Genomic DNA, 144,179 nt, shown 5'->3' with positions numbered 1-144,179 from the left:
CAGGCACATTCATTATAAATTTTTAAGCGCAATTCATCTAGATTGCTGTTGATGTCCTGATCAATAAGAACAACTCGAGAGCGATGAGCAATTGTCTAAGTTATTTGACCAATAGTTCAATAATGAAATAAATATAATTTGTATGATTATATGACATCAATAAATATGAAACAGTTAGTATAATTCTTGCATCCATTGGAGGTGGATCTAAGCCATCATGAGGAGCTTAACCTTGCACATAAACTCTTTCAATTTATTGGGACTGATGTATTATAAAGTATCAGGATACAAGATACATAAAAAGGTATCTTTAATTTTATATGGAATAGCCTTTCATATGTGCGTATTTTTAGGCGTTATGTTCATACCTTCTACAACAGACAGCAAAAGAACTAATTTCAGTAAAATTTTCTTGAAATTTGCTGACTTTTGTGAGATAATGGGCGTTTTTATGCTGTTTGTAACGTGCAAAGGCATGGCTCGAACATTCAGGTTTTTGGACAATCAATTGACAAATTCTCAAGGTGACATCAAACTAAATCCTACATTGAGGATTTTCGACCGAACTAACGTCCTTCTACTCCTATCAACGGTCGTCTGTTATTCATGGTACTGGCTTAGGAAGATTCAAGTTCACGGTATATCAAGTCTTAGTAACATTTGCCTCATGCTTCAAGCCGCGAATGTGGCGGGGTCACTCAACATTTTCTTCACATTTCGAGGAGTTTGCATTTATTTGTCGAAGAATGTGGCCTACCGATGCCAAAGTCTTATTGAAAAAACTGTGAAAGAAAATATGAGGGAACGCAGGCCAGTTTGGGAACATCAGACTATCTTAGATGATGCTGAAAAATGTGAAAGTTCACTCGAAAAAGTGAGTTTAACTACTTCTTTACTCAGCAACTGATTATTTTTTTAGTTGATCTTTCTTTATCTTCATGTTTTCCCCAATGCTCATGATTACAATTATTATTGCAATTGCCATCCTAAATATTGTTACAATTATTTTTCATGTTTTCGGAAGCTCTCTCACAACATATATCGATATGTTGAACGTAACATTATATGCTAGTTTTGTAAATTGCTCACAATCCTCTGTGATTGGATTTTTTACGTTTGTTTGTGTGTTTGGATCAAAATATCCACAAATCACCATAATAAAAAATATTTCATCAAAACCTTCTTGTTTTTCCACAACTCTTTTATGGACTGGCTATGATATTATATTATTATACCTCCATATAGCAATCATAGGTTACCCAGCTGATATACCGACTTGCATCGGTGATTCAATATGCAATATGTTTGACCAACATGAACGTTACTCTATTAGCGAATTTAATTGAACCTTATTTAATCGTCTTATAAAGTCGATCATGTCATTAGAATTTTTGTTTTTGGTAAATTATATTATTTAATAATTAAATAACTTCTTCAATACGCCGCTCAATTGTGATTTTGCAAAAATGGGGAAATGAATTCAACGTATCAGATACGTTCAGTTGAATCTTTTTTCTCTTTCATAATATGTTTAAATTCATTTGAAACGCGCGGGAGTGAATAAAAATTAGCCGTGATTATCATGCAGCCAAGCTAATTTGTGCGCTCTCATTCATGTCCGCTCATATTCTAATTATCTGTACTTTTATGTTCATTGTTACAGAAAAACATATTGCACCACTCCTTAAATTATATTCAATGTAAGATAAATTTAATTTATTGCTTTCAGCCAAGCCTATGTGGCATTTTGCTCCAGGAAATTTTCAAATATGGACTGAGAAAGAATAATGACAACAATGAATACAAATACAACAAATATATTGTTCCTATAAACTGATAAGTCACAGGTAATATATGACCTATGTTTACGTTTCTCCAGGTGGATGGAATCAAAAACGAATTCCTGGACAGTTTGTTGTGGTGCGCGACGCTGCGCATCGTGGGCGCGGGGTGCAGCGCGGCTTTCTTCGTGTTCGACCTAATATATTGTCCCTATAAACTGATAAGTCACAGGTAATATATGACCTAAGGTTACATTTCTCCAGGTGGATGGCATCAAAAACGAATTCCTGGACAGTTTGTTGTGGTGCGCGACGCTGCGCATCGTGGGTGCGGGGTGCAGCGTGGCTTTCTTCGTGTTCGACTTGTTGGTGATGCAAGACCCGATGACGGCACCCGCGGTAGCGCTCAACGTCGGGCATTTGCTTGTGCTGTACGCAACTGGGGAGACGTTCACTAGGCAGGTGAGTGAACCTGTCATCAAACAGGTGACCCTAGGCACAATACTATCACGCTCTGTACAAACAGGAGACCCTGGGCACAATACTATCACGCTCTGTACAAACAGGTGACCCTGGACACAATACTATCACGCTCTGTACAGACAGGTGACCCTGAGCACAATACTAGCACAAAATCTTCAAAAATGGTGAATTATTATATTATAAAGGTAAAGCGAATTTCTTTACAATCTTCAAATTCCTTGCTAATATGCGATTTAAGCAAACTAGAGATCTTAGTACTTAAATTCGAATATGTATTCTCTATTATATACGACTTGTCCGTGAACAAACAAATCAGCTTATTTTGCGCATGTAATTCTATATTAGTCTCCTGCAGTTATATTTCTTACGATTTTTGTGTTGTCAAGGACGTCACAAAAAAATTTTCTATTCTATTCTATTTCTTGGACACACAAAAAACTCTCTTTCGCATATTGTGTTTTCTTGGACGACACAACTTTTTCTCTTCTATTTCTTGGACACAAAAAAAATAGTCTTTTGAATTTTGTGTTGTCTCGGGTATTCATCCAACTGAGTCTCTTCATTATGCAATTCCTTAATTTCCTGATCGCTGATAATAATAATAATAAAGAAATAATAAATCGGACTTTATTTTTATATAGAGTTTCAACAGTTTTTCAAGTTTTCTAAAAACTTCCTTTTCAATTACACTTAGGCGTCGAATAATGATTCTGGATAAAAAAGACACGATCGCAGTTCTGAAATAAAAATCCATGTATTCTAACGTTTCGGCTATCTACACTTTAGCCATCATCAGAGTAAATAAGATGATAATCTGGAAAGAATAGAAATTCAGATAAGAATACAGTAGTTATCAGATCAGATTTTATCTATACAAATTGAGGAAATTTGACATCTCTTGGTATTTTACATTGATGAACGGATTATTTTGTCTAATAGCTATTGCCTCAGCCTGTCTCTTATACACATCTAGATGTGTATAAGAGACAGGCTCATCGGTGAAGGCTTTACGCTACCACGAGTCCCTAACTGCCGCCGGGGGGCNAAGTATCAATCAACTAGTAGCGACGACATGGATAAATCAGAAATAAATTATTTTGTAGAATTTACCAACCTTTCGACTTTCAAGCAAGACCAGAAATTACTGCGTAATATTGTAAAAGATCATGTCAAGTCCACAGATGATCACAAATCAGTCTCCGTAACTGGATTATACAGACCAATTAAACTTTCATCTGCATTCTCTACAAGACCCCGGAAAACCAGTTCCACAAGGGCTCGTGTTGTGTATCGTTTCGTGTGCCCCATTGATGGCTGTAATGCCTCATATCTCGGATACACCACTTGTACTTAGGAACGAAGAAGTAAACAGCACCGTTATAGTAGCAGCAGTATTCACAAGCACTTCGTTGAAGACCATAACAGCCCTGTTCCCAACAACATATCCGACTGTTTCTCTGTAATTCATTCTTTTTCTGAAGTATTAGACCTTAGAATAGCTGAGGCAATAGCTATTAGACAAAATAATCCGTTCATCAATGTAAAATACCAAGAGATGTCAAATTTCCTCAATTTGTATAGATAAAATCTGATCTGATATTTTACTTTACTGTATTCTTATCTGAATTTCTATTCTTTCCAGATTATCATCTTATTTACTCTGATGATGGCTAAAGTGTAGATAGCCGAAACGTTAGAATACATGGATTTTTATTTCAGAACTGCGATCGTGTCTTTTTTATCCAGAATCATTATTCGACGCCTAAGTGTAATTGAAAAGGAAGTTTTTAGAAAACTTGAAAAACTGTTGAAACTCTATATAATAATAATAATAGCGATTTCAGCGTTTAGTAGGCCAGGCGCCGATTCTTAGCATGCACAACATTCACAGTATTTTGCGGTCTCGAACACGCAACTCACTGCTACAATTCTGCTGAGCTTAACCGCCCGGCCTCCTCGCCGACTCTGACCAGAAACTGGCGCACAGAGCTGGGATCGAACCCGCGCCTCTCTGCGTTAAGCATGGCACTCTGATCTTTAACCACTGGGCCACCCTTCTTGATTGTCATTAATGCGAATTTGCAAACAATTCAAAAGAGAAGAATTTCCCCAAATTTAGATTTCAGGAAACGTTTAACCAGAAAATATAGTTGTGCAACATTCAACATTACGCCTCATTACTGGCTATTTATTTTCAGCAACGAGTTTTTTTCACTTATTGCAGTGCCAAGAATATGTGTGAACGAAGAACCAGTTTTTTTCATTTCATCATTATTGCACTTCTGAATGATTTAATCAGTGATCCCGCAGCACAATTATTAAATTTTTCCCTTATCGCAGGTCTAGAAGATAATAGACTTTGAAATTCAAGGCGATGGCCCGAACAATATTTACAAATTCGCCACACTGAAGTTTTTCACGTTATGCGAACGGCCAAAAAACGAAAGCCAACCAATATATCTCCCAAAGATCTTTCGCACATTCAAGTTTTTTTCATAACATTGTATGTAAACAAATTGTGTAAATGTCTTCAATAAATAAATATACATACTTTAATTATTAATAATAGATCAGGAAATAGCAAATTCTTCATTTTAGTTGACCTTATTATAAAAACATGCTGTGCAGATGCTGCGGGTGCGTGAGAAGCTAAAGATGATGGCGCCCCTGAGCCTCGGTAACTCGTACACGCTGCAGCGAAGCTCCTTCATCTCAGTGAGGCTTTATTGACTACTATATTTATTTTTAACAATATTTTCACTACTATTCTATCATTACTATGTATCACTAAATTACAGTAAATTAAAAAATATCTATGTGTATAATACGTAGGAGTTGAAATTTGAAATGGTTCCGTTGCTATTTTCTTCGACGACCAACAGGATTTTATGTTTTGACTCAAGTTTCTATTCGGGATAAAAATTGGAAATGTTTGGTTCACAATATTCACGAATATAATTTATTCATAGTCTGATTTTTCCTTGGATCACCGACGAGAGAATAAAATTTGGATGATAGATGAATTTATAAAGAATTTGGATGAATCTCTTTATAGCGCGAACATTTTTTTTATTTAAACCAAGTGAATTTTTAGTGTCAGTGTACATTAATTTCTAACCTATTTTTTAAGTTTGTAATACATTAAATTATTTTCAGGTTCTGAATTCTCTGCTGGGTTTCATCATCATCCTCATGCAGATGAAGGACTCCCTGCCAACGAGCTGCAGCAACCACGATGCCGCGATAAATGATAATTCCAGTTAATTTCATTTTATTCATTTTTATTCTATTCTATTCAATCCCATTTTATTTAATTACACTCTATTAAATAATAATTTGCTTAATTCAATTCTATTTCATTCTATTCTATTCAATCCTATTTATTTAGTTATATTCTATTGAATACTGTTTTATTTAATTACATTCTATTTTATTTATTATATTCTAATTAAATGTAAATCTATCTTACTGTACTAGATGTAATTCTATCCTATTCAACTCTACTTCCAAATTTAGTGTCCCATTCTTTTTAAAAATCTACGTGGTCCAAGTCAACATTAATGCAGGTTGCTCTGAAGAATTAATGAATCAAGATGAATAAACCTAGTGAGTTATGAGCTGTGGAAAAAATTGTCTGCACTAAATTTGTTTGGTGCATTACGTATTATTTATTCAGCTGTCAGTGCAGTATTGTCGGTGTAATCAGCAGCCAGTGCAGTATTGTCTGTGTAATCAGCTGCCAGTGCTGTATTGTCTGTATAATCTGCAGTCAGTGCAGTATTGTCTGTATAATCAGCAGCCAGTGCAGTATTATTATAATCAGCTGCCAGTGCAGTATTGTCTGTATAATCAGCTGCCAGTGCAGTATTGTCTATAATCAGCTGCCAGTGCAGTATTGTCTGTATAATCAGTTGCCAGTGCAGTATTGTCTGTATATTCAGCTGCCAGTGCAGTATTGTCTGTATAATCAGCAACCAGTGCAGTATTGTCTATATAATCAGCAGCCAGTGCAGTATTGTCTGTATAATCAGCAGCCAGTGCAGTATTGTCTGTATAATCAGCAGCCAGAGCAGTACTGTCTTTATAATCAGCAGCCAGAGCAGTACTGTCTTTATAATCAGCAGCCAGTGCAGTATTGTCTGTATAATCAGCAGCCAGTGCAGTATTGTCTGTATAATCAGCTGCCAGTGCAGTATTGTCTGTATAATCAGCTGCCAGTGCAATATTGTCTCTATAATCAGCTGCCAGTGCAGTATTGGTTGTATAATCAGCAGAACAGTGCAGTATTGTGAATAAATTTAATTGCCATAATCAATGGTTCTTCATTAACAAGTATTAATGTTATTGCTTCGAGTAACAAAACAATTCCGCTATTCCGGAGTTAAGATGTCAAGATCTAATGTAATTTAGGCAAAAATAGAGGTAAATTGATCATGTATAATTTCATATCGATGTTAAAATATTTTAACTTACTGATATTGACGTTTAATCTATTGAATTTTCCACATCGCCTTTATGGTATGTAGCTCCAACACGAGTATGCCAATGTTATTTATTAATACACTTATAATAAAGTACTAGTTTTGTGCATAAGTTGTGAGTGCCTAGCATAGCTTTTTACATATAAAATGAAAATTAGGAACTGTCCACCTGCAAATAACGGTAAAACATCTTTTATGCGACTTAAATTCAAAAATACAACGTTAATTCAACATTTATTCCACGTCAGTTGCCTGATGACTTTGGTTCGAAGGGGCATTAGAGGGCCGTACAGGGACAACAAAAGTGCCCGCGTGGCTTCTGTGAATATTTCGAGGCTAGACTGATCTTGCCAAAGTTATCAATTGCAACTTTAGCAAATGGACTTCAATCTGCTAAAGTTTTGCCCCAACGTCTTTGCTTAAGCGAAAGAGATTCCGGGATCAAAAGTTTGGAAGATTTAGCGACTTTGAGAAGGACTGAAGCGATTCAAGCTAGAAGAAATGATGGATATTTTGACGATTTTTTTAAAGGACATTGAATTTTATCTATGGAAGAGATTTTTGGCACATTTTTACCCAAATAACCTACACGAAGTCACGAAAACTTTAACTTTCATCAGGAAGTTACTGACTTGAGTCACAAACTTATTATCATAAGCGGTGATATGCATAAATTATGATCCATTACTGGTCTTGGATCAACAATAAATAGGCTGAGTTGAATGATGAAACTCTTTCATTCCATTCACGATACTCCCACACAATCCCTGGGATTAACGGAAAAATATTTTTACATCCGTACATGTTTTGATTCACTTTTCATCCATATTTTGTATTTGTTACGAGGCTTCCAACAGCCATTATTCTTCGCTGCTAATTCCATATTGATTGAAAAAGCATCAACTCGACCTATGTTAAACCAATAAAAATTCAAATAAGTAATAATTTTGGCGACATTTGCAATGAGTCGAAGGTCAAGATGTTGTTCATTAGTGGGTTTGTTCAGTGATTTGGTTTGTTTGGTGTAGTAATTGCAAATAAACAAATAATGCGCGCAAATAACCCTGTTCCGCCATACGACATTCTCCTGGAACATAACTTTCGACGTAAATTATACACAACTATTGAGTGTAGCAGCCTGAGGACGTTTGTACGCCACAGAGAACATTTTAAAGTTGTTGTACGTGACGGCAACCATCAGTGCAAGTCATTTTGCGCTCACTAGAACGCATCCTTTTCGGGAAGTAGGCTTGTGACAATATTGCTCCGGTTACTCATGTCAGGCGGTAGAGGGTTAAGACCGCCTGATGCGCAGGCCCTGCAAATTGCTGGTGAGTGTTCGCCTAAATCTGATCTGGAGAGGAGAGTATTCAACAGTTTCATCAACTCCTCAAAATTTCATTTAATTTTAAAATGAACGTCTTCAAAATTGAACAATACCTCCTAAAATATTTTATTTACTTCACTACAACATTATAGAAGGCAAAGTCATTGCTAATGTTTTGTGGGGCCCCAAGCTGCGTTTTTGCACAACGCGACGCTGATGCTTCAGTTCTTCTCACCGGACAAAAACTGTAAAAATATATAATCTGGGTGAGATTAAACAACAAGAATAATCATCGTAGCAATCCAACGTCATTTTTATCCTGTTTTAGTTTTTAACTTTTATTTCTAATATTTCAAATTAATTTCCGACTAAGCATTTTTTACTCAAATATGATTCATGGTTTAAGCTCAATCTAAAAAATCTATTGAAATGATGTTTTCATTGCTTTAATTCTCTATAATCGTTATAATATTAAATACAATTTAGCTTCATTGAAGGAAGCCATTGAATATATAAATCCCAATAGAAAAAGGGCTGAAGAACTGAAACTAAGAGTCATTTTAAGTAACATTTGCGACCACATTCAAATGTCAATATATTCTTTCATCTGATGGGGGTGGAGCATGCAAACAACATTCACTTTCTTTTGTGGAGGAGAATGAGTGACAAATAATCATTGTGAAACTCTTATTTGTAGGCAAGGAGCAATGATGTTCAGATAGAAGTTCAAAAAGATTAAATTCAGGGGAATAAATTCGAGAAAAATTTTCACAATACTATTTTATGCAACTTGCAGTTACGAACAAAATACAAAAAAAATTAGATTGACTACATTCTAATTATTTTATTATTTAATAATATTATATCACCCCTATTTTTTTGGTTTATAGTCATTACTTTTATTTGCCAATAAAATCACATTACCCGATAATCTAATATGCAATTGAAAGTTGCGATGTAATCTAATTTTTGACTTGTCTTTCGTACGTATCTTTATCATTACATATATAAATTTTGCATGCAATTAAGTTAGCATGACTTAATTACTCCTAACAAAGTTGTTTGGAAAATTTCCTTTACATATTCTTACTAGAATGGCGATGCTCTGGCATAAGTATGTTGCTGCTCATATTTCAAGTCCTTCTTCCCGCAGCGTTCACGTTAGGACAAATTTATAAAAAATCTACTCTTGATTTCCTGAGAGTTTACTTTCAAGATCATAACCCCAAAAAATTGTATGTGGACGCGACTCTGCAATAGGCGCCGCCTACGACTCGGGGAGCACGCAAATCAGCTTCTCTTTATCAGCTGCGGCTCAGGGCTTGAAGAGCAGTCGCTGGGAAGCCTGCAGGCTCGGTATGACTCGGCACGGCCAACCCTTCTCGTACACTCAGCCGACTATAAGGTTGGAAATGAAACCAGGATCAGCAGAAGATTTCGATCGGGAGCCGAGTGTAACTACTCTTAGCGCGGTACCCGAATTGTGTCAGGTAAGCAGCCAAACTGAAATGCATAGAATAATACGAAGGGAGCCCTTTTTCTCAACATATTACTTCAAATTATATAATTACTCACACTTAATAGATAGCGAAGATTCAAGAAGACTTCTCATCAAGTCTCGAAACGTTGCTGACGGTGCGGGTGGTGGTGAGCGTTCTGTTCGTATCCTCCTTCACAGTCCTGACGCTCATCAAGCGAACGTGGGTGGCCGCCGCCGGGCTGTCATCCTGGGCACGTCTTTATTGTTCATCTACAGCACCGGTGACACGTGTTGTCTCCAGGTGAGGCTATAGATAAAAGCCAGTGTAGCACTAGTGATACGTACTGTCTCGAAGTGGGGCTATAAATAAAAGCCAGTGCAGCACTAGTGATACGTATTTTCTCGAAGTGAGGCTATAAATAAAAGTGAGTGTAGCACTAGTGATTCGTACTGTCTCGAAGTGAGGCTATTAATAAACGCGAGTGTAGCACAAGGGACACGTACTTTCTGGAGGTGAAGCTACAAATAAAAGCAAGTGCAGAACTGGGAACACGTACCGTCTTTAGGCGCAGCTACAAATAAAAGCGAATGTAGCACAAGGACACTCGATTGAAAGAGCGACACTTGGTTCAATGAAGTGACACTCGATTGAAGGAGTGGCAGTCGAGTCAATAGAGTGACACTCTATTCAATAGAATGGCACTCGATTCAATAGAGTGACATTAGATTCAGTTGAGTGAGTCCCACTCGATACAGCAGAGTGACACTCGATTCAAAACTTCAGACTACGTCGCACAAAGCAAGTGGATGGCTCATGGAAGTGGATTGCATTCTCTTTAAAGGAGTGAAAGATCACATGACGGCTAATGGAATAACGAATAAGTCATTGATCAATGTATTTTAGGTACGAAATTTCGTATCGCTATGAATTTAATAAACAAATGTTGAATTCAATGATCAAATGATTATACATGTATTTTGAATAAAACCTAAAAATTCATTGCATATACTCTATAGCCTAAATTAAATTCTATTTTATTTCCATTTTAGTGCAAAAACAGGGTTTTGTTCGAACAAATTTGTGCTAATCTTTTAACGATTTTTTAATCCGATAAAATTGACGCACCGGAGGATGCTTTACATTAAAGTTCCGCCATCTCTTTCAACATTGAGTATCTCATTTTTTAATGCAGCTAATTCACATCTCTAATTTTACATATCCCACAATATCTTCCAGGATATTCTTTTGTCCATGCAACTACAAATCAAGTTGCCCAGAAGGAGGAGCTGGTGGAGGAATTGCGAGCGGCTGCCATCGGCAGTCCTGACGTTCCCCTCAAGGCTCTTGTAATTCATGCAAATGTTTCAACGGAATAAAATTATTTATTGTGAGAGGATGGGGAGTAAATTATAATTCATTACTAAATAAACACTAGTTTTTCATTGTAAAATCTCCATTGCCAGAGGAGATTTTTTAATTTTCCCCAGTGAATTCCCTGTGTGAATTTTCCCCAGGTAGTTGATCGATCATAGCCGTAACTAAATTTAATAGTAGCAAACATATAAATGTTTCATAAATTAATTTGCTTCGCTCAAAATAAGTTTTCAAGTATTTATTCTTAAGTTATGTACATGTACAGTTACAGTTCTTTTGAACACGGACAGTTTATGTACAGTTTCATAAAACATCAGTCATATAGCACAACTGTACATAGTAAATCATTCAATTAAACTGAGAGTTTGTTCAATATTAAACCCACTTCAAATTCTCAAAACATACAGAATAAAAGTATATATAATATCTTAACAGTGTGATAGGTAAAGCGCAATTCCTACGCACATTTTATAGCATTTAAGATTCACAGGACATTGTGTTGTCTTAGGCACAGATTCTATATGATAATTCATAGATACAGTGACAATAATTCACCCTGCATACATGAATAAAATTTAAGGTAATGAGACCTTGTCTTACCACAATTTTAATGAAAATTTTTAGTTAATGATGACCCAAACTTGTTATTTAGAATAAAATATAATTTCAAAGGAGTGCAATAAGAAGGGCTTGGAAACAAACCAAGCTTTGCATGTTTTAAAATATGTTGCTTATTCGAATCGCCGTAAGGATGATAGAAGGAGAAAACGTAGATATGCAAGTGATTGAAAAAATATTTTAATTTTAACTAAAAACTAAGCTACGAAGTGCGTAAAATAAATCAAAACACATCAATGCAAGACAATTTTTTCTCGTTACAAAGCCACAATAAGGAAATTGTGTATGTGAGAGTGAAATGTAAAAGAAAAAATAAATAAAATTCAAGGATACAACTAAAAATAAATAAAATTCAAGGATACAACTAAGACAAGATCAATCAAAGCTTTAAGAAATATTTAAACAGATATATTAATTAATGGATACTGAGGATAAATGTTTTTTATCTCAAAGGAATTTTAAAACACTCCACTGCTCATCGCTTCATTTTCCTTTTACAGGTTCATAAGATTTTGAAAACAAAAATTTATCGCTCGCCAAAATTAATGTTAATAATTTGAGTTACAATCAGGAACTTCTTGTTTTAATTTCATTGAATTAGAGCGTCTATTTGAGCGTCATAAAACATGAAATTCTATTGGATAACTTAATAGAATATTAACTCTTATATTTGTGAATTTAATCGAATATGAACTCTAATTTATTTGAACATTATAGAACATGAACTGTCTTTGTGTAAACTTATCCTAATATGAATTGTAATTTTTTTCAATTTTTTCAACTTAATCGAACATAAGCTCTTTTTGTGAACTTAATGGAATTTAAACTTCTTATCAATTCAGAAGATATTATCGGATCTTCATCAATGAGAACTGACGGCAGTGCCAGATGTGACCCACGCTATTTTTCCCTTAATAATTCAAATTATTTTGAAGGGTAACTTTTCTGCTGACTGTGTAGATGTAAATTTGCTGACGCCGGACAACAATCCTGTTGATGACTAATCATTAACGATTGTTAAAGTGCAACTCTCAGCACTACTTCTAAGCTGACGTTCAGTAAATGAGTTTACCTAAGAGAGCTCCAGTGAAAGAAACTCGTCTCTCAGCTGAGCTATTCACTAGTGCTGAACGTCAAATACAGCGATATCTCGACTTACGAACTTATTTCGTTCCGTGACTCGTATGAGGAAATTTTCGTATGTGGAAACAATACTGTGTTAAATGTGTATTGGCACACTTAAATAAAATTTATTATTGAACCGGTACGTAAGCAACGGATCGGTTCTGAGATTCGGTTCGCAAGTAGGTGTTGTAATTAGTGACGTTCGAAGTCGAGCTATCACTGTAATTTGGTAAAAATATACTATAGATTATTTGTGTACTCATTCTTTTAATTTTGGCTTCTTGTTTTCTATACTATGTTTTTTGTATTGATTCCAGATTGGCAAATAAATGCCTTACGACACCGCGTATTCAGTTGCTTTCCACTACGAATTAAAGAATCCCGAAAAAGAATATTGATAATATTGAAGATCAATCATTAGTGTTGAAGGCCAACCATCAATGTCGAAGGCCAGCCATCAATGTTGGAGTTCAATCATTAATGTTTGAGAGATTATTTAAAACATGAATAACTTTCCAAGGAACAGCCTAGGCAACGTCTAACACGCAATATAAAATAAATCGTTCATATGAATAAAACTTATAACTCAGTGGGGGATTTTCCCACCCATGATGGAGTTTAATAAAAAAGCGATATAATAGGATAGCTTGTGCAGTGATACTAATTGTGATTTAAATGACGCTTATTACAACAATTATTGCACAAAAATACCCCTATTCTTTGTTTATGTAAAAAATTCAATCGCATCACATAAACCTTAATGACTGTCTTCAACCATCAAATTATTTTATCAAATTTATATTAATTATTTGAACCTCTGACCGGCCCATTATGTAGGTTTTAGATGACGGTGCGCTAATCATAAGAAATATTCGTTGAAAAATTACTCTTCAAAGACAACACTTCTAATGAATCCAGTGTTTCCAATGTTACAGATGTACAATGAATTTCTAATTTTATTCTAGAATATTAAAAAAATTAAGTCTTCAATTATTTCAAATATATAAAGTTTTTTCACAATTATTTACTCTGCAAATTGATTCATGCATTACCTCCAACTTCACTCAAGTGTGCAAAATTTCAGATCAATTCGACAGATAAAAAAGTGTCAAATATCAATTATAAAATTTGTAGCTGACAAAATGATTTTTTCAGTTCTTTAAATATTGAAAAAAAATGTGTATATAAATTATTTATTTTGTCATTAATTTAATTCATGCATTGTCTTCAACTTTACGCAAGTGTGCAAAATGTCAGATCGATAGGATAAGTAGAAGTGCGCTAAATTTCGATTATAAGATTTGTAGCAGACAGACAGACAAACAACAAAAAGTGAAGTTAAGGAGAAGTGTTGTAAAAAGTGCCACCAACTCCTGCATCGGTCCAAGTTATTTCAAAAGATTAACGAGATAGCAATGAAACGACTGTCGAAAAAAACCAGTGCCGGTATTCGAGAGTTTGTACGGGAACAACAAGCTAAGCGCGGTTCTCAGGAGTTGTTGCCGGAACAAGTTCCCAACTTAGAAAAGATGAGCGCTCAAGTGACAACCATTATAAACAAACTTCAATGAATAACAATGACGCTGACATCAAGCGCTTCTTTACTAACGAGTGATGGTTCTCAATGATAAATGTTAATGTTCAAACAAACACAACAAATACATGTTCAGGACCTGGGGAAAAGTCCCGAACTAGAACACTTGGTTGGAGCCCCGCACTCTCTCAACACACCTTGATATTAATATTCTTAGAACATCGACTGCAATTTCAATGGCTCCAAAATCGTATTTAAACGTTGGCTTTGTTGCCTGAAGAAAGATCCCAGGATTTATAGGGGCTGATTGAGGGGTCCTGGGGCTGAGTCAGGAATCATACCCTGGAATCAGACCCAGGATTTAAAGGAGCTTATTCAAGGGCCCCAGGACTGATTCTTGAATCATCCCCTGGACCCACTCTGAACACGGCCATCAACTCTTGACTCTATTTTGACTCTCTATACAGAGCGATTTAATGCAGCACACTTATTCCCTTTATTGTGAGTTTACCTTTGAGATAGAATTTAGGATGAACGCCGAAAGCTGCATTTATAATGCTTATCTACAGGACAGCATTTTTGAAATCACACTCCATTAATACGAGATATCTTCTCCGCGAGAATCTTATTTAATTTCTGTAATCTTTTATGCTAAACTCAACTCTAGATTGATTTCATGAGGAAAATCAGTAATATATTTTTCTGAAGAATTTCTTCCCATTTATCACATTAAAATATGCGTTGCCTGGCATATACGTATTCATACAAAATGCATTCATTTTGAATTTGAAAACGCTGCGATAACTTCTAAACGCTTTAGGAATTTAAGTATTGTGATCAGAATACACTAATGCACAGTCTTTAATGTTACGCCGCAATCAATCGCTGCATTCGATGCCTTAACTAAGGACTGTTCTGCCCTTAATGTTCCGTCGCAATCAGTCGCTGCAGCTCCAAGATATTTATACTTACTTAGATATATGCATGAATTCTCAATTCATTGCTCTTTGTTGTCAAGGTATCCGGAAAATAATTTGTATATAAAATTAATGGACCGTTTGAATTCTCTTTTGTTCCGAAAAAAATCGACGCCGAATTATTTGAAGTATTCATGGAAATGATGAATGTATCAAAATTGGCTAATTTGACAGTTCCCAAAAATGATTTATCTTATCAATTGCCAGAGGAAAAAGAAACAGTGAATTCGATAATTTTTTGATAAGCGTGAATACTCTACTTAGTGATAAAGAATGATGCTGTCGTCACAATGTAGAAGTTTTTTAATCTATCTAAGAACAAAAGTCGATTCAATAATTTTGATTTATAATTGCAATCAGGTTTAAGTCCCAAGCTATTTCAACGGCTTTATATTCTGTTTCATATAATTTTCTTCGCCTAATCATTAGTTTTTAAGCGCGAGTCGACCAGTCCCTTTCTTGCACATAGTTTCAGGCGAGCATACGTGACTGACGCAGTGCAGTTTCTGATGATTATTTCATATAGCGTCAATGTAGTTGATACCATTGTTTCTTTGTGCAGCTTTTATCCTGATTGGGTTCTTTGTGGCGGCCTCAAATCCTTCAACATTAGACAATGGAAAAGCAAATATTCAGTCTATTCGCGAGCTTTTACAATCAAGTTGAGTCCACATCATGTTTTCCATCTAGTTTAATGGCAATTTGTTCTGTTATTAAATGTAGATCCTCAAATACTAGAATCGATGAGCTCTCTTTGAAGCCAAATCAACAAGTTTCAAGTTTCAGTGTTGCCCTGTGTTTTACTGGGAGATGATCAAATTCTGTATTATAATCTTGTCTCAAAGTTTATCGTTTTGTCAAGATGAATTCCTTAACCTTGAGACATTATCTATTGAAGATACTTGGCTTACTTCGATTCGATGTTTCTGAACTCAGTGCGCATTCGAACGCACTTTGGTGGCTATACGCGCTAATTTTTCACACTTCGACAATGATTCTTCAGATATTCAGTTCTCAAATCAGTGGTCCTCCTGTAAGTTCAATTTTCGATATAAGTACAACTTTAGTGGCAATAATTGATATAATTGGTCTGTTATCAGTAGCTTTGAAAAGCAAGGGCTTGGCAAAAATACTTATATTTTTCGAAAACAATAACAGCCTGAGAAGTGACACTGTCAAGAGAACCAAATTCTTTACTCTCCTATTTATAGACGGCGTTTCATTGGCCTTTGTAGTGACAGTCTTATCAGGACATTGCTTCCACTGGTCTATTAGAGGTAGTTTATACTCGAACCCTTTCCTTAACTACCTCGCAAATGTATTGGAAGGCTTATCGACGGCCGGCGGTATCGCGGCGCTGGCAATGTTTCGTGTGAACTGCCTGAACGTCGTGCGTGTCCTGCGTGGTCGCTGCCACGCTCTATGTACGAATATTACGAGGGAACGACTCGGCGTTGAAAACTACAGGCTTCCCGAGAAATCACTCATTATTGAAGCCCAGAAGTTAGAAAAATATATTATTAAGGTGAGATTAAGTAAAGCTACTAAATCGTAGCTATGAAATTTAACTTTATTTTGTTCGGACTGTGTACTTATTTATCATTCGTGTTCAGAAGAATCATTTCCATCGATTCATCTAAATTTTCAGATTCTCTTTGTAACATGAGTACACAGATGCACTTCCACTCTCAAGGACTTCATTTTTTTCGAATTCTCGAGTCTGTATTTGGTATAAAAAAGCTCATATTCGGAGTTTCTCTTCTTTTGCTAATAATAATGTTAACATTCTACATTAGACATTTTATTGGTAGAAGCAATCTCGGTAATGTCATGTGAGAATGCACGAAACAAAAGTATTTCCAATTCTGGAACCTGAATTAATATCCTATTTCTGAATCTGAGCCACATGAATTGCGAGTAAAAAATATTTAAATAAAACAATATATTTATCTACTGGTTCAGATAGCGAAGAAACAGGACGACTTCCTCTTCACTGTCGGCACGTTCTTGACGGTGCGGGTGGTGGGCAGCGTGCTGCTCATGTCCGTCTTCACAGCCCAGGCGCTCACGGCGCAAAAATGGGAAGTCGCTGCTGGGGCGGCCATCTTCTGCTTGTCGTTGCTGTATATCTACAGCACCGGAGATGCGTATTGTATTAATGTACGTCGATATATAAAAGTATATAAAATTTTGATTCCTGTCCAAAATTTTGATTCCTTACAGCCGCTGGCTCAATAGCGCCCCAAGCTAAGCTCGCCTAGCGGTGTAAATTAGCGACTTTTTGTCCGCTTTAGGTTCTGGTTGTACGAGGGAAATAAGTACCTGATTAGGATTCGGTCTATTCCTTGACAACCTTGGGGCGACTGCGGGGCGCGCGTATTTGGTACCTGATACGTTCGGGGCAGACACGGCCGTATCTGAAAAGTGCGTAAAAAATGCCCCTTAAAATATGTAATTTCGGTTACACCCATAAAGGAGGGAAGGGAGGTGTGTATGAAATTGTGTCATTATTTAGACGACGAGTGTTATTCATTTTAGCGCGAAAATATTAACTTTTATCAACCAGCACAAAACATTCACATATATGTACTGCTAAGCATTATCCCGCAGCAGTCAGATAAATCAGTCGTCAAAGTTTGCCCAAAATATTTGTGAACAACAGCCTAGTGCATCTACATTGCTGAACTTTAATCATTTCCACATAGCGGCGATTAAATATAGTAGCTAATAATTTCATACCTGTGTTTCTATTTATGATCTACCTAAAATAATGAATTGATGGCAGTATTGCTATTCAAGGCGAGACCCGCGTGCATATTTATTGTTGTACTTCCTCGTGCATGCACGCGTAGCATCCAGCGTAATTTGCTAATGACCTGTCATTTCAAGATACGTCACTAGTAATTTCCGTTCAGCTAACGGTTATGCGCGGGTCTTTAAAATTCTGCCTACAGCGGCTGTAAAGAACAATAGAGCAATACTATAAAATATAATAGAATAGAAGTGTCGGCGTTGAAGAAATAGGCCCATGGCCGAAATTGCAATTGGAATTTATTGCCTCTCTAACGTTGCCATATTCTTTGGCAACTTGAGAAATATATCCTGTAATACTTTAATTCTTCGAAAATAACCCAATTAGTAACTACACTTAGATTTCACTCCAGCAAAAAACCTGAAGATACAGTGGAAAAAAGCACATATTTACGGAAAACGAGCAGTTTAGTTACTTACAACAACGCTCTGCATCCTTGTTCATACACATTTTGATGGCAGCGGCTCGATGGTGAAGACTTTTATGTGACGTCGACTATTGGTAATGCTTGACTTTCGGTTCCATTAATTGATTCAGCTATTATGGTGAATTAGAAATTAGAACCTAGGTCACATGAATACGAGCAGCTCAAATAACGCGCTCATGCTAAGATAAACCCCAAGTTGAAAATTTCTATTTTAACTGTGTTCTTGAATGCCGCCATACCAGTGCCGGTTTCCAACGAACATCACTATGACTTTTAAGAAGCCGAATGTAGTGTGTATTAATGTGTTCAAAAAGAAGCGAGGTGCCATGATACGTCGCGATGAGTCATGCACAGCACGCACAACCGGCATTGAACGATCTTAATTCACTAACGAAAGAAATAATAATGTGAACCGCACTACAGTATCACGTTGACATAAACTATCCGAATATTGAAGACCTGGTGTGTATAACCAAAGGTAAATTGTATAATGCCTGTAATCTTGAAAGGCACCGCCATAACTGTATTAAGCAGTGCCATCCCAACATCTCATACCTGAAGGTTTAATAAAAACTTGTGGGCCCTGAATACAAAACCGAACTTTCATCGGTTGTTGGCTGTGCTGATCAACAGTCTAAATATTAATTATTTATGTTATAACAAGGATTTGAAATTATCTAATGGAGCTACAGTGATTGACTTTTTTCTCGGCCTTCAATTAAGCAGCCTCTGTTTTCTAAATATGATAAATTAAAACTAAAGGCATATTTTTGTCGAGAAAACATTTGTGTCATATACACCATGACATTATCTAAATTTTGTAAGGTATCGTAGCATATGACTATGACGTAAAGTATCGTATCAAACTTGCGCATTTACATACATCGACACAACTCTATGAGCTTTATATGGTCATGGTGTGCTCAAATAACAGAATCTAACGAAAAAAACGCGAGAAAACTTGACCAGCTGCTCTTTTCAGTTATATTAAGCAGATTCGGCCCATCGGGTCACGGACTCCCGAAATAAACTTCTAAATATCAACGAAATACTCCAGATGGTCGACTAACGCCCGATTCACCTCAAAAGCGACTCCATAGACTGCGGTGCGACCAAAAATGGGATTTTAATATCGACTGTCAAATCAAACATTCATTTTTTTAAAGCAACTACATCACATTTATACATTGATTTATGTGATCGTATCTCGTTATGTTTAATTATATAATAGTATATTTCAATGTCTGACATTTCTTTAATTTTTTTTAAATAACCTCACAGTAAATTTTGGCAGATGGAGGAGGTAGTGGAGGAACTGCACGTGGCGGCGATCGGCCTAACGGACGTGCAGTTCAGCAGGCAGGTATTGAAAACGAATAGAATAGTTTAATAATTATTATTCTAATTCTAACTGCTTCAATACAGCATTCATTAGCATTCACTATTGTGTAGACACTCATTTAGTGCCCAATTTTTATTTTCAGATTACTTGCGGAGTTCCATGAAAAAGTTGTGGTTTTCTGGCTCAGGTACATTTAAAAACTCATTCTTTTCTAGTTAAAATTACACTATGTGGTTGGAAAGCTAATCGAAAAAATTTTACTAATGAACTAGGCTTTTGTGTATAAGGTGCACAGTTTTATTTGCGACGTCCGTTATATTAGACACCGTTAAATCATTCTAATATGCAGATGTATTCACTTTGAACCTAAAATAGAAGCTTTTAGTGATTTGGATGGATATTCTAACTTGATATTTTAAAAAGAGGATGGAAAATTTTATGTTTTCATTTGTTTTTCCCTATTTTATATGTTTAATTTTTCCATTTGTCAAAGATCGCGAGCATTGTAACCCGACTGGAAAATATGGCGCCGGTGACAATCGGTCGGGCGTACAGCCTGACGCGCGGCTCCCTCATCGCCGTGAGTGTCCAATTCAGTAGCACTCACACTTCACTCACAGAAATGAGCGAGACTTCGTCCAAATAATGATACACTTATTGTCTTTGTGTAGGTAGTCCTGACTTGCACTTACACTTCACTCACAGAAATGAGCGAGACTTCGTCCAAATAATGATACGCTTATTGTCTTTGTGAAGGTAATCCTTACGCAGTTCTGGCCCAGTTTAGCCCATTGCTACGTCTGCTCTTTGCTAGTGTTGTGGGAGAAAAATAATAATAATAATAATGTCAATAAATTTGGTTATTCACTGTATAAAAATAGAACGTAAGTAGAAGAAGATATTTTTATCATTAATCGTGTACTATAATCACCTCAAAAATAAGCTTCTCCTGTAATATGAAAATAACGCTCATGTTTACTCTCTCCAGAGTTAATAGCGTAGCCCGTTATACGTACGTACTCTGATGGTTCGTGCCCCGTTGGACACTCATTCATTTTATTAGACCTTAAAATTTTCTAAATGAATAACGTCGGTAGAAAATTATTTCCATTGCTATCAGTATTATCTAATCATTATTGACGGAAGAAAGTCATTGATTATCAGGTATTTATTTTCAGGTGCTGCATTCCGTGCTGGGTTTCGTAATCATCATCATGCAGATGCAAGATTCCTCTATTAAAGATTCTCGACCTCAAAGAGCATGAAAATGTTCTCGAACATCTACTTTGAAAAGATCAAACGTGCGTAGAAAAAGTTGAATCTGCCAAAGATGAAATAAAACTCTGCGATATAAAGTAGGTATCTACAAAAAATACCTAAAGCTACGATTTCTAAGTAACTTCTCTATAAATAGCTTAGTAATAAATATCTCCAAATGATCAATAAAAAATTATTATTGAGATCAAACCAGGTCGCAATGCATTACAATCACGCAACTTCATCTCAAGATCCACGTTGAATAATATTCAACAGGCACCATGACACCCTTGACAACGTCAAACTCAACAAGACTGCCACTCCTGACTGTCTCTCCCACTGTGCTGGAGGCACTAACCAGCATCATCATGCAGAGCTGGAGGAACCCACCAGCATCATCATGCAGAGCTGGAGGAACCCACCAGCATCGTCAAGCAGAGCTGGAGGAACCCACCAGCATCGTCATGCAGAGCTGGAGGAACCCACCAGCATCGTCATGCAGAGCTGGAGGAACCCACCAGCATCGTCATGCAGTGCTGGAGGAACCCACCAGCATCGTCATGCAGTGCTGGAGGAACCCACCAGCATCGTAATGCAGTGCTGGAGGAACCCACCAGCATCGTCATGCAGTGCTGGAGGAACCCACCAGCATCGTCATCCTGCAGTCTCCCGACATCATCGGAACGACGATATCTGAAGCCCTCAACTCTACGCATTGGACTCCAGCATCCATTTCGCAACTGCTGCATTTTCTGAACTTTGAGGTTGTATCGGAGTTATGTTCACGGTTAAAAATTTTCGTGTTGTATCATTTTTACGTGTATCAAGTACTTAATTCCACCAAAATTTCAGTATTCAATGCTTCTAATAATTTGACAATGAATTTTGTCACACTCGAAACGTCGTTAATAAATTAAAATTACATCCTTAAACCTACATTTTGTTCAATCAACGTCATCTGAAGAATTTTTCAGCACTGTAAATTTACATTTTTAAATTCTCTGGTCATTAATCGCGCGTGTTCAATAAATATATGTATACTTTTCACTTAAATACAAATTTTTAATATTCACCTTGTTTATGTAAAATTTAATAACATTCAATATATACCTTATTCAAGCCCAAACAATAAGTTAGAACTGCTTGCTCACAGTGAGTGCAAACGATGAAATTTCAGTATCAGTTGATAAAGAGTAAAGTTCTGAACATAAATAAACCGACGCTTAAGTTGTGAATTGAGAACAAAATCCATTGTTTTTATTCAACTTTTTAAATTTCTGAGATTTTCTCACCATTTTAAAATTTTTCCTGAATGCGCAAAAATTGTTCAACTCTCTAATTAATGTTAGTACTCATTAATCGACGAAGAAAACTGTGAAAGCCTCCTCACTTTACAATTGAAATTCAATGCATCTTTCAACTGAAGACTATGATTTACTAACAAAATGAACAGAGGAAGTCTAATATTTTTATTTACGGACTCGATCATTCAGGGCTGATTCGCTTCAAAAACGAAATAAATTTGCTGCAGGAAGAAATGAAAAAAAATTACTACATTGTTCCTATGGAATTGGTAGGACGCGGCAGAATTTACTTCTAAATATTTTCTATGAGATATGAGATTTTAAATATGAAATATTTAATTAGGATTTTTGAGAACAATTTTGCCGTGAAAGAACTCAAATTAGCGGCCCTGAAGGCTGCCAAAAGTTCGGTGTGTTCTGCGAGTGTTATTAAAAGTTCTGTGATGACGCCGACAAAGGGGGAAATTACACGAAACTTTCTTGTTAAGAGAAACAGGATGAGCAATACGGAAACAAAAAGTGAATGCGAGGTCAAAATTTAAATTCTTGCTCTGAAAGTGCCACATATGAAATGAATGAAAAAGCATTAAATTTATGAAAATTTGAACTCATTTCTGTTTTATATATAGGATCACGTAACACAGATTTCAAAATAAACTTGTCAAACATATCGTGATTTATGTGTAAACATAAAATGATTCAATTTCATCCTCTGTCTGCTTATAAACTGTTTTTATTTGTTGACACTTTGAAACTTATAAGTTTTCTTAAAAAAGTATGTGAAAAGTAAGCAAAAACAATGCATTTGTTGTACTTTCTTCAAATCCTGTCATGTGGGAAGCTGGATCTAGAACGTGAAAATGTTGTCGGGTCCTTATTTTTTTCCCAATTTGAATTTCTGCAAGCGATGCTCTCAGGAAATGAGAAAATAAATGATCTTATGTATTTATACTGCCGGAAAAATTCTCTCAAATTTTGGACATGACATTTAAACCAAAGGCTCCTCATCTATAAAAGAAGGGTTTGAAGCTCGTCGATATCATGCGGACGGACTTGATTGGGATCGTATAAATGTAATGTTTGACTCGGACAGATTTATCGACCGAAAAACTCTCTCGTAAAAATTGTTTTCTGATTTGGGATCATTATACCGATTGATTCACACGGCATAATTACATACTGAAATTTCTTGAGCTCATGCGAATTTCACGACACTGGGTTGCTTATATTTTCTTCTCAATGACGGTTTCTATACAAGATCAGGCTCTTGAATAATTTAATGATAATATTGATTAAAATAATAGTATTATTTATTAAAAATACAATATTTTTCAACACAATAAATTGGATGACATTATAAACCAATATACAATCCAATCTAGCACAATGGAAACAAAGTTATTATATTACTCGTATCTGAACTAAAGTTCGAGCTTCAAGAAGATAACCATGAAGTTAACTGAAGGTCCTACCAGAAAGGTACATTCAGAGAAATGAGTGAGATCTTGTCGAAATAACGATGCACTATCCATCCATGTTTGGGTCATCGTGACCCAGTTAAGGGAAAGTGCTTATCAGATCTACTTCTGCTCTCTGCTTGTGTAACTATTATATATATTATATTATAATACTAACTTTGTTCGTGTAAAAAGTGTGAACATTTTCACATTAGGACCAGTTCATTATTTTGAGTTTTGCGACTGTAAAGTTGTTATAACAAAATCAACAAAGTGTGAAATTTCAAATCGCCACTTTTACAACTATACAATTACAATCCTAAATGTCGTGTAAACGAGACTGCACAGAAATTTTCGTTTAGATCACTTCCAAAATATTCTGCATTTCCTTGCAATAACTTTGAAATTTTTCATAATGTTATTAATTGGCGATCTTATATGTTAAAATAACTCCAACCAATAATTATCATCCATAATAATGCACAATCTTGCCATCAAAATACTATTTGCCAATTTCCTCAAAGTGGTAGTCTGTTTGGCTTTGCAATTTACGGCGTAATTTCACCGTTAAAACAGTTACGGGTCCTCGCTTGCGGTGGAGCCTGAGCGTTTGATCTCTGATTGCTCATCAGCTTCTAATTATTTGCATTATTGGTACACATTATTGCAGGTCATCTCAACGAACGGCAGTACATTATTGCAGGTCATCTCAACGAACGGCAATACATTTTTGCAGGTCATCTCAACGAACGCGATGAAATATGACATGTCATCAGTGCTTTGATGCAATTAAATTTATATTTGTTGGCTTTGGCTAGCCTGTATTTGAGAAATTCGATTTTATTATCCCATCTTCATGGATCAAACAATGCGAACTTCAATCACTAATGCAAATAATCAACAGGTGAACCGAGGCTCTTTCGCTGTGTGCGCGTCAACAATAAAAGACCTCATTTATCCAGTGTCACTGTGGCGCCCCCAAGAGAACAACTGAAGAAAATGCGCTCGCTCAAGGCAATAGAATATTTGATGAAAGTTTTAGGCTTGCTTCGCTTCGACTGTTATAAAAAGCAAGTGAAGCCAAGCATCCCGTGGACGTTGTACGGAATTTTCGTTCACGCTGCGACTTGTTTCGGTTTGTGGTGTGAGCCTCAAAACGAACTTGATTCCACGGTGGGAGGTCAAATCCTGAAATTCGCAGACGTTTGCACCTTTTTAAGCGTCAGTTTCCTGTTCATAAGCTCAGGCGGCTTGGCTGTAACAATGAATTTCTTGAGCAAATATGGTCTCCGACAGGAAGGTGGAACAAATGCAAAGTTTCCCGCTGTTGACAGATACTCATATGTTTTCATTGCTGCATTTTCTGCTTCATGGGTTCAATACATGGTTATGGTATTTACAGACTCAAATGAAGCCAGTAGCATCAAACTTCTACAGGATATTTCGATTGTCGGATGCGGTGCCTCGTTGGTATTTTTCCGTGCATCGTGTCGCAGCATTTTTGGAATCACCGACAAAAAATGCTGTTGCCTCCTGAGAAGAACGTCAGAGAAATCTACAAGAAAGGAGGCAGTAGAAATTTGCAGAAATTTGCTGCATGAAGCTGTGAATTTCGAACGATTCCTCCTAGAGGTAAGTTTATAACTATAGGGAACTGAAATAATTGGTTTATTGAGCGTTTTCATTCGTAAACGTTTGAAATTTGCATATTTTTGGTCGTTATCATTCAGAATATGCGGTGAATATAAGATAAGAATTCACGACATTCAGATTTATACTGGATGGCCACAAAAACTTCTTCACGGAACAAGATATAACTTCTTAGTCAGAAGTTATAGTGGAAGATTAATGGCATTCAAAATTGCCCTCTGAACACCATAAGATTTCTTGTTAGCTTAGTATTCGCACGGGAAAACAATTTCAGAAACAAATAAAATATGCAGTTTTGTTTTTTTGTCGAATCATACTGCCCTATTTTTTCTCAGCATCTCTTTTGGAGTTCTTATTATTATTCGCATGAATATCTTTGAGTTTTACTTCCATTTAATATAGCTGCAAATTTACTATGAAATTTTTTCATTAAGATTGAATTCGAAAAAATCAATGATTTTTTTAACTTGCGGATTATTTGAAGCGAACATATGAATGTGAATAATTGAATTAATTTTTAAACCTTTTTCCTTAATTTGAAGGCTGGAAAGGTTAAGGACGCGCTAACTCGGAGCTACACCTTAATGTCTACCAATATTGCAGTACCTAAAATTGCAGAAATAAAATTGCGCTCGGACTGGGCTCGCCCGTGTAGTATGACACATCTCTGAACCAGTGCACACCGCACTTGTTCTCCTCATGTTGTCGTTGCCATTCGACGCTACCTGCAACATAAAATACGCATTAGGTTTAGAGATTTAACTTCAAATTGCCAATTGTCGCCGAATCTATCAAGACACTGTCATATCAATATCAGGTTAATCATTCTAGTTTTTATACACCGCGTCACAAGGAAACAAGGAATACACGAGATAATTAAAGAATTTCAGTAACGGTTGAGGTAGCTGTTTCAGATTTGAAAGTAGATCAGCGAAAGATATCCTCTGATGAGGGCAAGACTAACGTTTTTAATCGGTTCTTCAGAGGCATGTTCACAGATGCGGCCTTCCAGCTATTGAGGAGCGCCCAGTCGGCTCTAAGTTAACAGGTTTTGAAGAACACGAAGAAGACGTTACTAAGCGCCTGGTCGCTATGAATCCCAACAAGTCATATGGAGCTGACGGCTTCCACTCCAGATTACTCACAGAATTAGCAACCGTCCTGGCCGGCCCTTTAATAATATTTTTTCAGAGAAAAATGAACGAAGAGACTTCGCCAGCCGATTGGAAAGAAGCTCGAGTGAAACAATTGTTCAAAGAAGGTAACATGAGTAGCCCCGGTAACTATCGCCCAGTTAGTCTTACAAGCGTTGTTAGTACGATAATGGAATCCGTTGAGTGATTGCATTATTGATCACTCGACTATTAACCATCTCCTATCAGATTGTAAACATGTCTTTATTGCTTGCAGATTCTACACCACTAATCTCCTGTCTACCTTAAATAATTGGACTCGCTTGCTGGACGACAGGAAGCCCGTGGATGCAGTGTACCCCGATTTGGTCAAGGCCTATGACAGTGCTCCGCGAGTAAAGTAAAGGTTAGTAGTCTGAGCCGATACGTGGCAGCTGCTTTTTAATGTTGACAAGTGTTGAGTACTTCACCTCGGCAGGAACAATGAACGACAAGATCACAGTATGAAAAAAATGGTTGCAAGGAGAGAGGAATGATTGAAAAGTCTACCGTGTAAAAGATTTGGGAATTCATGTCGAAAAGGGGCCGAAATTCACATTGAAACTTCTAACCATATTGAAACGCAAATTATAAATAAATACTGATCAGACGCTCTAACGAGTTTCTAGATGCAGAAGCTATGAACCCTATATTTGTCGCTTTCGTGCGCCCGCACCTAGAACTTGGAAACGTTTGGTCACCGATGCTTGAAATTGACAAAATTTAGTATTGTGTTCAAAGCCGTGCAACAAGATAATTCCAGGCTTAAAGAGCAAGTCTTATGAAGAAAGATTAAAGATTATAAAGCTTCCAAGCCTCTGTTATCGACGTCTGTGTAGTGACGTCATTGAAGTATACAAGTATACCCACGGTTTGTACAAGGTCCCAAAGAATTAGTGGAATTTGAAACAAGAACCAACACCAGGGGCCACGGTTATACGCTGAAACAACTGAGGTGCAATTCATTCACGCGACATTCCTTCTTGCTTAGAGTCATGGTCATGTGGAACAGCCTCCCTGATGAGATTATTGACGCTCCGAGTATGAACGTGTTCAAGAATAAACTAGACAAAGCTATGCAAAATTATATGTTCAGCCTTGAAATGCCTAGCACCCTACCGAACTAGTAAAAATCCAGTGATGATGTAAACTAACGTCAGTTGAAAAATCTTGTCAAAAGGCCACTTTTTAGCTCTGTGAACAAGTCACGATAGGTACAGAAATCGGCTACAGACCTAAACAGGCCTATTTCTCCAACGCCGAAGATGCTAAGCTATGCTTCCAAATATGTAGGATTTGGATGCCGTACATAAAACTTTATAAAATATCACCTGCTCCACCTTCTCGCTTCCTTTTCTTAAAACATACATGGAAACTCAGTTTCCGAGAATTTAAAGAGAAAAGTCAGGAATTTGCTACAAGTGAAGCTGAAAATTCAAGCATGAATGAGACAGGGGAAGATAAATTCTCACCAGGAGGATGAGGCAGAAACTCGAAGCACCAAATCGAGTCGCTTGTTATGGCTCCGAACACAGGCGTTGTGGGGTATATCGTCTTGAACATCTTTATCTGAAAACCAAGCCCATTTTGGTCATCCTACAGATGAGCAATCAGTAGAAAGCTATTCCTGCATCAGGCATATTGGTCATGCTACGGAGAGCGATCAACAGTAAATTATGCTTGCAATAGCCAGTTTGGTCGTCTTACGGAGATCAATCAATAACAAATTGGACCTGCAGCTGTGATACTCAATGAGATATAGAGTGCACGAGTAAAAGTATTTTGCCGCAAACGCAACATCGAAAGGGTGTTGCGTCTGCACACCCAAACAAGCTCACAATTAAAACACGCATGAACCACAAAACGACGAATCGGAACCACAACATGAATGAACCATAAAACTCAAGAGAAGCGTTCGCTGAATATTGAATAGTTAAGTCATGAAATGTTTCATGGTAAGAAGTTATTAATGAAAAACGCTCAAAACCGTCCCCTATTACCCCGTTTGACGGTACTCGTATGAATATTAACAACATCAAGAACACATTTCCTGACCTCATCCTCATAGCGTTTTTCATCTAGATTTCGTCCAGCGGGTGTGAAGACGAAGGCGATGCTGGCTTTGCATGGATCATAGAACATCAGAAACTGCAAAAGACACTCTAATAAAGAACAGACAACAGCAAAATATCACATTTTCCTGACAGTCATCCAGCACATCGACACCGAGCGACTGACCTCACTTGTCCCTTCAAATCTAAATTCCGTGTTCACATGCCTGGTTTCGATAAGAAATGACATAAGCTAAACTGGATTATCTCTTCATAAATATTTTTCGACATGGATATAATAACCCCCTTAGTGCGCATAAGCTTTTAATTTCCATGTAATCTGACATTGACAATGTCAGTTGGAGTAAGGAATCCTGATGATGAGCCTAACCTGTTAAGAATTTGTTCTACGCAAAGCAACACCTGCGTTGGGTCTACATCATACAAAACGATTGGAACTTTTCATCCGATAATTGTTGAGTGCATCAGAATCATCTCAAAGGCAGAAGTTTTCAAGTAACTTATATTGTGTTGATAAATAATTATTTGAGTGTCGCAAATTAATTATTGTTGAGTACTAGAAGAGTATTAACGTTTTAGATAGAGTTGAAATAGAAATCATAGGTTGGCGGGTGGAACAGATTATTAAGTTAGTGGACTTGAGACGAATATCTAAAGTGAAATACGTGACATGACGGATTTCTATACAAATGTTAGTTTTTAAATTTGAACATTCACGCTGCCATGATGCCACGGTGATTATATAATCCCTGCTTGCAAATATCAAGGGACGATTAGTGAGCCTCCACCCTAGCAGGCCGGACAAGAGACGCGAGTCTGTACGGCTACTCCATTCCAGACAATTGAAGTTAAAACCATGTTAGTTACTAGTTCAATCCGTTTAAAAATATATTCAAGGGTATTTTAACGTCAGATGGTATTTTAACGTATTTTTTATGGTAGTTTAACGTCAGAAACAGGCCATGGGCCTATTTCTTCAGTGCCGACACTTCTATTCTATTCAGATGATTGGAAGGACAGATCGTCTAATGCATGAACAATATTCGTTACCTTAGACATGGCATCACGAGTCGTGTTCTCTAACTTCTTTTCGTCCGTGGTGATGATCACGCTTGCGGCGGTCACGTTATCACCACATACCGCCATGCCGATGCTTTCTGAATGAGCAAATATAATTAATTAAAGATGACAATTGTGCACACGAAATAAAAAAAAGAAGAAATATGTACCCCTGCATCTGGGTAGATTAAAATATATCTCTATATTTATAGAGATATATTTTCGCCACTCTATATATAGAGTGGCGAATTTTTCTGGCGAAATAGTCATAAGATATCAAGAGAACGAGAGATTAGAATAGAACAGAATAGCGGTTTCACCGTTTATTAGGCCGTAGGCCTGTCGCCGATTCTTAACATCGCCTAATATCCACAGCTTGCTGCGGTCTCGAACGCGCAACTCGCCGCTTCAATTTTGCTTTGCTTAACTGCCCGGCCTCTTTGCCGATTCTGACCAGAAACTGGCACACAGAGCTGGGATCGAACCCGCGCCTCTCTACTTCAATCGTGGTACTCTGAACTTTAACCACTGGGCCACCCTGCCCATAACCACTGGGCCACCCTGCCCATAACCACTGGGCCAAAAGGAGTATCTTAGAAGGATAAAGTAGATACAAAACTGCCGTAGAAAAATATCATGCAATACTGTACGACATCCTGATATAATATGATACGCTACCATGATACATTATGCTAGGACACGTTAATATGTTATGATAAAATAACACTATACATTATCGTGTCCTGTAAAGATACGACAATTTATGCAAATACGTATCAAATAATGATACGACAAATTTGAGCGCCAACCCTAGTAGGCTTTGAGCTGAATAGTAGGCTTTGAGCTGAATTTTATAATAATAAAACAATACGATTTTTAATTTCTAAATATTCCGTCGCACAATAAAAACTGGCACATTTATTACATTAGATCGACACGTAAATTAGAAACAGAGGTTTAAGTTGGAAGTACGAATTACGGTTGTAATTTAAATTCAGAAAGATCGTACTATTCTTTCTTTAGATCGTACTATCAAAGCATAGTTTTAAAGAATCGTGGCCGACAGAATCAAGCAACTTCGCTTATAAGGGGTAAAAGACAGATATTTCAGCTGAATCTTCAGAACCATAATTTCTATGTTTTTAGATTTAAATTAGAGGGCAGGTAGCACCTAATTCAACCAGGAGCACGCCACCAGTGTCGTTCTAGTTCGTTTTGATTTGTACTTCCTATAAAGTTTATTGAACTTCTGCATGGCTCTCGCAAGCACGAGGACAGACTATCTAGCTACGACACACACGCATCTGCAGGTACGCAGTGCAACCTTGCAGCCTTTAAATACACGATTATTGACATCCTTTCAATTTTTAACACAGACATTCAGTTAAAAAACAGCAGTCCATGAAAATAAAATCCATAAAAAGCAAAATTTGGATTAATAACTTACTGTCAGTACTGCCTCTCGTCAGCCCCGATCTTGAGTAAGGATATACATCATCGCCTCCCACTACAGCCACGTTGCCGTTATTTCTGCTCAGTGAAATAACTGTGCGTAGAGTGCATGAAACATTGAGCAATGTGGAGTCCATTAATAGCTGTGGGCACAGTGCACGAGTCGTGCGCATTGATTGGATATTCAATTTGCTAGAAGTGAGGAGCACTGAGTCATGCTCACCGGATTAGCTCCCACACGAAATGCCCTTCAGGCAAAGAAGAGGTTGTGTTGAAGAACAGCAAGGCTCTGAGATCTTCAAATAGCAGGCGTCCGGGCCGCGTTAAGTGAAAGTCCTGTATCAAGGAAAAACATGCAATATTCTTGAACTACCATATAAATATCCATGTCAACTGATTTTATGTTCAAGCATTTCCCATTAATACTGAGTAAACCAGACCATGATGATACAAGTTCTTGAAAATGAAACAAATAAAAATAATTGTTATTCAAAATAATCAAGTAGTCTCTGCAGGGCTTTCTGGCATGATGATTAAACTGGCAAAAGATCTTAACTGACTTGACAGTGTCAATGTCACTTACCCTTTTGGGGATTTTCACAGGACGAAAAGTGACACCAGGCGCGTTTTGGAAACCAATTATGGCTAATTGGGCTTTCAGAGTTTTCATGTTTCTGCAGAGAGTACAACTTGATCCTGCCTTCTTGTGCTGAGCTTGCTGTAAGGATGGCAACAAACTTGTATCCAAATCGAACCATTTTGAAGACAGTGGCGCAAAGGAGTCTGTCAAGGCAGCAGATGCTTGGTTCAAGCATTGATTAATTCTTGCTGCAAATCTTCGAACTTTTGCAAGAGGACGCTTCATTTCATGCGGAGTTTCAGCTTCACGGTTGGCAACTAGACTGCTATTAATATTACAAGCATCAGTGTTAGCCGTTTCATGGAGTAGCTCAGTGTCTGATGGAAGTATTAAGTTTGGGCACTCGAGAGATCCACAAAGTGACAGGTTTTGTTCTACACTTTGGTCCACTACATCTGTAGAAATGATGCCCCGTAGACATGGCAGTTCTATAATAGGGCATATTGGCGGCAGAAGTTTACAATGTGCCAGCATTTTTTCTGTAGGAAAGTTTATGGTTAATATGAAGTCATCACAATAAAACCTATCAAGCAATTTTCAATCAAATATGTTCATTTTAACAAAATATATAAATAAAATTTATAAGGCATCACAAACTTGGAATGTATCAAAATCAATTGTATAAAAAATTGCATGAGAAGTCAATTAATTTTGGCAAAGACAATTGCAAAAAGTTACCATTAACAGATTTTCAGCCTTTCCTTGCTAAAAAAATAAAAAATATATACTAAAACTCCACTCAGCCAATCAAAGTACACATAAAATACATTCACAAAATACCTGCAATATGGAATGTCTTGGCAAATACTCATCTTGTCATTTGTCAAAGCAACAGAATCTTTCTGTAGCATAAATGATCCCTAATAATTCAAGTTCCCACAAAGCATCAGTATCATGACAAAAACATTAATAAAAATTTGTATTTACCAGCATCAAGTTTGCACACGCAATTCAGCACCAGACAGAAGCTGGGTACTGATCGCCATTGACTCATGATCGCCCTTGACCTAAGCCGATTCTCCATTTTGATGCAATCTGTCCCAGGCTGCAAGTAATGTATATAATACATAAATACTTCCTTTGACAGGTTGGACAAAGAGAGATAGATCAAGGAAGCATATTGATGAAAAATACTGTACGCTTCAATACAAACATTTCTTTTCCCATAACTAGAATTTCATGAATGTACGGTATAACTCACAAGTTTGGTGAATTCCAAAGCTCAAGTAGTTTGTATCAATTAATGGATACAGTGTGAGATTCTAAAAAAATAATTTTCAGTTTTCCTCATAACTCTTTTAGAAATAGACTTAGCATCTTGAAATTTGTATCAAATCTTGAGGCTTCTACTATTATCAATGCTCAAAAATTTGCAGGTTTGTATTACCAGTTGTTTGCAACTATGTAGCACAAATTATGCAAACTTAAAAATAACATATGTTGAATTAAGTCATCTCTAGCAAGCGCCCTGACAGGGATGAAATTCACTTGCCAGCGATCACAACAATGAGTTGTTTTTCATTCATTAACATGTTAAATTAATACCATACCAAAGTTTAAATTAATTTTAAACATAAAGTTCAGCTAGGGCAAATACAAATTTGCTACAAAAAAATTGTTTAGTTTATTTCTCAAGCAATGATGAAAAAATTGCAAGAACAGCACCCGAGAATTTAGACAAAATCAGTAAACTCTCCAAATAGATTTTGACACAGAGATATGTGGTGGTGACTTTTTCATTTAATGTCATTGTAATAGGTTCAGAATGACTGTAGAGCAAGTTAAGGTACCTAGTAGCATATCTATATAAAATAAGCAAGTTATGGTACCTAGTAATATGTGTAACAATTTTTAATGGGTGGGTTTTTTGTAACTCAAATTGACTAAGTTGTTTTCAGAGTCGGGCACTACATGGAAAATATCTTGTAGTAATTCAGTGTTAATTTCAAAATACAAAATGAATTGAGTTCATACAATTGAACTCGATTAATTATGGTTTTATGTTAAATATGATTTCATGCAATGTTTCAGGAAAAGTTTATCTGCAGGAAAATTTACAAATTAATCACCTTGCAAGGTGGAGAAGGTATGGATATGAAATGCAAGTTTTTTCGCCGCCGAAGTTCGTTGATGCCAACAGAACGCCATAAGCGGCACACTTGTTGGAGGCGGGTCACTTCTCTTGCAGACAACACACCCAGAATGCCCTGGAAGTAGCGATGTCATTTCATGTTCTAAAATTGGTAGTATGGAAGCAAGCACTGGTTTATGCCTAAATGTCACAGCATGGAATAAAATAGACAAGTTGATACTTATTTTATCAACATTCAGTTATAAGATTAGCAGCATAGTAAACCTTATTAATAAATAGTTAAACACAATTCAACAATTTACTAGATAAATTATGTTACCAGCTGTTTCAAATCCTTCTGCCAAAAAACACATCCCTATTCCAAGCAGGAATAAAATCTATGTAAGATATAGGTTGTTATAGTAACAAGTAATTTAACCAACATGCTGCATAGAACACACAACACAAAAATAGTAACATAGATATATAACCTACCTGAGCAATTTCAACATTGGTGCTCATGAGAACCCCAACTTTAGTTGAAAGAGATTGTAGATCAGATTCCAGCTCCAATTCCAGACCCAGAGCAGCAGCAGTAGTGAACTTTTGTGGGTCTGCCATATTGATATTATCATAAACAATTAATATAAACTTTAGGGCAGAGGATGACAAATATGTTTTGCAACTAATAAATGAAGCCTTTTACTGGATCAACTATTTATTGTCTATTCATTGCACAGTTTGCAGACAAGTTTGTAATCTGACTGAAAAGAAAAACAAGGATTCACAGAGAGAAATGGGTGGGTCTGGATGACCCACTAAGATGAGTCAACTGCATCCAAACAGCCATGCACGTTTTTTACTCACTTGCCCCATTTGTGAGTCAAACTGACCTATTACTGGAGTAGGCAAGTGCCACAACTTGCCTGTTGCTTTGCATATTAGAGCTAAAGCCCTAGAGCATTCTACATCCCACTAAAGAGTAGAGGAGCAACAGTGTATTTGTTCAGAGCATCAGGGCACTGAAAAAAGGCATCGTTCAACATGGAATTTAAGAAATAATTATGGGCATTCTTAGCATCTGCAAGATCATACCCAGACAGAACCAGTTTCTCATCAAGGAGTTGCAAATAACCTGGCTAGTTAGCTTGGCAAAGTTTCCACCCAACAGGTGTTTTTTCTGGAGACTTAACTATTTTAATGCCAATTTTGCAGCAAATGACTAAATGATTCCCTGATCTGGTCCTTATGTCAAGATGGCTTGGGTAGACAGATTTGAAGTCAGAATGGCCAGATCCAAACAAGATGGAGTACTGCATTGATTGTCTTATGTACGTATGTGGGGAAAGATACCATAATTTAAGAGACATGTGAGAGAGACCTATATAGCTGCTTCTATAACATAACATACATAACATATTGATCTCGGCACTGAAGTGTAGCCCTGATGTGGCCTGTCGCCGATTCTTTTCCTTTTTTCCTTTTCTTCCAGTAACATTAGACCTGCTTCTAGCATACCACAGAGGAGAATGAGCATTGAAATCTCCAACAGCCTTGTTTATCACCAATTTGGGATAGATACAAATTGACTTCATAAGCTATATTATTACCTGTCTTATAAAGGTTACCAATAGCAATCCATCCTAGTGCTGTGTTGATCTTTAAAGACTGAAATTCAAGATTGGAACCTCCTGGAAATACCGGAATATCAAACTGTTGCTGTTGAAGATCTCTCCGAACTAAAATTGCCATGCCACCCCTTAAGGCATTTTCTCAGTGTGACCACACTGCATAATAACCAACATAAGAGGGCCAACCAATGCGCACTCTTATAACCGAGAAAAAAACAACCAATGTGCACTCTTACCAAGTCTTACAGAAACATATAACATCAGGCTTTTCCCTATATAAAGCTTAATTTTTGTCGGTTTCCCATGCAAGCCTTGACAGTTATTTGCACAATTTCCAAGCCTATCTTCTTTCATGAGGAAAGGTCAGATGCTGAGACTTCAGTGCATAGCTCATCAGGGTTGGCAGTGATTGAATGAGTAAAATATGTGATTTAATCGTTTAATTTTTTCTATAAAAAATCATGATTTTTTCAATTTTTCTGATTCTTTTTATATATTTAACACTTTGACTGCGACATGCGCCATATATGGTACACACGTGCATGTCCCAAACTGCAACATGCGCCATATATGGTGCACGCTTAAAAAATTTAGTTTTTAAAAAAAAGCTCTTTAAAATATCAGCAAGATTATAAATTTGTGAAAAATATGATAGATAATTGACAATGTTTTCAAAAACCTATATGAACGTCGTGCAATCAAATCATAAGAATCTTAGTAGTTACAAATCTAGCCTGAAATAATGAGTGGGTACAAAAAAAAAATAAAAGTATTAAATAAAGGGGGTTATCCTGTTCCAATGTGTTGAAAATCATTTTTTCGGTATCAGCATGGATTATAGTAGTAGAAAAATAGGTATTAGTCATTGGAAAGTTACCTAAGCTCACACAGAACTCCTCAGCTTCAAATACTTTAGAACTGGAATGCCAAAATATAAATCATTGTGATTTGGTTATAGAAACATTTCTTCATGTGTCTGACCTATTACTAGTGAAAATACATTCATAATGATGACATAATGATGTCGGCGCTGAAATGTAGGCCTGATGTGGCCTGTCGCATTCAGTAATCTTCAACGACTTCAGCAATTCACATAGATTATTACTGACTATAGAACTGATCACCAAGCACCCAGACATTTGCTACAGTTTTTGCCAATAACTTGAACAGTTGTCAGTACCACTTCATGCTTTGCTTAGAGCAGTTTTGTAAGACATCGTCTAAATGAATTATAAATTTCCCATTTAGCAGCATTTTACCCCAGAATGATTTGTAGTTTGATTATTGCAGTGACAATCCAATTTCATTTGCTCAGAAAATATTTTTTTTCAAGCGTTAGTACCCGGGTGATGCAAATTTTTTATTGTAGTTGAATAATAAATGCCGTGTACCTCATATGGCGCACGTTGCCTAGAGAGATGAAAGTTTCCATCCCAGGCTACATGCACCAATAGAGGCTCACAGTTTTTATGTCAGAAGTTTGTAGAACTCGCTCAGACAAGAGCAGCGCACTAGCCCTTATCTTGCTGCCTTGTCTGTAACTAAAGTTATTCAAGTTTGAATGAGTCACATAACTGGAATACAGGTTATTTTGCAAATCGCAGTCAAAGTGTTAAATATATTGAGTGGCAGTCTAATTTATTTTGAGGTACTACTCATGGTTTAGTATAAATGTACTATGACAAATTGGAATATAAACCTGCTACCTTTGTGTATTAGGTTCCAATGAATTGTATGTTTTTTGTACAGAGGTATCAAGTGTTGCAATACATTGTACATAGCAAGCAGGTTAGCTAATTCCTATAAGGCTATAAGTAGTCTTTGACAAACTATTTGACTATTTGTTATATGTTAATTACATTATACAATTTAAATGTGTTACTCTAGCTTATATAAGACGGGATGGTTGAGATTGCATTGATCTTATGGCATTTAGAAAGATTTTCCACTCTGATATGAGTATTCTAATTAAAATACTTCATTTCAATCATTAAATATGTGAATTTATAACTAGAAACAAAACAATTACAATTAAACTATAAACTATAGTATAATATATAAGGAATTTAAAAGCAAAGAAAACGCCAAGAAAATTCACCATATCGATATTGGAATTGGATTTAGGTTTTATTAGGTATATATTGGATAGGTTAGGTATATATTGGATTTAGGTTTTATGTCTGTCTTTGAATTTCGACTTTTAAAGTGATTTTATTCATTTTTAGTATAGTCGAACTGATGATGGAGCTGGACTCCGAACGTTTTCAATATCAATATGGTGAATTTTCTTGGCGTTTTCTTTGCTTTTAAATTCCTTGTGAACTTGCGATATAAGCAGACTAATGATATAAGTACCTATAATATATATATTATATATATAAAACTATATATAAGTATATAGTTATATATACTTTATAAACTATATAAAACTATATATATATAATAAATACTATACCTATTAACTATTCTCTTCAACTATAACTATTCTCTCTTCTTTGGTAACTATTCTCTTCAATCTTTGCTAGAATTTTTCTCATAATGAAGGTGAAGGAGTTCATTGCTTGAATTTAGTCTCTTAATTTTAATTCGTTAAAAATTATTGTTCCTCTCAACTCTCAGTATCAACAGATTATTTTGCTATCTCTGTATACGCTCAACATCTTCTACCATTCAATATGTTTTCAAAATAATTTGGTGTTATGCTATACACTAAAATTTAAAAATGATAAAATAATTTAGTTTTAGGTCATCCAACATTGAGTTACATTATATATATGGGAAGATATGACCCATTTGAACAATGCAAAGCTGCTATTAACTTATGAAGTACCTAATGCCTTGTTTTGACTTGGGTAGCAACTGATTATGACCTATTATCTATCAAAAATTTACTACCATTTCTCTGCAAATAATTCATCTTTAGTTATAAACTAAAATTACTATATGTATAAGAATATGATTGAGGACTGGAGCATGTAGTCATTTTCTACCTCTGTCGGAGTGGGTCCTTCAGGCATTTGAGTAGATTCAAGCCTATTTCCATCTATTATTCCACTTGATACTATATTTGGTTATTATATTCAAGTTAATTGCTTAACTTATTATTGAAAGTAGTGCTTGCCAACCTAGCCTTACCTAGGTATGAAAAAAACAATAAGGAACGCTATAGCAAATTGACAACCCAAAGAAGTTATTTGCTACCTTAACTCAGCCTTAAGTGAATGACTTCCAGTCCCAGATTATGGCTATGACTAGCCCAAAGACAGTCCCAAGTCATGGTCAATCTACACTGCTTCCATTCAGTGCCTTTAAAATATAATTTACAACCTTACCAGAATACCAGTTCAGTACCTTGTTTTCTTTTGCAGCAATCTTTTACAATCATTTCTGTCAGTCAAAATGTCAAATTACTTAAATAATAAATATACACATTAACCCTGTGTTTCTACAGGTTTGAAGTAAACAGCTACAGCGTGGCATTCACTATTATGCTGGCAAAAAAGAGTGCAATTTTATATAATAGAAAGGCATGATATTTGCAAAAGCTTGCTGTAAAAATTAACTTTTAGAGCAGACACTGACAAGTTTCTTTAAGATACGTTAGGTATATCATATAGGGCGTACTAGATAGGGCCTATGCAAGTTTTTTTCACTCACTTCCATTACAACTAAGAAGCTGAAAGCCTGAATGCAACAATTGTGTTCAATGTGTTGTTATACAAGATGACGTAGGTAGCTATCATCTGAGCTTCCTTTGTTTCATTCGGTGCACGAATGGCACAAATTTTAGACAGTCAACAGTTAGCTCTGCAGACTCTGCTTGTGGACAAGGCTCAAGCAGAGTGCAGAACTGGCCTAAAGCTCGTCCATACGACAATGGTTTGTTCGCCTGTTAGGCTGTTGGTAAACCCATTATAATAATTATGATTCGCAACAGGTTTCGACACAGACCTGTGTCCTGTATACCGTATACGCAATGACATTAAGCATTATAGGTACACCTTTACCACTCAGTTCTTGAACACAGTCATGGAGGGTTCAAAACACGGCTAAGATTATGTCCAGCTACTGTACTCAGACCGTAGCCTCTGTAGGAGCTTAGCAAGTTAGCCTAGGACTAGTAGGAGGGAATACTTTACGTAGGTTACTCGCCAAAAGCGGCAATTATTCGATAACTTATGGTTATCCACGCACTCATCACATTTATACAAAAATTTCATCGTTTCCACTGGTCACCAATCTGCACCTCACAGTATAACACATCATTCTATGGAAAAAATTCATTGCGTCTACCCTAGACGGTGGCGATGCGCAGTATGACTATTTTGACGACATGAAGGACTTTGCCGGCGTCCCTTGCATGCGCACATTGAAGTCGCGTGTCGACATATGATTGGTCGGGATGCGGCATCAGAATTGCCAATAGAAAGCATCATTATCAGTCTATTGTGTTGAGCTATAAAGAAGTAAGAATTTTTGAACTCGATTGAAACCAAACAGTGAGTACTATAACTGGCTCATTATTTTAGACTATGTAAATCAATCGATAACATTCAATAAGTTTGCTTTTGGCACACTCAGTGGCAAGCCTGTAATTTCTCTTCCTAATTTCAAATAGGAAACTCCGCCCATCCTCGATGCAGATGGTTATTAGCAACAACTTTGATGATGAAAACCAAGTAGCCAACAAGTATATTAGCAATTGTCTAGTTGAAGTCACATTAAAATATTTCAATTAGATGCGTTTATTCCAATATTGCTTAAATTCCATATAAATTGTTCCACGTTCCCATAAGATAAAACCAATAACTTCTTTTACGTCTAGTGTTTCGGTCGAACCCGAATCGAGTATTGTGCTTAAATTTGCAGTGAATAAAAAATTTCTTCTGATATTCCGAACAGATTTGAACGAAACATTGTATATAAATACCGAACCTCCCATTCGTAACAATTTTTTTCGATTCTGCCTTCGTTCGCACGTCTCGGACAAATTTACGGCCGGATTTGCGGCCGGTGTAAATCTCATGGTCGTGAAGCCGTAAAGAATCTAAATGAAATCGGGAATGCTGCTAGGAATCTATTTCATAACCTCTAACATGTGGTGCAAGCAAAGTGGAATGGCTAATTGTATTCTTTGTTCGGCGAGAGAATGGCTAAACAAATCAACCAATCCAGAGCTCAGCCGACCATCCCCGATCTCCTCGCCCCTCGCAGGTTCCCTGTAAAAGTGTAAATGATCGAAAGGTAAATTGAATAGCACGGAGTAAGATTTAGAGGAACATTAAGTTGAGATTAATACTATTTGAACAATTAATTTCAATACACTAACGGATGGCGAGGCCAAAAAGTGTAGATACAAGATGACGGAATTGGGTTCTTTAGAGTCCCAAAAATAGAATTGGCAGAAGGCAAGGAATCAAGTGGCCAACCATTTCCCGTACCTGGAATCGTTGGTAGGTCGAACTTCGAAATACAATGAGGGCCTCCAGGTAGTAGACTCGGGGACCGTATACACGTATAATGCTCCGCCAGACCGACGACCGTCTCACATAAGCGCGTGTGGCAGGTGGAGTAAAGCGGTAGCCATTAGCCAAGCGTATTAGGTGTGCCCTGGGCCAGGTCAGTAGATAGTCTGCTGTTGGAAGACTAATGAGGGGGCGAGCAGCAGCAGGCCTTCCAGTTTTTTTCTTTTAAGACGAAAACTTAAAGAAGACGGGAAAATTGGCCACAAGAGAATTTAGATTGAATTGAAAAATGAAAATCTTGTAATCTCACTTGTCACAATGTAAATTGTGCAGTGTGGTTTGGGTTCGATCGTGCATTAGAGCGCCGTACATGCACATAACATGAGTACCCGCGTGACTTACGTGAATATTCCGGGGCCAAGTTACATAATCTTGCCAAAGTTATCTTTTGCAACATTTAGAAATGGACTTCATTATGCTAAAGTTTTGTCCCGACGTCATTGTTTAAAGCGCAAGAAATTCTGGTGTAGAAATTTGGCTGGTTTGGCGACTTGAAGAAGAACTGAAGCGATTACAATCACCAAAAAGAAGTCACGAAAACTTTAACCTTCAAAAGAAAGTTGCAGACTTTAGTCACCAACTCCTTTTATAAACTGTGAACCATTACGGGTCTTGGATCAACGATAAATAGGCTGAGTTGATTGATGAAACTCTTCCATTTCATTCACGATACTCCCACACAATCCCTGGGATTGACGGAGATATACTTTGCATCCGTACATGTTTTGATTCACTTTCCATCTATATTTTGAATTTGTTTCGAGGCTTCCACCAGCCCATTACTTTTAGTTACTAATTTCTTATTGATTGAAAAAGTATCAACTCGACCTATGTTAAACCAATAAAAATGCACAAATAAAGTATAGAGTGTGTCATATATAGCGAATAAAGTGTTGAGTGTGTCGTGTATGGCGAATAAAGTTTAGAGTGGCCGTGTATAGCGAGTTAAGTGTAGAGTGTGTCGTGTATAGTGAATAAAGTGTACAGAGTGTGCCATGTATAGCGAATAAAGTGTAGAGTGTGTCGTGTATAGCGAATTAAGTATAGAGTGTGCCGTGTATAGCGTATAAAGTGTATAGAGTGCGCCGCGTATAGCGAATAAAGTGTATAGTGTGTCGTATATAGCGAATAAGGTGTAGCTAGAGTATGCCGTGTATAGCGAATAAAGTGTAGAGTATGTCGTGTATGGCGAATAAAGTGTAGAGTGTGCCGTGTATAGCGAATGAAGTGTAGTGTGTGTCGTATATAGCGAATAAAGTGTAGAGTGTGCCGTGTATAGCGAACAAAGTGTATAGTGTCTCGTGAATAGCGAATAAAGTGAAGAGTTTGCCGTTTATGGCGAATAAAGTGCTTCGGCATCTCACGCACTTCCCTAACTGAAGCATGAGGGCCAGCAGCTAACCACGACACAGATCACACATTGGATATTTGCTACAAGTGTTGCGTGCAGCTGTGTCTTCTACACTAACCCTGCTGCTCTCACCAGCAGTCAGTGCAGTGCAACCCTTACACGCGGGTGTTTGTGAAGGCAAGATGTGAATTTTGTGAATATTTTACGTTTGAAATGCAGATCATTTGATGGTAACGAGAAATGATACATCAGAAAATGCTTAGCATGATTGTCGGTTCTTCCGATATGTGCAAGTGGTGTCTATATATGTGGCTAAGACTAGGGCATGTTTTGATGATACCTTTGAATCGGGCGAAAATTCACAGTTCAATATGATTTTTCACACTTATTCGTAATTATTTTCGTGTTTTCCTCTGTAGCGCACATTTAGAAAGATAGTTATTTTAATTACAATTATTTAGAGTTCTAATTCTAATTAATTCTAATTAATTTTTTGTGTTGATTTTACGACTTATGTATACTTTTATGTCTGAAACTCGGCGTAATTTAAGCTTCACCGGTGCTTTGTTATTCCTGAATAAAAAAATAATTTATATAAATTACAAAGTTGAATAATAAAAAAAATGTTGAGGGCATCACTATTGATGGTCTTTGAATATTTCGGTTATCCGATGCATCAATAGAACTACAAACAGTAACCGTATATACGAGTTTGTCAATCTATAATCCTCAAAATAATTATATTACGAAAAAATTGGCCCCACTTAATTTTTAGGTAATCTTTTGACCTAGAAGTGGTCGTTTTATAAATTAGTTTGTTAATGGTCAACATACATATAATAGTCTACTGTCTACATATATATGCAAGTACATATACGCTTGTTTGAGCGCTAATTGATTAATATACGTTAAAAGAATTTGACCGGAAAAATGATCAGTGTGTTGAAAACAGAATTTTATTCAAAGAGATTTCTTTAAAAGCTTTCGTTGTAATTTTACAACGATGAATTTCTTCACCAATTTATTTTGCTGAAAAAATTCTAAAGCACGTATTGCGTAAGAGTCATTAGACCGACGGACGTGTATATATAGAAGCATAAATTTTACCACACCTATTCGTTATCATTGTTCTAAATGTACGCTGAGCTCATATTTTCTTTGGTCTTACTAAGGAGAGAAAAAAATGTTCAAAATGCATAAAACAGAGTGAAAAATATCGGGCTCAAAATTTTTTGCGACAACTATAAGTTTGTTATAATAAATGAAAAATTTCCCGAAAAATAATTCCAGTGAACAATAGGAGGAGACCGATGCAAGGATTAAACTTTTAAATTCTAATCCTAGTCATTTGCATGCCGGGCCGTGACACGTGGATCTGAATGCAATGACTCATGCATGTGATCAAGTGACATGAATTTTGCGGCTGAATAGAATTTGTATTTTGAACTAGTCAATGTTTATTAGCTAGCGCGGGTGTTTAACTAGTTTAGTATTCCCTATCAACAGGCTGCTACTAGTCTGCGTTCAGCGACTAGTCTGCGTGCTGCTACTAGTCTGCGTGCGGCGACTAGTCTGCGTGCTGTGAATAGTCTGCGTGATGTGACTAGTCTGCGCGCTGTGAATAGTCTGCGTGCTGTGATTAGTCTGCGTGCTGTGACTAGTCTGCGTGCTGTGAATAGTCTGCGTGCTGTGACTAGTCTGCGCGCTGTGTCTAGTCTGCGTGCTGTGACTAGTCTGCGCGCTGTGAATAGTCTGCGTGATGTGACTAGTCTGCGCGCTGTGACTAGTCTGCGCGCTGTGACTAGTCTGCGTGCTGTGACTAGTCTGCGTGCTGTGACTAGTCTGCGTGCTGTGACTAGTCTGCGTGCTGTGACTAGTCTGCGTGCTGTTTCTGCCAATGATCAAATTCTGCCAATGATCAAATTCTGCCATGTTGTTGTGTGTAAGTGTAATGATCAAATTCTGCCAATGATCAAATTCTGCCATGTTGTTGTCGTACGATCGAATGTCCGCCTGTCAAGTTTCAATGAGGGGCCCGAGCGTCATGAGACGGTGGGTGACGTCATACCAGGGCGCAGGTGTGGGCCGCGGTGGTGAGTAATGCCACCGCGCCGCACGTAAATTAGGCGGCCAACCGCACCTGAAAATACGGCCCGGTTCAGCCGCTGATTACCAGCTGAGCAGTGGTGACCTTTCACTCATAGAAATGAGGAGATCTTTGTCCAAATATCGATGCGCTTTTGGACAATGCTTGTGACATCCTTGCCCGTCTGATTCCAGAATCACGCGCCGCGGGGTCACCGGTAGGGAACTGCGCACCTGAAACACGACATTAATATTAATATTTTCAGCCGCTGATTGCCAGCTGAGCAGTGACCTTTCAGTCGTAGAAATGAGTGGGACTTTTTGTCCAAATATCAATGTGCTTTTGGCCATTGCGTGGGTCGTCCTGAATCTTCTGGTGACAGATAAAGGAAGAATTAGTGATACACGTCCGTTCACTAAGAAACTGTGTTTTTATTTGGACATTACAACTTATTCATTTTTCAGAATGAGTAATTTTGTCAGGTAACAGACAAATACGACGGATATCATTAAAATTGTTGCAGAAGAAGCTGGTAATACGAAATGTTTTCAAAGGCTCGTATTAATTCTATCTATATAAAGATCCACTAGTTCAAATTTGGTCAATTTCTAGCTTAAGCTGAAGCGGTCAATTGATCAAAGACTAGACGAACAGAAGCGATCGAAAATTTACACAAAATCATGAGTTTCATTGGGAATTGATGTAATTTAATTAATATTTTCCAGGGACCTATTAATTTATTTGGAACCCCATTTAGAATTTTTCATGTATCTACAAAAATATCATTTAAAATGTTCGCTTAATAATTATCCGAGCAATGGCTAAAACGAATATTAAATATAATTGCTAGGTGGATCCAATAACAAAATAGTTTTACATTCAAAATAAATAAACTTGACGAACCGTCAGCATAGCATAGATGCGGAAAATATAGAAAATAAATCAAAATACTGGAATACCAGCAAGAGATGGGGAGTTGTCTGTGCTGCTGGTACTGGTGTCAGCAGCCGCGTCCGCTGACAGCCACGGAGCTGCTGGTGGCAGCTTCCTTCAACACCGCTGTCAGGAGGATATCCAGGTCTGCTGACACTGATCCTGTCACTAGTGCTGTCATAATAATACTAACTTATCCTATAACTTATGCAATCACCAGTGATTTTGCTACTGCTTTCGGATGGCGCAGTCGTAGGCGACAAATTTAACTCTTAAATAATAATCAAGCAGGCAGGGTGGCCTAGTGGTTAAAGTTCAGAGTACCAGGATTGGAGCAGAGAGGCGCGGGTTCGATCCCAGCTCTGTGCGCCAGTTTCTGGTCAGAATCGGCAAGGAGGCCGGGCGGTTAAGCGCAGCAGAATTGAAGCAGTGAGTTGCGAGTTCGAGACCGAAAAATACTGTGAATGTTCTGCTATGTTAAGAATCGGCGACAGGCCTACGGCCTAATAAATGCTGAAACCGCTATTATTATTATTATATTAAGTCCTGAAGCCAATGTCCAGATAACAAATAAAAACTACTCTCAGCCTTAGAGCCAAAAGCCGCAGACTACCTAGAACACCGCAAACCAATCCAATGGAACACTGGTTACAGATAATAACGCTGCAGTTTTTTAGCCAATATATCTCAACGAAAATTATTATGAATATCTGCGATAATTAACCACCCACGCACCGCTCTCCTTCATCAGAGTTAACTCGGACGACTCCTTAGACGGTGACCCGAACTACAACACCTTCATCGCGCCGCCTCCCACGGGTCCCTGCCCTACGTTGTCCAAGCCTTACTACTCGAGCGAACGCCTTGTCTGGCAGAAGGATGACAAGAACAACACGGAGATGATGGCGCTGGTCAAGCCCCTCCAGCGTCACCAAGAACAAGTGAAAATCAGCACGCGCTTCAGCGAGAGGGACACGCTCCAAATGGCCAGTAAAGAAGTTCAGCAAGAATATCACTCTAATGGTGAGTACAGATATATGAGCAATGTTATATTTTGGAATAATTTTGGTCTTTGGCTATAGAGATTAGGCTCTTTGAAACAACTTTGGTCTTTGGCTATAGAAATGAAGGTCTCTGATGCAACCTTGGTCTATGGTTATCGGACTGATCTTTGAATACTTTTTTTTTTCTTTCGCTTTGGTCTAGCATAGGTTATGTAAACAATATCCCGTTCTTATTACCTATTCATCTTGGATTCGAATTTTTTAGGCAATGAACGGTAAAACTCGTATGATAATTTTCGAAGTAGGTTACAATTCCTTTTCCAATTAATATGTATATGTATATGCCTTCTGAAAGTGATTTATGTTGAACCGACGACAAGTCGCCATCGAGGAAGTAAGCAAAACTAAGCATCATAGTGGCAAGTAAACTATTACGAAGCAAAGATAATTTGTTGTAAGTTCAATGGAAATTATTTCAATTCGTTTATGCTACATTAAATTTGCTAGATTTTTTATTGTATATTGAATCTCTTTGCTCTCTGCGTGTGATGTACAATAGATCTATTCGATTTCAACGTATATTGTATATATGTTAAATATCTTAGATTTCTGCGCACACTGTACATTCTATATATACGCACACTGTACATTCTATATATACGCACACTGCATTTTAAGTATCCTGTCATTTGATCGGTTAGATCATTTGATCAGTTAGATCATTTGATCAGTTAGATCATTTGATCAGTTAGATCATTTGATCAGTTAGATCATTTGATCAGTTAGATCATTTGATCTGTTACATCATTTGATCTGTTAGATCATTTGATCTGTTACATCATTTGATCTGTTAGATCATTTGATCTATCAGATCATTTGATCAGTTAGATCATTTGATCAGTTAGACCATTCGATCTGTTAGATCATTTGCTCTGTTAGATTATTTTTTCTTTTAGATCATTTGATCTTTTAGATAAGTTGATCCGGTTTTTCGTGTGTATTTTACGTTAATACTGTTTGATTCATCTTTAGACTGTTCATCATGTCTGTGAAATTTAATTGTGTGCTGTAAATGGAAGGTAATGTTAAACTTCCATCTCTATATTATACGTTGGATCACTTTTATTTCCGTTTGTACCTACGTTAGATCGATTTGGCTCCTCACATATTTGTATATAAGAATCTTATTATAAGAATATAAGTATAAGAAAATCTATTTGATTTTCTTTAAACCCTGTTAGATTCCGAGATTAAACAGTGACCTCTGTACCATATGCATAACATGCAGGTTAACCTGACGCTGCTTAATAATTGAGTATAACCAGCAGGTTAACCTAACGCTTCTCGATGGTCACTTTTATATATTGACAGGTTTTCCGGTCAGCCGTTTAGGACAATCAACTATTTATTTTAAGTTTATATATGAATTTTTAAACGAGAATATTGTAGACAGAAGGTCAGTAGCTAAATGAAACGTTCTATTTTACGACTTTGATTTAGTACGGATATTAATATGTTAATTATGAATTTTTGTTGATGGAGTCATGAATCTCTTTCGGTTGTAAAATACGCGTATGAATTCGCCTTTGATTAATGGTGTATATGTTTAGATGATAAATCCTGAAAGTATTGAAATGTTGCATTCTTATTTCGACTCATCATGGCATTTATCATTTAATTCACCATTTATCAAAGTTGTCATTACATTGTATAGCGTGTTTTATATTGTACACGTAGTCAATCATTATCATTACCCTTATAATTTGGAAAATTTTCGTGCGTACTTTACAAAATTACCTTATGACTTGCTAAAATTCAATTCAATAATGATTTTGAAACGCTTGTGAATGGTGTTAATTAAATTAATTAAAGATTGCTTGAAATCTTCAGCCGAATTTTCTCGCCGGTTTCATACTCGGTAATCTTAGCAAGATATTTCTTGCTCTCTGAAAAACTTCAGTTTCTCAACCATTCATTTAGCTTATGATTTTCAGAGCAAAAGACTAGTTTTTACTAAAAAGTTCGTAAATATTTTATAAATTCTGTTATATGAAAAAATCACTCGACTTTTGCATATAAATAAATTGCTTAGCTGTTTTTTTAATATTTTCCACTAATATCATTTTTTAGTAGCTTTTTTTATGAATTATTTTTCTGTGCAATTTGTAATTGCTCTGTAAAATAAGTTAGCGATAAAATTATTATTAAAAATTCAGGTATGAATATCTATGTAAATACAGACAATAACTTGTGTGCATGAGCAATAAAAAGTTATTGAAAACATATGTGCTGGAATAAAGTGTAAATTTGCCTCCACTAACAGAGAAAGGAAACATGTGCATCTCTTGTCACACGCTTAAATTGCTACTTATTTTCAGGGGAGTATCATTGCCAGAAGTTATTGTATCATTGCGATGATGATGAAGGGGATGACTCAAGTGGTATTACAGAGATGATCATACCCGTAGAAAATACCGATGATATTGAAGACTACGATGATGGTGATGATAGTCGTCAAGGGAAGAGCCCTGACGACCCCTACGACGAGTGCTTCGGGTCTATCATCGTCAGCACCCGACGAATTAATGACAAATCGTAAGTCATTATTAAAATTATCATTATTTTTTTATTATTATTTATTTAAAAATTATCGTGTCATTATTTAAAAATTATCGTAAGTCTCTTTATGACTCGTAACCTAAGGAACACTATAATGAATTATTGGATTTACCGGAATATTTTTGAAAAATTTTTCAAACATAGGCGCATTTTCGAAAAGCATGTTTTTATTAAAAAATAATTGAAGATTCAAAACCATTCTCGAATCGAAAAGAATTCATGACTAGACTGAAAGAAAAAAACATATAAATAGTATTCTACGGCGACTTCAATTACTTGCTCATTTTTATTTTATAAATATATTTTTTGCTGATTTTATTTAACCTGGCATTCGTGGAACTTACGGTATTTTTCCTAATTAACTTAAATTCATTGCCATGATTAAATCGAGACAAAAAGTCTCGAAAGAAAAAACAATACGTAGTGTCCTAAGGCGTCATTATTTGCTGGCTCATTTTTATTTTATACAAATATTTTTTGCTGATTTTATTTAACCTGGCACTCCGGGAACTTACGATATTTACATAAATTAACTGAAATTCGTCGTCAGTTCGTGAAACCCTACGACGCTAATTACAATTTTCTTAGTTCAAGTTCTCAAAATTAATTTTTAGTAAATTCGTGTATCGTGAATTTGAAATTCGTTATTTTTTCCATTAAAACTTCATAAAAATCAAATTTAATAAATCCAATTATCGAAAATAACTCTCTGGAAATATTTGCAAGCTCATAAAATAAATCATCAACACACGCTTAATTTCAATGGACTTTTTGATTTCCTGTAAATAATTTCTATAAAGTCTACGGTGTGCATTACGAGCATTTCATTCAAGCTTTATAGATAATTTTTAAGCCCGGAAAATGTTTACCATAGAACATTGATTCCTGTTGTTGGACTTCAGTCGTTGACTTGTGCGGGAAATTAGAAAAAATTTAGCCTCTAATTAAATCCAACATAGTAATGTTCCATTTATTTTTCGCAAAATTTAAGAACACCAATTAACTAAAAACCGGAGGGGCATTAGGAGGAAGTATAAACAACTATGTTTCCATTATTATTAAATAGCGAGAGCTTTTTATAATAATTAGTAATAATAATAATAACTCAATAATATAAAGAGTAAGCATTGAAGACGAGGCCATCAGGCCTGTACCGATTCGGAACATCACAGAATTTTCACAGCTAGCTGCGCGTCTCGAACCCCCAACTCGCTGCTACAATTTTGGTGTTCAAAACCGCTTGGCTATCCCACCTTGACCAAAAAAAACTTTGCAAGAACGTTACCTTGGCAGAAAAAATTTAATCTTAAATAAATAGTTTAATCTAATCCATAATAACGGATTAGATTTATGAATTCTAATAATCTAATGAATATAATTTCCCCAGAGCAAGCATCCTACTAACGCAGCTGCGTGGCGTGCCGTGGGTGGGGTCAAGCGACGGACTTTCAGTGGAAGTGAAAGTTTTGAACACATCATACAAGGCCCACTGGGTCTTCCTGCCCAATGCTAAGGGCGCCGAGATACCAGTCCAGGTAAGTGATACTTTCTTGTTTCTCGTTGAGTTCTGGTAGTTGTCGTCTTACTAGTTGTAGTCTGTACCAGTTTCAGAGTCTATAAAAGTTGTCTAGTCTATACTAGTTGTAGTCTGTGCTAGTTATAGACTGTATTAATTAAAGTCTGTCCTAGTTATAGACTGTATTAATTGTAGTCTGTCCTAGTTATAGATTGTATTAATTGTAGTCTGTACTAGTTTTAGTCTGCATTAATTGCTGTCTTTACTAATTTGCGGTAAATGTCTATCGTTGAATTTAAACATGGCAAGAAATTTAAAAAAAAGGTGCAAAATTCTTAAACATTTGAATCCGGGGTTCAACTTCTTGAGGTGCTCACTCAAATATATGAATGTCATAATAGTAGAAAAATAGAAATTTTTATTCAGGAAGTCTTGCGTAATAGATATTGCAAGTAGAAACTGACAAAAATCTTCAACGCACCTCTACCCATTATTTTACTTTTCGACCAACAACTACTACCTTGAATCTAAAACAGTCTTCATGCTTATGACTAAATTTCCATAGAAAGCTTCTGTTCTCACTAAGACTTTTCAAATGACTTATATACAAAATTCCAAGTATTTTTTTAGTAAATATGAATGGTGAACTTTTCAACGTTTTTGTTAATAAAGTTAATGACTTACAACAATAAGTTTTTAACAATTCCGTTCAGAGAGAAGTGACCGTAAAGCTTTCGAAGCATCACACCAAGTCCCGAGCTGATGACCACGTCAAGTCCAATTCTTCAATCAAGTCCTTCAGCTCGAGCTCCAGTCTCACCGACGAGCCCAGCGGTAAAAAGAACCATCATGTGGTCTTGGTCACGGTCTGGTCAGGCTGTCGAGACCATCCCCGCTACTCAGCCATTGGTCATGCGCTGGTGCCCCTCAAGGTTGAAGATAATAACCTGCCTAGAATAATCGGGCTTTTCGGGCACACTAAGGTAAACAAAACTGCGAATCATGCGCTACCAGGATTGATTATTTTAAAAATTTATAATCGACCCTGAATGAATAATCGATCTATGTAAAAAATAGATCAGTACTCACTGCGTGAGTGACAGAGAGCGCATTTTCTCGTCCGTCCTGACGTGGAGTCACGGACGGATGGACATGACGAGCACCATAGCGCCTTGTTTCCATAAATGAAAAAATGCGCTAAAAATGCTTTCAGATAAAATGTAGCATGATGGTAAATTTTTGCTCATATTAGGTTTATGGAAGAAATAATTTAAACCAACTAATTTTTAGTTTATAAAGTTTTCGTTGCAGCGAATGTCCCGAATTTTCAATAATTGGAATCACATTTCGATGATAAAACAAAATGATTGTGCACAACATGGTAATTGATTTTCGGGATCACCATTATCATATAAGTAAAGAGATTTATATTAATATTCTTTTAAACAATTTCAATAAACTCGATAGTAATTAACAATGAAGGTAATGCAACTATTTTCTTATTATTATATAATAGATAGATCACTAAAAAATTGCAGCTTGTCTTGAAAGCTTTCAATAAATTTTATTTGCTGCCAGATCCACTACGAGCTGGCAGTCTCCTAACCTCCAAATAATTAGTATGTCTTAACCCTGTCTCGTTGCCAGATCCACGGCGAGCTTGGCAGTCTCACACCCCCAAATAATTAGTATGTCCCAACCCCGTCTCGTTGCCAGTTTGGTATGAGACTGCCCAGCACACCAAGAGCTGGGCAGTCTCATGCCCTCCAAATAATTCTTATATCATAACCCTGTCTCATTGCCAGATCCACGACGAGCTGGGCAATGTCATACCCTCCAAACAATTAGTATGTCTTAACCCTGTCTCGTTGCCAGATCCACGACGAGCTGGGCAGTCTCGAGGTGAGCCTGATCAGCAGCAGCGTGAGCAGCAGTCGCAGCACGGGCACCCGCGGGCTGCTGCTCAAGGTGCTGCGCTCGCACGGCCTCGTCAAGCCAAACTTCCACTGGATCGCCAAAAAAGCTTCCAAGACTTTGCACGATAAAGGTGAGGTGATTTCATGTATTTTATTTTTATCTTTTTATGAGATGTTTTAAAAGAATTTACGTGGCTAATATAATAGCTTTTGATGCTCAATTTTACGTTGAGTTATGCCGGTTGAGGTAAATTTTTGAATTGTGAATTTATTATTTTTTTTTTGCATTTACTAAAAATCTTTTATTAAAGGGTAAAGGACTTATTTTAGAATTTGTTGACGCGCTAACTTTACATGACACTCGTGAAGTTGGTGCTTTATGCAGAGCGAATGAGCGAATGATCTTTGTCCTATAATAGCGATGCACGCTATGCTCTCGTGTGAGTCATCCTGACCCAGTTTGCCATGGATTAGGAGGGCGAGAAATGGATTAAGGGGATTGGACAACGACCCCTGCATGTTTTGAGTGTGGGACTTGAATGTGCTTTTGTTTGTTTGCTCATTAAGAAGTTGTCGAAATTTCTCGCATTACAGTAGAGTATATGTATTGATAATACAGCTCAACAACTTTTAATAACATCATTAATGCTCGACACGTCAGACCGGACGGACGTGCGGTGCAGCGGTGAATATTTAGTGGACATAACCTTTAATTATTATTATTATAAGTCTTAAATCAACATCATATAACTTCATTAATGCTCGACGCGTCAGACCGGACGGACGTGTGGTGCAGCGGTGAATATTTAGTGGACACAACCTTTAATTATTATTATTTAAAGTCTCAAAACAACATCAAATAACATCAATAATGCTCGACGCGTCAGACCGGACGGACGTGTGGTGCAGTATCGCGCTCTGGATCGCGGGCGAGAAAGTGAGCAAAGAAGTGACGACGAAGATGCCGATGCCGCTGACGTGTGATCCAAACTTCGCTGCGTCCTACACCTTCTTCGTCCCCAAGCAGGAGCAGCACAGGGCGTGCATCGTCATCAAGGTGACGGTTCTCAAGCAAGAATTTCCTTAAGTTTATACCATCTTTTCTTAAGGTTTTGAAGCATGAATTATCGTGAGGTTTATATTATCTTATCTTAAGGTTTCAATTATCTTATCGTAAGGTCGCGAAAAAAAGTTTATCTTAAGGTTCATATTATCTTATCTTAAGGTTTATATTATCTTATCTTAAAGTTTTGGAGCAAGAATTATCTTAAGGTTTAAATTGTCTTATCTTAAGGTTTTGATGCATGAATTCTCTTAAGGTTTAAGTTATCTTATCTTAAGGTTTTGAAGCAATGATTATCTTAAGGTTTACATTATCGTATCTTAAGGTTTTTGAAGCATGAATTATCTTACGGTTTGAATTATCTTATCTCAAGGTTTTGAAGCAGGAGTTATATATCTTAAGGCTTAAATTATCTTAGCTTGAGGTTTTGAAACAAGAATTATCTTAACGTTGTGAAATGTCTTATCATAAGGTTTGAATTATCTTATCATAAGGTTTGAATTATCTTATCTTAAGGTTTGAATTATCTTATCTTAAGGTTTGAATCGTCTAATCACAAGGTTTGAATTATCTTATCTTAAGGTTTGAATCGTCTTATCATAAGGTTTAAATTATCTTATCTTAAGGTTTGAATTATCTTATCTTACGGTTTTTAATTACCTTATCTTAAGGTTTTGAAGCAAAAAATGTTATCACTTTGAATTCCACGTACGTTAACCGTACCTGATACTTCAGCTACCCACAGGTTTGAAAACAAGAGTTGTTGTCAATAAATAGAAGCTTAACTTTGTCTTCGGATAAATTAACCGTCGTCAATGCTATTTATATGTAAAGGCCTGTGCCTTTACTTTCAAAACTCGCTAAGTAAACGTAAGTACTTACGCTCTATTTTCTTGTCTATGATTGGTGGATTTGGCTTAAAAGGCCGTCAATGATTGGCTGATGAACTTACGATCTCTTAACTTTTTTGAAAGTATAGGCCCAGGTAACGAGGGTTGACGAAATTAGAAGGGTTAAAACGGTTAGAGTTCACATGAAGTATTATCCAAAACTGTGCAAAAACTTTAGATAAATTTAATTTATTATTTATGAATACTGCCATTGTGAACAGATTTACAGGGTTCCTATATCTGAAAATTACCAAAACGTAAATTCATTTTCATATGCAAAAATTAGTAAATACTAATTTGTTATGTATCATAAGTAACTTTAAAATCCTATTGTGTATCCATGAGATATTCCTGTTTTATAAAATGGGTCAAAACACAATAGTTAATAAAGTTTTCATTCGCCCTGCTGAATAATATATATCATTAACTTCCCTATATAATATAATGTATTTAATTACGTGTTAATTATGGGTTCAAACGTTAACTGCACCCTTTTTTTCCTTAAAAAATAATTATTGATTATTATTATATATTAAATGTCACAATATCCTCTTATTTTCTATATTAAAAATATCGTTTCTCCGCAAGGTTCACTGCGGTCGCAGTATCCACGAGGTGACGATAGGGAGGCTGGTGCTAGGCCCCCTACTCTACCTGGGTACCTACGACCACCCTCCCCTCGTGCAGGGGGAGTCTATCAGCCCCAGACCAGTCACCCTGTCCCACTGGGGACGCTCCCTCAACACCCACTACCCCGTCACCGCCTGGCACCGGCTACGATTATGACCGTCTTAATTATAAGAGTTTTAATTAATGACGTCAAAGAAAAGAGTTTTAATTAATGACATCTCAGTTAAGAGTTTTAATTAATGACGTCAAAGATAAGAGTTTTAATTAATGACATCTCAGTTAAGAGTTTTAATTAATGACGTCAAATATAAGAGTTTTAATTAATGACGTCTCAGATAAGATTTAGGATTTAATATCGACAATGAGTTGAAATTTTCTGAGCATATTGAAGGTCAAGTTAAGAAAGCCAATAAACGACTTGGACTGAGCAGACGCTCTTTCGAGTTCCTATAGATGCAGAAGCGATGAAGCAGTTGTTTGTTGCTGTAGTGCGCCCGACCCTAGAGTTTGGAAACGTCGTGTGGTCACCGAAATTTGAAAAGGACAGAAATTTAATAGAGATTGTTCAAAGACGCGCAACAAGGTTAGTTCCAGGCTTGAAAAGCAAGTCCTATAAGAAAGATTAAAGATTATGAAGCTTCCAAGCCTCCATTATCGACGTCTGCGGGGTGACCTCATTGAAGCATACAAGTATACTCATGGCTTATTCAAGGTCCACGAAGGATTACTAGAATTTGAAACAAGAACCAACACCAGGGGCCACGGCTATAAACTAAAAAAACAGCGTTGGAACACATCCACGCGACAACATATTTTCTCGCTTCGAGTCACCGACATGTGGGACAGCCTCCCTGATAGCATCGTTGACGCTCCGAGTATGAACATCTTCAAAAACAGACTAGATGAAGCTATGCAGGAGCATATGTTCAGTCTTAAAATGCCTAGCAAATTACGGACCAGGCAGTAAGTCAAGCAGCTATCTCAATCAATCGTCTGTTATGGAAAGATCGGGTTCCAAAGGCCGGATCCCTTGTGAATCAAGTCATGAAAAGTTCAAGAATCGGCAACAGGCCATGGGCCTATTTCTTCAATGCCGACACTGCAATTCTATTCTATAAGAGTTTTCATTAATGACGTCTCAGATATGAGTTTTAATTAATAACGTCTCAAGCTTCATGAAGAGACGCTCTTGAATGGTCATCTTCGTAAATTTAAATATCATGAACAAATATCTTGAAATTTGGGAAAAGTGCAATAAAAGTCATGAATTTAGGGAAACAAACGAAAGTGTTATAAAAGTAATCTATATTCAACTGAGAAAACCAAAGATGTTTACTCAAATGAAGACAAATTTTTGCTTTGTCAGTGCAGTGCAATGTGATTAAGCTTATCCAAAGTTACTTTCAGACATTACATCTATGTTCGTTTTTGATGCTTAGCGTGAGCCAGTTTTAAATCGCATTTTGAAAGTTAATGGAAACTTTAAACCTATTATTTTTATTAGAATTTAATTAAATGCTTTTAAGAAATAACATTAAAAATCATACTTTTTAATTTACCCCCCGTTACTAGTTTTGCACTGTACGATTGCAAATTTAATTTCATGTCCCGATAATATCCCTACATGTTAAGTATCCTGGATACGCGCCCCAACAGCCCTTATATACAATATCACGACACAATTATCCCGGACACGCGCCCCAACAGCCCCTATACACAATATTCTGACACGATAAGTATACTGGATACGTGCCCCAACAGCTCTTAAATTTAGAGCGCTACATATGGCACGTAGAAACATGAAAAATTTTGTAACAGAATTCAGAATTTTAACATTATGTATTATTAAAATAATTCCCTGACGTATCATTGAATTCTGTATTGCGGATAAGTGCTTCAACAGCCCCTGTAAATTGTGACACACAAACATGCTAATATTCTAATATTAGTATTAGACGGCAGAATTTGCTTGTTTATGCACGTGCGATTGTTGACCAGAAAGTTCGTATGTTTAAATTATCAGAGAGTCGATTATTCTTCAGATGACGTTGGCAAATCGAAAGGCCTGTTTCAGGAAGTTGTCACAGCTTACCAACGACGTTTCGAATGCAACATTAAATTAAAAAAAAAACATTAAATATTAAAATTTTAGTTGAAACAAATACATAATATACTTGAATAGTATACAACAATAGTATTTTTAACCAGAAAAATTACTCTAAAAACTATCTCAAGGTTCAGACAACTAGCTGGAGTTCAATGCGAAAAGATGAGGGGTTCAGATATCGTCTGTCGGTTGATGTCGGGCTACTGTTTGATTCTTCTGGTATTCTAATATCCATCAGGTATCGATATGAAAAAATTTATGCTTAAAATTGCGGCTCAACAAAATGCTGCCGGACTTTTGATAGTGCAATGCAACCCGCTCCAAATTTCGCACAAAACTTTTAGCTATAAAGAGTTGGTACACAAGTGTATAAACCTACTTGTATATCTGTGAGAGGGCATATTTACGATTATCTGTACCTACTTTTTTGTCAAGAGCAGGTACACAAGGATATTAACCTACTTGTATACCTGTGAGATGATATATACTAGTATCTGTAATCATTAGTTTGTCAAGAGTAGATACACAAGTTATGATGCCTACTGTTCAACCCATAATAGGGTAGAAGTATCTGTATCAACTCTAACCACAAGACTAGGTACATATAATTAGGTCTAACTACTTTTATAGCTGTGAAGAGGTACAAGGTATTTGTACCTACTCTTACGTAAACCATAGGTACTCAAGTAGGTATATCGATTTACTATAGGAAGACCTGTAAAAAAGGATATGGTATGCACAACAAATCTCAACCAAAAAGCTTCCACACCTAGTTAAAGGGACAATTAATCCATTAAGTCTAAATACAACACGTCCACCCCGGCCCCCTCCTCCAGCATGGCAAGGATTTGGTGGTGATGCTCCAGTAACTCAGACAAACAAGAACGATTTCGTCTAAAACCATGTTGCCTTCTGTTGAAAAGGTCATGCAGCCTCCTCCATGTACTGCACCAACCTTCTGGCCACGACCTTCTCAAATACCTTGATTACATCACATGTGATGTTAATGTAACCGGTTTATAATTTTGGGGTTTGTCTCTCGTAACTCCTTTGTAGATTGGGGTTATTCGCCCCTAATTTTAGGTGAATGGATTGCTCACAATCCAAACATATCAACTCTTCCCAAAACTGGTGTTTCAATGTAGAATTCCGTCACCAGACTATCAGTCGTAGGGCCATGTTATCAAAATAAAATTTAAGAAAATATCAAAAACCGACATTAGCCTCGGCCATGTGTATACCAATATGGTATACACAGTATTGAACAAAATTAGATAATTGCATCTATTTGAAACATGATATGATGATGTGAAACATCAAAACAACAAAATGGTTATGACAAAAATTATCAAGTGGTAGGCTATTTGTTAAATTTATGTCATTTACATTTAGTTTTGTGAATATTCAGTTTAGTTTAATTTTCGCAGGGAAATAAGAGTTATTATTTCGATGTAGAAATAAGGCACGGCGTCAAGAGTTATTCTTGATAAAGCCCGTAGAGATTTTTCAAGCAACAGTTTAATGGTGCAATATTGCAAGTCATGCTCCAAGTTTACTGATTCGAGTGCTTTTTTAACTGGCGGGAAGTGAATGGAGTACCTTTTTTAATCCTTCCTAATTTGAATAAAGAATGTGTCTGGGTGTCCGTAATAATTCCGAACTCATAAAAGAATGATCAGTAAAAATATCGATGTATCAGTTTCTTGTGCTAAAAACTAATTAACAATTGGAATAGATGCGTGATGCGATTCGTCACGCATAGATATCTTATATAGCATCCAATTATTAACTCTCATTGCACTAATAGTAATACTGTCATCACCACGCACAGAAATTGGTCGCCTGAGAGTTGACCTAATTGTAGAGTACTTTTGTACTTGTAATAAAAACCACACAGAACTGTTATTATTCATAGTGGTATATTTAGTGTGAATAATTTGTAGGATTAATAACTGCTATTATTCATAATGGTACAATTAGCCTGAATAATTTTTATCGTAATTAGGCAGATAGTGTGAAATTAAATGCGTTTATAAGTTGCAATGAAATTCAAGGATATTATCAATTGCAATGATATTATTTTTAACTTTCGATAAATCAACATAACTTTTTTCATACAAGAACCCGCCATATCAAAATCAACAGTCACTTTTAAGAATTGAATTTACAAAATTGTATCCACGTTTCTTGCAACTCATCATTTTGCAAGGTCAAGATCAACAGTTTACTATTCTATTACACTTCTGCGGCCTTCTGGCTTCCTGGATGCTCTCTTGACGAACCCGAGAGAATGGCGTAAGTATGGGTTGTGCAAGTCATTGTTTTGGCAGTTCTTTGCTTTGTAATAAACTTCGTGTCATTGAGAGGCCCAAAATGCTATCCCTATATAAACTGTAGATCCACTGAGCAGTCCACAAGCTGTTTGTAAGTCGCTGTGGTGTCGGAAACGTTGACGACGTGACGCGACTGAGGAGAGAAACGAGTGTGGAGCGTCGAAACGAAATTTGCCTACTGGTCATACCAAACTACGATTGAAGATGTATATTGCGTACGCAAGTTTTTAAATTGCCAACAATTGCTGTACCTTCTAATAACTTCGATGAACAAACAAGTAGTTACGTACAATCAGATTTTTTCTGAAGAACGAGGCTGTAAAGATCAGAAGTCATCAGTAGGCTGTCCACATTCAATCAAGCAACACCGAAGTCATGTGACAAATAACTTAATTCAATATCTAAATGAATATTTTTCGTATCCTATAGTTAGACGTTATTACTACTCCAGAATCTGATTGAAAAAAAGTCACACACTGAAATTTTCAATGATTTTCAATGACGTTAGCTTCTCCATATAGCCGAATAGGTAGCGAATGAAGCTTAAGGCTAATTCAACATTTTTGCACGAGCTAAACATCAACAGTAGGTAATTAGGAAGTTATGTCCAGAGTTTCGTTCAAATCTGTTCTTTATTTTGGAGAATATTTAATGTTCACTTGGAATTTAGGCCCGTGTGACCGTATAAGCCTGTAACGAAGGTGAAATCCAAAAACTAACGACTTAATCATCGCTGTTAAGTTTTAATGAATGCACGTGCGAAGTTTCATCGAGTTGCGTTCATTACTGCGTGAGATATTTTATGTTCGCTGACCGGTTGCAAAAGTGTCAGCGATAAGCTGTTTTATCAGCAAGTGCACTGAACGCCCGATACCATGGAAAAGTCGATCTATGCAATCGCGTGGTTGACATGATACAATCGTACACCTATCAGGCTATCGGACACTTATAGTTCTAATTTTCTATGGCCGGACTTGCGGCCGGCCTCCAAGGTTCGTTGAGACTTGAGCCTAATATATCTTCCCCCAAACATAGTGGCAAACCAGAGATTTTTTTAGAACCAGTTCATTTTTAATTTCCTCATCTACTCCATATTTTAATCATTTCCTTATGTATGAAAATGCTGGTATCCAAGATACTTTCTAGTCTACTTATAGGACTCAAAAATAAACTTGAAGAAGAGTCTAAAAAAATTGCTGCTTTGCCACTATGCCCCCAAACTATGGAATGCAACTCGATGAAACTTCGTAAATTGGTTACATTGGACGTAACAGTGATTGTTTACCATAGGCCACGACCGTTTTATCGATTATGCCTCGTCTCCAAGTTAAACGGTCCAAAATTCGCACTGAGCCTAATAATGTCTTTTATCCTACAGTACAGATTTGATCATTTGAACGTAAGTTACCGCACAACTTCGAAACGAAAGCAAAATCGAAAGAAACGGTCAAAACCTAAATATAATAGACAAGACTTAATAAATGCATGTGCATAGCCTAGTTTCATCGAACTGCATTAATTTGTTAGGTAGACATATTAGGCTCACAGCAAATTTGGTAATCGGCCACTGAAATGACGGTCGTTTCCAACTTCAAAAGTTCAAAGTAATAGCCGTATAACTCGTAAACGAAGGCGAAATCGAAGAAATGTTAACGAACTAAACATCAATGTTGGGTGATTAGGAATGTATATTCAAAAGTCAAAACATCGTTTGTTCAAAGTTTCAGGCAATTCCAACACAGAATCTTAAACTGAGTTTGAACTTCCATTGCTCCAAAATTGAAACTTGCTGGGCATTCCGCTACTAATTTGCGAACTGAGATTATACAAAGTGACTACGATCGGTGAACCACCGAACCGATTGATCATTTGATGATTTTGATCTGCCTCAGTCGTGACTCGTGAGTCGTCAGAAGTCAGTCCCAGTGATTTTGCTGCAGCTGAGACTTACTAGCTCCTTATCTCACTTATCTTATTACATTTATAATAGAAGATGTCGGCCTCCCGGATTTTTGTGGTGAGCAATAACTTATTAATGAATAATATCGGTAACTATCTGCCTAGAATCTAAGTCCTATAGGTAGAATAAGGTAGTCGTAATGCTATACAAAAGTATGCATTATAATACGGTATTCGGTAATACCTACCTAGGTATTAGAATTTAGAAATCTATCTTGTATAGAATCTAAGTCCTATACCCCTAGGCCCTATGAATACTACAGTAACTACACCATATGATGATAGGAATTATACCCATATTATAATTGTTGAATGATGTCATTTTGATCGGAGTTTGCCCCTTGGAGTTGGAGAAGTTAGAGGTTGATAGTTGATACCGTACCGCGCTACTGCCTACTAAAGTCTAAAGCTGCCCAAAGCTTTCAAGCTGGATAGTACAGTTGCAGCTGGTTTATCCAACTGCCCCACTAAGTCACAGTCACATATTTGATGAAATAAACATTATTCAATGAATCAATGTACACATTGAGACTAGTGATTGAGTCTTGAGATTGAGAGGACAGAGAAGAACCAAGAAAGTGTTAAAAATAGTGAAAATCTATTGGTACCTAATCTACTTTGACAATTTTTATCTGGTTCATTAGATGCTAGTCTTAGAATTTATGGAGCTATGAGAGTAATCAGAGTATGAGTTAATCAATTTTTATAGCATAAAATGAATATTTGAGTGTGGACTGTGCCACTGTTGCACTGTGGGTGTGGCCTGTGGGTTTCATATTTTGTGCTGTAAATATTATTTTTATTAAAAAAAATAAGTTTTTAGCTGCTATTATGCTGCTACCTAACCATTTTTTGAAGATTTCATTAAAAGTTAAATATCTAATGTTAAACTAAGAAACTCAGCCTAAAATATTCTTGGATCTGGATTATTAGGCTGAAGTTGCTGAACTAACCTGAAGCCACCTTGGTGCAAGACAAAAATACTTGCAGGCTGCACTTACCTTACAGCCTATTTCATCTATATTATGACCCTATTAAGTACCATCAACCGGGGCTACTCAGGACGGGCAGGGTAACTCGGGACAGTCCTCCGACACGGCATAAAACTGTTTAAGTAGCAAAACTAATTGGAATATTGCAAAACTAAATATAGTGGCATAAATGTCAACATTTTTCCTATCTATGTAGTATAAAGGAAGTTCAAAAATACTACCTACATTTACTAGCTCTGAAAAATTCCTGGAAAAATTGTGAAAAACAATATTTTGAAAAGTTACTTCTGCTAAGGTCTGTAGTAAAAAAGATAAGTGTCAGCATGAAAACTTTATTTGCGGAATTTACATACCTCAATAAAATAAATGGTGACCATTTCCGCACGGCAGGGCTACTCGGGACACCCCCCCGGGGCTATTCGGGACACCCCCAAAAACGCATTTACAGTAGAACCTCAGTTGACAAAGGCTCCAGTTAAGAAAAAAATTGATTGAAAACAAAGAATGTTGATTACATTTACCTTGTTCAGCAAAAAAAATTCACTTGTCAAAAAATTAGTGCATCGTCGATTTGTCGGTCATCACAAAATTGTGCATAGATTATAGAATGTCATATACCGTAAAATGGGGTAACTTAGACCGGCGGGTGGGCATGGAATATATCTACTTGGCGAGCCGCGACTGAATTTTTTGAGCCGTGATTTTATGGATTTGCCAGCCGTGATTCCATTTCTACGAGCCGTGATTCCATTTCACCAAGCCGTGAGTTCCATATCTCGGCCATGAAAAGCCATTTACGAGGTGCGAATTTATTTACAAAGTCCATGCACATGTTACCCCAAATCTCTAATTTTACCCTTAAACAGTCAAACGGCAACAATAAAATTTGTGTCTACTGTAAGTTCAGCACACGTTAATGCAGTCTGACCGCTTTGACATGACCGCAACTTGTTTAATTTAGCTAGTAAAAAAATGGCATCACTTATAAAAAAAAAAGTGGTCTAAGTTACCCCATTTTACGGTATTTACATTAAATTTTTTATTTACATTAAATGGCATCTTGATATGCCAGGTACTAGATTTTTTTATCTATATATCTTAATGAGGAAGCATTTAGTAACTCAAATGCTCAATCATTATAGGTATCTCTTTATGTTTTATTGCAATCCACAAACTATTATACATTTAAAAGTTTCCAGAAGTGTCTTAATAGAAAAATATACAACAGAATGTTGTATTTATATCAAAATCATTGAAGCTGCCTTTTAAATGAATTTTTCCCAAATTTCTTTGTTCAGGTGACAGGTTCCAATAAAGGCATAGGTCTTGCCACTGTCAAGGCTCTGTGTGAAGCAGTTGGCAGTGAGTCCATTGTCTACCTGACAGCTCGCAGTGTTGAGCGAGGCACCAAGGCAGTGGAGGACCTTGCCAAGTCTGGTCTCAAGCCTCGTTTTCATCCCCTTGATGTTGATGATGCCTCCAGCATTGAAACTTTTGCCACATTCCTCAAGAAGGAACATGGCGGTCTTGATGTTCTTGTCAACAATGCTGCTATTGCATACAAGGTAAGACTTGGTTTAGAGGTTGAAGAATATTTTCTGAATTCATCACCCATGTATGTAGGTATTTATTATATTTTTACAACACTTCTCTTTAACTTCACTTCTTGTCTGTCTGTCTGTCTGTCTGTCTGCTACAAATCTTGTAATCAAAATTTAATACACTTCTACTTATCCTATTAGAATAAATAATTTGGAAAAAAATTTATATATTAAAATTTTTTATATATATTATAAAAATTGAAAAGTAAATTTCTTTAATTTTCGAAAATTAGATGAGAAATTCATTGTACATCTGCAAGATTGGAGATACTGGATTCTTTGGAAGTGTTGTCTTTAAAAAGTAATTTTTAAATGTATATTATTTTTCAAATCTCAACTCTATCTGAGTGTGCATATATTCTGATTGTAGATTTTCATAGATATAAATGTGTTCTGCTTTCCTTTTATGGGAATAAATGCTGCCATTAACTGTATTTTTGTACACTCCCAAAAATAAATGGTTCATAATTGAAAAAACGTGCTGTATTTATTTCAGAAGCTTAAATATATATAAATGGTAAAAAATATATCTGATTACATTTCAACTGAAAAAAAATTGCTTCTGGTATACAATTGTGAAATACTCTTGAGTTAATTTTGTGGTTTCATATTAATACACTTGTCAGCAGTTTGGAGGTGATCATTTATTAGTTGTATTATATGTATACCTATACCTACCTACATATAGTTACCTATGGCAGTGATATCTGGTGATTTGCAATTAGTAGGAAATATTTATTGGTAAAATTCTGACTTTTATTATAACAAATTGGTTGTGTTTGTTTATTGTTAAAGCTGGGAAACAGTAATCACAGTTGTTGTTTAATAACTGAAATATAAATTTTTCAGGGCAATGCTACAGAACCATTTGGAGTGCAAGCTGAGCACACTATCCGTGTGAATTACTTTGGCTTGCAAGCCGTGTGCAAGGCTCTATTCCCTCTCCTGCGGCCCCATTCTCGGTAAGTTGCACCTGAATTACTAACCTAGGAAGTTAAATTTGTTTTAATTAGTTTTTTATAACAATTAGCAAGAACTTTAGTACTAGTCATCTATAATACAAAAACAATTTTCCACGTGAGCAACTGTGTATGCCAGGACAAGATCCTTGCTGCAGCAGTGAATCATTAATATGTTGCAAACTACAGCACAAATGAATCATTGCGCTTAAATGTTATAGCAATGCATGTTTATTCAGAACTACTCATCATGTTTTTATGCCTGCACTTTATAATATTAGTTGAAGTGCATGCAGTGTGATGTGATGTTACAGGGTGATTCGTGGAAACTTATTGTTTTTTTATTTGCGCCAAGAAGCCAGATGTTGTAGGGAAAGAGCAGAGAGTATTTCATATCGAAGGCAAGTTCATGAAGTTTTGAGTGTCTCCTAGTGAGTTGCCACTATGCATTGGAAAGGTTAGCAGCATGCATTTGCTGTTAAAGCATACTTTTCTCATGGCCATTTTGTAGAGTTGTCTCCGTCTGAGACAACATTTTGCATTGAGCCTCATGTCCCTGAGAGGTGACCTTCTTTGGCCCACCCAATCCCCACCCCAGACTTGGCTTCATGAGATTTTTTATAGGATTATCTTAAATTGGTTGTTTACAATGGCTGTCCAAGGACCCTACCGCATTAGCAGAACAACATACGCCAAACCATCGCCACCATACCCATCAATATGCTTCAGCGAGTTGAACAAAACTTCAAAAACTGACCCACTAAATACATTGACAAGAGGGGCTGTCATATGTTTGATGTCTTCTTTGAAACTAAGTGATAAAAACATTCAAGTAATATCTTTTTCAATGAAATTTATGTTGTAATATCTTTACTACAAGTTATTTGTTGTTGAGCTTTCAAATTAGGAAGTTTCTGTGAATCACCCTGTAGTTCTTACATGTTCATGGAGTCATATATATACTAATGCAGAAATAATGCAATATAGAAACCGCATGCACGTCAAATTTGTTTTCCATTATTTTTGTCATATTTAAAAGCGACCATTAACACCAAGTTTAAAACTACTAACCAGTGATTGATGCTAACCTCCAACAAGTTACCCTTAACCCATCATTCAAAAAATTTTAAGATCTGATGAAATGTCAATCAATCTCTAGTTTACTTCATTGAAAATTAAAACTGATAATGCCATCAAAGTTCTTTGGCCTGTCGCTTATGACTTTTCCACACAAACAAACATCATACAACTATTATTGGATGCAGCCATGAAATAACAAAAAATACAATCGCTTTTGAAGCTATCAAATAATTGTACTCAACTGAATATTCTTTAAAATACAAGAACATAAATGTAAATTTCTGTCACAAAATCACAAATTTTTTATGTTTAAATAATGCCAGTTTATTAAATTTGAAACATCAAATTTTATGAACAGAGTGGTGAATGTGTCATCATGTGTGGGTCATCTCACCAAAGTGCCCGGAGAAGAACTCCGCAAGAAACTTTCCGACCCAACCCTCACTGAGGATGAACTTGATGGCATCATGCATGACTTTGTCAAGTAGGTATCTCAAACATATGATTCAACTCGGACATTATATATTCTCCATCAACTTCTATGATGTTTGTCTCAAGTTGAATATTTCAGTGTTCCTCTCACTACTCTAAAGACAGTTGAACATCATTGCAGACTTGAGATCATTGCAGAGCTGAATATCATTGCAGACTTGAGATCATTGCAGAGCTGAATATCATTGCAGACTTGAGATCATTGCAGAGCTGAATATTGCAATGCTGAATATAATTAGAGAGTTATTATTAAAAACCTTTTGTTGCAGAGCTGCAGCAGAGAACAAACATGGTGAGCTGGGATGGCAGAATTCAGCTTATGGTGCCAGCAAGGTGGGGGTGTCTGCGCTGACCAGGATCCAGCAGCGCATGCTGGACCAAGACCCGCGGGATGACATCGTTGTCAACCACTGCCATCCTGGCTATGTTGACACAGACATGACCTCACACAGGGTAACTCGTCCAATTAATTTTACTGTAATACCTCATGAAAATGTTTGGCTTTGATGAAACCTCAGCAGAATGTTTTGCTTAATGCTCTGTTTAGAGAGCTTTTTGAATAATTTTTCTAGTATTTCACTCAAAATATTGTTTATGATATCATTTTCTTGGGTCAGTATCGTATTTAATATTAATATTGTGTATTAATGTAATTGTTTGATGTGTGGCAGGGCGTGTTGACCGTCGAGCAGGGGGCGGTGTGCCCTACATACCTGGCGCTGCTGCCTCCCAACGTGTCCTCCCCTCGTGGGGAGTACCTCTGGTACGACAAGCAGGTTGTTGACTGGGTGGACGCATCCCTGCCTCCTCCAGGTTACTGAGTTCCTCAGCCCTGTCTCCTCACAGTTACTGAACTCCTTAGCCCTGCTACCTCCCGTTTACTGAGCTCAGCCTTCACTGCTTTCATTGTGTACTTTAGTTTTTTCTTCCAGATCATCCGATGTGCACATGACTAATTTTTTTAAAGAAAGCACATTGTTTTGCAAGTTTTTGCTGAAATTCTTCTATTTTTGTTCACCACTTCTGCGCATCAAAATTCAATATGGCCTGCCTATGAAGTATTTTAGTGAACCATCGACCCCAATACTTATAAGATTTTCAGCAAAATTTGAAGGCTTGAAATTATTTCCATATATGAGTTTCCAGGCTCGATAAATCCCTCAAGAAGGAAAAATATTTACAATACACTTAGTGGTATATTCCAGCTAAGACTGGTTGACATTATATTGATTGTTGAATGAAAGAGGTCACAAAATATGAACCATTTCCATGTTACCCATTAAATCTTGCAATATCTTGTTGAATGATCGGTAATCAATTTTTAGTTTTTCACTACACTGTGGAAATAGTTATGTTATGTATACCTAAATTCAGAGTATTTTATACACTTATTGGTGTAGTAGTATATTGATAGTGAAAAAATGTAATCTGGAGATGAGAGCTCACAATTGAAAAAATTGAAATTGAAACCATCCGTAATTATTACGTATCGTCACAGATTATCGGAAAATAAAGAATAGAAAGCCGTTGCAATGTATCAGTTAAAAATATTTTGAAAAATAGTTCAGAAAAATGATTGAATAATTATCATCGAACGCTTATTTATCTTTGTACCAGCCAGGGAAAGTTCAAATGTTCATGATTGATTAAACTCTTGTATTAAGGTTTTTAAGGTAAGGTAAGGTCTTGTATTAAGCTCATCGAAAATACGTGACATCGGAAAGTTTCAAACATTCCTTATTATGTATATTTTTTCAATTCCTGAGCTAACTTTTAATCACTTCGAGAAAACTGTTGCCATCAAGTAAGAAATCGTGCAAGATTTTGCTCTCGATTACAGGACTGGTTAATGTTCGTGGGTGTGATTCCTGTTCCACTATATGTAATTATTGACTTGAGAGTTCACCGTCACACTGTAGCACTCAGAGAAAAAAATGACTTTTGTCCGAATGGCAGTGCACTTTTTGCCCTCGTGCGAGTCAACATGGCCTACTTTTGCCCGGCTTGAGGGTATGCGAATGCTACGTTTGCTCACTGCTTAGCTTATGCTCTGAGTGAGGAAGGGAGTCACTATTAGGACAATTTGACTCCTTCATGTGTCTGAGTTATATGATGTTGATACTGATAAGTGTTATCAGGGAACAGTTCCTGTGTTCGTTTGATTTGCACAAAAACTTAATTGTATTCATCTGGATAGGTTTTCGAATTTTTTCCCCCAAAACAGTCGCGTTTAATTAAGCGACGGGGCATTACTGCGAGTGTCCAGATTTCAGGTACATTTTTTATCGTCCTGTGCTTCACTCTATATTTCACATTGACAAACGTTGACTTGAAATATTTCAGTTCTCTAGAACTATATCTTTTTTGTTCACTTATTTGTTATTGTACGGATAGACTTTGTGCCTCTGTAGTACCATCTTTTCTGTTCATTCGTTTTTACTATGCGGATAAACTTTGTGCCTCCGTAGTAGATTCTTATAAAAAATAGTATTAATGAAGACGCTATCCGATACGAGTTATTAGTAGCACTCATTTTGCACGTTGTGCCTTACAGAAATAAAATGTAGTGAAATTACTGAATTTGTTCTTTATCCGCAACTCTACTCTGTCTTTCGTTCACATTAAAAGTACTTTACGGGATAACTTCTTAAGCTATTTTTCATCCAGTTCATTTCAGAACTTGTTGTCTTTCCACATATCGCACATACTTGTTTATGCGTCTTGAAACGTGGCGATATAAATATAAATGCCGCCTTATGTATAATACATAGGGATTGTTGGCGCGCGTATCGAAGAGACTTACAGAGTCAGGATATCGATTTGTAAGTTATTTGATTGTACAATTGATTAATATTAAATTTCAAATCGTCCAAAGCAGAGTAAAATGGGGGTCATATCTTCATTGTTGTTGTTGTAGCAACGTCAACCACTAGTCCGTTCCGAGGCCGATGAAGCGCGCCACATCGATTGGCTGCGTCCAAAGATCGAGATCCTATCAAAGATCCTATCTTAATTGTGAAATGTGGGTTCGAACGGTTCTTGGATGTAATTAGAATTAAAAAAAAGCTCTTACTATTTCCGGGAGTAGGAGTTATGGGAATGACGGGATCGGGATTTCAAAAATTGCAGGAATTCTCAAGTCCAGCCAACGCCGGGCTAACCTGCTAGTAACACATATAACTCTCGCTACCCAGGCTTTAGAGTTTAGACGATAATAGCTGTGATGATGAATGACAAGACGAGACAAAGCAGTTAGATCTGTATCTGACTTCCAACAAACTTGCGTTTTCATTAGTATTTAACAGAAAAACCCAAGATGCCCAACGACCTCAAAGTTGAAAATATTACGAATGCTTGACGTGGGGAAGCCGCATCTCGACACTGAGTTAAGATGAGCATAAAGTTTAATTGCAACATTAAACTATATATTTTAATAATCCAAGCGTACTTGATTATGTATTAAGCCCAGAACGAAAAATCAACGCAACTTGTAATTCCCGTATCTATTATTAAACCTTAATGATACAACTTCCCAAATAATTAATGACAGAAAAAAGTCTTCAACAGCCTAAATACAAAACATGTTCAGTTATATCAGTAACATTTATATAACCATTATATTTACCTCGTATTAAATACTAATAGCAACAAGAAAACAACACTGCAGGACAAGTTTTGGCAACACTGATCACAGTCGGATTATCATAATAGGAAGAACTGCCGATAACAATCGGATAATCGTAACTCGAGTAGGGGAAGCAGAGCTGCCAACGTGTGCGCTAGTAGAGAAGTCTTTCAGCGATGAGTAAATTTTAGTAGAATGTATTGAATGGAATACAGGAAGTGGAATGCTCAGCGCGGACACAACAGAGTAACTGGTTCAGTTACTTCCGCTAGGTAAGATTGGAGTGAAGTACAGTGAGCAGGGTGAACAGTTCTGTGATGGCGGGTTGATGTTGCAGAGCGGGGAGGTTGGTTAAGGTTACAAAGTTGAGCCCGATAAGCTAAAGCCACATCAAACAATGAGATCGAGTATTAGTTTGGATTAAAAGGGCATCAGAGAAAAAGTAAAAGTATAGTAAGAAGTAGTAAAAGTATAGTAAAATAATACACTGCAATCAAACGAATCATGGAACACATCAATAAAAACAACGATCACCATAGAAACTACGCCGTATTTCGTAAAACAACGTAAATACCAATGAGCACCACAACCAGCAAAAAATAACGATAAAACATAAAAGCAATGTCCAATCAGCTTTAGTATATAATGGAAAAGCTTTAAGTTAATGACGCATTGCATACGTTTTATTTGCCTACACATGTATCTAAACAAATAAGTGACCAAGTTGTCAACGCACTTTCCTTTCTTCCCACCCAAATCAGCTCAAGCAAATAATTTGAATCTTCCGTCACACAGATATTCGACTTTTCTTCTAGCATGAATATAGTTAGAACAGAGATTAAAACTAAATATTTTTGTCAGGCTCTCGCTTGGAAGAACGAACTGTAACACAATTCATCTATCCTATCTTAATTCTAAATAAGAGACCTTGCATCATTTTTTGGTTTTCAACATATCTTTTCGATTCTAATTCCTCAATGACATATGCAAATCAGAAAAAATACATGAAAAATTTGAATAATTGGTATAAATATTGCAATAAAAACAATTCCTACAGCTTATTTTTAAGGTTCATTCGGTTACTGTATGAAAACATTCCAATCATTCAGACAAATATACCACATTCTAAAGCAAACACGTCGTACAACATGTCATGGCATCCCGCACTCTAAGGCACACACGTCGTCCAACATGTCATGGCATCCCACACTCTGAGACACACACGTCGTCCAACATGCCATGGCATCCCACACTCTAAGGCGCACATGTAGCGAGGGCTCAGTAGCCGGGATGAGGCAGGTCTGCGTTCACCCAGTCGAGGACCACCTTGTCATGCCAGACGTACTCCCCGCGGGGAGAAGCCACGTTGGGGGGCAGCAGGGCTAGGTATGTGGGGCACACTGCCCCCCGCTCGGCGGTGAATACTCCCTGACATTCCAAGACACAATATTAGGGAGAATTCAAACGATACAATTCTTAGGTACCATTATAATTTTTTTAAATAGGTACAGCGAGATAAATTTACTTTTGACAGGTAAATGAATATATACAGATATAGGAGTAGCTTAAAGATAGGTATTCTGATGAGCAATATAAAGGTTGAATTGCTATGATGTACACAGTTCATTGAAGTACAAGTTTCAATTAGGTACATACCCATTTCAATTATGTGCACGTATCAACTAGAAACGCGATTCAATTAGGTACCCGTTTCAATTAGGTATATATCCGAGTCAACTAAATATCCGTTTCAATTATGTACAGGTTTCAATTAGAAACATGATTTAATTAAGCCCACGTTTCAATAAGGTACAACAAGCAAAACGTTTTCTGCTAAACAGTAAACAAGTATCAATAAATTATTCATATAAATAAACTTTCATGAAGTACCTTGTTCCCTGTTGAGTCTGTCTTGACGTAGCCAGGATGGCAGTGGTTGACAACGATGTCCTCCCGCGGGTCTTGGTCCAGCATGCGCTGCTGGATCCTGGTCAGCGCAGACACCCCCACCTTGCTGGCTACGTAAGGTGCATATTGCACGTCCCGCCATCCCAACTGCACGTGCTGCTTTTTCTCAGCAGCAGCAGCTCTGCATTGAAGAGGTCTCCGTTGATGCAATGTAAACTTATGCAGCCACGCAATGTCAGCATAATAGGGCAATATCAGGGTTATATAGGTGGGTAAATATCATAACCATTACATCCTACGTCTGAAGGTGTTTAAACATTCCCTTAATACCTCCCGCATCTGGAGGTGTATATACAAAACATAGGCAACACATAATTTGTCAATTAGTTCAACCCACTTGACAAAGTCACGCATGATGTTGTCAAGCTGTTCCACCGTGAGCGCCGGGTCAGCAAGTTGCCGGCGGAGTTCCTCACCATTCACCCAAGAAAGATGCCCAACAGATGATGACACATTCACCACACTGTTGATTTCAATTAAAACATTATTTCCAACACAATTAAGAAATGTTTGAAATACCATTTGACATTAATTTTAAAACTTGATTATGAAACGGAAAAAGAAACCAAGAAAAATGATTCAAGAATGTTGTAAAAATTGGCTATGTTCTTCACTGAATGCCTACATTGGATTATTATTAGTAAGACACAAGCTCATAATGCGGTTCACAGCACAAATGTAATATACGTAATGGTACTTGGTACAGTGTTTTGCAGGTTTTTTGTGATCTCTGGTGATAAATAGATTGTCCAAGGCTAACTTAATCTAAAGCTTAAATTTGTTTAAGGTTTTGAGCTTGAATTTTGATTTGGGGAAATACCAGCAGATAGCTATGAACATGATATACCCAATCAATTAATTGAAAAAGAGAATGATTGAATGAATTCATTAAGAACGAATGCCTATTAACAAAGCGATACAAGCCAGGACTGAGAGAGAATAAATGATCAAACCTAAATGGTTTTGTACTCCTCAGATTATTTACAACAAAAGTAAAGTCAAAGTCTGCTCTGTTTTACACAATTAGTAAGTACAAATCAAGATGTCCAAGGAACTCAAATTTGTTAGCCACCGGACAATGCCTTTTCTAATATTGTAATTTCATATTCAAAATTAATTTCCACTTACAAATTAAAAACATCAGTGGTTTGACCAAGTAGTTATTTCCCCTACATACAATTTCAATTTATTTCAGATTTGAAATACAACATACTTTTGCTTCTACTATACAGTCCCCCAATTACATTTTTCTCCTGTAGCAAAGAAATAAGTACCTTGAAGCTGATAGAATAATCAAGTTTATGCATTTACAGAATCAGTGATGCTCCAAGAATTTCCCACTGGCACTGAGCAATTTATGATTATCATCCAATGTTATTAGGTTCCTTTTGTTCAATATAAACACCTGCAAACCCTAACAGCTTTCAGAACTCTTAATATTGCAAGTCCAAATTTCAAAAAGTCACCCACCGAGCATGGGGCCGGAGGAGGGGGAAGAGAGCATTGCAAACAGCTTGCAGACCAAAGTAGTTGACACGCACAGTGTGCTCAGCCTGCACCCCATATGGTTCAGGTGCATCTTCCTGTACAGAATGTGAAGCTTCAATCCACACATAAAAACAGGGTTTTGCTTATACATTTTGCTTAAAAATCAGTAAATAATAATCACTCATCTGCTCTCATATAATTAGCTATACATAAATTGAGGTAAAATTACATTGGGGTACATATCTTACAAATTACATGCATGAATTACCTTGTACCCAATAGCAGCATTGTTGACAAGAACATCAAGACCGCCATATTCCTTCTTTAGGAATGTGGCAAAAGTTTCAATGCTGGAGGCATCATCAACATCAAGTGGATGAAAACGAGGCTTGAGACCAGACTTGGCAAGGTCCTCCACTGCCTTGGTGCCTCGCTCAACACTGCGAGCTGTCAGGTAGACAATGGACTCGCTGCCAACTGCTTCACACAGAGCCTTGACAGTGGCAAGGCCTATGCCTTTATTGGCACCAGTGACCTGAACAGAGAAATTTGGGTATGAACTAGTAAGCAAGTATCCATGCTCTACATATCAACACAAGTGAATAATATCTAAGTTTCAAAATATTTTGGGTACGTAATTTTAAATTCTTCTAATCACAACAGCAAAGAATTTTGGAGCAATGACATTTGAACATCTTTCTTAAAAAATTGAGAAATTTCATTCAATCAATCAACTATTGAAAAAAAAATTCAATTTCATAATTATCTAAATGAAAGAGTTTAATACAATAAAATACAGAATTTTGCATATTCAGAAGTGATAAATCATACTATAATTAGGCAGAAAATGCTACAAATAAGAGAAAAATGGCAATGCTCTCAGCAGCTCTGTCAATTTTATCTGTTTCTATGGCATTGCCTAATTTCTTCATTAAAATTTATAACAATTTGGAAATTTTTCCTTGCAAATTAAAAAAAATTAAAAGGGAACCTTTTTTATCAAAAATTTTAGGAAAATTCAGCCATTATTCCTAATTCTGTGACAAAGAGGTGCTTTCCATAGGCATAAGAAAGGCCTCTTGTTTAGGCAATAGAAATTTCCCATATTCACGAGCATTTTTATCAAATTTAAAGGTTGTTTCTGTTGAGTTCTGCATAATTTTCCATTAAGGGTTATACTGAGTAGCCCATTCTTGGGGCATTCTGGAAAATTGGGCAGAATCCACCCACAAATAGGCTAATAATTTATAAATTTGGATCAGACAAGAGAACCTGGTAGATTGTACAAAAATACTATGATCAGTGCTAATCTAGCCTAAATGGATTTGGATTGAACATTGAGGTTAAAACTACCTACCCAACTTCCCAAGGCTACCTGTAAATATGGCGCACTCAAAAGTGGATTCAAAAGGAAACAACTCAAACAAGAAGTGTTACACCTCTCCTCTGTCCTCTGCTCCCACAAGTCAATACAAGTAATACAACTACCGTAGGTACTACCTAAACAAGTAACAAGATAATGATAGATGAAGGCTACCTATGTTTACTTATTCAGTAGGTAATTGGCTATGTAACTGCTGGTGAGGCGCAGCCAACCAAAGAGTATTGGCCGCTGCCCGCCGTTGAGCTTTGCAGCCGGTGCGCTCCAGGTCCTGGAGCTTCACGGCTGGAGGCTAGGTTCACCATCCAAGTCCAGGGACTCAGCCTCAGCCCTCACAGTCAATTGATAAATAGAAATATTATTACCATCAAACAGGGTAATAAGGGACAGTTTTGAACATTTTTTGTTAATAACTTCATACCATGAAACGTTTCATAAAAGAGTTTGGGCTGATTTTAAAGGTCTTTGCAAGGGCTATTGTATGGCATCTCCAAAAAAATTCCATATGCTATTTGTAAGGTGGTGGACACACCGACTGTCCGACACAATATAAAAGCCTCCTGAATTTTTCTGGGAATGGGGGTATTAAGGGACACTGGAAATAAAAATTGATTTTAAAATATTTGAAGCATGCTGAGTGTACTCATGATCAGGGGGGGGATGGGGTAGCCACCATAGCCTATCCCTTATTAGCCTACCCTGTTTTGCAGGAATGGCCACCATTTTTTTTATGGAATGAGATGGCTATCCCTATGCAAATTCTACCAAGCACATTTTTAGGCCAACTCCAACACCAGTGTGCAACTTTTATGTATGTAAAACTTTTTGACAGGCCTACAACAAATATGTATTTTGCTACAGATTACCTACGTAACGTAGGCCATAGTGGCAAAGCAGCGAGTTTTTTAGACTCTCCCTCAAGTTCATTTGTGAGTCCTATAAGTAGACCAGTAAAGTATCCTGGATACCAGCAGTATCATACATAAGAAATTGATTTAAATCTTGGGTAAACAAGGAAATTAAAAATGAACTGATTCTAAAAAAGCTGTGGTTTGCCACTATGAGTCGTAGGCCTACCGCCTACAGGCTACAGACCTTAGTAGAGCTTAGAGGTTCTTTTGACTTTTCCAAAATCTCACTTTTCAGTGAGTTTTCACACTTTTTCAGGGATTTTTTAGAGGTAATAAATGTATGATTTATTAACTTGCGTTATGCTACATAGGTAGATAGTAAAATCATAAAATGGTTGAACTTTATGCCACTATTTTTAGTTTTGCAAAATTTTGATTAGGCCTAGTTCACCTGCTACATTTCTACAAAATGTTGGAGCCTCAACTTGAAGTTGAAGGACTGTCCCTTATTACCCCGTTTGGCAGTATTATAGTACCTACCTACTATAATAACTATGGTATAGTAATTACTATTTTCTAAGTTTGTTTACTTTAGCCTATTCAGCCATCCAGCCTACGAGCCTAGTATACCTATGTTATAGGCCATAGTGCCATATTGGTAATTTGCTCAGTTACCTAATATTATCAGACTTATAAAAAAATTTACTGAAGCTCGTCATCTCATAATATGATCGGTCACCGCTCAAAGGTAAATGGGCGTACCCAATGGCCGAGTTAACCCCTTATTCTCCTAATCTCCTCCCGCACGCTAAAGCTCGCCTTCCGATCATGTATAATGGAATTGCTATATTAGTATATAGCCTACATGGATTTATAACCGTTACGCTAGAACTGTAGGAACGAGAATGACTAACTAATTAGGTAACTCCAATTTGAAGTGCTATAAGACTCGAATATAAGGAGATGAAATTTTCTAATACCTAATAGGAAATACGACTTAGCTTACCACGAAAATCCTTGGAGTTGACATTGCACTATTCACTATTGACTGTACTATTCTGGCTACCGGGTGACTCGTCAACGAAATTATGCTGCTCGACGTCCTTGTCCAGGGCAGAGATGAGGTTTTGCTGGCAGCAGCGCAACAGTGCGATGTATTGGAGATAAGCGCATAGATAACAGCGAGGTAACTCAAATTATGCTTGCTCGACGTCCGTGTCCAGAATGACCTAGCAGCTTTGCCGGCAGCAGCGCAACAGTGCGATGTATTGCAGATAAGCGCATAGATAACAGCGATGTTGACTCAAACTCAACCGTCCTGAATCGATCAAGGTGCACAATTAGATAAAATGAATATAATATTCAAGCAGGCGATTTACTTATAACAGCCTTGGGACATTGTGTGTCATATGAGCTATAATTCTCCCAGGGTGCTGGTCTGAATTGTCATACTAAAAATGAAGTACGTAAAGGGTTTGGGCAGGGTGACCCAGTGGTTACAGTTTAGAGTACCTACATCGGAGCGGCAGTCAGGCGGCAGATAGGGGTGGATCTGGCGGAGAACAAGAGAAGCGGGCCGAAGATCAGCACTCATCAGAGCCCTTGTGATACCTTTCCTTGAATACTGCTGCTAGATCTGGATCTTGATCACAATCGGCGCAGAGCGGCAACTGGAAGGGGTCCAGCAAACCTTTATTTCCAGGATAATAGGGATAGAGGAGTTGAACTACTGGGAGAGGTTAGTGTGCATGGGTCTGCACTCAATGCAGGAGACGTGAGAGGTATGTCACTCTGAACATATGGAAAATAATAACCGGAATGGCTCCAAACTTTTAGACGAGACCTTCAGGATTGAAACATACCAAAACGAGAGAAGGGGGAGTCTAGACTGTGCAAGATTCCCCACACTATATACGTAACAGACCCGCGGTCAGATTTCAACCCCTGCTGGAAGGATCTCTTTCCGTGGCAGGAATAATATTTAACGTCCTATCAAGAATCCAAGAGTAGGTTAATTCATCATGGGGACCTTCAAGAGACGACCGGCACACAATTAATTAATAATTAATGGGCACTATCCCTGATCGTCCGCCCCTGCACCGCTACCAGCGACGAGAAGCAACAGAATCTTGCATCTTCTGGCCCAAATAAGCGACAGTCAGAAGTAACGATCCATTATCATTATGATTATTATTATATACGGGAATAATATATTATTTCAAATATATTATATATTTTAAGTATATTATTCCCGTATAATATATAGAATAAATATTATTATATAAACAGGAGTAGCCGTGATGATAAATGACAAGACGAGACACTGCAGTTAGCTCTATATTTGACATCCAACAAACTTGCGTTTTCAATTGCAGGTAACCGAAAAATCCAAGATGCCATACGGCCTCAAAGTTGAATATATTTCGAATGATTGCCCTGGGGATTGCGCATCTCGACACTGACTGAAGACGAGGATAGAGTATAATTGCGACATTAAAATATATATTTTAATAATCCAAACATACATGACTACGTATAAGGTAAAGATCGAAGAATCAATGCAACTTGAAATTCCCATATCTATTATTCAATTTAAATGATATAACTTCCCACATAATCAATGACCGAAAAAAGGTATCAACAGACAAAATACATAACATCTTCACAATATAAAATTAACAAATAAAAATAGTAACATTTACATAACCTTTATATCTACCTCATATTACATACAAAGGGTAACAAGTAAACAACACTGCAGAACAGGGTTTGGCCACACTAATCAGTCGGATTATCACAATATGAAGAACTTCTGATAACAATCGGATAATCGTAATTCGAGTAGGGGAAGCAGAGCTGCCAACGAGTGCGCTAGTAGAGAAATCGTTCATCGACGAGTAAATTTTAGTAGAATGTATTGAATGGAATACAGGAAGTGTGATACCTGGTGCGGACATAACAGAGCAGCAGATTCAGTTAGTTCCGCTAAATATGAGTGAGGTAAAGTACAGTGAGCACGGTGAACAGTTCTGTGATGGCGGGTTGATGTTGCAGAGCGGGAATGTATCAGTTCACAGGGTTGGTTAAGGTTACAAAGGTCAGCCCGATAATATAAAGCCACATTAAACAATGAGATCGAGTACAAATTTGGATTAAAAGCGCATTCGCGAAACACAGTATAGTGAAATGATACACTGCACTCTAACTCATTGAACGCAACAATAAAAACAACCTGTATATGATCACCATAGAAACTATGCCGTATATCGTAAAACAACGTAAATAACGATGTACACCACAATCCGCGAAAAATAACAATAACAGCCTGATCCAATATCATTAGTACGTATATAATGAAAAAGCTTAAAATTAATTATGCATTTCATTAGTATTATTTGCCTCAACATGTATTTAAATCAAGAAAAGACGAAGTTGCTCGACATTTCCTTTCTTCCCATCTATTTGAATCTTCCATCGCACTAACATTCTACTTTTTCTCTGACATGAATATAATTTGAGCAGAGATTAAAACTCAAATATTTTCATCCGACTCTAACTTGGGACAACGAACTGTAGGCAATACAAATTATCTACCCTTTCTTTATAAGAATACATAAATCATTTTTTAATTTTTTACATCTCTTTTCGATTCTAATTCCTCAATGACAGATCCGAATCAGATAAAAATACATAACAAATTTGAATATTTGGCACAAATGTTGAAATGAAAACAATTTCTACAGCTTATTTTAATGATTAGTTCCGATACTGTATGAAAACATTCCAAGCATTCTGACCAAGATACCGCTTTCTAAAGCACACACGTCGTCCAACATATCATGACTTTACTCACTCTAAAGGACCGTTTACACTAGGGGCAACGACATGGGCGGTGAGGCGCTTGCTGCAGCACCTCACCGCCCACAACCGTTCACACTTAATTTTGTACGCGGTAACTCGAGACCACGCGCTTTGAAGATTAGATGCCAGCTAATAAGACGTCAGTGGAAATGGATATAACCGAATTTGAGCTCTGGGCCATTGTTCTCGTGTGTGCTGCTGTTAAGATTTACACAATTATATTTAAAAATAATTATCAGTTGCGAATGCATCAGACTTTCAAAATTATACTAGACTGCCAGTGGACTTATCTGACAGTCTGCAAAAGAAAATAATGCCACTCATCCAGAACCAGGATGATAGAATTGAGATGGAATTTACATGCAATGTAATTCATTTGCAATGAAATTCGTTTCACGGTGGAATTGCGAACGCACCGTATGAATTTTCTTGTGAACCTCGTCAATGGTGACTTGTACAAAATAGTTTTTTAAAACTTCAACTATTTTCACCACAGCTTGTTCTTTTGCATTTCGACTTCTATACTCCTTTGACTGAACTCTCATAGTCTTAAAAAAATAGAGTCACGTTTAAATCGTCTCTCTAGAGATGCAAATCTAGACAGTGCCTGATTTCTATTATCAGGAAAGTATAGGCATTCTCTCTAAGAGGCAAATCTATTTGATAGTGACAGTCTGGAAGTTTTACCAAGCTGCTACTTACAAGTTCCTCCCATTTCACGTCTTCTACCGACAAGTCAGCTCTGCTGGAATAAACATCAACAAAATCTTGGGCGTACATCGGCTCAAAACAGTTCTCTATGTCGCTCTGATCTACAATTTTACGAAAGTTATTAGTCATGTCAACGGACGTGTCAACGGGTCCATTAAGAGCCCGACCCAGCGAATGCAGAGAGGAGTAAGGATCATCGTCTGCACCTCTTACAACTTCTTGAGGTTTTATCAAGCAAGGAACAAAAGCCCAATTTCTACATCAACAAAGTTGCAGGGAACCTCCTTCAAATGAGGAAACCTCCCGACATGGTCAGCAGTGGGTATATCTGATTAGTCAAACGGCCAATTTTGATCAGGTTTAGTGTATACAAGTGGAATTTTAACAATTCTTTCCCAATTGAGATTACGGATCAGGACATTGTTCAAAACACTGGTCTTACAGCAACTGAGCAAGCTTCTTTGACTGAACTCTCTACAGGCATTCATGCTCTCTACAACGATCAATTAGCCTCTCTACTAGAGAGCGAGTCCAAACGAGTGTGGCGTTAGTTGCCATCGTGAAAGACCAGCCGTCACCAGCACCAGCGTATACAGACAACCCCACTAGACCACAGACAGCCGTCTACTAAGTGCGGCGCTTGTGTTGCATGAAGCAGGGCGACAGTGAATCGCTTGCTCGTCAATCGCTTCGTTGCCCACAAGAAGCGCACGTAGAGGGGCGGTGACGTGCCTGACGCCCGTGTGTTGCCCCTAGTGTGAACAGGCCTTAAGACACACACGTCGTCCAACATGTCATGACATCCCACACTCTAAGGCACACACGTCGTCCAACATGTCATGGCATCCCACACTCTTGAGACACACACGTCGTCCAACATGTCATGACATCCCACACTCTAAGGCACACACGTCGTCCAACAGGTCATGGCATCCCACACTCTAAGGCGCACATGTAGTGAAGGCTCAGTAGCCGGGATGAGGCAGGTCTGCGTTCACCCAGTCGAGGACCATCTTGTCATGCCAGACGTACTCCCCGCGGGGAGAGGCCACGTTGGGGGGCAGCAGGGCTAGGTAAGTGGGGCACACTGCCCCCCGTTCGGCGGTGAATATTCCCTGACATTCCAAGACAAAATATTAGGGAGAATTCAAACTATACGAGTCATTGACACCATTATAACTTTTTTCCTAAATATGTACAGTAACATAAGGTTATTTTTGATAGTTAAATGTATGTATAATGTATACAGATATATGAGTTACACAAAGATAAGTCTTCTGATTAGCAATATAAAGGCCTGGACGGAGTTTCATTGCTATTATGTACACAGTTCACTAAAGTACACGTTTCAGTTAGGTATATACAATTATGTACACTTTTCAATTAGAAACGCGATTCAATGATTCAATTAGGTACTCGTTTCGGTTCGGTATATACCCGTTTCAATGATGTACAGGTTTCAATTAGAAGCAAGATTAAATTAGGTACACGTTTCTAGAAGGCTAAATAAGCAAAAATTTTCTGCCAAGTGGTAAACAAATATCAAAAGTTATTCTAATTCAAATACATAAAATTGTTTGATGCGCGTAGTACCGTGTTCCCGGTCAAGTCAGTTTTGACGTAGCCAGGATGGCAGTGGTTGACAACGATGTCCTCCCGCGGGTCTTGGTCCAGCATGCGCTGCTGGATCCTGGTCAGCGCAGATATCCCCACCTTGCTGGCCATATAAGGTCTATATTTCACGTCCCGCCATCCCAGCTGCACGTGCGTATTATCAGCAACAGCTCTGCATTGGAAAGATCTACACTGACGCAACGCAAACTTATGCAGCCTAGCAATGTCAGCATTATAGGACAAGGTGAGGGTTATGTAGATGGGTAGATATCGTAACCATTACACCCTAGGTCTGAGGGTGTTTAAACATAACCCCATTACCTCCCACATCTTGGCCCCCCCGTGCCATCTCGCCCTTGTCGTGGGGGGGGGGGCGGCTTGCGTGTCTCGATGAGACTCGAAGCTGTGCGGTCTCAGATGCAATCATGGCCGAGTGGCTCGGGTGGAGAGTCCAGACTAACAGAGATGGCAAAACGCAATTCTGGTAACGACCTGGCTCTCCTTCGGATACGCAAAGACCTTTCGCTGGATTGACGAAGCCTGGCGGGGACCTAGACCCGACCCGCTAGCTTCAACAGTAATGCGTGGCAAGGGTTTGCTGCGGGACTCCGGGGCAGGCGGGGGGCTGCTTAAACACCGCGCAGACGGAGTGGCGCCCGTCTTGCAACGTTAGTCAAGCGCACAACCTGCTGCGCCTACGACAACCAAAGCTACATCCGAGCGTACGAGTTTTCCCGTCAAGACGACGTGTGCTTGACACCAGGGGTCCCCTTGTTAGAGGCAGATAAACGGGTGCCTGCTCAGCGCGTCGTACGAACCAAACAATCCGGAAAAGAAAAATGAACTCTTTGGATGCGCCTCTTGTACCTGATACCCCGACAACGGAAACGACCCGGACCCTCACTACGGAACCAACCTTGACTTCTCCTACCTCCACGTTGATCACGACACTGAAGCCGTTTAGCCCGCGCCCTCAGGCCTCTGGCGGGGCCGGGCAAAATAAGAATTCTAAACGAGGAACATGGAGATAAACGCAGCCAACCCTAGAAGCCCACAACCGAGATTACCCTCACTTCTTCCGCGTCTCGTCGACGACGGGTGAAAGCCTAGCTGCCATTGACGTAGTTCTGGCTAACCGGCAACTTGTCTTTTCTTTGGGCAGTGAACCTCAAACTGTGCACGAGACCCGCGACGGAGCAAGTATAAAGCAAAGCTCAGAGTGAATCCAGACTATACATAAAGTCATTAATGACCAGAGAAATCATTGATTTAAATTTTCAGGATCGAACAATATTCTTCAGTGGACGTTGGTTGATAAAAATTCAGGTTCAAGGAAGTAATTTCATTTATTAACGACGTTTCGAATGTGACATCATTCATTTTCAAGTTATAGGAAGCATTGAATACTGAGATTTTGGCGGAAATAAGTACATGATACACGTAAATATGATACAACACGAAAATTATTCAATGTATTCAATGCTTCATATAACTTGAAAATGAATGATGTCACATTCGAAACGTCGTTAATAAATGAAATTACTTCCTTGAACCTGAATTTTTATCAACCAACGTCCACTGAAGAATATTGTTCGATCCTGAAAATTTAAATCAATGATTTCTCTGGTCATTAACCACTCGTGTTTAAATAAGCTTATTCTGCTATCTTATAGTAATAAAGTCATTAGCAGCTGTTTCTGTCACCGTCGAACCGCACGGTGCACTGAATGAAACAAAAGGGACCATCTACTACCGAAATGAGCCTAAATATCCAGTTGAAAAACTACAAGAGCATCTTAGCCACTATAACGTTAAATCAATCTACCAAATGAAGAAGAAGTTGCATGGAACCCTGGTGGACCTCCCGTTATATGTCATGACATTCGCAACATGCAAGCTCCCAACTGAGGTGAAGATCGGGTGGCACCGCTGTGCTGTGAGAGAATACATCCCTCGCCCACGCCGATGCTACAGGGTGCGGCGTGGGAACTTACTCTTTTAAAAAAATCACAAAGTAAAAAGTATTAAAGATAGCGTTTTAATTCTTTCTTTTTTACAAAGAGCTACATTTAAAGTTTCGTTGGGTTTACTTACAAGTTTAATTCTTGAATATTACATCTTGTAGGTGACCTCCATGCTGTCGAACGCGCGCTCCTCTCTCGACCACTGCATGGTCGCAACTGAACTGAGTGGACGAAAAACTTCATAGCCCGCGCACCATATTGCGCATGGCGCCACCTTCCTAGGACTAATGGCCGCCACGTGGCGCGCAATTCAAATAAGTAAGTTCCCGCGCCGCACCCTGTATAAGTGCCAGCGCTTCAACCATGGAGCTAAACATGCCGAGCGACCACTGCTATATGCCCCAGATGCTTTGAAGATGCACATGATTTGCCGTGTCTCCGACCGGCTAGATGCCCTAATTGTGGAGGTCCTCATGAAGCATCATCACCTAACTGCCATCACTACAAACTTGAACAGGAAACGCTGTCAATACAAGTAAAACAAAAACTAATGTATAGACGCAAAGCGTCAAGCGAGTGCCATTGTTCCACGACCGGGCACCACCTACGCATCTATACTCCGTAAGAACCGTGGCCCTGACCGCGTGCTGGAGCCACGACAGACCACAAGAGAAAGTCGTGATGATGCAACAACCACCTCATCACTGGAGCCCCAACGTGTGACACCAGCTGGTGGAGCACAGGAGTTCGGGACCCCAAATTGCAGTAGTACCCCAACACCTGTGGACCAAGTCGTTGCCCCCTCCTCCCCCCGCACCGACAGAAAAACCAGTCTCCCCCAAAGCCTCAACGACCCCAGCACCCCGCCTATCATCGTCTCGCAATTCCAGACGCCCGCGAGAACGATCCAAGTCAATTGAAAGTACGGCCAAACGGCATGAGGCTTCGTCCTCTTCCGTACTTACAGACTATCCCATGCCACCAAATTTACCTACCTTTTTACCTCCATCGATATCGAAACTGAACAGTATACCCGTATCCTCGGTACGGTTCCCTAGCGGATCTCCACGACTAGAGCCACCAGACATCCCGAGGGACAAACGCCCTCCAGAGCCCCCAGCGGTGAAATGTCAATATTGCAGTGGAATTGTCGAGGATACCGAGCTAACTCAAGCGAAGTTCTGTCACTGCTCGCTAACCTCGGGCCGGCATGCGCGGGCCTGCAGGAGAGCATGCTGGGGCAATTCATTCCTCGTTCCTCGACTGCATTTAGTGTCATCACCTACTCGCAAGTTGCTCAGGGCACTCCAGGCGATGGCCTGATGTGTTTCATTAGCAATAACGGAACTTTTCAGCGCATAGCCATCCAAACTCCACTCCAAGCAGTCGCGATACGCATCCAGCTCCAGACTCATTATAATCTGTAATATTCATGTTCCTTCCAGATTCCCCCTTCTTGTTTATGACCTAGTGCAGCTTAGCCGCCAACTTCCGCCTCCATATCTAATCATCGGAGATAACCCATTATGGAGTGACACAACTTATAACCAACATGGAGAGGTCGTGGAGCAGTTCTTGATAGAGGCTGACCTCTGCCTCCTCAATACAGGAGCCGGGACGCGATTTTGCTCCCAATCGGGGGAATCGTCGGTTTTGGACTTATCCCTCTGCTCCCCCGATATCGTGCTGGATCTAGGCTGGCAAGTTATGGATGATCTACATGGTAGTGATTATTTCCCGATCATCATTGATATACAGGGGTTGGACAGAATAATTGGAACACTACCTACACTTATTAGTACCTTTTCTTTAAAATCCTCCTCTGTCCAAAATATTCATCAGAGTTTAATTCTATTGGTATACATGCATAATTAATATACGTTGTTTTTACTATTACAGGTATATTGCACAATCTATTCTAGATTTATTTAAAAATTAGGTAAGATGCGTGACTTAACTGACTTCGAAAAAGGGCTAATTGTTGGTGCTCGCATGACAGGAGCTTCGATCACCAAAGTCGCTGAGGTTTTCGGTTTTTCGAGAGCTACTACCTATATCAAGGACGATGCCGCAATTCGAAAAACAGGGGAAAACATCTAATAATTGCACTAAATGTGGTCGTCCCTCAAAGCTATCTGATAGAGATCGAAGAATATTAAACCGCATTATGAAAAAATAGGCGATCTACGGCTACAAAGGTGCGTGCAGAGTTAAATCCGCATCTCAGCAATGAAGTTTCTACCTAAACCGTTCGTCGTGAGCTTCATAAGGGTGGATACCATGGAAGAGCCGCTATCAGGGATCCTCTACTTTCTTCTGGAAACATTCAGAAGCGGATGCTGTGGTGCAAGGACCACAAACCCTGGTCTCCAGACCAGTGGAGGCGAGTAATATTCTCAGACGAGTCCTCCTCCTACGAGTCAGACGAGTCCTCCTCCTACGAGTCAGACGAGTCCTCAGTCCACAGACAAGTCCCTCAATATTCTCAGACAAGTCCTTCTCCTGTCTGGATGAACTGGAGAAGGTTTTGATGGAAGAGTGGCTGAAAATTCCAATAGAACAAGTCAAGAAGCTGTACGATTCGATTCTCAGACGTATTGAAGCTGTATTGAAGGCTAAAGGGGGTCCAACTCCGTATTAAATAAAGTTTCTCTAAATTTATCAGGTGTTTTAATTATTTTGTCCAGCCCCTGTACTTACATGCCCTCTTGTGCATCGAACTCCGAGGTACCTGTACGACAAAGCTGACTGGGAGGTCTTCCGACGGCTCACACAGGTCCCTTCTGACAACAACCAAACCTGCAACCTTCCCATTGCCCAGATGATCGAAAAGCTAACATCCCTGATTCGAGCAGCAGCTAACTGCGTGATACCCAAAACGCAAGGCACCCGAAACCGGCCAAAGCCATGGTGGACGCCCGCATGCATGCAAGCGAATCTTGAAAGAAAACGAGCACTTCGCTGCTTTCAGCGATCCGGCCTGGTTGCCGACAAAATCGCATACAGCCGAGCTAGGGCGGTGGCGCGGACGGTAAAAAAACGTTCGCTTTGAGTCATGGCGGCGATATGTGTCGGGAATTAATGCGGACACGCCCCCATCGAGAGTGTGGAACAGAATCAAGAAGATGACTGGGCGCTACAGCACACAACCATCCCCGTTTCTTATGTACAATGGAGAACCCGTCACTGAACCCCGCGCTTGTGCTGAATGCCTCGCCGATCACTTTGCTTCAGTGAGTAGTCGGGAACGTCAAATGCCAGCATTTCGCCGGCATCGCGACAGAATGGAGGCCTGCCCCCCTGGATTTTTCATCAAATGACCCGCAGCCTTATAACGAACCCATCACCATGATTGAAGTTAAAGGCATGCTGAAATGCTCCCGCCCAACAGCCCCTGGAGCCGACCAGGTCACCTATCACATGATTCAACACTTGCATGAAACAAGCCTTGAGTGGCTTCTCCATATCTATAATAGAATCTGGATGGGAGACTTGTTTCCTGATGCGTGGCGGCAGGCCGTGACTCTCGCATTCCTGAAACCAGGAAAACCAGCATCGGAGACGTCCAGCTATGGACCGATCGCCCTTACAAGCTGCCGTGAGACTAACGAACTATTTGGAACATGAAGAGCAACTGTCACCGCAGCAGTTTGGTTTCCGCCGAGCTCGCTCAACTACAGATGCCCTGGTTCGCCTCACAACTGATGTCTTCTCCGCGTATCGAGATAAGCAGCACCTTGTCGCCCTATCAAAATTTGGCGAGCCTGGCGAGCCTGAATTAGGAACCGCCTAGGACTCGGACCGAACGTAAATCAGCTTCTCTATGTCCGCTTTTTGGTCTACATTCCGATCCCCGATTCAGACAGCTACCAGAGCCTGGTGAGGGGACTGAGGGGATTCTGCCAACTCTTGCCCTACTCTCAGGAGACCATAAAGTCGGCCAGGAGGTTCTGACTAGACGCTGATTGCGATCAGTTGGCCAACTGACCCAGAATAACTTTGCGCCGAGTGTAGTGACTATTCGGCCGAAGCCTAGGCGGTCCCCGAATTTTGTTAGGGCGGTGTGTTTTTCGACTTGTCTAGAGTGCCGCCTGCAGATCGCTATTAATGCCCTCTGCAAGTGGTGCACGGAAAACGGCTTCGCCTTCTCACCAACGAAAACTGTAGCAATCAACTTCCATCGTACCCGCAGTGCTGCTGAGCCTAGCCTATTTCTTGAAAACAACCCGATATCATTTGTGCAATCAACCCGATTTCTCGGCTTGGTCCTTGATACCTGTCTCAGCTGGGTACCACACATTCGGCAGCTTAAGCAGACTTGCTCCCGTGCCCTCTCTGTTATGAGATGCCTCTCCCATCTTAACTGGGGAGCCGACCGGTGCACCTTGTTTCGAGTAAACTGCTCGCTGATTCGGTCTAAGATGGACTACGGCTCAATCGTCTTCTCCTCTGCAAAACCTTCAGCTCTTCGCCTGTTGGACCCCGTCCACAATAGCGCCATCAGACTCTGCACTGGGGCGTTCCGATCATCTCCTGTACTCAGTCTCTACGTAGAGAGCGGAGAACCCTCACTCAACGCAAGAAGAGACCTCCTTATGCTGAAGTATCTTGCAAGAGCCCAACAGCTACCAAACTCCCCCTCCTGTCTGAGCATTATTCAGCAATGGCCCACGACCGCCCGCCGGGTGAGAGAGTCTTTTGGCTTTCGAGCTCGCGAGACCTGTGCCCGCCTACACCTTACAGTGCAGACTACACCCATTAGATTCTGCAACACTCCTTGCTGGCTGCTCCCCCTCTCTGTGGTCTGCTCTGGCTTCATGCAAGGCAGGTGAAGTGACCACTCAACTGATGGCACAAAATCTTTGTTTCTCGACCATTTATATACATGCCATAGACAGTGCATGCACATATACACCAATGGCTCTAAAGACGATGGCAGAGTGGGATGCGCTGCAGTAAGGGATGCTGCGAGAAGCTCACCGAAGCTACATGGCTATTCGTCAATATTCGTTACGGCTATTCGTGCCCCAGACCGTAACCCACTTCCTCTGTGAATGTCTGTCTGGTGATGCCCGGTGGCAATTTTTCCCTTACCTATGCCAAGACAACCCCGACGTAAACCTAAAAAGTATTTTGGCCCAACCAGAGCAAGGGAACTATAATGTTGACCGACTCGTGGAGCACTTGAGGGCAATCAATGCATTTGACTACATATGATCGGCACAACACCAAATACAAGTGATGTAATCTACCCCTAGCCAGTAATGTCTGCTGGGACTTTCGGCGTGAGATAGCTTGACCTGAAGCGCTAGCAACTACGGCCACTGAACTAACAGCTCCCACATCTTGGGGAGTTTTAAATACTACTCTAATACCTCACACATCTGTGTTTACACATCATCCCAATACCTCACACATCTTGGGTGTTTATATAATTATTGCAATAATTTCTTAATTTCTTCAACCCACTTGACAAAGTCACGCATGATGTTGTCAAGTTGTTCCACCGTGAGCGCCGGGTCAGCAAGTTGCCGGCGGAGTTCCTCACCATCCACCCAAGAGAGATGCCCAACAGCTGACGACACATTCACCACACTGTTGATTTTATTTCATTAAATTATTTCCAACACATTAAAGAAATGTTTGAAAAAAATTGACATTATTTTCAAAGCTTGATTATACAATAATTTCTCACCAAGAAAAATTATTCAAGAATATTCTTAAAATTAGCTAAGTATCTTCTCCACTGAATGCATACGTCAAATTATTATTAATAAGACACAAGCTCACAATGTGGTTTGTAGCACAAATGTAATATTAATAATATATATAAAGATGTACTATTGACAAGGGTTCTTGGTAGTGTTACCAGGTTGGTTTGTATTCTCTAGCAATATTTGGATCGTACAAGAATAACTTTATGTAAAGCTTACATTTGTTTAAGGTTTTGAGCTTGAATTTTGACTCGATGGGAAATACCCACAGCTGGATATGAACATGACAAAATTAATCAGTTGAAGAAAGAGAACATAAATTAAGAATGATTGCCTGTTTACAAAATGATACAAGCCAAGGCTGAAGGATAATAAATGATCAAACCCAAATCATCTGATTATTTACAACACGACTAAAAGCCAAATCTACTCGTTTTTTTTTAAATTAGCAAATACAAATCAAAGCCTTTTCTGATATTGTAATTTCATGTTTAAAAATATTTGTCTTATTACTAATTAAAAACATCAGTAGTTTGACCAAGTAGTTAGTTCCCCCAAAAATAATGGTAATCTATTTGCAGATTTGAATAAAACTGTAAATAGCAGTTTTATTTCTACTACGGTATATAACAACCTGATTACTTTTTTATCTTGTATAAAAGAAATAAGTACCTACTACCTACCTTGAAGATGATAGAATAATCAAGTTCATGCAACACCTGCAAACCCTAACATCTTACAGAACTCTTAACACTGCAAGTCCAAATTTCAAAAAGTCACCCACCGAGCATGGGGCCGGAGGAGGGGGAAGAGAGCATTGCAAACAGCTCGCAGCCCAAAGTAGTTGACTCGCACAGTGTGCTCGGCCTGCACCTCAATTGGTACAGTTGCATCTCCCTGTACAGAATGTAAAGCTTCATTTGACACATTGAAACAGGATGTTGCTAATACACTTGTCTTAAAAATCACTAAACAATAATTACTCATTAGCTCTCATAAAATTAGCTATATATAAATTGAGTTGAAATTACATTTGTAATTCTGTGATGCATGACTTACCATGTATGCAATAGCAGCATTGTTGACAAGAACATCAAGACCGCCATGTTCCTTCTTGAGAAATGTGGCAAAAGTTTCAATGCTGGAGGCATCATCAACATCAAGGGGATGAAATCGAGGCTTGAGACCAGACTTGGCAAGGTCCTCCACTGCTTTGGTGCCTCGCTCAACACTGCGAGCTGTCTGGTAGACAATGGACTTGCTGCCGACTGCCTCACACAGAGCCTTGACAGTGGCAAGGCCTATGCCTTTGTTGGCACCAGTGACCTGAGCAAAAAAATTTGTGTATGAACTAATAAGCAAGTATGGCTATCCATGCTCTCCTATCAACAAATGAATAACATCCAAACTTCAACCTATTTAGGGAAATTTTAAATTCTTCTAATCACAGCAATAATGAATTTGGAGCAATGACATTTGAACATCTTTCTTAAAAGATTAGGCATTTTTCCAATCATCTATTGAAGAAACCAAAATGAAATTTCATAATTAACTAAATACGTACTACCATAAATTATTCACTACTGAATTTTGTATATTTAGAAGTGATAAATCATCCTGTAAAATGAAGCAGAAGATACCATGAATAGATCCAGTAGAAGGACCTGTTTCTAGATTTCCTATATGGACAAGTCACAAAAAGTACAAGAATTGGCAACAGGCCACCGCCACATCACCATCAGGCCTATCCTTCAGTGCCAACTTCACTATGCTATGCTATGAATGAGAAATAAAAACTACCTTTCTCTCAGTCTCAGTACATTTTACTCATTCTTAGGAGTTAGGACACTTGAGTGACTTGACTAATTCTTCATTGAAACTCAGAAATCTGACATTTTTTGCTCAAAAATTAAAAAAAATACCAGTGAAACTGTTTTTTACCCAAAATTTCAGGAAAATTCAGCCCATGGATTATTCATAATTGGGTGACATTGTGACATTGACAATGAGGGTCTTTCCAGAAGAAAGGCCTTTTGGCAAGTTGGCAGTAGGAATTAGCCATATTTATGAGCGTTTTTGTCCAATTCATGGGTGGCTTCTTTATAAACTCATGAAAACTGGTAGTTTTCACACTCAATTTTTGGAAAATTCTGTTGTATAGGAATTCAGAAATACTGCTTTGCTGAGTGCCTGAGTCTGCTTCAACCGTAGTCCAGTAAAAATCCTAAATTTTCCTAATTGCAGTGTAGAGTTAGTCCAGCTATATTATCTACCATGAATGCACTAATGCAAGCAGGCCTTGTCACGGGATGCAAATAAAAACACTTGTAAGTTGTAACTAAGGGTGCGCACACGCCACACACTACACAGTTAAAGCAGGTTGCCAGGGTGCTGGTTACCTGCTGAGGCTGGCGCCTGAAACAAGTGTGAGAGGGTGTTCACACGAGATGAGAGGAAGCAGGAGACCAGCTAGAAGAAACCAGGTCTTCTTCATTAGAGAGGAAGAAACCATTCACAAGAGGAAGAAACCAGGTCTTTTTTTGATATGCAGTCAAAGTAAAATTAAACCAATGTTCTCTTACCTTCACAGTTCATTTTCTTGGCAATGTCAGCCAAAAGTTTCTCAACTACAATTCGGTTAGTGCTCTTACTCCATTTGTACCAAATGGGTGTTCAAGCATACACCTCTGTGAATAGGGTAAACGCGGTATATTCCGTCACATTAAGGACGCATCGAGAAATGAAAAACAATAAAAAAAAACGTATGCGTTACACAAGTTCTGTTGGCTTCACGTGACTCTCAAAACACTGCACTACACGTCAGCAATGATGAAACGTCACAAAATGTTGCCATATTTATTAAAAAGCCTTTAGAATGGAAACCTACCAAATCCCTATATTCCGTCACTGTGTGTGGCAATATTCAACACTTGGTGAGTCGTATTCCGTCAGCGCTTCAAATTTAACTGATACGTAATGCCAACATCCACGTGTTCAAATTCCGTTCGCTGTGTGAGCTGTATTGGGATACAACACGGCTTTGAATTAGAACAAATTCCGTTTGCTGTGTGAGCTGTATTGGGATACAACACGGCTTTGAATTAGAACACTAACGAATATTGAAGACTACTTAATTATGTTTTAATTAACAGCTATCAGGCTTTTAATTAAGCAAATTTCAATTTTTGTGTAAAGCTTTGAACGATCTGTGTGTGTCCAATTCAAGTTGTGTCGGAATTAGTTTTCATGTGTCTAAATCCAACATCTCAACTTAATCATCTACTAATTTATTTACGACTTGAAATCAGCAAATACAAGTATACGGTACTTAAAGGATTCCTAATATATTCACAGACGTATTTAAAAGTCTCAAACCATAATATTCTTCCTATAAAAACAGTTATTCACTATTTGGTAGAGCCATGTCAACTGTCAAATTTGACACATTTTTCGATGATCTCACCACATGGCATGCATTGTCTCTCTTTGGATCTCAATATTTTCCCACTAGATGGCCAAGACCTAGTGTTTTTGCAGTATTTCGACACGCAAATGTATGACGTCACCATTTCAACCATCAATGAACGCATGGAACTAAAACAAAGCTTAATATAAAGGAAAAGCTGTAGAGGTGACGGAATTACCTACAATGTCGGAATATACCGCGTTTACCCTACATTCCGGATTTTATTTAATTTCCGGTAAATAGGTAGGTATAAGCAAATTGTCGGCAGAAGCCTTTTTGTATTTTGTACAGGTTTTCACTGTGAAGTGTGAACACATGCATTAGTTCTATGTTCATTCTTGTGGCAGGTTGCCCATGCGGGCAAAGCTGCTTTCACTGTGTAATGTGTATGCACCCTTTACCCTTACTGTCTATTGTCTAACAGCACCTTTAATTTACAATACTAGTAGAGGAAAGGACACTAGATGGAACTGATGGAAGCCAGTTTAAGGTGCCCTGGGCCTGGAGGCTGGAGCTGGAAGGCTGGAACAACGTCAACAGGACTACAGGAGTCGTGACTGTGAGTGAGGTGTCACAGCCTCTCACAGGGCGCAGGGTAAAGGGTTACACTTTCAGGGGATAAAATTTTCTAGTATCATGTTGAAACTTAAAATACCAAGCTGAGATAGCTCGATATCGAACCCGGTGAAAGTCTAGTAGGTATTTTAAACTGTCGTCAGTTTGGAAATGATCCGCTAGTAGTAGTAGGACCTGTGTTTAAATCTCTTCAGAGTTCAGACAAGGATCGGCGACAAGCTACATCAGTACATCAGGCGGCCTCCATGTATATCATGCTGAATTTATGACAAAATTTACATTTTTGAGCAGCAATTTCTTGAATTTCTGGACGCTAATCTTTCATAGACATAGATACAATAATTATATTCAGGCCTATTCGTCAGCGGCTCAGCACCGACATCACAATATGATATAATAATCGGAAATACAGCTTAGCTCACCACGAAAATTCTTGGAGTTAACATTGCACTATAGTATTCTGGTAACTCGTCAACGAAATTATTCTGGCTCGATATCCGTTTCAAGAATGATGGAGTTTAGCCGGAGCAGCGCAACAATCATTACAAAGCGATCTATTTAAGATAAGCGCATAGATAACAGCGAGGTCACTCGTCAGTACCAAGATTGAAGCAAGAGGCAGGCGGCGGCAGATGGAGTGGATCTGACGGACGTTCAAAACATGAGAAGCGGATAACCAAGAGGGTTGCGGGTTCTATCACAGCTGTGCACGACAGTTTCGTTGTTGTTGGCAGCTTGAAGGTGAGGAAGTAACTGCCCGATGACCACTTGTTACACCTGGACTCAGCAGGATTTACGTGGGAAGTTTCAGTATTATTTCACTGGTTCTTTAAGCTCTTATTCAGTGGGCTTATAGGTTTTGGATCTAAGCTCAAACCAAGATGTTACTTTAGCATTACAGAGAAGCCAGGCGATTTGTCTGTATTAAATAAATAACTGTTGCTTTTATTATTGCATGCTGAACTTTTCTGCGAAAGTTGCCTCCTCCATGAAGTATCCAAACAGATGGATGCTGGACACCCAAGGCTTGAATACTATTGAAGAAGAGCTGACGCTCCAGGCGGTACTGCGTGCATGCCAGGAGAAAATGCTCTATGGTAACCTCAACGGTGAGTGAGGCTCAACCCCACAGTGCAAGCACATGGGAGTGTCAGCCATGCCAAATCGATAAAGGTACGATCGAACCCCAGCATGACCCAAACGAAGGCGTGTAAAAACCACGGCAGCACGACGAGAGCAACTGGTAACCCATGGAACAGGGGGCAAATCAGTCCGCACAGAAGCAGGATTATGTCACTTACCTCAACAGCTAATGCAGAGATCCATTTCAGCTCCCAAGTCCTGACAAAGCATGAACGAAACAAAGCAAGTGTGTCAGAACACGAGAGATGAAACAACGCAGAACGGTCCAGAGTATGACCCATCTTTTAAACTGCATCTGCCCGCTCATTCCCAATAATGTCAGCCTGGGCCTTGACCCATTGTAGGCGCACAGTTTTTTTCTCATCCAGATCAAGGAGCAGCTGCCGAATTTTATTTACAATATTGCAATTCGTATCCGTCAGGGAATATAGGAGCTGCAAGGCCGCAAATGAATCAGAGAAAATAACCCAGTATAGAGTTGTCTCACTTACAAGAAGCTTCAAAGCATGTAATATGGCGATCAATTCAGCCGGCAGGATGCTAAGCATGGGGTTAAGCCTCCTTGCAACTGCCCTTGCTTTTGATGGTATATATAAACCACAGGCTGTAGATGGATTGTCCGTCAAATGTCAATCGCGACCCATCACAGTAGATTGCCTTGTACCCAGGGTAATGTTCCCTAACGTGAACAGAAGAAACAGTCGAATCAGTCAAGACAGAGACAAAGCGGAAATCAAGACAAATAAGATGAGCCACACAAATCCGAGGGGGGACCGAATCAAATGCTGGTAGAGGCTGGCGATAACAAACCGCGAGCCCCAGGTCAGTGAGCAGCTGAGGGACCCGGCTGAGCACTGATGTAGCACCGCCAGTCCGCCATATACAGCTGCTGTGGTATGATCCCCAGCCGGACGATACTGCAGCCTTATATATGTACTAGCAGTCAAGTATTGCCGTCTCAGGGCCAATGGGGGAACATGGGCCTCAATTCCAAGTGAGATGTCTGGTGTAGTACAACGAGCGCCTAGGACAAGTCTCAGACAAGCATTTTGAAGTATGAATAATTTTGATAATTGTGCAGAGGATGCAGTCTGATAAAGAACACACCCATAGTCTATCTTAGCCTTGATTTAGGCACAGTAAAATAGACGGAGGAATCGACAACTAGCACCCCCAGTTAGGTGATGCCAAGTGTTTAAGCAAGTCCATACGGCCAATCACATGTGCGAAGATGGCACAAATGCGGCCCCCACTTGAAGCTAAGAGCATCCAATATCATTCCTAATAACTTATGCTGTCGTTCATATCTAAATGGTGGTTGACCATATCTCAAAACTGGGACATTCACACGCTTAAAAGTAAAATATTGGAAGAGTTTTTTTGTGCATTTACTACTAACCCCCAAGTTGTACAGTATGCCCTAAATATGTTCAAGTATTGCTGTGCGAGAGACTTGGCTGCCCCCATTGTTGCGCCCCGGACACACACTGTTATGTCATCAGCATATAATAGCACGTTGACTCCATCAAGCTGATGGACATCCATCAGCATGAGTTTGAATAGCAATGGGCTTAGAACAGCACCCTGAGGCACCCCCGCAGATAATGGCAGGGGGTCCGACAGAACTCCATTGACTCTCACGCGAGCAGTGCGAGATGTCAAATAGGCATGCAGCCAACGTGCCATTGCACCACCAATTCCAGCAATTGCCAACTTATAAAGCAGACCATCTACCCAGACCTTATCAAATGCCGATTGCAAATCTCTATACACGACCAAACACGCCTCAGAGGCAACTTGAGCCGACTGAATATGTTTCTCCCACAACCACAAGTTCAAACAAAATAATGAAAGATGAAGGCTACCTGTGTTTACTAATTGGCGTTTTAACTGCTGATGAGGCGCAGCCGACCAAAGAGGATTGGCTGCTGCCCGCTGTTGCTTTGCAGCCTGTTCATTCCTGGCCCTGGAGGCTGGGTCCAGGGACAGAGGGACTCAGGGTCAATTGATAAATAGGAATGGTATTAGAATAGAAGTGTCGGCACTGAAGAAATAGGCCCATGGCCTATTGCCAATTCTTGAATTTTTCGCGACTTGATTCACAAGGGATCCGGCCTTTGGAACCCGATATTTCCATAACTGACGATTGATTGAGATAGCTTCTGGACTTATTGCCTGGTCCGTAATTTGCTAGGCATTTAAGACTGAACATATGCTCCTCTTGAAAACGCAATCGAGTGGGGGGTGGAAAGAAACGCACGACAACGAATTAAAGTTAATTATATTGATCGTGATGGTTTCGAGCTGCGTCGCCTCAATCGCACCCCGAAGCAGCGGCAAACTTCCCGAGAACGTCAAGAGTGTTGGAGCGCTGCCGCTGCACCGCACGCGGTTAACAAGAAGTGAATGGGGCCCGCTCCTCGCTCGCGTCACAGCTCAGTGACCCTCGGAGTCGGTGTAGGCCACCATCAGAGGCGTTAAGGTCGGGGCCCTGATCATTCCCTGTTTTTAATTAATTAAATTAATTACCTTTTTGTTGGAATGGTGAGTGTGGGAGGCCTTTAAAAAAATAAAAAGAAGTGAATGCCTGCAATTAATGAATATAGATTGTAGAATATTGGCATTGATCTTAGTTAACTGAAGAATAATGCCAGGAACATAGTTCTGGAAGCTATATATAAATTAATCATTTATGTGATATAACGCAGAACATTCACTTTTACAGTTCACGAGTGGGACAAGCATTAATGACCACAATGTGTGGGTTGACTAAATTAACTGAAAGTAGAGTGCCGACCGGCATGGCACTCCAAATCCGTGCAATGCGACCCACCTCTACCGCAGTAGACTTGCATCGAGTTCCACAGACGACGCAGACAGCAGCAGTCAACGTAGTCGGCCTCCTGCGCGCCGTCGGGTGCCAGCGGCTCCATGGAGTGCCACCTCGCTGACGGAGTTGACCGAGGGACTAGCCGCTCTCCATCCTTACGCGAAGATCCAAATACACAGATACAGAGCGATCCGTACATGCGTTGCAGTAGAGTGTAGAGGAGATCGTCATGCGGTGATAGTTGGTGATGAACTGGGCCGGCAGGGCCGGCTGCCAGGGCTGAAATCTCGAGGTTGCGGGATAACCTCTATATGGCGAAATTAAGTGGGCACAGGTAAGCACGTCAATGGAGACAATACCGTCGGAAATTAATTCAAGTTTGGACAAGGAGAACATTGTGATCACTCATTGCTTAAAATAAAATGAATGACAGCAGTTTTCAACAGCTCCTGCACAGCTTCGTCTAGTCTAGTCTGTTCTTAACATAGCATAACATAGTGATGTCGGCGCTGAAGTGTAGGCCTGATGTGGCCTGTCGCCGATTCTTTTCCTTTTCGTGCCTTGTTCATAGAAGATCTAAAATCGTGTCATTTGACCGGATCTTTTCATGACTGACGATAGTTTGAAGTAGCTACTAGACTTCCACCGGGTTCGATAAGGAAGGTGTTCATACTCGGAGCGTCAACGATGCTATCAGGGAGGCTGTTCCACATGTCGGTGACTCGAAGCGAGAAGAAATATTGTTGCATGGATGTGTTACAACGCAGTTTTTTTAGTTTATAGCCGTGGCCCCTGGTGTTGGTTCTTATTTCAAATTCTAGTAATCCTTCTGGGACCTTGTATAAGCTATGCTTGTGTATAGTAATTTTCAAGTTTATCTATTCAGCCATCCAAGCCTAGTATATGTTATAGTGCTATATAGGTAATTTCCTCAGTTGCAAAAAATATAAGCAGACTTATAAAACAAAACTCACTAAAGTTTGCTATCTCACATGATCGGTCACCGCTCAACAGGGATTGGGCGTACCCGACGGCCAATTTTACCCCTTGTTCTCCTCCCGTACGCTAATGCTCACCTTCCGATGTATAATGGGATTGGAATTTGGAATACAGGGATTTATAACCATTACGCTTGAACTGTAAAACATAGAGTGACTAGACTAATTAATTCCAATCTGAAGCGCTACAAGACTCAAATATCCTAAGATAAAATTTGCTAATAATAAGAAATACGACTTAGCTTACCACGAAAATTCTTGGAGTTGACATTGCACTATTGACTATACTATTCGGGCAACTCGTCAACGAAATTATGCTTGCTCGAAGTCAGTGTTCAGAATGACCTAGCAGTGATGCAGTTTTGCCGGCAGTAGCGAAACAGTGCGATGTATTGACGGTAAGCTCATAGATAACAGCGGGGTAACTCGTCCGTCCTGATGCGATCATGGCGCCGAACTTCACAAAATGAATATAATATTGCAGCAGGCGATTTACTTATAACGCCTTGGGACATTGTGTGTCATACGAACCGAAGTCATATGAGCTATAATTCTCCCAGTGTGCTGGTCTGAATTGTCATATTAAAAATGAAGTATGTAAAGGGTTTTGGCAGGATGGCCCAGTGGTTACAGTTTAGAGTACCTACATCGGAGCGGCAGTCAGGCGGCAGATAGGGGGTGGATCTGGCGGAGAACAAGAGAAGCGGGGCCGAAGATCAGCACTCTTCAGAGCCCTTGTGATACCTTTCCTTGAATACTGCTGCTAGATCTGGATCTTGTTCACAATCGGCGCAGAGCGGCAACTGGAAGGGGTCCAGCAAACCTTTATTTCCAGGATAATAGGGGTAGAGGAGTTGAACTACTGGGAGAGGTTAGTGTGCATGGGTCTGCACTCAATGCAGGAGACGTGAGAGGTATGTCATTCTGAACACATGGAAAATAATAACCGGAATGGCTCCAAACTTTTAGAGGAGACCTTCAGGATTGAAACATACCATAACGAGAGAAGGGGGAGTCTAGACTGAGCAAGATTCCCCACTATATACGTAACAGACCCGCGGTCAGATTTCAACCCCTGCTGGAAGGATTTCTTTCCGTGGCAGGAGGAATATTTAACGTCCTATCAAGAATCTAAGAGTAGGTTAATTCATCATGGGGACCTTCAAGAGACGACCGGGCGTATTAATGGGCACAATCCCTGATCGTCCGCCCCTGCACCGCTACCAGCGACGAGAAGCAAGCAACAGCATCTTGCATCATCTGGCCCAAATGAGCGATAGTCAGTGGCGATCCATTATTATCATGATTATTATTATATACGAGAATAATATATACTATCTCAAAAATATGTATATTTAATATATATTTTACATATATAATTCCCGTATAATATCTTTATTATTAATAACTTTTATAAATACAGGAATAGCTCTGATGATAAATGACTAAGACGAGACAAAGCAGTTAGTTCTATATATGACTTCCAACAAACTTGTGTTTTCAATTGCAGATAACCGAAAAATCCAAGATGCCCTACGGCCTCAAATTTGAATATATTTCGAATGATTGCCCTGGGGAATGCGCATCTCGACACTGAGTTAAGACGAGTATTAGTAGTATTATAGTATGCCAGCGCTTCGCACCGGTAGTATTAGTAGTACCGGTAGTAGTATTATACGCACCGGTAGTAGTATTATAGATAGTATGCTAGCCTATCAAGCTACTTCGCACCGGAGGTCAAAATGTTGCATCGCCAGCGAGGCGGAAGGTCTCAATTATTCAAAATCTCAAATTAATCATCGCCCACAAAGGGCGGAAGGTTTCAATTGTCCAGCCCGCTGAAGCTGGCTCGAAAGAAGCAGCGTTAGCATCTGAAAGAGACGAAATGACAAGGAGGGACAGGTGAAAAGCAACAGAAACGAAGACACTCGAACAAGAGGTCGCTTTCACGGGACGTCGGCCGCCCGCACGAGAGAGACAGAGAAGGGAAATGTAAAGAATCCTACCTACATAATAACTTAACCCCACAACCGATACCTGCAGTCAGACACCGCAAGCTCAGCGGTGGGGCGCTCAGGAACAATCACCCTAGGAGCGCGAAATCCCATAGGACTTCTGACGAGCACAGACACGCGTCAGAAGTCCCCCCTGAGGGGAAGTTAAGACGAGGATAGAGTATAATTGCAAAATTAAAATTTTATTCATTTTAATATTCCAAACATACATGACTACGTATAGGGCAAAGATCGAAGAATCAATGCAACTTGAAATTCCCGTGTCTATTATTAAACTTGAATGATATAACTTCCCACATAGTCAATGACCGAAAAAAAATCATCAACAGACAAACTACAGAACATGTTCACTTTATAAAATTAACAAATAAAAATAGTAACATTTACATAACCTTTATATCTACCTCATTTTAAATACAAAGAGTAACAAGTAAACAACACTGCAGAACATGGTTTGGCCACACTAATCACAGTCGGATTATCACAATAGGAAGAATTGCCGAAAACAATCGGGTAATCGTAACTCAGGTAGAGGAGCTGTCAAAGAGTGCGCTAGTAGAGAAGTCGTTCATCGACGAGCAAATTTTAGTGGAATGTATTAAATGGAATTCATACACGAAGTGTGATACCTGGTGCGGACATAACAGAGCAGCAGGTTTAGTTAGTTCCGCTAAGTATGAGTGAGGTAAAGTACAGTGAGCACGGTGAACAGTTCTGTGATGGCGGGTTGATGTTGCAGAGCGGGAATGTATCAGTTCACAGGGTTGGTTAAGGTTACAAAGGTCAGCCCGATAATATAAAGCCACATTAAACAATGAGATCGAGTACAAATTTGGATTAAAAGCGCATTCGCGAAACACAGTATAGTGAAATGATACACTGCACTCTAAATCATTGAACNCCTGTCTCTTATACACATCTAGATGTGTATAAGAGACAGCTATAAGACACACACGTCGTACAACATGTCACGGCATCCCACACTCTAAGACACACACGTCGTCCAACATGTCACGGCATCCCACACTCTAAGACACACACGTCGTCCAACATGTCACGGCATCCCACACTCCAAGGAGCACATGTAGCGAGGGCTCAGTAGCCGGGATGAGGCAGGTCTGCGTTCACCCAGTCGAGGACCATCTTGTCATGCCAGACGTACTCCCCACGGGGAGAGGCCACGTTGGGGGGCAGCAGGGCTAGGTATGTGGGGCACACTGCCCCCCGCTCGGCGGTGAATACTCCCTGACATTCCAAGACACAATATTAGGGGGAATTCAAACGATACAGGTCATTGACACAATTATAACTGTTTTTAAATCAGTACAGAAAGATAAACTTATTTATTGACAGATAAATGTATGTAGGTATAATATATACAGATAAATGAGTTACCCAAGGATAGGTATTCTGATGTGCAATATAAAGGTCTTGACGAGGTTTCATTGCTTTTATGTACACAGTTCATTAAAGTACACATTTCAATTAGAAACGCGATTCAATTATTCCATTAGGTGCCCGTTTTAATTAGGTACATACCTGTTTCAATTCAGTACACGTTTTAATTAAAAACATGATTCAATGATTCAATTAGGTACCCATTTCATTTAGGTATGTATATGCCCAAGTTAACTAGGTACCCGTTTCAATTATGCACAGGTTTCAATTATGTACACGATTCAATTGGGTACACGTTCAAATAAAGCACAATAAGCAAAACGTTTTCTGCCAAACAGTAAACAAACATCAATAAAAAGTTATTTAACTACAAAAAATTGCTTGATGTACCGTGTTCGCTGTCATGTCTGTCTTGACATAGCCAGGATGGCAGTGGTTGACAACGATGTCCTCCCGCGGGTCTTGGTCCAGCATGCGCTGCTGGATCCTGGTCAGCGCAGACACCCCCACCTTGCTGGCCATGTAAGGTCTATATTTCACGTCCCGCCATCCCAGCTGCACGTGCTTATTCTCAGCAACAGCTCTGCATTGGAAAGGTCTACAATGACGCAATGCAAACTTATGCAACCTAGCAATGTCAGCATTATAGGGCAAGGTGAGGTTATGTAGGTGGGTAGATATCATAACTATTACATCCACATCCGGGGGTGTTTGAACATTACGGTACCTCAAGTCCTCAATACCTTCCACATCTGGGGGTGTTTAAGCATTACCCCAATACCTCCCACATCTTAGGGGAGTTTTAAATATTACTCTAATACCTCTATCGTCAGAGGTGTTTAAACATCACCCCAATACATCCCACATCTAGGGGTGTTTATATAATTATTGCAATAATTTCTTGATTTCTTCAACCCACTTGACAAAGTCGCGCATGATGTTGTCAAGTTGTTCCACCGTGAGCGCCGGGTCAGCAAGTTGCCGGCGGAGTTCCTCACCGTTCACCCAAGAGAGATGCCCAACAGCCGATGACACATTCACCACACTGTTGATTTTAATTGATAAAATTATTTCCAAAACATTTAACAGCGAAATAAAATGACATTATTTTCAAAGGTCACTTAAAAATAATTTCTCACCAAGAGAAATGATTCAAGAATGTTCTAAAAATTGGCTAGGTATGTTCTCCACTGAATGCCTACATCAAATGATTATTAGTACCGTAAGACACAAGCTTACAACGTGGTTTGTAGCACAAATTGATATTAATAAAATATTTAAAGATATATTGACAAGGGTTTTTGGTAGTGTTACCAGGTTGGTTTGTATTCTCCGGTTAAATTTGGATCGTCCGAGGATAACTTGATCTAAAGCTTAAATTTGTTTAAGGTTTTGAGCTTGAATTTTGACTTGAGGGAAAATACATACAGCTGGATATGAACATGACAAAATTAATCAACTGAAAAACGAGGAGCACATAAATTAAGAATAATTGCATGTTTACAAAATGATACAAGCCAGGGCTGAGGGTAATAAATGATCAAAACTTATTCATAACAAATCATAACAAAAGTAAAAGCCAAATCTACTCTTTTTACTAATTTTGTTATTTCATGTTAAAAATATTTTTCCTATTAGTACTAATTAAAAACATCAGTAGTTTTACCAAGTACGTAGATAATTAATAATTAATAAAAATAATTTTAATTCAATTACAGATTTGAAATAAAACTGTACAGTAGTTTTATTTCTACTATATAACAACTTGATTACATTTTTATCCTGTAGAAAAGAAATAGGTACCTTGAAGCTGATAGAATAGGTAGTAATCAAGTTCATGCATTTATGGAATCAGTGATGCAGCAAGAATTTATCACTGGCATAACTTATGCTTATCATCCAATGTCATTAAGTTCCTATTGCTCAATGCCAACACCTGCAAATCTTAATACTTAAATTATTACCAAGTCCAAATTTCAAAGAATCACAAACCGAGCATGGGGCCGGAGGAGAGGGAAGAGAGCATTGCAAACAGCTCGCAGCCCAAAGTAGTTGACTCGCACAGTGTGCTCGGCCTGCACCTCAATTGGTTCAGGAGCATCATCCTGTACAGAATGTGAAGCTTCAATCCACACATAGAAAGAGGGTGTTGCCAATACACTCTGCTTAAAAATCAGTAAACAATTATCACTCATTAGCTTTAATAAAATTAGCTATATATAAATTGAGTTGAAATTACATTTGAAATTCTGTGATACATGACTTACCCTGTATGCAATAGCAGCATTGTTGACAAGAACATCAAGACCGCCATGTTCCTTCTTGAGAAATGTGGCAAAAGTTTCAATGCTGGAGGCATCATCAACATCAACGGGATGAAATCGAGGCTTGAGACCAGACTTGGCAAGGTCCTGCACTGCCTTGGTGCCTCGCTCAACACTGCGAGCTGTCAGGTAGACAATGGACTCGCTGCCAACTGCTTCACACAGAGCCTTGACAGTGGCCAGGCCTATGCCTTTATTGGCACCAGTGACCTGAACAGAGAAATTTGGGTATGAACTAGTAAGCAAGTGCAAGAATCCATATTCAACACAAGTGAATAATATTCAAACTTCAATCTATTTTAGGAAAATTTTAAATTCTTCAAATCAAAACAGCAATAAAATTTGGGAGCAATGACATTTGAACATCTTTCTTTGAGCAATTTTTCAATTTTCTATTGAAAAAAACCAAAATGAAATTTTGTAATTAACTATAAACAATAAATTGTTCAATACTGAGGTTTGCATTATTTAGAAGTGATAAATCATCCTGTAAAATAATCTCCTATGGACAATTCACAAAAAGTAGTAGGTACGGTACAAGAATCAGCAACAGGCCACATCACCAATAATTCACCATCAGGCCTATTCTTCAGTGCCAACTTCACTAGTACCGCTATCATCGGCGCTATGCTACGAAGTATGAATGAGAAAAAAATGCCCTTTCACTCAGTCTCAGTCCAAGCCCATTTTACTTGTTACTACTTCCTAGGGCAATTGACTAATTTCTTCATTGAAAATCACAAAAATTTTGAAATTTTTGCTCATAGCTATATTAAAAAAATACCAATGAAACGGTTTTTTTTTTTAAAAATTTCAGGAAAATTCTGCCCATTATTCCTAATTGGGTGACACTGTGACAAAGAGGGCCTTTCCAGAAGAAAGGCCTCATGGCAGTTGGAATTGGCCATATTTATGAGTGTTTTTGTCCAATTCATTGGTGGCTTCTGCATAATTTTCCAGCTAGGATTACACTGCCACAGAGTAGCCACTAGCCCATTCCATTAAATTGGTCGAAAACCCACCTATCCCATGAACGACATAAAAAAATCTAAGCTAAAGGTCAATCTCACCCATTGTTACATCCCTTGGATTTGGGGCATGGTGACTCTGAGTCTGAAGAGAAGAACGACATTTCAGAGTCAGGCCTTTGCAACGGCCATCAGCCACGCATCACATAGGTATTCATTTGTTAGTAGAAAAGAGGAAGAAAGGGAGACTATAAACAGCAAGGAGAAGGAAATCAAGAGGAAATTCAAATTGTTTATTATTGCTATATTTCAGATTTTGCCCTGTGTAAAGATCACTAATACTACAATAATGGCTTCGCCCTTCACGCAGGATAAGCGAGGCACGAAATAATTCCGGAGACTGGAAGCAGTCAGCTGAGCGCGATAATAATAGTGATTCACTTTTTTCAAACTGAAAATGCCTAGCACTTTATCGAGCCCGATGGAAGTCTAGTAGCTATTTCAAACTATCGTAAGTTTGGAAAATATCCGGTCATAGGACCTGTTTTTAGATCTCGTGTGAAAAAGTCACGAAAAGCACAAGGATCGGCGACAGGCCGCATCCTGCAACAGCTGGCCTACTATTCGTTAGCGCCGACAACCATGGTTGAACCATGACGACAAGTCGACAACAGTCACATACTCACATCACTATATGATAATAATAGGAAATACAACTTAGCTCACCACGAAAATTCTTGGAGTTGACATTGCACTATACTATTCGGGTAACTCGTCAACGAAATTATTCTTGCTCGATATCCGTGTCCAGACTGATGCAGCTTTGCCGAGCAACCGGAGCAGCGCAACAATCATTGCAATGCGATCTATCGGGCTCGAAAGGATGACGTCACGGCACCGAATTGCCAGATGCATTGTGGGATCGGCCGCCATATTTGTAGCAGGGTCTAGCTTTCGCCTACGTGTTAAATCTACTGCGATCGTCTCTTTTTGAAGTTTTTGCTTGAAGATGGGACGCTACTGCACCGTTGTAGGATGTACCAGTCGTTCTCACGGCCATTTAAACAGAAAACTATACAATGGAATGCGTTTATTCAGTTTACTAGCCGTGAATGCCGTGTATATCGTATCAGTTTATGGCTCCTACTGATATACGTATCGTATATCAGTTTACCAGCCATGAATATTTATTATATACGATACTATACATTTTCCAGGGACAAAATCTGTTACTTGCCTTTAGATAAGGTACATAAGTAAGAATAAAACGTAATAATATTTACAGATCAGATAACATTGTTAAGATCCATTATCCTGCAGCGATGATTGTGTTGTTGCAGTTGGCTGGTTTGTTGGCAGATTAAAATGATTCGCTTTGTTCTATAACATCAAATATTTCGAGTTCTTCGCATTGCCTTTCAATTTCAATATAAATTGGTTTTGCAAAATGTCGAGGTTTCTGGTGAATTGGTGTGTTGTTGGTCAGTTCTGTGGTCTGAGGTGTCACATGAGCGCGTCCAATATCGGGATCGGTATTACTATATGAACCGTCCGAACCCTAGTTACCTGGTAAGCATTGATAAATTTCTATCCTTTTCCTGTTCAAAAAGGTGAAAAGGAATTTCATTTTCAATTCTTAGAAGGTTTCATTCATCAGCATCATTATCTTCGTCCAGTTGTACTACCAAACTAATTCTACCAAGTACATCGCCTTTCTTGATTCGTTGAAGTTTCGTTTCTCCATCACCTGTACCCATCTATCCACAAATTGTTTGTGCGCTTCAAGCGTCTTGTATGCCTTGAATTCTTGCGAGGTGTATTGGCTGACCACCAAACACCAAATAGTTTAGTAAATCACCGTGTTAAACGGGAGGCAGGCCTGCAAAATCTGTACATCACGGCTCTGCCGGTACTTCGTTGGCATCAACATCGTTAATGTTGAACAATTTTCTTAAATATCGGTCTCTCACTGAAGGGAAGAGTTATTGACAGCAGCCTAATCCTTTCTACTTTGTTCTTTCTATCTCCATGGCTACGAAAACGTCTAAATGTGTAGGAACGAGAGAGTAAGCGGAGGCGCCAGTATGATACAAAGATGGCGGCGTAGCAACGCGGCTAACGTGGATACGCGGGAGCTTGGCGAGCCCGATTGAAGATAAGCGCATAGATAATTGCGAGGTCACTCGTCAGTACCAAGATTGGTGCAAGAGGCAGGCGGCAGATGGAGTGGATTTGACAGGGCGTTCAAAACGAGAGAGGCGGATACCAAGAGAGTTGCGGGTTCGATCACAGTTTTGGGCCACAGTTTCTGGTCAGAAATCAGAATCAGCGAGAAGGCCGGGCGCCGGGCGGCCAAGAGAAGCAAAATTTGGAAAGGTGAGGTGCTTGTTAGTGACCCAAACAAGCTGTGAATATTCTGCAATGTTAAGAATCGGCGACAGGCCTACGGCCATTAAAACGCTGAAACTGTTCTTCTCACTATTATTTTTATTGTTATTATAACTATCGTTATTGCTATTATTATATTTATTAATAATAGCTATAATAATAATAATAATAATAATAAGAATATTTTCTACCATTATTGTTATTATCAATGATTTACATAAGGTGAGGATCTCGTGCGTTTAAAACAATTCTTTATCAAGCAGCGGATGCGATTGGAGATGAGGCTGTTCCACAGCATGACTTTGACTGATAGAAGTCTTCTCTGTTCGAATGTCAGCCTTATTCTGCATTCCACATCCTATGTGTTGTGAAATTATGTTAAGTTGTTCATTTTTCATTAGCTGTAAATGTTATCATCCAAGTTCTATTTAGTGCCTACGCCTATATTTGTAAATAATAAGGTAATCATACAAGAATAATATTACGAAAAATAGAACAATATGAACTCCGATAGGATTTATTGAAATTCGTATGATAATTATTATGGATAGCATGGAGCGAACGAGTAAACTAAGGTTACACTATTAAGCTAACAATAACATCGGTAAATCTAGCGGGAATTTTTCTTTATTTGAGTAATGGTCTAACTTCCTCTTTAGGTAGGAGTAGCATTACGACGAATAGGACTTTAGTCGGCGTGGGCAAGGAAAAGTTGAATAAAAATATTGATATTTACACTTCCTTCTATCACTGACCAACGCATAATGCGGCAATCAAAATTAATTTTCATTCATTATTATAAAAATTCAGATAGAGAAAGGATCAAATACAATTTAATTTAAACATGCTAAAACGATTTCAAATTTCTTTTCTCAATATTTATGAGGTTTCGTTCATTTTATCGACTATTTACCATCGATTCAGGCCTTTCTTGCACACGAAGTGAATCATTTGAATTTTACGAGATTTTATTACACACCTGCTACCACTATGAAGTTAAGCATTTCCTCAAAGGTTTTAAATAATTTAGTAAAGAGAAATGAACGTTGCGCCGCATGGGCTAACTATTAAAAGCTGGTAGGCATGTTGGCTCTGAGCTCTCATACGAAACGGTGCGCTAGAGTTTACTATTACATACACGATCAGCAGTTGCATGATCTTTGCTTTTATATATAGCTGAGAGAATCAACTTTCATCGGACCACTTGCAGTTCCACTAGTAGTTTGAAGACCAAACCATGAGTAACCAATACTAACTATCTGTCCATGGCTGATCAGATCAGATGGCATCATGTCTTCTTGCCTAAGTTGCCTTCAGTTTTGCGCATGACTTCGTGATGAGAGGTGTGCTAGGGTTGCGCGGCCGTCGCCAGAACTGGCTTTGAGAGAGAAAATCTTACTAGGTTGATGAACTTTCTACACGATGCGACGTGTTGCCTCGTTGATCTATTTATCAAAAATGAGTTCAGCGAACTCTGCCTCTAGAATGCAAAGCCATTTAGTTTACATCAATTTATCGAAATATTGTGCTGTTCAATGCGAATAGGCTAATGTGTTTTCCTGGATTATGGGACTAAGACAGTAGGTGTTGACATGAAGAGTGGCTTGTATACCACTGGAACGTCCAAGTATTTAGCGATTAGTGTCAGGTTAACGAAAATGCTTTAGTTCAACGTTTAATTGCTCGCCTGAGATCAGTGAGATGACTTGCCAGATCGTGGTTACGGTACTGCACATCACAATTTTGAATTAAAAAAAAGAATAGGCTTCTGCATTCGGTATTTCATACCATGCATAACGTAAAATTTCATAAAGAGAAAACTCGATAGTTTGGAAATTATTTTGGTTCTGGAGGAGTTTTTTTCCGCTTCGTTTGCATGATAATAGTTCGATAACTCGGTTACCTGTGTTGCACGCGTTTTTGGACGATGAACTAGGAAAGATTTGTCGGACTGTATTCACGTTACTGTTACCTACCTAGTTCTCTTATCTCGATAAGTCCTGGGTCAATGCTTGAGTAAACGTGGCAATTTCTATTACTAATTCCCCTTTCTCATGTGTGCTGAACTTTGTTCGTTCTATAGTAAAATTTAATCTAAAATGTAATAATTTTAATCGTGTCTAATTTTTGAGTAAACTTGGTTCAATACGATCGTTTGTTTATACATTGTATTTTATATCATATTTAATTGTTTATACATCGTTTGTTTATAAATTGTATATAAAATTGTACGTACGACATGGACGTCAGTGATGCAATTGAACGTAAGTTACGTAAGAAAGCAAGGTTGTTAAGGTTCATTTCAAATACTGTCCCTGTCATATATCCAACTTTAACTGAAACAATAGGGAAATTTAAAAAGACCAAATCGTTGAAGAATTGCCGTGGACCGAGATGTGTGGATCACGTTCTGATCGTGACGTGTTTCCCAATATCTGTCATTATGTCATGTTTAACATGTTAAACTTTTCTGTATTTCTCAACTTTATTCCCATCCGGATACAGTTATTTAATATTTATCTACATTGTATTTTTTTAATCGAGGTAATACACAATTTTACGTCGGTTTTAACTTTTATACGTCTCGAGTCTGACGGAATTCAAACTCGGGGGCCTCGTGGAGTGACATCTTCGGACTTGTTTTTTTTTTACTGTACTCAAAAACTCTCTTTTGTATTCTGAATGAGCATTAGGAAACAATTGAGTACCTATCTCATCTCAATTGAGTATCCTTTGTTACCGCGCGGTGGTAAGAAGGGTAGCCCAACTGCCCACCGCGCATGGCCCATGTTACCAAAGTTACACGGCATTGCCCTAATCACCACCGCGAGCAAAGTTACGGCGTGGCCCAACTCACCACCGCCACCAAAGTTACGGCATGGCGCAACTCATCACCGCCACCCAAAGTTATGGTTAAATTTACAAACGCGATCAAAGTCACGACATGGCCAAACTTCTCACCGAAACAAAATATATGATAAACAACATTGCAGAGTTGGCCGCCGTTGGTGACGTCATATCAGCCCCCAGATGCATCTCGGAGGTCAATGACTCCCGGAGCAGCGAACTGCAGTGCCCGGGCCTGTGCTTGCGAGGCGCTTTATGTTATTTCTACCTGACCTTTGCTGCATATGCCGACAGCCAGTATGGAATTCTAGAGAGGTATTAAATTAACCAGTGCACAAAAAACTGCACATAGTATTTTGTAAAGGCCATCACACAGCCAATCACAGTCTGGAGTGGATGACAGCACAATCAATCACAGATTGAAGATGGACATGCATCCGCCCAGAATTGACAGAAACTTTATGCACTATCCTAGAATTCCATAGTGGCCAACATCTGTTACTGTGTGAACACTATGCTATTCCTACCGGGATCCTGGTTTAGCGCTTTTCTAACAATGCTGACATACGAGTCGTCTTATTCGCGATGCTATTATTACCTGGATTGTATGTTGGCACTTTACTGTCCTAAGTAGGAGGTTTGCTGCGCAAGTCTACACATGCAAAAAGGCACGCAGAATGATATCCGTAGACGCGCTAAAAAACATTTTTTTGCCCATGTTGACGCACTCTTCATCTGCTATTCCTACCTCAACTGCGTAAGTGATTGCGAGGGAAAATATACGAATCTCTTTATGGGATTTCGTTCAGATTGAACGTTCGTTTATCCGCATTCGTCGTTAAATGTGATGATTAGTGTTCGAAATGCTATTCAAATAGCAGGAAAAGAGTTAGTTTTGTGTAAACGACGTTACTAATGCCTGATTAAAATGTGACATGAAAATTTATGTTGCGTTGAATGTAAATTAGGTATGTTCATCATGTTGTATTTTGATGATTTGATGAAAGCGTATGAACACAGCTGTGTGTTGCCAACTGATCTAAGCTCAAATATATTTTATGAAGTCGCAATCCAATGCATAATTAAGCTATGGCGTATGAAGTATGATATTGCTATGGCTACAAAAATATTCCATTGAAGTTGTATATCAATGGATAATACGAGTAGGGCTTTTGAAGTATGATATTGCGTTTAAAAGTATATTTATTCTAATGGTTCATTTAGTGGAAACGTAGCTCACACTCGGCAGCAAACTGCACTGCTGACTTTGCTGGTGACACACTTACCGTCGAGGTGTTGGACCGCTCGTTTGCTGTGTAAAACCGGGTCAAATTCAACCGTCCCTTCCGAGGACTGTATCAACAGCTTGGTCAAATTCAACCGTCCCTTTCGGGGACTGTATCAACAGCTTGGTCAAATTCAACCGTCCCTTTCGAGGACTGTATCAACCGCTCAGTCAAATTTAACCGTCCCTTTCGGGGACTGTATCAACCGCTTGGTCAAATTCAACCGTCCCTTCCGGGGGCTGTATCAACAGCTTGGTCAAATTCAACCGTCCCTTCCGAGGACTGTATCAACCGCTCAGTCAAATTTAACCGTCCCTTTCGGGGACTGTATCAACCGCTTGGTCAAATTCAACCGTCTCTTCCGGGGACTGTATCAACAGCTTAGTACGTCAAATTCAACCGTCCCTTCCGGGGACTGCATCAACAGTTTGGTAAAATTCAACCGTCCCTTCCTGGGACTGCATCAACAGTTTGGTAAAATTCAACCGTCCCTTCCTGGGACTGCATCAACAATTTGGTCAAATTCAACCGTCCCTTCCGGGGACTGTATCAACAGCTTAGTCAAATTCAACCGTCCCTTCCGGAGACTGCATCAACAGTTTGGTAAAATTCAACCGTCCCTTCCTGGGACTGCATCAACAATTTGGTAAAATTCAACCGTCCCTTCCTGGGACTGTATCAACAGCTTAGTCAAATTCAACCCTCCCTTCCGAGGACTGTTTCAACAGCTTGGTCAATTTCAACCGTCCCTTCCGGGGACTGTTTCAACAGCTTGGTCAAATTCTACCCTCCCTTCCGGGGACTGTTTCAACAGCTTGGTCAAATTCAACCCTCCCTTCCGGGGATTGTTTCAACGGCTTGGTCAAATTCAACCCTCCTTTTCGGGCACTGTTTCAACAGCATGTCAAATTCAACCCTCCCTACCGGGGACTGTTTCAACAGCTTGGTCAATTTCAACCCTCCCTTCCGGGGACTGCATCAACAGCTTGGTCAAATTCAACCGTCCTTTCCGGGGACTGTATCAACAGCTTGGTCAAGTTCAACCGTCCCTTCCGGGGACTGTATCAACAGCTTGGTCAAATTCAATCGTCCCTTCCTGGGACTGTATCATCAGCTTGGTCAAATTCAACCGTCCCTTCCGGGGACTGTATCATCAGCTTGGTCAAATTCAACCGTCCCTTCTGGGGACTGTTTCGACAGCTTGGTCAAGTTCAACCGTCCCTTCCGGGGACTGTATCATCAGCTTGGTCAAATTCAACCGTCCTTTCTGGGGACTGTATCGACAGCTTTGTCAAATTCAACCGTCTCTCCCGGGGAGCATTTTGATAGTTTAATCGTAACTTCGTGTGTTCCGAAGTCAGTCTTGCGATTGGTTCAGCTAAGGAAATTGAGAACTTTAGGGTGGGTTAGGTGTACTTCTTCAATAAATTGACTAATATTTACTGCTTTGGCAACCATTTTCTAAATATTAGTACAATATCATGTCCAAATGTGATTTTCTCCCGTTCTGTTCCCGTTTCGAAAGCTTATCTTGCTTTAAATCAAGAATTTGTGTCAGCAGAACGCGAATTATAGAAATAACAGCTGGTCGATGGTTGTGGTGAAATGAACGTAGCTCTTGACTGATATCTTCGACTTCGAATACGGGAAACCGACAGTTACGAATCAGTTCTGATACCTAAGTATCGACAGTAATTTTCTGTAATGGATCTACCTCGATGTTGCAAATATTTTAACCATTCTATGTTTCTGTAGGTCTTAAATTTCAACTCTCGGTATCTGGGGCCATACTTTCAAAATTCGCTAAGTTAACGTAAGTATTTACGCTCTATTTTCTTGTCTATGATTGGTGGATTTTGCTTGAAATGGCCGTCAATGAATGTCTGATTAACTTACGATCTCTTGACTTTTTTGAAAATATAGGCCCTGGCCTTTAAGTACGAATATCATTTGCATAGGTAAATTTATCTGTAGATGAAAGATTAACCTTCTGCCTACCTACTGTACATGTAGGCAACAATCGTTTAGGTACGAATTGCATTGACAATGTTAACGGAGGCAAATCATTCATCAAAATAAACCCTAAGACTCCTATAATTCAGAACTAACCGACCGTTTGCAAAAAAAATCATTGCTCCAAGCGCATTCCGTTTCAATAATACAGTTGCGACGTGTAATACAATGGATTACGTTCAGCTGTTCAAGCTGAGGCGACCATGTTTGCTTTCTCACGCAAGGTTAAATTTGATAATGGGTTTTATAACTTAATGTTAAATAAGTTGTAACAATAAAAATAGTCACAGAGTTTTATCGATTCCACTGACGAGACCTATTTCATCTTCCGTTCCCATCATATCACTGATGAATCTGTTGAATTTTTCATAAATGGAACAAATTTTCCATTCCATTACGAAGAACATGAATCGAGTTCATTCATGTTCTTCCTAATTATTACATGCACAGTTAAATTGTCTGTTTCCTAATTATTTATACAAATGATTTATCTTTTCATCATGCATGATTTACGTGAAATACTGAGGACTAGTTTTTGGGCAGACTTCCGTAGTGCGATATTTATTTATTAAAGGAGCGAAACTTCATAAAAGCGAACTTAAAATATATTCTAAGCTTTTATTTCTGCTGCCAAAAAGTTCGAAGATAGCATCGACAGGTCAATTAGAGAAAGCAATGATGGAAGTTCAAACCCACACACGCAACTGAAATCCCGAATTAACTGTAAACCTAATCTTGGAACGATTGCTATAATGGATGTATTGACGTACATGAACGTGTCCAGTATGACGCATTTTATATGTAAAATTGAGAGGCATCCATTCATCACTAGGTAATTAATTAATAATAAACTTGCCGCTGTACTATTAAGAACATAATGGAGGTAATTTTTTAATAAGGATGATATTTATGCTTTTTAAACTTGAGGACATAAACGAGTGAGAAATTTCGATTCTCTTAATTCTGACGTATTTACAAAATTTTGATGAGCTTGCATTCTGTCGCGTTAAAAAATTGTGATGCGCTGCATTCGTTTCTTCAGAGATAAACTCTCGTATCGCAATTTTTTATTTAGTATTATTATTATACAGCACTTATTTGAAGGAAAAATTATCGAGAGGCAGCCCCCGGCTGCAAGCAAATATTAACTATTCGCTGTTATTAATATGTATCCACGCAGGAAAATAAAGTTTTGAATCGGTGAACAAATTATTTTGAAGTATCTGTCTAATCCGTTTGTAGGTTTGAAATCTCCAGAAGTTTTGGTATTCAGTGCCGTGTGTACAATTTGCAGGGGGATCGTTGCGAGAGCTCTGCATTCGGCTATACTGTGACGTGTGTTGTGCAAAGTGTAAAGTATACTGAAATTTTCATAAAACATGCCCTCGACTCTACGTGTATAAGAGCACTTGGGTATTTCTGTGCAAATATATTATCATTTGAAGCCAAAATACGGGTTTTGACCATGCGGAGGCTTGGTTGCGTCTGAAGTGCAGGTCTGTGATGGCGCCTCTACGGCCCAACAACGGCGTGATCGTTGTGGTAAGTTGACATGCATTTGAAGTTATTTAATTTGTAATGTAATGCTAAGAGTTATGTTTAAATTAAAATTGCAAATTCTGTCAATTTTAAATCATAATTTTCTATTATTTTGTGTTGTATATTCCTTTTTGAATAAGGAATACAGGTTTGAAATCTCTTGAATTATCTATCCCGGAAATGAACTATTAAACTAAATGTATGTTGTATTGTTGAATGCATATTGGGAAGCTATCTATATATAGGCGAGAGTAGCCAAAGAGATGGGTTTTATTCAACTTTATTGTAATTAACAAGGATGTAATTTCGATAATCTTGGATAGTATTCTACGCAAAATCTTATCTCTCCGCAATATCTTCGTTTTCTATGGTATTTTTATTACAATATTTTTCTAACATCTTTCCGTATATTCTGTAGTAGTATCCAGGTTATACGTAGGTTGACAATTGTTGGGGGTTATATAAAGAATACGTGCTCGTCTGAAGTTATAAATAATACGCAAAAGTTTTATTCCAGATTGTAAACCCGTCTGGTAATTTTCCATTCCATTAATGTGTCTTTTGAATTTCATGGACATTTTTCTACATATAAGGTGAACTAGCAGTTCTGCCCGGCGTTACTCGGGACTGCTAATTCCTGCAATTTTAAAATCCTGTAAATCCCTATTCTACCAATCCCGTAAATTCTCATCCAGTTAATAATATTAAAGCTTATGTATTCTATTGATATAAAGACACCTTCAAACCCGCATTTTACGTAAAATATAGGACTCCGATTACACTCATTTTTCAGAATCTGAAAAAAATTAATTAGAATTCTTTGAATTTAATTCATTTCTGCCAATTACCCAATCAAAATTTTAACTTTTGATATAGTCTTCCCCTCCAATCCTATTCTGCTACTAATAACAAATTTTCAGGTGCTTGCTATTTTTTCCGATTATAGTTTGATTGCCAGCTCAACAAACCATAAACATACCAGATTTTTGCAAATATACCGGACTGAAAATATCCATGTCAAATACCAACTCCGCATACCAGGTGTGTTAAATCTGGTAACGTAAAATACTATTTGGCAATGCTGCGTGACTGGTGGCAAGTGATATGAACGGAACTGTGACTGGCATACGCCTGGCCCGTGACTGTCATACGACTGGCATACGCCTGGCCCGTGACTGGCATACGTTACTGGCATACGCCTGGTCCGTGACTGGCATACGACTGGCATACGCCTGGCCCGTGACTGGCATACGCCTGGCCCATGACTGGCATACGCCTGGCCCGTGACTGGCATACGCCTGGCCCGTGACTGTCATACGACTGGCATACGCCTGGCCCGTGACTGGTATACGTACGACTGGCATACGCCTGGCCCGTGACTGGCATACGCCTGGCCCATGACTGGCATACGCCTGGCCCGTGCCCGGCAACATGGGTGTGAATCAAGCCTAAGTTCATGGTGTGAATCGAGCCTAAGTTTCCCCGATACGCGGCACAACAGCCCTTATAAATTTCAGTGCCAGGCCTCAAAGACAAGCACAAACTTTAACTAATAGAGACCATTCATACCACGGCGACCATTTATACCACGGCGAATGTATGACCATTCATATCACGGCGTATTTATTGTACTGAGTCCTTTGTTTGGCCCAACCTTTGCGATAAATCCAAGCTATTGTTTATAATTTACACTCTCACTGCATCAACTGATAATATTGGTCATTAACTCAACTATTCTAGAATAAGCCGTTAAATCTGTCCGTACCTAATCCCTCTTTTCATTCCCTTATATCTGTTGTGGAAATTCTCAACCGATATTATCATCATCCAACTAATGTGTTTATAAACTCCAATGTTATCATCTGTTAGATAATGCGTTTTTACGTTCAAATGCTAGATACGTTCAATTATCCGTTTGTATGTACTAATGTCATCATCAGTTTATCAGTTTGAATATTCTAAATTTAGCGTCATAGGGGTGGTTAGAATTACAAATTTGCATTATGTCAACTGCGAATTTTCAGACGGTACTCCAACGTTCCATTATTTATAATATGGAGAATATTTCTCCACAATCCTGAATGGCGATAAATTGGCCGAGAAGTTTAATTAGTACTTTTTAGTACCCATTTGAGGCAGTGACTTTGCCTCACCTTCCCCATCCTCCTACGCCTCACCTTCCCATCTTCCTCAGCCTCACCTACCCCATCCTCCGCCTCACCTTCCTCATCTTGCTCCGCCTCTCCTTCCTCATCTAACGCCTCACCTTCCTCATCCTCCGTTTCACCTTCCTCATCCTCCGCTTCACCTTCCTCATCCTCCGCTTCACCTTCCTCATCCTCCGCTTCACCTTCCTCATCCTCCGCTTCACCTTCCTCATCCTCCGTTTCACCTTCCTCATCCTCCGCTTCACCTTCCTCATTTTCCTCCGCCTCCCCTTCCTCCTCTTCCTCCGCCTCTCCTTCCTCATCTACCTCCTCACCTTCCTCATCCTCCGCTTCACCTTCCTCATCCTGCTACGCCTCACCTTCCTCATCTTCCTCCGCCTCTCCTTCCTCATCTACCGCCTCACCTCGCTCATCCTCCTACGCCTCTTCTTCCCCTTCTTCCTCCACCTCACCTTCCCCATCCTCCTCTGAAGGCCGCGCTCTGCTTTTTTCCTGGACGCTCAGGAAAAGGAAAGTTAGGCTCGGCGATAACGGGACCTCAACGCACCACAAGTAGTGATCCAATCCAGCGCCCCGTTTCTTGTATGGCAGAACATGGATATTTACATTATTTAATTGATAAACCGGTTGCGTTTTGATGAATATGAAATTAGTTTGATGTGAATTCAAGTATTTGAAGTTTGATGGATGTTTGAGATGGTTGTTCACAACCGGATTTGGGTCACTGGAGCTCCTGAGGAACAGGTTATGGCCGGTCGACCTCGAGCGGCAGGCTACTGCTGAGTTGGTCGCAGCTAGCGCGCGTCCACTCGGCTTGTTCTTGCGAATTTATTTCGATCATTTAGTCAATTTCTGCCGAATTCAAATTGTTTTTCTAGCATTATTTGGTAAGAATTTATTGATCTTCGTTGATTGCCTTGCTTGAAAAAATATCAATATATATATTTTGGGAAGGATTGTTGAAAATAAAAGTCGAAAGATAAATACATAGCGACGAAGAAGCCAGGAAGCTCACTAAATTTTTGATGATGCCGAAAATTGTGATTGATGAGTTTCCATGGCATTTCTTTCGCATTCGATTAATAGTTAGGCAACGAAGTGACCACAACAATTATATCGTTTAATGATTTACCTGCGTTACACACGATAAATTTGTAAGTATCCATTTTGTATACATACGACGAATTTGTATGCAAAATGTATACATACATGACCAGATGAATATAAACGTCAGTTGTTATTATGAATCAAATATTTGTTGGGAAAATTAAGCTGAATTTTTCAATTTCCGAGTTCATTGGTGGAAATGAAAAACACATTTCTGCCAGGAATGGAAGCAAAACAAGGTAGCTTGATTCCTGGCTACATTTGAGCAAAGTTTGGACTTGCGTTGATATTTCAAGCCAATAAATTAAGCGAGGTGGCGCTGGCCAGCTGAGCGGGGGTTTAGAAAGTGCTACCTCTTAGCCAGCTTTCTAATGGGGGGTGAGGGAGAAATGGGGGTTGAAGGGCTATGGAGGGGGATATGGGGGTGGTGGGAAAGTTGAAGAAAAGGAGGGGCAACTGAGGTAAAGGGCTTTATTAAATGTTAGGAGGAGTTGAAGCAATAAAAAGCTGACGAAGAATGAGTTCGAAAATAGATGAGTGTGTTTGTTGAACATTTCTTGATGTATGAATTATTCACGTGTAGGAACCTGGATTGAAGCATGCACTATATTTAATGTATTGATCTTGCATAATACGGTACTCGTGCATCATGCTACTTCACTCATGATGTCATAATGCTATTTAACTCATGATGTCATCATGCTACTTAACTCGTATAATGTCATCATGCTACATAACTCATAATGTCATCATGCTACTTAACTCATGATGTCATCACGCTACATAACTCATAATGTCATCACGCTACATAACTCATAATGTCATCATGCTGCTTAACTCATGATGTCATCATGCTACATAACTCATAATGTCATCACGCTACATAACTCATAATGTCATCATGCTACTTAACTCATAATGTCATCATGCTACTTAACTCATGATGTCATCACGCTACATAACTCATAATGTCATCACGCTACATAACTCATGATGTCATCACGCTACGTAACTCATAGTGTCATCATGCTATTTAACTCATGATGTCATCATGCTACATAACTCATAATGTCATCATGCTACTTAACTCATGATGTCATCACGCTACATAACTCATAATGTCATCATGCTACTTAACTTTTGATGTCTTCATGCTACTTAACTGATGATATCATCATGCTACTTAACTCTTAATGTCATCACGCTACATAACTCATAATGTCATCATGCTACTTAATTTTTGATGTCTTCATGCTACTTAACTGATGATATCATCATGCTACTTAACTCTTAATGTCATCATGCTACATAACTCATAATGTCATCATGCTACTTAAATCATGATGTCATCATGCTATTCAACTCATAATCTCAAGTATTAACGATCCGCAGGATCTAACTACTTGGTCTTTTAGCTCGAATCGAACAAATATGTGCAGTCAAATCAGAGTTCAGGTCAAAATCGTATTCATTTACCTTTTTAAATTTTAACTTTGTTTTTACGGCTGCTGGCCAATCGAGACAGAAGTCGCAAAATATGATAAAAAGTTTTTTACTTCAAAAATGTATTTTATTTTATTCAAAACGTACCTTTTCAAGGGTTTTAATTGTCTAGAGCATGATAGCGTTTCTTAGAATTAGCAATTGCAACTTATCAAAGATATTTATAGATAGGTACAAATTTATGCGAGTTATTTATTATAGCCCAGAAAAAGTCAAAGGCTTAGTAGGACAAATTTTTTACAGATATTCAAACTACCTATAGATAATAACCATCGTATTTTTCAAGAATAAGCAAAATATGAAACCTGTTACATAGGTATGAAATGTGAGTTTATATTGTGTGGTTTTCGTGGCAATGTGTGTGCATTTGTTCGTCTAGTAGAAAAATAATTCTGAAAATAAAATGATTTGATTTGCGAGAAAAAAGACATAGGTATGGTATGGATTATTTATGTCGCTGAATAAATAATACCAAATTAACTATCCAAAAATTTTCTTTAAATAGATCCTCGTTCGTATAGATTGAATCAAAGTGTTTCACTTTTTTTAGTACTTCTGTTCATCCAACTCACGCTGTCGTGTGTTCATCCAACTCACGCTGTCGTGTGTTCATCCAACTCACGCTCTCGTGTGTACATCCAACTCACGCTCTCGCGTGTTCATCCAACTCACGCTCTCGTGTGTACATCCAACTCATGCTCTCGTGTGTTCATCCAACTCACGCTGTCGTGTGTACATCCAACTCACGCTGTCGTGTGTTCATCCAACTCACGCTCTCGTGTGTACATCCAACTCACGCTCTCCCATGCTAATTCCACTCCTGGAACCTGCGTCTGGTAGTTCATCTTGTATGGGTAACAAGTATTTTTACATCAATTTTATTGCAACAGTTGCACTTTTATCAGTTATGCAAGTTACTGTTGCACTTCTATCTGCCAAATTAGCAATAATATTAATATATACCACCCAATGTATTAGTACCAGTTGTATTTCCATCAGTTGTACCTGCTTCAATTTAGCGAGCGGCTATTACACTTCCATCAGTTGTATTTGTATCAGTGGTACATGCGTCCGTTGAATTTCAATCAGTTGCTTGCGTCAGTTGCTCTCAGTTTGTGGGATCCTTAAATTGATTCAATTATATTTTATGTATAAGATGCTTCGGTTGCACTTTTCTTCCATCACTTTTTTTAATTTCTCGCATCATTTTCTTCCTTTCTTTTTCCAATTTTTTATAGTTTTTCATTAGTAGTTTGTGTCAGTTGTTTCGAATAAGTTCTTAACATTAATTTCTTTAAACAGTTTTGGGTCTCACTTGTTTGCTTTTGTCGGTTGCATCAGTTGTTCATGTCAGTTCAGTTGTTAATGCATCAGCTATTCATGCATCAGTTGTTCATACATCAGTTGATTGCGTCAGTGTTTCATGTCACTTCAGTTATTCATATCAGTTCAGTTGTTAATGCGTAAGCTATTCATGCATCAGTTGTTCATGCATCAGTTGATTGCGTCAGTGTTTCATGTCACTTCAGTTATTCATATCAGTTCAGTTGTTAATGCGTAAGCTATTCATGCATCAGTTGATTGCGTCAGTGTTTCATGTCACTTCAGTTATTCATATTAGTTAAGTTATTAATGCGTAAGCTATTCAAGCATCAGTTGCTTGCATCACTTTTCATAAGAAAAAGTGAGTGGCCGACATCGGGGGCAGGGCCGATCGTCTCACCTTCTCCTCAGGAAACCGAACCATTCCTTTCTTGTGACAGATCCGGCACCATTCTAACCTCCCCGGCAATACTCCAACTTTCACTGCTGCCGGCCGCCTGCGTGGCCCCAGCTGCGGCAATCGTGCCTCAAGCCGGGCAGTCCTAGGGATGTTTTAACCGTGAAATTCAGACGACTGGTATAACTTGCTAGTCCTAGGGTTGTCGTAACCGTGAAATTCAGACGACTATTATAACTTGCTAGTATAGGAGGGGTTCTAACAGTGGAATTTGGGCCACTAATATAGCGTGCCAGTAATAGAGTCGTTTTAACCGTGATTATGTGATCACTGTTATACCGTGTTAGTCCTATATAGTCGTTTAACCGTGAAATTTCGAACACTATTATGACCTGCTAGTCATATACTGTATAGTCGCTTTAGCCGTGAAATTTCGACCACTGTTATGACCTGCTATATATAGTCATATATAGTCGTTTTAGCCGCAAAATTTTGACCGCTACTATGACGTGCTAGTCCTACATAGAGCAGTTTTAACCGTATAATCTGCATCACTTGTCCTCGTGTTACGTGCTAGTCCTGGCGGACTTTTACAGTAAAAGTTTGACCAGTCACATGGCGTGTCAGCCGTGGACGGGTTTCAAATAGTTAAATCGAATAGAATTTAGCGACATTTCATGTGAAATCGTGAAAAGTGCCAGTCGTATTTATAACTCGGAAATTTTTACCTCGACTTTAGGGTGTCGGCTCAATTATTTTTACGATTTTTTGTGACGTGTGAGCAAAGTGTTATACTATGATTTGTGGGGATTTCGTTATAGGTTAATGGATATTTGTATTGTAAAAAAAAAATAAATTATTTTCTTAAATAGTCATGAGGTTGGTGCTACAAGGTGTACTGTTCAAGCGTAATTTTTACCCTTAATGTTTTGGATCTTGATAAAAGTTCAATCAGTTTCAATAAATTTTATAAAAGGATTTCGTTCTTCGACAACTTTAATGCGTTGGAATTGGCCACTGTAGGTGTCGTTCTCGATGCGCCGTACGTTGTAACCGTGAACTGAAATAAATTTTTTGCGATTGCTTACGCGATTATGTCGTATTCTCTTAATTATAGTAGAGCAATGCTAGTTGAAATGCAAGCATTGTGAAATGAAAAATTAGGGAAAAGGGTGCCCAAAGGAAACCAAGTTCTACATTACTGAATGTTGAAGTTTTGGGTTGTGTAGAACCGCCGTCTCTGCCTCATCGTGCATACATGAGGTTGTGTATGAGTGTATACATAAAATAAAAATAGTTATTAGTTGGCTTGCTTTAATAGAATATAATCGAAATTATTTAATTCGATTTTTTCAGGGATTATATATATTTGGAACGCTAAGCAGGCTGCACCCAGAACAATGGATGGATCGATCCTGTTGTCCAAGTATTGAAACTTTGTTAGCTTCGGTACTAACTTATATAAAGCACTATAAATACGCACTGGAATAACATGTATGTCCCCAGTCTCAAGGTGATCTCAAACTTTCATTATTTCAAGCGCCGCTCTAGAGTGAAAGTTTTGGGCGAACCTTCCCGAGTTAGGGTCCGTAGCTGGCCGTGGTGAAAGTTTGGCGTGTTGCTTGCGGCCTTCCCGATGCTAATTATTGTTTCTTAAAGTAAAAAGAAGTAAATAGAATACGTTAACTTGAGAAATTTGAAATAAAAATTATTTGTAAATAATTTAAATTACTAGTTAAGATCTGGAATTGCTAGCAATGATATGGAAATAGTGAGACAATAGGAATGCATGTGCAAGAACTTCAACGCAATCAAAAATAGGGGGAGAATTAAATATCGTACGAGTGTTGATTAATGTACGTGACTTTTGAAAGTACATTAGTATTACTCGCCAGTCCACTATAAAGTTTTTAAAATCTTGGGAAACGCCTCCTTTAGAATTGCACTGTGGACAGAGTTAGTATTCGTTCAGCTTTACTGGATCGTTCAACGATAAATAAGAGCAGTTACTGGATTTTACATTGATTGGTGTTATCTTGTATTGTATTGTTTTAATTTTTGTGATTTCAGGGCAGCGCTAAATTGCGGTAGGGTTTGCGGTAAGTGTAAAATCGAAAAATTGCAAAAACTGGAAAAATGTAAAAACGAGCGCCGTCGTTCGATCTTTGGAAAGTTTCAATTTGACTGAATTGGTTATATAACATCCATTGAAGTGAACAAAACATTTTTTATGTGATTAATGAGGAACAATACGAAGAACGGTGAAGTTAGATAAATAATTTGCCTTCACGAATGAATACATTCAAGTACGTATTGATAAACTGAAATTAATGTGACCAGTGAAAAATCAATCAATAACTCCTAGCCAGAATCAGAAAAAACAGACGGAAGGCAAGTTTAGTTTAGTAAATTAATTTAAATTTAACTAGTCGAATAAAATTATATTTAATTTAGAAATTTATTTTATTTTCTGTTTCCAGCTTTCAATTTAAAGTAAAAACTCAAAGATACAAACCTCTTTTTTTACAAATGAGTTAATTTAAATTTTAATGCCCGTTTACTGGCCATTATATGTGGCCGCCGCCAATGAACCGTCTGTGATTTTCACCAAGGGTAGGTCGCTGATTTTTCTCAGCGTATATACATTAGATTTATTATATCGATCGTAAATGCGAGGTCACGATCCGAGCAGAACTTTCTCTGCCACGCACGATCCTCCGTGAAAGCAATCGTGTCAACTTTCATACTTTCACCGCAAACTTTTGCTTGCTGGAACATTGAATGTTTCTAAAATATAGATTGAGTGAAGTGCAAAAATTGTTTAAAATATGAAAAAAAAGGTCGAGAGATGAGAATTTGTAGGAATAATTTAAAAGCTATAGGTATGATTCCCTGACATCTGCTAAACTTGATTTCATCTGCAAAAAATTGCCGTTTGTTTATAGAGAACCCAGCATTTAATTTATAGAAAAATTCTACACTCTGAATCGAAAAAGTAATAAATCATTTATTTGTTTGAAGTGGATAAATTATTGTGCAGTTTCCACCAGTTTTTTTTTCATTCTGACTTGAAATTCAAACCTGTGTGCCGAATCTATGTTTCGAACCTGTGTGTTGTACCACTGTTTTGAATCTGTATACGTATGGCCTTTAATTGTGTCGAATTTGTTTTGTACTATGTGTTGAATCTTTGCGTGAAACCTGACTGTTGAACCAGCGGTAGCATCTGTGCGATGCATCTAAGTGTTACACCAGTGTGTAAAATCTACCCTTGCGCTATCACCTGCGTTATTTTATTTTGTTTATATATTTAAATTTTACACACCTTGTGTGTAGAATCTCTCCTGGCGTTATCACCCGTCTGTTGTTTTAAAAGACAGTTCGTTGTATAGCGCGTAAGAGATACGTTCCTATCCCTTCTTTGGCCTGCTTATGGCTTAAAGGCCTTGTCTTATTTAGATATTCAAGCTGATTTATCATTCAAATCAAGCTAATAAATAAGTGATAGTAATTACGTATTTGTGTCACGGTTTTACTGTGTGTTAATCTCGATAGAGATCACACGAATTATATTAAATAAATTATAAACCGAGCATTAAAGCTAAATGTTAAGGAAAATATCGCGAGATTAATTTAAGTATAAATTTATTATTATCTTACCGCTGTTAATAATCATTTTGATTATCCTAATAATGACTTTTGCGTAGGAGTGTACCGGTTCCTGGTATATATATCGGATAAGGTAGGAAACCCGACGAAGATGTCGAATTAATTAACAGACAAGCTGAATAAAAACGAACTCAAGTTCACTGTGAAGAGCAGGAGAACTTAGTGAAGAGCAGGAGTATGTGCTTAGACTCTTTAAATAATGGATGATGACTAAATTTAAAGTATTGAATATCTGAATTTACGGTATAATTTTGTATGATTACTTTTTAGCCTTTGATGCATTACGTTGTGAAAAATTTTCAGTTTCTGCTACTTCTCTAGAAATAAATTAAAAATCAATAAATTGAAAATACCTTTTCCAATGTAATGTTTTTTCTCAAATGTCCACTTCTCAAATTCTTTCTTCTTACTACCAGGCAATAAAACAAACCTCGATCATGTGGAGGTTTGTTGCAACCACTGATTTTGCCCAGAATTCATGAAAAGGTGTTATTTTAAATTATAAAAAATTTCACATCCGTGATTTTTACCAGATTTTTTTTGTCGTCTGAGAAGTGAAAGGTAAAAATTCATGTGGCCACGCTCAAGATGATCTAAGAAGCGAGTTTCGGTTTTCCTGGTTTTCCATGGATTGGTCGAGAGGCGCAAACATCAAACGTGATCGAGATTTGCGAGGCTCGATCGAAATAACGCTCGCTTCCGGGCTTGTGTTCGCTGAAACACGTGCGAAGTAGAAGGTTATTTGAATAATATTCAAGTAGTTAGAAGTGGTTATAATAGATAATATCTAAGTAGTTAGGATAATTATTCATTTTTACCACGAAAAATTGTTTATTGTAGCTCTACCAGAACCAGAACGCTGACAAATATACTCGAGTTCAGAGGTTACAGAATGCCGCTCATCAACTCGATGATTGAGTGATGCTGCATTCTACATTCGGTTTTTCATTATCAAATAATTGCGAATGGTAACATTTTATTTCATAACTCTCAGTTAGTACTATTCATATTATGTATTATGTCTTTATTAATATAGCCAAAGAGTATTAATATGAACTTGATATTAAAATTATATTTATTATATTATTAATGAATTTTAATGTATTATATTAATAGTGCTGATGAACTTGAAAGTTGGAGTAATACGTCTGAAGCGTCAAACCCGAATGAGATTAAAGTGGACATTTAAAAAACATTACATTGGAAGAGGTATATATAATTTATGAATCTTAAATTTATTTATAGAGACGTGGCAGAAGATTCGGCAACAGGCCACACCGGCCTATTCTTCGGCGCCGGCATCACTATACTGTACTATATACTATACTATAATTTACTGAAATTGGTTTAGATATGCACGAAAATATTTTCTTTTTCCAAACTAAAGCGAGGTTTTCTGTGAGAGAATTCGAGGGATAACTAAATACTTTGCGCCGAATAATACGACTGCCCGGCTGGTTCCCCTGGTGGCTGGTTGCATACTTGCATTGCTATGTAAGGATTCTGATAATTCGAATGTATAAATGGAAGGACCAATTAGAAACCAAAGAAAACATATAATTTCTAATTGACTTTATGTTAATGCATAGTTTATTTTCAAAAGATAAAAAATTTAATGCTGGTTACTCATACTCGGCGGTTGCACAGCACTGGGAAACTTGCTGTTTCTAGATCACAAAATTTGCTTGAAAATTGCATATTATATCATAATTTTGCTCATGGTTTATTTAATTTTAAATTGTGATTTACATTTAATTGAGCTTTATTCTAAGTGGTTCATTCTAAGTTGAGCTTAAATCGAGATGAATTGGAAGAATAATTTATCTGTTGGGATTCTAACAACGACCATCACACATGAATAAAAAAAATAATTCTGCCCAACACAGTCGCACTCATGACGCGTTTATAAAGTTTTTGTTTTTGAAATGTGCACAGTCACGCTATACGTTCTTGGCTCTGGCAGCCCACTTTAGGCGCATACCCTATTTTTTTTCACGCATACGGTACCCTATTTTCAGGGACTGGCTAGCCTGTCCCCTACCTTGCCTAGCCCGTGGTATAGTCGAAACAAGTAAAGTGTAATTACCTGCTATTAATTCAACTTTTAATGATTGCAATTGGTTATTCAATTTCTAATGAAAGCGATGGTTCATTTGAATGAATTTTTTTTAAAGTTTTCCTATGTAAATTTAGGACAGATCGATTTTCTTAATTCACACGTGGAACTTTGGAAGAAATAAATAATCTCTTTGAATATTTTTCCTCAATATATTTAAAAATATATATTGCATTTTTATGAATAAATTTTATTGATTTATTTTACAGAATGCAGATTTTATAAAATATAATAAAAAATATAAAATATTTCTAAGTCCTTATAAAAGATCACAGGAGCGTCATCCTTTGACAGAAATTGTGAGAACAATAAGAATTTTTTCATGTAACAACTTGAAAACAGAGAAACATGAACTTGATAACATTATTGTATCTTCTGAAAGTTTTCATGAAATTTCATTGAAAAATCTACCTACTATTCATAATTTGAGTGTTGCATCGTCGTAAGCAGTGAAATAAAAAGCGAAAAATAGATAGCGGCAAATCACGATGTATATATTTATTACATTTTCATGTTTCACTACGCATTTTCAACGAGTTGCATCTCCACGACACAAGTTTTCGAAGGTTCGCGTCGCCAAAAGCTGCTGGCGAGTTACGTCTGATTTTGTAATGATATTTTGGCTAGATGAAAATGAGAAAATTTAGGCATGTACCCTACATATATAAAATACTAATTTTAGTAAGAGAACTTATATTCAAATATGTCTAATTCTGAAACGTCTGATTTAACGAAAAATATTAATAATATGTTGAGTACCGAATTAATATTTAAAAATGTATATTAGTTGTTTACCTCCCAAACCATTTATACTCGTAAGTCCAATTACTCCCTACTGAAAATCACAGCCGTCTCAGCGCCCGACCGCCGGCCATTATTTATCAGCACCCAATTTAATTGCTCCCTAAGATATTTTCCCTGGAGCGGCCGAGGCCATGCAGTTTTACTCAGCCTCTACCAGGTTATTCTCTCCTCGCTCGCTTAATACGCAAACTTTGGCTAATTTTCTCACGGTTTGCCCGTTAGTTGCTTTGACAAAAGGCTCGCCTTGCAGCCTGGAATCTAATATCTGTCTCAACTTCTGAGAAATGTTGCATTCTCTCTCACTTTTTTCCTGTAAGTTCTCATATTAATGAACTCGCCGCACTCCCGCGCATAAAACGGACAGTTTTCCATTACTAGAGAAGTTCGAGGTTTATTTGTATTAGTAGAAGTGAGACGTTTTATTAACTCTGTTTATTTAATTTCTCGAATTGTGCTTATATCTCTAATTAATTTTTATTTCTACCGATGAAATTTCACTGATGAAGCTCGGGCTTATCAATTTTAGATTCAAAAGCTTGTATTAACATAAAAATATGTGTTTTGTTCTTAAAATTGCGAGAAGACGATAGGATTTCGTCTTTTACCGACTTGATATTTAATTAAATTGAAAGACAGGCGACTTTAAACAACGGCAAATGTCAATATACACTTTCATCCTTGACGCTTAATTATGACATATTTTTTTGGCTTATTTATCCGTAATCGAAATATTGACGGATAAAATTAAATTAGATTATAGCATTGATATTCAAATTATGTCTTGCCTTTAAACTAAGGCTGTAAAAGCCCAGTATTTTATACGTAATTCATCACTCCATGATATTTCATCGCATTGAGAAGCCAAACAATGAACGATTTTTCACTGCGAATTGTACGTGCATTTTCTAAATTTTTTAGAACTTATGATGAAGCTGGTCTCATAAAATTCTTTTATGAAAATATCATGTATTTATTTGGAATTTTCTTTGCTATTAAATTCTTTGTGATCTGGTAATTTAAGCAGACTAATAATACAAGTACTTACGAAAAATTAATTATTTATTCTATATTTACTAATGTCTGGTTAAATCAGGAGATGAATGCTTTATTTTAACTGAAAGGCGGAGATCTGGCATATGTGCGCCAATTTGATCAATTTTATTCTTTTATTTTGCAATAAATGCGTCACTTCTTTTTCATCACTAAAGGACGACACTTCTTTTTCATGACTGATTTCCGAAACGTTTTCTATTCTTCTCATAACAAACGATATTTTTTATTCAATTATGAATATTGTGTATTCTTTATCTCCATAAAAATTGTCCATGTTTACTGTATCCTACTGGGCCATAAAGCAAGGAATTACCCTGGTTTACTGTACCTTACTGGGCCATATAATAAGGAATTTTCCAGGTTAACTGTACATTACTGGGCCATAAAATAAGGAATTGACAGGTTCACTGTACCTTAATGGGCCATAAACTGTCAAACATGGTCATATGACATTGTCCGAGTTTGTTGGGCTATTAACTGATAAATCATCCAGGTTTACTGGGCATTTCTGGGCCATAAAATAAGAAATGACCCAGATTTACAGGTTGTTTCTGGGCCATAACTAAGAAATTGTCTAGGTTTACTGGGCGCTGCTGGGTCATAAACTAAGAAATTGTCCAGGTTTACTGGGCGCTGCTGGGTCATAATTAAACTAAGAAATTGTCCAGGTTTACTGGGCGCTGCTGGGTTATAAACTAAGAAATTGTCCCGGTTTACTGGGCGTTGCTGGGCCATAAACTAAGAAATGGCCCAGATTTACAGGTTGTTTCTGGGTCATAAACTAAGAAATTGTCCAGGTTTACTGGGCGCTGCTGGGCGTCGCGGCGTCGCTGGGCGACCCAGGAGCGAGCTGCGCCCGAGAGGCCCGCGAGTTCCAGACCAAGCCTGACGTGCCCTGTGACCTCGTCAAGAACTCCTTCTGTGATACTTCTGGTGACAGCTACCCGTGGTACGTGGGTGTGCCTGGGGTACGTGTGGCTTGGGTACGTGGGTGTGCTTGAGCTACGTGATGGTGCTCGGGGTACGTGATTGTGCCTGGGGTACGTGAACATGTCCGTGGTACATGAGCGTACTCATGGTACGTGTGTTTGCCTGGGGTACGTGTGTTTGCCTGGGGTACGTGTGTTTGCCTGGGGTACGTGTGTTTGCCTGGGGTACGTGTGTTTGCCTGGAGTACGTTAATATACCCGCTCTACGTGAGCATGCTCGGGGTACGGATGCGTGCCCGTGGTGCGTGTGTCCGCAGTACGTAGGTGCGCAGTCTGTACGAGTGTACTTAGTATGTCTCTCGATAATTGTACATTTCTACCTTTGGCAACTTCGTTTCGATAAGTTTTTGTTTCTTGTACATATCAAATTAAATATCCCATTGTGAAGGTGTAGTTTTAATTTCTACCCCTATACTTGGTTATTTAAAAGTTCACGTTTCATTAACTATTTTATATGTTATTTTTTTGCGTTTTTCGATGCATTATGCTCATATTTAAGGGTAATTCTCTTTTCACAAAACAATCTATCTATGCAGGTCAAAGCTTCGGAAGTTCGTATTCGAGAACCAGGGTCTGATCAAGCGCATGTATGGATACCAGACTCACTACGCCATCCTCAAAGAAGAGCTACTCAATGCATTGGACGGGGATTCTTCCTACGAGCCTTTTAACATGTACAGCCCCGAGGCTCAGACTCAGCCATCCGAAAATTTCCACGCACCGTCAAAGGTTCGAAACTCTGTTCGCTCGAACGCCTTCAATGAGAGGTACGCTCGAGAAGGCCGGGCATTCCCTGAAGGCGAATGGCAGGCTGAAGGCCAGATTTATTTCGATGATCGTGCCGAAAAAATACCAATTCCATCAGAGCGACGATTTAACACACGCCACATCGACAACAAATCTCCTGAAGAACGGTCTGCGAAGATGATGAACTTGCCGCAAAACGGCAAACGGTCAATAGACTCGTCGTTGAATGCAAAGATTACGTTGGAACACGAACTGGAAGGTGGAGAGAAATTGATCGGCGTTGCAAACATGAACAACTTGAACGGGAACCACAAGATTCAGATCATGCAAGGTTATGCACAGTCTGCAGTCAAAGGACCACACGAATCGAGCGAAGACGAAAACAAAACTTCTGATTTAAAAGCAACAAGCGATGAACAACCTGTCAGCCTAGGTGAGTTGTAGAAAGTGGCAATGAGTAAAAAGTAAAATTCGTTTCCAAGTTAGGAGTGAATTTTTTCTGAATTCCAGTAATCCTTGAGCCATTTTTTAGGTACTTCCTAGTACTAGTAGTGACCTTCCATTTAAAAATCAAGCAGCTTACTCGTAACGTGGGATTCACGTTTTGGTTTTCCTAGGACCTACAGCAATTTTTCTAGTGAATTAACCTACATAAAAATACTTGATCATATTGAAATAATTTTTGTGCCACTTAGTTATATAATTCCATAAGAGTTTACTAAAACCATTGATTTAACTATTTTTTATGCATTTCCCATACAATTTTACTAACATTATTGGTTTAAATACTTAGTTTTGTAAGACATATTGCGTGCTATAGATGCTCTTTAAAACTTCCTAGCCGATTTACTACGGAAAGTTGCGAGCGAATTTAAAATGAAAAAACTTCTCTCTTCAGCTGACTGTAGAGTGCTTCGTTTGAAAACATTTCAGCTTGTTTACCGTCTGCAAAATTCGTGGCCAAAAAAGGAGATTAATTTCCGCTCCTCATCAAAGACCGATTTCCGCTAAAAATTTGCTCGTTTTATTAATCTGCAGGAAGCGAATTTTGCTCAGAATTTGCTGAACGATGAAGCCGAACAATGTAAAATTTGTCCTAGTGACGCCATTCAATACTGTCTCGTAGCTGCGAGTGTCAAAGTACCAAAAATTTAAACTAAAATTTCAACGATGGTGCATTTAAAATATAAAATTAAGCAAATTCTAAATGTATATTCAAAAAGGGTGAAATTATCGTCTGAGTCTTTTTTCTTTTTATCCTATAGAACACAAAATTGAACGGAAATTAATACAGCAATTGATGCTTCACTTGAATAACAAGTTCAAGATACAATACAAACAAACTAAGTAAACCAAGAAGGCAATGAATTTCCCATTTAGGTACCCTTTTTGATCTACCAAAAAACTTGGGAATATTGGCGCAGTGGGACTACTGCATTGCATCTGAGTTAATCCGACATCCGCTTACCAAATGTATTGCCCAATTCTTATATTGTACATACAATATATGCCTATTTGTTCGTCATTCCAGCTAAATAGAACAGAACTTTACGACCAATTTTTAATATTCTGACAAGAATTTATTATTTTTAAACTTCGATTTCTCAATAAATATACGATTATACCTTAATTAATCGTGAGATTATAAAATCTCTCAATCTATTAATCCGTAATCACCTCGATTATCCTATGTGAGATCTATTTCAGCAGGTATTATAAAACTCACCTTAAATTTACGTTTTTCCTGCAGCGCCGTCGGTTTCATCCAGCGTGGAGGTAACGACTTTAGATACCAGGACATCGTCTGATTATCAAGACGGAGATGCTTTAAAGTTTCATGATTCTTCTACCGTGAAAGATTCATCGAAATTTGGTGTCTCGTCCGAAGCTAATTCCGACTCGTCGGGAAATTCCGAGGGAGAAGAATCCGCGCTCGAGATTCTGATGGCTGAAATTGTGAAGGATAATGACGCTGCTGCGTCGACGGCAGATCCCCTTGATGGGATCGACTTTACGGACGAAACTGAACATGGCATCACTGAGGTGAGTCATTAAAAAGAAATGATGGAAATTCATACCATGAGTGGTATGAATTTCCTGAGGTTAGTGGATAAAATTCCTGTTGAAAAACTAAAGCTTAGGGAAACTTGGCTAATCGAATTTGATCGTCAATTTTTCCTGTCAAATCTGATTACCTAATGTTCTCTTTGAAAATGAAGTTTGTAATTGAACTGATGAATACCAATAGCATGCTTGATTTTAATGCCTCTGTGTTCAAAATTTGAGATAATGCTGATATTTCTTTTTTGAGATAATGCTTAGTGATTCTTCAGTCAAAATTGTAATCGATTGAAGCTTTAAAACAGTATTTTTTATATTGAGTAAAATATATTTCACAGGAAACTGTCAACACTGCAGCTCCAAGACCCCCAAGCGATGGGGCTGTCGGCGAAATTTCCTCCGATGAAGTGACTACGGAATTGCCACTCAAAGATGGCGATGCCCTCAACACCCTTCCCTCCGCTACTGAATTTCCAACTAATTTCGCAGAATCTCAGAGAAATTCAGAAAGTTTCCACGTTTCCGGCAATCCTGACGAAGGATCCACGTTGTCTCCTCAGGACCGGTCCTCTGCAGACGTGCAAATCGACATCGTGACCCACACCCTTCCCGGCGGTTCGTCTGCGGACCACGTTCCTCCAGACGGCTTTAGATTCCCTGACGATTCGTCTTCTAATTTCAGAACTTCCATTTCATCTTCAGAATCCAGAATTTCCAACTCCGGTTCTGAAACCGGGACTTCGAACGCAGCTTCTGAACCCAGAACTTCGATTCCATCGTCTGAAACCAGAACTCCGATGCCATTTTCTGAATCCGGGTCTCCGATTGCAGCATCTTCTGAATCCAGAACTGCGAATCACAAAGATTCAAGCAACAGAAGACACTCCAACACTCGTCGTCCCGCTTCTGCTGAATCCAGACATCCTTCGTCCAAGTGGAGTGCGGTCACTCCAGAGTCTCCAGCGATTCATGAATCCAGCGCTAGAATTCAAAGCCATCACATTGGATTGGCTGAAGAATCTACTCATGTGAGTCGGGAAATAATGTAACGATTGCTGATATTTGAATTTTTTCTTAAGTTCTTTTTCATTTTTTTTTAATTTCTCTCGTGTGCTTACGATAAAATTTTATCTGGTTTAAAATTTGGCCCGCGTGACGATTTTATTATGAAAACATCACTGAAAAAATTGCTTTATTTCCGCTTAAACATTTTTCAATATCAAATTCTTCGCGAAAAAATAAAACTAACGTTAAATGCAAATGTTGCATCGATGTTTAACTCGTATAACATTATAATTTGTTCGCACTAGCACAATAAAGATATATAATCCGATAAAAAATCACGACATCTTGGAAAAAATTTAGTCTGGCGTAGGCATTTTTTATCGACCAAAAAGAAGCCAATGAAATACAATGAATACTATAATAATGTGAATATAATCACACATTATTTACTGCTCTGTTAGTATAATAAAAATACAATCACGTAGTATTAATCCATTTATCCATAGTCGATTTGAATAATAATCAAACCCTTGATTAGTTATGGGGTAATACCCTAAATTAGTTAATCCCTTAGTTTACAATCAGTTCAGTAAAGGCGCCTCGATTTCCCCGCAGGCGCGTCCAGCGCAGGCGACGTGGCGCAGGCCGCAGGCGGGCGACGCCGAGGCGTCCTCTGTCCCCACCCCTCCTATCTTCCCCTCCAAGAAGGGAGTGTGAGTAAAAGATTTAATTTGATCAAAAGTCGATAGTTTTATTCATTCTTTATTGCCATTCATTATTTGCATAAAAGGGAGTGTCTATGTGCGAGATTTCATTAGTAAAGATTTCTAGAGCTTGCAAGATCTAATTCAAGTCAGACGCATTGGGCGTCCAATAATTTTTGTGGAGTCGTCCTTTAAAATTTCGTGTCCATTCGTTTTCATTTCCAATTCGACGTATGCACAAATTTCGTGTCCAGTTTGTCGTCCAATCATTTTTTTCGTGAGGCAGTCCAATGAAATTTCGTGTCCAATTCGGATACCGCCAGGAGCTCTCCTTGCGATTCAGAAGATATTTTCAAGATTTTTACGATGGCGAAAATTGGCAGAAATGGCGACGATAAGAAATTTAATGGTCAATGTTCGGGGTGCTTGAGAAACTGAAGTGAAATAGGGTAAATGATTTGTAAAATCAGTTATGTCTTCTTGACACCTGACTAATTTTTATATTGAGATAATAGCAACAAATCAAAGCAGAAAATACGATTTTCATATCAAACAGAAAATATAATTCATTGCGATCCCCGGGATTGCGAACTGATACTGTATATCTGATATCTGGTAGATACTGTATTGTAACCCAACAACACAGCTTAAAACATATAAATATATGATTAAACTTGATAAAAAAAGTGGAGATTAAACGCCATGAGGTAGCATATTATTTACTTATTGATTAATGAATAAAAATTGTATAAATAACTGGCCAACCATGAGGTAGCATATTATTTAACTATTGATTAATGACTCAAAATTTTACAATAACTGTCATACACAACGCTGCCGTGGGTTACAGTAACGCGTGTCCCGTGGAGACTGACGTCGTAGCGCCATATTGGGCGAACAACACGCGCGGTGAAGTGCTCGCCCTCCTCAACCTCGCGCCCTTCGAGCAGTACGTGCACTGGGAGAAGTGCAGGTGAGGACAACGTATGAGCTTATAAAATTAAATTGAGCGTCTAAATTTTATCGAATATTTATCTAGTTTACATTGGAAGTGACTCCGATTCAAGTACTTTGTCAGTGTAAATTACGGTGGTAAAAAAGCCCATAAAAATAAAAGCAATTGCCTTTATTTTTTTAAAGTGGGACAGGAGTTTACAGGACGCGCTGTGTCCGAGATAATAACCCAGTAATCATATTAAGTTGATAAAACGTTAAATAGACGCAGAGTCCACTTTTTGACGTTAAATCAATATAACGTCCACGTTTCAACGTTTAAATCAATGTTAAGTCCGCGTTTTAACGATGAATCGATGTAAAGTCCGCTTTACAACGACAAATCAACGTGGGTTCAACGTCAGATACCTCTCCAAATTTGAATAATTTGTTGACATTGCAGTAATACGGTATTGAATGCACTAAGTTTCTGCACATATATTTCACGAAGTAGTTGCAAAATGCACTGCGCTGTGTCGCAGTTCTCACCAGATCTTATCTAAAAATACAATCTTATAATCCCGAAAACTATCGGAACCTAAAGTGCGGAAAAGTCTAAATCTAAATGAAACAGTTTTTACTAAATTAGAAAATTAATCAATGATAGAATATAATCCTCAACAAAGTGTGCGATAACTGTGTGGTCGGAGTAGCAAGTGCAGTAACTGTGCAGTACATTGTACTCGCCCCCGCAGGTACGAGTACCGACAGATGTACTGCAGGCCAGGCTGTCGCTGTGAGCAGCAGTACAGACTGCACAGGATGCTAGCCTTCGACCCCAGCAACGACTGCCGCGGCATATTCAGGTGGATTAATGGTTAATTAATTACATTTTAACCCCTGGTAATACTGATTAATTTATCCGATTTTAACCCCCTGATAATAAGGAATAATTATTACATTTTAACACCTTGTAATAATGATTAATATATTCAATTAACACCACAGTTCAATTTCCGGTTCCTGTATGTTCCACATTTTCACAGCGATTGGTTCCGGTTCCCGTCGGGCTGCGTGTGCAAGTGCTACGACCTGCCGGACTCCGCGTCCCGCGCGGGGTTTGGCTACAACCGACGGCCCCGAGGCAGAACTGATGAACAGGTGAACAGCTTGTTCAGGGATGTTCTGGACGCTCTGTACCGGTTGTGAGGGGTGAACAGCTTGTTCAGGGATGTTCTGGACGCTCTGTACCGGCTGTGAGGGGTGAACAGCTTGTTCAGGGTTGTTCTGGACGCTCTGTACCGGCTGTGAGGGGTGAACAGCTTGTTCAGGGATGTTCTGGACGCTCTGTACCGGTTGTGAGGGAGTGAGGAGTTTGTTCAGGGCAACGCTGGACGTCTTTGACATTTACGCTCCTAAACCTGAAACGAAACATATTTTAAAGCAGATACTGCGAACAATAATTAATCCTGTTGCTGTTCATCAATGAAGGAACCTTAATAAATTTTGCCTTCATTGCGATGTTTTATTAAGTATTGAAAACTGATCGCTATATCTGGTAATCGCATTAAGTTCCTTGTCGTAAATAAAAGCAGTAAATACTAATGAATAAAAATTAATCATCCCAACCACGCATGCTGTGAGCGGCTGATCTCTGTATATGTGACCTTGAGCTGCCATGATTCACTTTGCAATAAAGCCGTTTTTATGTGATTTTTTTGCATAAACCTTCACACTCCTGATAATAATGTACTATTTACCAAGAGGGACCCATGTCCGACACTATTTCTGGGTGGGTAGCAAGATATTAACCCTACGATAATCTAGATAGTGGCACTACGACATGTAGGAGTAAACTAAATGCCACATGAACCAACAAATTTCTAATTTGCGATATGTTAGTAGACCTCATATGCCACCTAAATCTTGGTTACATGAGCAGTTTTAACAGACAGCAAGAAAAATTTTAATCTTCGCAAAACACAAACTTGGCTTTTATCTTCATTTGATTCCCGACACAAATAAGTGGGAACAAATACTATTGGTGAAATAGGGGACTTTTTTTAAGTTTTACCTGTCTCCACCGTTATTGTACAATAATCCGGATAAAAATTTACATTTTTCAATTTTTGTGTTCGACTGATATGGGTGATTTATAAACTGGATAATAATACGTGGTCGAGGCATAATTAAATTTCAGTATGACTAACCTATGAACTACTTATATATAAAGATGACAATAAATGATCTACTCATCAATTTTTAGCGTGTTGGACTAAGGAATAACTTACAAACAGAGCAATTTACTCGTAATTAGTTTTTAGTGTGTTGAACTTATGGATGAACTACAAACAAGACAATACCTGATCTACTCATAATGATTAATTAGTATGAATAACGCATAAATGACTTGTAAAATTATAATAAATGATATAGGCTTCTTTATTGCAGACAGAGACTGGTGAGAACTCAGCGCTGATAGCCGAAGAAGCGCGGGCTAGAGACACCGGCGATCTGAGTGACTTGTTTTTTGAATCAGAAGACGACTTACTGCCTCTAGACGAAGCTGATGACCGCATGGACGATGGATATTTCAGCGACGACTTAAATTCAGATACTTCCTTATCTAATTCCGATACTAAACGAGAAAAACCCACGAAAAACGAATATCTGAAAACATTCAACCAGGAAATAGCTTTAGAAGGTGATCCAATCCACGCGCTGTACTCACGGGCACAAGCCGCCATGAGCCAAAACAAGATCCAGCAGCAGACAATTTCGCCCCAAAGACGCCCTCGTCCCCACGTGATAAGTCAGAGGAGGAGCGCTGTCGTCCCTGACCATGCATATGATCTTCGGTTTTCCCATCGGGCCCTCGGGTTTCAACCTATGCCTCCTATGGCCCGCTATCGGTTTCAACCCTCGCCGCAGTTCCTGCGTCACAGTCGATACTATCAAAACCGCCGCTATCTCAACGCCTGGAATCCTCAAGCTTCTTTCCCTTCAAGTTTGTCTAATCAGAGGTTCCAAAAATACGTGGACGTTGTGGATCAGAGGACGGTGCCCACTCTTTCTCCTCATGTGGATGAAAGTGTCGCTAACCCAGGTAGCAATAACCTGAACTTGCATCATTTAATGAAGCCCGCACCACCCACCCGGGTTATGCCTTCCGTTCTTGCGCCTCCTTCCCTCCTCAACCAGGAACCAGAGTATTTTTTTAACCTCACCAGCCACCTGATCAGGAGCGAGCGGCTGGATGGCAGTCGGCCGACCGCTACGGTCTTCAAAACGCGGGAGCCTCGTAGCCTTTCGTTGGACGCGCAGGATGATGATATCTAGTTTACTGTGGTAACCTTGATATCTTCTGATAAATTTAATAAACATTCCAAGATAATTTTGATAATTCTTGAATCACGATTTGCATTTTTAAAATTTTCCATGGAAATTTAACCCTGGACAGGGTTCGACTTAAATTTACGTATTATTCGCAAAAATTTTGGTAATTTTTTTAGGTTGACGGTTTAAATTTTTCAAAATTTCAGTAGTTATTTTACTTGAGCCTAGAGGGCTTTCAACCTTTAAATATGCAGTGCTAAATTGATATGTTATACTTAAATATCTACCAATACTAATTTTAAACTGATTATTATTTTTTAATTTTTAAAATTATTTTTCTATTTGATAACGAGTCATACTTTCTGGGTAATGATTCTCAAATTTTTGTACATAACTTCGTACACTTATGTAATATTTGTCTCTTACAATTACATCAGACATCTGCGTTGTGTGAAATATTCATATAAATATTCATATAAAAACGTGAATTTAACGCTTCTATGTGTGTCAGTCACTGAACGACGCCAATTCTCAGTCACGTTGACTAACATTTTTGTTGCGGGGTTTGATGAAATTTCTTATCTTTGCAGAGCTGTCCATCAAATTTGAACATGGCGTCAAAGTATTAAAAGCGAGTATGCAGAAGTCAAAATCATGTAATGCCGTAACATGAGCTACAAATGTAAAAAGTGTCATGACTAAAAAAAAATATGCTGCCATAAACACAAAATGTTGGTTGAAAATTTTATTCTATAACTTATTTTGAAAGCTTGCTCCTTCATTGCCAGGAATTTTACAAACGCTAAAATCAAAACTTGTAGATTATCGCGTTTAAATAGGCTAACAAATTTCTAGAAGTTATCGATCGTGATTGTACATATTAATTAAATACCGATATATCATATATAAGATGAAATACGCTGTTGATCAGCACGAGAGTTGTTTGTTTTGCATGTTATTGTGGCTAGCATCGGTAGCGATGATGTCTATTGTATCTATGATGGGTTATTGTCTTAGTGTTATTATCTGTTGTATTTAGGATAGGTTATATACTAGTGTTGTTTATAGCTATGTTATCACCATAAATAAAAAATATTTCTTCATTTATGTGCTTCATTTCCCTAGCATCATCTTCCCGTTAATAGAGTAAATAATGATACCTCATCATTTTTGCTATGCATAATCATTCTTAAGATTAATTATATTTTATCTACCGCATTAATAAAAAATATAAAATATGTAAAACCAAATACAGTAGACTAGTTTGCAAAAATATTGTATTTTAATGTGATTTAAAACATTGTCTGCGATAAAGAGAATCTTAGACACGCATGGAAACCTTGAAAGTGAATTGATGTGTAAAATTTTCATCTATTTTAAATTTGCAAAATTTGAGCGATTAGATCATCCAAAGCATCTCAGGTCAAGACGTTTATCCTTATTCGTGTGAATAGTTTTATAAAAAAATCACACGCAATTCGATCAGATTGAATCATTAAAGTAGATATTTTGAATGCAAAAATCATGTCAGAAATACGAAGTGTCATTGTTTGTTATTAATTAAAATTATTTGCGTTCACCTTATCCATCACCGAAAAAAAAACGATTCCAGCCGAGGACTCAAAACAGAAAAATAACATGAATGTAGGAGCGTCCAGAATATCTCTCGAATTTCACGCAAGACGTTAGAAGATAAAAGTCCAATATTTCCTTCAAAATGCAGATTGCGACGGCGAGCAGCTGTAGCTTCGCTGGCGCTTAACAATGCCCGCATGTTTTTCGTTTTTGGAAGATCAACGTGGAAAGAAAAATACCGTCTTTTGTGTACGAAAATTCGTCGGGATAGACGGCATTGTCGACCGAAAATCCGTCAATCGTAATGGAGAGCATGCCTCAGGACAATATATTGGATTTCTCGAAACTCTATAATATTCTAGATAATATTGTAACTCAATGGAATGATTTCAAATAAAAACAATGATATACTACAAACGTGGAAATCGTGGTAAATCTACCCTTAGCACGAGGCGTATTTTGTTGCATCGTCGCGTTACATCTCTCAGAATAACTGGTGAAGAGCTGATATGTGATCGTGAATAACTTGTTAAAATACTATATATTTTTATGTTATTTAAAATTGAGTAATAACCCGATGAACTTATCATATTCTTCAGTTATATAGGCAGTTTCTAGCCTATTTACATATAAATGGTTTCTCAGCATATCTTTATATGCCTATATCGCAAAATCATGCTGCTGGTATTTGCAGTAAATTGCATCTTCGTGGTTGTTTTTATTTATGTCAGGTAAAATATTCAGTTAATGTTATTATAGTTAGTGTTTTAAACACATTCACATTTGCAACTTACAGATGTTCACAACAGCTTTTTTAGGAGGTCTCAGCAAGCCAAACATTTACTGTGGGGAGTGCCTTTGTTGTTGAAACGCTTCACTGTTGCGGTGTTTAGATAAGAACTCTATTTTTTTTTTCTGACAAAGAGGAACTATTATTTTGTTTGCCAGATCTTCTTGCCATTAGGGTTTCTGCTGGAAAAATCCTGGAGTTCTACGTACAAATTTAGCGAATTTTACTTGGTAGGTGGATGTTTTTCTTAGATATAATTTCAATATCTTCCATATATTTGCAATTGTAATTTTACTTACATGGTGAATTTTGTTTAATTCTAAATTTTAAAAATTATTCAGGCATACGGGGAGAAAATGCATTCTTACTGTACTAGCTAATTTACGCCAACGGATAAACTCGTTGTTAAATGCATACTGTTACTTTCTTTGCTAATTTTGTAACAAACTGCAAACAATTAAAGAAACGAATTTATAAATTCAACTGCAAAATACTGCATTAAATCATCAGAAAAACACAAAATCACTACTCCCAATTGTTAATTCACGACATATGTGTATTTCACTTAATCTAAAACCATATTAAGCTTAGTTTGAAACTAATATTGGAAAGATGCGTCTGTTTCTTCATTATAAACTGCAACGCATATAATAGCACTCTGCCTGCTCGATGCACTTCAAAAATAATAGTATATAGAAAATGGGATACACATGCAAATAATTGAACTAATGCAGCAAAATAATAATCCTGCAAAAATTCAGTATTCTAGCATCCATATAATATCGTACTTAGAAACGAAATACTCAGTGTATAATCTATTGTGTTGTGGCCAGCAAAGCCCATCCGTGCCCTCACCATGCACTCAGAAATATGAGAGGGTCATTTTCAAAATAGTTATTCATTTTTTACCGTTGTATGAGTCACCATGTTCCAGTTTTACTTGACAAAAGATAGTATCAGTGCTACATCCTTTCTCTGCGAAGAAATAAAGTGTATCACTATTTGGACAATATCCCATTTATTTTTAAATGACGGGTTCGAGAATTGAATAGAGAGGCAGTTTTAAGAGATCCATCATCTTTTATTCTCCACTTCTATATACCATGATGTAAATTCACGTGTGAATGCGTTTGAGTGCACTGAGGCCTTGCGGAAAGAAATCTTCTCAATAAAAAAACTGCTGCTGTCATGTATGCATGCAGCCGGCAATAGAATATCGAAAATAATCAACTAGTGGCAGTGTGCATTCAGCTTACAGTTATCAAGTACAAAATTCAAGTCAATAATTACTGTAGTTATCCTTAATATTCCGTGTATTTTTATTATACTGCGACAAACAAATATTCTGCTCATAAGAACCTACGGCCGTTGATTCACCGTTAACAGCCTTTATTGCTTTTCCAAGAGTCAGCTACAAAATGTTGTAGGTTACGGAGGTGAATTGCCAAATAATGCTTGTATGAACACAGAACTCATCGTACTCTTGCAAATCTAAAAATAAGTGCATGAGGCCCTAAACTTTGCCTGCATTTGCAACGAAAAAAGTATTATGTACTATATCGTATAACACTGATCTCAATGTTCTTCGTTCTGGATGTGCATTGTGAATGGAAGACAAAGTTGAGTACCAAGAGACTGAGTAAAACTTTATGGCTTTACAAGAACTTTATACAATGAATAATTTGCGCTCACAGAAAATAAGAAATTATTATACAAGCCTACGAAATTATTTACAAGCCTTCTATAATAAGAAATTATTATACATGCCTTCGCATCAAATTACGAGTCATAACACGAATATCACAGTGTGTGACAGTTTCTGTGAGAAATTTAACAGCAAACAATTTAATTTCTACTGTAACTATTTGATATCGATGCGACCTTAATTTATTGCTTTATTATTTTAATCATAATAACGCGGTTTTCCTGAGAGTTGCTCCTCAAACTTCTATACATTCACGCCATTAGGTTAAACAAGTTTCCAACTACTCCTAATTGTCGCTGGATCGGACGGATCCAAAACTACGATCTCATTCGAAGGATGTCAAATAAAAATGTATAAAATGAATCCTAATTTCATGATCATGCAAGCCGACGCATTTTTTCAGTAAAAATTTGATGCGACAACCAAAAGTCATGAAAACAGCTCGAAAAACATTGCTACTAGAACGAGGTTACTCAGTCAGACGGTTCGGTAATGACTATAAATGACGGACTGAAAATAATTTTCAAGTCGCATATTCTCTTTGATTCTCCATGAGAGGTTCTAAAAGGTTGATTTTTTTGACGCGTCACTACCGAGAAAAGAAGAAAAAACATAATTCCTATGAAATTTTATACATTAAAAA

The 144,179-nt window shown here is 38.4% G+C and overlaps 7 protein-coding genes and 1 long non-coding RNA gene across 9 annotated transcripts; 4 read left to right on the top strand and 4 right to left on the bottom strand.

Moving 5' to 3' along the window:
- Positions 1-19,720: 19,720 nt before the first annotated feature.
- LOC125178422 lies at positions 19,721-20,968 on the top strand. The gene is made up of 3 exons (XR_007156889.1): positions 19,721-19,783; positions 20,256-20,342; positions 20,941-20,968. It is a non-coding gene; the product is annotated as an uncharacterized LOC125178422 (long non-coding RNA).
- Positions 20,969-23,688: 2,720 nt separating this feature from the next.
- Positions 23,689-34,661, bottom strand: LOC108670472. The gene is made up of 11 exons (XM_018157951.2): positions 34,392-34,661; positions 33,895-34,032; positions 32,753-32,870; positions 31,769-32,304; positions 31,409-31,521; positions 31,181-31,263; positions 29,725-29,831; positions 28,658-28,750; positions 28,075-28,171; positions 26,037-26,155; positions 23,689-25,313 (listed from the first exon to the last, which is right to left on the bottom strand). The coding sequence occupies exons 1-10, from the start codon at positions 34,515-34,517 to the stop codon at positions 26,037-26,039; spliced, it is 1,530 nt and encodes a 509-aa protein (XP_018013440.1). The 5' UTR covers positions 34,518-34,661; the 3' UTR covers positions 23,689-25,313.
- A 10,575-nt stretch (positions 34,662-45,236) lies between these two features.
- Positions 45,237-55,461, top strand: LOC108670464. Of its 2 annotated transcripts, none has more exons than XM_018157944.2 (8): positions 45,237-45,567; positions 46,174-46,445; positions 48,895-49,021; positions 50,433-50,580; positions 51,275-51,544; positions 52,437-52,608; positions 53,365-53,534; positions 55,019-55,461. In XM_018157944.2, exons 1-8 carry the CDS (start codon positions 45,458-45,460, stop codon positions 55,214-55,216), a joined length of 1,467 nt encoding a protein of 488 aa, XP_018013433.1. In that variant the 5' UTR covers positions 45,237-45,457; the 3' UTR covers positions 55,217-55,461. The 2 variants fall into 2 exon arrangements, with proteins under 2 accessions (XP_018013433.1, XP_018013432.1); XM_018157943.2 differs by having other exon boundaries at positions 48,805-49,021.
- A 5,640-nt stretch (positions 55,462-61,101) lies between these two features.
- On the top strand, positions 61,102-69,158 carry LOC108670470 (carbonyl reductase [NADPH] 1). Its single transcript, XM_018157948.2, has 6 exons — positions 61,102-61,517; positions 63,750-64,016; positions 64,902-65,014; positions 66,450-66,575; positions 66,853-67,036; positions 67,255-69,158. Exons 1-6 carry the CDS (start codon positions 61,494-61,496, stop codon positions 67,402-67,404), a joined length of 864 nt encoding a protein of 287 aa, XP_018013437.1. The 5' UTR covers positions 61,102-61,493; the 3' UTR covers positions 67,405-69,158.
- A 669-nt stretch (positions 69,159-69,827) lies between these two features.
- On the bottom strand, positions 69,828-77,141 carry LOC108670465 (carbonyl reductase [NADPH] 3). The gene is made up of 6 exons (XM_018157945.1): positions 76,903-77,141; positions 73,933-74,199; positions 73,647-73,759; positions 72,514-72,639; positions 72,099-72,297; positions 69,828-71,636 (listed from the first exon to the last, which is right to left on the bottom strand). Exons 1-6 carry the CDS (start codon positions 76,924-76,926, stop codon positions 71,487-71,489), a joined length of 879 nt encoding a protein of 292 aa, XP_018013434.1. The 5' UTR covers positions 76,927-77,141; the 3' UTR covers positions 69,828-71,486.
- A 1,076-nt stretch (positions 77,142-78,217) lies between these two features.
- Positions 78,218-94,397, bottom strand: LOC108670466 (carbonyl reductase [NADPH] 3). Its single transcript, XM_018157946.1, has 6 exons — positions 94,225-94,397; positions 90,820-91,086; positions 90,545-90,657; positions 89,516-89,641; positions 82,062-82,254; positions 78,218-81,583 (listed from the first exon to the last, which is right to left on the bottom strand). The coding sequence occupies exons 1-6, from the start codon at positions 94,246-94,248 to the stop codon at positions 81,434-81,436; spliced, it is 873 nt and encodes a 290-aa protein (XP_018013435.1). The 5' UTR covers positions 94,249-94,397; the 3' UTR covers positions 78,218-81,433.
- Positions 94,398-101,734: 7,337 nt separating this feature from the next.
- LOC108670469 (carbonyl reductase [NADPH] 3-like) lies at positions 101,735-106,342 on the bottom strand. The gene is made up of 6 exons (XM_018157947.1): positions 106,205-106,342; positions 104,454-104,720; positions 104,179-104,291; positions 103,106-103,231; positions 102,577-102,769; positions 101,735-102,033 (listed from the first exon to the last, which is right to left on the bottom strand). The coding sequence occupies exons 1-6, from the start codon at positions 106,226-106,228 to the stop codon at positions 101,884-101,886; spliced, it is 873 nt and encodes a 290-aa protein (XP_018013436.1). The 5' UTR covers positions 106,229-106,342; the 3' UTR covers positions 101,735-101,883.
- An 8,762-nt stretch (positions 106,343-115,104) lies between these two features.
- Positions 115,105-139,482, top strand: LOC108670471. Its single transcript, XM_018157949.2, has 10 exons — positions 115,105-115,554; positions 130,489-130,640; positions 131,217-131,860; positions 133,178-133,470; positions 133,827-134,516; positions 135,109-135,206; positions 136,048-136,170; positions 136,886-136,996; positions 137,177-137,291; positions 138,582-139,482. The coding sequence occupies exons 1-10, from the start codon at positions 115,516-115,518 to the stop codon at positions 139,467-139,469; spliced, it is 3,153 nt and encodes a 1,050-aa protein (XP_018013438.1). The 5' UTR covers positions 115,105-115,515; the 3' UTR covers positions 139,470-139,482.
- The last annotated feature ends 4,697 nt before the right edge of the window (positions 139,483-144,179 follow it).

The sequence above is a fragment of the Hyalella azteca genome, unplaced genomic scaffold, assembly GCF_000764305.2.
Source record: "Hyalella azteca isolate HAZT.00-mixed unplaced genomic scaffold, Hazt_2.0.2 contig1310, whole genome shotgun sequence".
NCBI classification, from domain to species: domain Eukaryota; kingdom Metazoa; phylum Arthropoda; class Malacostraca; order Amphipoda; family Hyalellidae; genus Hyalella; species Hyalella azteca.
The sequence above is the reverse complement of the archived record's forward strand: the minus strand, read 5'-3'. Positions and strand labels throughout refer to the sequence as shown.

Coding starts and splice junctions, on each gene's coding strand:
- LOC108670466 (XM_018157946.1), bottom strand. CDS start 94,248: ATGTTAACTCCAAGAATTTTCGTG. Junction 90,658..90,819: donor ATGCTGCTATTGCATACATG/GTAAGTCATGCA, acceptor CATTCTGTACAG/GGAGATGCAACTGTACCAAT. Junction 89,642..90,544: donor CTCCTCCGGCCCCATGCTCG/GTGGGTGACTTT, acceptor TAAAATCAACAG/TGTGGTGAATGTGTCGTCAG.
- LOC108670471 (XM_018157949.2), top strand. CDS start 115,516: ATGGCGCCTCTACGGCCCAACAACGGCGTGATCGTTGTG. Junction 134,517..135,108: donor TGGCTGAAGAATCTACTCAT/GTGAGTCGGGAA, acceptor ATTTCCCCGCAG/GCGCGTCCAGCGCAGGCGAC. Junction 137,292..138,581: donor GAGGCAGAACTGATGAACAG/GTGAACAGCTTG, acceptor TCTTTATTGCAG/ACAGAGACTGGTGAGAACTC.
- LOC108670470 (XM_018157948.2), top strand. CDS start 61,494: ATGTCGGCCTCCCGGATTTTTGTG. Junction 66,576..66,852: donor ATCATGCATGACTTTGTCAA/GTAGGTATCTCA, acceptor CTTTTGTTGCAG/AGCTGCAGCAGAGAACAAAC. Junction 67,037..67,254: donor CAGACATGACCTCACACAGG/GTAACTCGTCCA, acceptor GATGTGTGGCAG/GGCGTGTTGACCGTCGAGCA.
- LOC108670472 (XM_018157951.2), bottom strand. CDS start 34,517: ATGGCAGACCCACAAAAGTTCACTACTGCTGCTGCTCTGGGTCTGGAA. Junction 34,033..34,391: donor CCAATGTTGAAATTGCTCAG/GTAGGTTATATA, acceptor CGCTACTTCCAG/GGCATTCTGGGTGTGTTGTC. Junction 26,156..28,074: donor GTTTCTGCCTCATCCTCCTG/GTGAGAATTTAT, acceptor TTTATGTTGCAG/GTAGCGTCGAATGGCAACGA.
- LOC108670465 (XM_018157945.1), bottom strand. CDS start 76,926: ATGTCAACTCCAAGGATTTTCGTG. Junction 73,760..73,932: donor ATGCTGCTATTGGGTACAAG/GTAATTCATGCA, acceptor CATTCTGTACAG/GAAGATGCACCTGAACCATA. Junction 71,637..72,098: donor CAGACTCAACAGGGAACAAG/GTACTTCATGAA, acceptor TTGGAATGTCAG/GGAGTATTCACCGCCGAGCG.
- LOC108670469 (XM_018157947.1), bottom strand. CDS start 106,228: ATGTCAACTCCAAGAATTTTCGTG. Junction 104,292..104,453: donor ATGCTGCTATTGCATACAGG/GTAAGTCATGTA, acceptor CATTCTGTACAG/GATGATGCTCCTGAACCAAT. Junction 102,034..102,576: donor CAGACATGACAGCGAACACG/GTACATCAAGCA, acceptor TTGGAATGTCAG/GGAGTATTCACCGCCGAGCG.
- LOC108670464 (XM_018157943.2), top strand. CDS start 45,458: ATGGGGAGTTGTCTGTGCTGCTGGTACTGGTGTCAGCAGCCGCGTCCG. Junction 49,022..50,432: donor CGACGAATTAATGACAAATC/GTAAGTCATTAT, acceptor TAATTTCCCCAG/AGCAAGCATCCTACTAACGC. Junction 50,581..51,274: donor GCGCCGAGATACCAGTCCAG/GTAAGTGATACT, acceptor AATTCCGTTCAG/AGAGAAGTGACCGTAAAGCT.